Source organism: Panthera uncia, chromosome X (assembly GCF_023721935.1).
Source record: "Panthera uncia isolate 11264 chromosome X, Puncia_PCG_1.0, whole genome shotgun sequence".
NCBI lineage: Eukaryota > Metazoa > Chordata > Mammalia > Carnivora > Felidae > Panthera > Panthera uncia.
Genome location: NC_064817.1, coordinates 24,943,803 through 25,084,655, shown reverse-complemented (window position 1 = coordinate 25,084,655; position 140,853 = coordinate 24,943,803). Strand labels below are relative to the sequence as shown.

At 42.8% G+C, this 140,853-nt stretch overlaps 1 protein-coding gene and 1 long non-coding RNA gene across 4 annotated transcripts; one reads left to right on the top strand and one right to left on the bottom strand.

The window, feature by feature from the left end:
• Positions 1-19,720: 19,720 nt before the first annotated feature.
• GK (glycerol kinase) lies at positions 19,721-95,381 on the bottom strand. 3 transcript variants are annotated; one of them, XM_049643656.1, is made up of 21 exons: positions 95,213-95,381; positions 83,654-83,727; positions 81,380-81,486; positions 73,086-73,163; positions 63,584-63,667; positions 59,825-59,901; positions 57,741-57,878; positions 55,167-55,276; positions 54,655-54,721; positions 51,845-51,880; positions 51,165-51,232; positions 45,546-45,588; positions 44,158-44,238; positions 31,625-31,703; positions 30,749-30,845; positions 30,111-30,195; positions 28,797-28,917; positions 28,530-28,673; positions 25,853-25,933; positions 21,686-21,772; positions 19,721-19,909 (listed from the first exon to the last, which is right to left on the bottom strand). In XM_049643656.1, exons 1-21 carry the CDS (start codon positions 95,288-95,290, stop codon positions 19,899-19,901), a joined length of 1,746 nt encoding a protein of 581 aa, XP_049499613.1. In that variant the 5' UTR covers positions 95,291-95,381; the 3' UTR covers positions 19,721-19,898. The 3 variants fall into 3 exon arrangements, with proteins under 3 accessions (XP_049499613.1, XP_049499611.1, XP_049499612.1); XM_049643654.1 differs by lacking the exon at positions 63,584-63,667; XM_049643655.1 differs by lacking the exons at positions 21,686-21,772; positions 63,584-63,667.
• Positions 95,382-95,606: 225 nt separating this feature from the next.
• Positions 95,607-109,087, top strand: LOC125931590 (uncharacterized). The gene is made up of 3 exons (XR_007460464.1): positions 95,607-96,343; positions 107,744-107,810; positions 108,636-109,087. It is a non-coding gene; the product is annotated as an uncharacterized LOC125931590 (long non-coding RNA).
• The last annotated feature ends 31,766 nt before the right edge of the window (positions 109,088-140,853 follow it).

The window sequence follows — 140,853 nt, the reverse complement described above, 5'->3', positions numbered from 1 at the left end:
GACAGAGCATGAATGGGGGAGGGTCAGAGAGAGAGGGAGACACAGAATCTGAAACAGGCTCCAGGCTCTGAGCTGTCAGCACAGAGCCCGACGCGGGGCTCAAACTCACGGACCGCGAGATCGTGACCTGAGCTGAAGTCGGACGCTTAACCGACCGAGCCACCCAGGCGCCCCTAGAGTAAACAATTTTAAAAGGAGAAAAAAGCTTATGTAATCTGTGGGATTCCATCAAAAGAACATGTGAGACTCATCCGAGTTCTAGAAGAGAGAGAGAAGGGGAAAAGAGAGCATAAAGCTTACAGAAATAGTAGCTGAGAACGTCCCAAACCTAGGGCATGAACTGGTTTATGAAGGTAATAGACAGTTTATGAAGGTAATAGACAACCCTATTGTCTCAATGCAGAAGACCTCTCCCAATATTGTAACGAAACCGACATCAAAAAGAGACAATCCTCAAAGCATCCAGGGAAAACCAGACTGTCATCCACAGAGCAAGTCCCATTAGGCTATCAGTGGATTTCTCAGCAGAAACCAGAAGAGAGCAGAATGATACTTTTAAAATGTTGAAAGAAAAAAAAAATTGGCCAGGAACACTCTAACCTGAAAAGTTATTCTTTTTTTTTTTTCAATGTTCACTTATTCTTGACAGAGGGAGAGAGAGACAGAGCGTGAGGGGTAGAGGGACAGAGAGAGAGGGAGACACAGAATCGGAAGCAGGCTCCAGACTCTGAGCTGTCAGCACAGAGCCCGTGGGGCTCGAACTCACAGACAGCAAGATCATGACCTGAGCCGAAGTCCGACCCTCAACCGACTTAGCCACCCAGGCGCCCCTGCCAAGTTATTCTTTAGGTATGAAAGAGAAATCACCAGTTTCCTGGACAAGCAAAAGCTTAAGGAGTTCATTACCCCTAACCTTGCAAGAAATTCTGAACAGAGATCTGCAACCTGAAATCAAGATACTGATCAGTGACATGACAACATATGAAAGTATTTAACACACTCGTAAAGATAAATAAATATGCAGTGAGACTTCGAAAACTATGCAAAAGGATGGTGTATTAACCACTCAACTGTATTAAAAAGGTCAAAGTATTAACATTTACAGATACTATAATGTGTTAATGAATAAACAATATAGAAGTAAATAATGACCTCAAAAACATAAGGTGGAGGGGCGCCTGGGTGGCTCAGTCGGTTAAGCATCCGACTTCGGCTCAGGTCTGATCTCATGGTCCGTGAGTTCAAGCCCCGCGTCGGGCTCTGTGCTGACAGCTCAGAGCCTGGAGCCTGTTTCAGATTCTGTGTCTCCCTCTCTCTCTGACCCTCCCCCATTCATGCTCTGTCTCTGTCTCAAAAATAAATAAACGTTAAAAAAAAATTTAAAAAAAAAAAAAACATAAGGTGGAAGGGAATACAAGAGTGAAACTTTTGTACATAAAGGGAAGTTGCTGTTAGCTGAAAATGAAGATTTTATTCATGGGTTCCCGAAGCCTCAAGGTAGCTACAGAGCAATACTTAAGAGCAGATGCATAGATGGGGTGCCTGGGTGGCTCAGTGGGTTAAGCATCCGACTTCAGCTCAGGTTCTGATCTCGCGGTTCATGAGTTTGAGCCCTGCACCGGGCTCTGTGCTGACAGCTTGGAGCCTGCTTCAGATTCTGTGTCTCCCTCCCTGTCTGCCCTTCTAAGCTCACTCTAGTATGCTCTCTCGCTCTCAAAAAAAAAAAAAAAAAAGAAAGAAAGAAAGATGCATAGAAGATCAAGAAAGAGCTAACAGACCTTATCACCAAAGGGGGGAAAACATCACTCATTTACAAATGTAGACAGAAATGATAAATACAATAGAAATACACAACAACCGAAGAACACTGAGAACATTCAAGTTTGTACAACTAATGATTGAATTCTGCAATCAAAAGGCAGAGTGGCTAGATACATGATAAAGAAAAGAAAGGTCCAACTATATGCTGCCTACCAGAAACTCACTTCAGCTTTAAGGACATACAAAGGTCCAAAGCAAAGGTAGGGAAAAGGATATTCTATGCAAGTAGAAACTAACACTGTGAGCACAAGTAACTGCTTGTATCCGCCAAAAAGGCTAATGAGAAACAAAGGATCAGTCATCACAAATATATATATACAATCATAAATACATAGGCATCTAACATCATACCACACAAATATATTAAGCAAATACTATCAGATCTGAAGGGAGAAACAGACAACAATAAAGTAATAATAAGGGAGTTCGCTACCCTATTTTCAGCGATGGATAGGTCAAGACAGAAAGAAAGTAAACATTGGACTTGAACAATACGTTAGACCAAGTTAACGTGACATTTATTGAACATTACATCCAAGAGCAAAATACATTCTTCTCAAGTACATGCATAACATTCTCCATGATAAACCATAGGGTGACAAAAACAAGGGTAACAAGTATCAGTAGAGTGAAGTCATACCGGGTGTCTTTTCCATCCACAATGGTAGGAAACTAGAAATCACCAAAGGAAAGCCAGAAAAAAAAAAAAAAAAACTACCAGTATGTGCAAATTAACCACACTCTACAACAAACTGTCGGTCAAGTAATACATGTTTATAAAGCATCTAAAAAGAAACCCAAAGATAAACAAAACACACCAAAACTTACGGGATGCTGCAAAAAGTTTTCAGAGGGAAGTTTACAGGGATAAATGCATTTATCAAGCAAATATGAAGATCTCGAACAATCTGTCTACCTCAAAGAGCTAGATGAAGAACAAAGCCCAAAGTTAGGAGGAAGGAAATTACAAAGATCAGAGTGGAAAGAGAAGAGATCAGAAAAATAGGAAAAAAAAATCAATCTGGTTTTTCAAAAAGAAAACTGACCTTTAGCTAGACTAAAAGAAGATTCAAATAAAATCACTATTGATAAAACAGAAATATAAAGGATCAACCTATTATGAACCATTATCCACCTAGAAACAGGACAAACTAGAAGAAATGGATGAATTCTTACTAACATACTACCTATGAAGCCTAAATCAGTAAGAAACCAACTCTAAAGAGACCAATTGCTAATAAGAAGGTTGAAACAAGAGCCAGAGATCTCCCAGCACAGAAAAACCTCAGGCCCAGATGCACCTTCACGGCCAAGTTCTACCCAGCATTTAAAGAAGTCCTACGAATTCTCAACCTCTACCAGACAATTCAAGAGGGAAGACTTCCTAACTCACATTACCAGGCCACCATTACTGCGGTACCAAAGCCAAGTAAGGACACCACAAATAGAGACCAACATCCTTCATCAACAGAGATGCAAAAATGCTCAAGGTATCAGGAAACAAACAACTTCAGAAGGGTTATATACCATGACCAAGGGGGATTTATCGCTGGGATCCAAGGCTGGTTCTACATACACAAATCGATCAAAGCGGCCCAGCACAATAAAACGAAAGGTAAAAATCCTTTCGTTTCAGTGGGAACACAATGACTATTTCACAAAATGCTAGGTCTCCTCCTGATAAAAGCCTTCAATGGGTTGGTTACAGAAGGAACACATAAAAGGACATTAAGCACAAAACCCATGGTTCATATTCTGCGCCCCGGTAAGGAGCTAAAAGCTTTTCCTCCAAGGCCAGGAACAAAACAAGGACACCCACTCTCCCTCATCTTCCTGCGCGTAGCCCTGGAAGTCTTAGCTTGAGGAGCGAGTCCAGAAAATACAGTAAAAGGGAGGCAGGGGAAGACCGTGAGCTCCCGTCCTTCCCCAGCCAACGGGGACAACGACCCCATGTAATTCGACTCACTCTGCCAATGACTTCAAGACCGTCAGCTTCTTCCACAACTAAAGACAGAGCAGGCCACAGGGACAAGGGCAGGAGGGGCATAGATGCGGTGGGGAACCACACCCCTGACTCAGCAACCCACAAGCAGGGCAGGAACGTGGTGGTGGGGCAGGGATCTCCCAAATGCAGGGGCGCAAGGGGATCAGGCCTGCAAGCCAGGCACCCTCGGGCCCTGGGGGACTTGCACCAGGAAGACGTGCCCCTAGAAGGTCTGGCCTTGAACATCAGTACAGCCTGACTCTGGCCAAGCTGGAGAGCCACGGGGAAGTGCCTGCGTACCCTTAAAGGACCAGGACGCTTTAGGACTCGGTCCCCGACCCAGCAGAGGAGGAGCAGTTTGAAGAGCACCTGGGTTGTATGAGAGGGACATTTAGGGACTCATTTTAGGATCTTTGCGGGAGGAACAGGGATCTGCAGGAGCTTTATCTAGGAACGGAAGTGCTGATGGCTGGCTGACATTTTTCGTTTGTATTTTTCTATTTTATTTTTTTAAACTTTTTAACGTTTATTCATTTTTGAGAGACAGAGACACAGAGCATGAGCAGGGGAGGGGCACAGAGAGAAAGGGAGACACACAGCATCCGAAGCAGGCTCCAGGCTGTGAGCCGTCAGCACAGAGCCCGACGCGGGGCTCGAACTCACGAACCTCGAGATCAGGACCTGAGCCAAAGTCAGACGCTCGACCGACTGAGCGACCCAGGTGCCCCAGCACGGCATTTTTCTTGCCCTACTTTAGCCTACCAATTGACACCTGTCCACCTTGCTCACACTGCTTGCCCAACTCCCGCATGCCCGTGTGGACCCGCCCCACCCAATCCACCCACCCTCCCAAGCAGCTTCTGCCCCACCACACCCAGTCTCTGTCAGGACCAGTGTCTCCCCGCCGTCCCTCCGGTGACTACCTCCCTACCACACCCAGCAGGTGTTGGATCATCAGGTTGTACACCCAAAACTACTAGAATCCTGTATGTTGATTATATTTCACTCAAGAAAAAAAAAAAAAAAGTAATTGAGCCGAAGAACTTTATATACTTTTTTTTCCCACCCCAAAGAACTACAGAGGGCCAGAACAGGCACATGAAACAATGCTCAACATTACTCACGGGAAAAACGTAAATCAAAATGACCATGACCTATCACCGTATGGTAGTCAGAATGGCTACTATTAAAAAAACCCAAAGCTTTACTCGGCGCACAGAGGCCCAGTGCTGAAATTGAGACATAAAGAAATGACCAAGGCGGGCAGTGTTTCTCCTTTTTTAGAGAAGGACACGATAAATTTGTCAAGGATTGACAGGACAGAGAAAACTTAGCTTTGGGAACTTTCAATTACCAAGGAATTCCAAACAGAATTTGGACTGTGGTAGTAAATTAGTAAAAAGGGATCAGGATTGTATACAATACAATTGTATACAATCCTGTATACAATATCTATTTTTTTTAGAATTTTTAATTTTTTTTTTTTAATTTTTAACGTTTATTTATTTTTGAGACAGAGAGAGACAGAGCATGAACGGGGGAGGGTCAGAGAGAGAGGGAGACACAGAATCCGAAACAGGCTCCGGGCTCTGAGCCGTCAGCACAGAGCCCGACGCGGGGCTCGAACTCGCAGACCGCGAGATCATGACCTGAGCCGAAGTCGGACGCTTAACCGACGAGCCACCCAGGCACCCTTAGAATTTTTAAATGTTTAGTTATTTTTGAGAGAGACAGAGAGAGAGCGAGTGGGGGAGGAGCACAGAACGAAGGAGACACAGAATCCTAACCAGCTCCTGCTTCAGGCTCTAAGCTGCCAGCATAGAGCCTGAGGCGGGGCTTGAACTCATGAACTGTGAAATCATGACCTGAACCAAAGTCAGATGCTCCACTGCCTGAGTCACTCAGGCACTGAGAGAGAGAGAGAGAGAGAGAGAGAGAGAGAGAATTTACGCAGGCTCCACACTCAGCACAGAGCCTGGCGTGGAACTCGATCCCACAACCCTGAGGATCATGGCCTCAGACGAAATCGTGAGTCAGGCGCTCAACCCCCTGAGCCACCCCGGGGACCCCACCTTAAGTAACTAATTTCAGATAATCAATATGCCGAAGTGGCCCACTTTGGGATGGCATGCCCTTGGCTCTACAATTTTACTGTTTTAACTCGGAGTGACTTCAGAACTTGTGAGAGGATTTACTATGATCTCAGGGATTTATTGACATTTGTATAGAGTCAATACATCATTATCGAGAGCTCTTCTCCTGGATCACCATGGCTTTGATGCATCGATTCCTTAGCAAGCTCTCCAGCCTCCGCACGATCGCTTCTTGCAGGCATTACGCTTCTAATGTGGACGCTTGGAATGGTTTTTTGGGTCTCCGTTATCTTGTATTTGACTGAAGCTGTTTCACGGATCACTATCCGTTTGCTTGTGTAAGCTTTGCGTTTAAAAATGTCCTTTCTTAGGAGCAAAAGGGCCTAATATTTCCAATTCACTTCCAAATGGTTCAGAAAAGTAACATTTTATATCCGTACCGTATTTGGAGGGAAACGATAAGGCAAATGAGGCAAATATAAACAATTAATGGGCTTTTCCGAAGGTTTGAAATTCTAGAAAAATCAGGAGTGCTAGAAACAGAAAAATATAATGAAATAAAAATGTCCTTTCTAACAGACACCATGATCACAACAGTCAGCTATTGGTATGTAATAACCAGTGGGTAAGAAATCTGTTCACTAAACTAAGTTATCAAGTGTATCACTCACTGTGCCCTTTTTATCCCAAGTATATCAAGACATTCTCTCCTTTTCGGGCATTATTATTCACAGAGGAATGATCACCTTCTGTCCTTAACTTTAAATGAAAGTTCTAGACATTTATCAAATATCCAGCACTTTCAAAGGCTGCTCAGGCTATTTTGCCAGTGATCTGCGAAGCAATGGCCATGAAAAGAAGCTCTGAAATCCCCCCAGAGAATCAGTGATAAAAAAGTGAATTAACTCCTGGAACCCATAAGTCTTCTTCAGTTGATGGAATAGGAATTTGCTAATTTAGGATCACCTACTTAGGTACAATTATGTACGCTTTATGGGTTAATAATAAATATTAATGGCAGAGGTTACTGAAGTAGAAAATAAAGGCTTGCAAGTAAATATACTTGCAAATATTCATCATGGCAACTTTATGGAGTGAAAGCGGGCTGCATTTCCAGGAAGCAAGCCTGTGTCATAGACAGGAATATGGCATCAAAGTGAACCCAGTAGGATTTCAGAGCAGACAGCTGAATTGCACATACCCATCACCTGTCCCACCCGCTACCGTTTCTTGGTAACATTTCTCAATATATACATTTGGGGCCCAGAAGTGCATATGGCAGGGCAATAGTTAATCATGATCAGAAGAGTCAATGATGCTAAAAAGTTCAGTAGAGTGAAGAGGTTTACCTTTAGACTCTGCCACACTTGAGCTTGAATCTTAGTTCTGTTACTCGTTTGCTCTTTGACCTTGAGCAAATCATTCACCTTCTCTGGCTGCCTCTAAGGATTCTAGGTGCTTGTCTCTTCCTATGGAAGATTCGACCATCAGCCTCCCTGAGCACCACCCCGCTACCCGCTCCTCACCTACCCCAGGTCTTGGTAGGGAGAAAAACCTGAGTCTTCCCTCTTGTGGAGACTCGGGGCTCGGCCCCTTTGGTTTCCTTTCTTGCCTCCCTGGCCTTAGAAGCATTTATATTTTTTTCCTTCTCTCAAGCACAAAGTCCTCCAATCGTTAAAAGGAAAAAAGCATAGAGGGGCGCCCGGGTGGCTAAGTCGGTTGAGCGTCCGACTCTTGATTTTGGCTCAGGTCATGTTCTCACGGTTCACGAGATCGAGTCCCGTGTCAGGCTCTGCACTGACAGTGCGGAGCCTGCTGGGGATTCTCTCTCTCCCTCTCTCTCTGCCCCTCCCCTGCTTGCACTCTCTCCCTCTCTCTCTCTCTCTCTCTCAAAATAAACTTAAAAAAATTTTTTTTAAAGGAAAGAAGCATATAGCAAGGAGCAAGCACACTCTAATAGCTGAATAAGCTATCTCATAGAACGGAACTAGTGTTAACTAATTTAAAGGGTATTTATGAGAATTACATGTGACAAAGTACGTGAAGCACTTAGCTATATGGGAACAATTCCGTAATAATTATTATGATTATTATTGCTTACCTATCATCATCATCTCACGTGAACAACATTTTATTAACCAGAACGTCAACGCTTTATGTGAAACCTCTTAGGCATTCAATATTTTTCAGGCTTTAGTCACCTACGTCCCAAGAGCTTCTGAATTTAATGTAGTCTATTCTTAGGTCCCAAGTGTCTACTTTATATGAGTAGGGTGGTGCTAATTAAGATATTGCAACAGGGGCCAACAACCCCCCACCCCCATGGCAACAACCCCCACACAGGCAGCATATGTGGTCTCTGTTTCTACAGAGCCCGGTCTCTCCCTGCTTGCTTTCCTTCTTCCTTCTCTACGGTTTTTGTCTGGCGTCTCCGGGCATTTGCCATTTTGCCATGGGCACCTTTACTATTTTCCCTACCTCTTAAATGATAATAAGAGTCACCATTTAGTGAGCATTTCTTCCGTGACCCCCTTGTTCTAAGCAATGTGTATTATTTAATTGAAGCCTCATAACTCCAAGAAGCGAGGACTGCTACCTTTCTTTTCTACATGAGGGAATGATGCAAACAAGTTGAACAATTAGTCGAAGGCCACCCGATTACTGACTGTGGGTCAAACCCAGGCAGAGAGCCCAAGATCTTAACCAGCATGCCCCTTCCCCCATTGCTTTCCTCTCATGTTTTCAGAATGCATTCTTTTCCTTAAAGCTTCCTGCAAGTTGTGATTTGCTTTCAATGTCTCCTTTGTGGTTGTAATTCTTTACTAAACCTTTTAAAAACTCAAAATACTACACAGGTATATACAGTAGAAGTGAAAAGTCCCCTTCCCCACGGTCCCCTAGGAAAGCCCTGTTAAGAGTTTACTGTAGGCCTTTCTTATGAAGTCCAGTGGTATTCCCTGACATCACGTGGCCAAAGCAGGAGAAAATCAGTCTCACAGAGTTTATAATAGGATGCGTGTAATAAGCAGGAACTATGTTCGGACCTGCTCTGAGTTCTGATCATTTCTGTTAACCTTTCTCACTTTACCTCAACCCCTAAGGAAAATGCATAAGCAGAAAAATGACAACAGACGCTACTCCTAGGAGACAGAATGGCCCAGGGGCCTTCCTTCACCACCAAACTCTGTGGGAAGCCCAACACTCCAGTGACTGATCACCAGGTACGTGATGAAAAATCATTACCTAAGCCACCGGGAGGCCCATCATTCATAAAGTGGCATTTGAAAATGGCCGTTCCCAACCCAGCAGAACAATAGTCTCTCCTGTAGCTAAAGGTTAATTCTTAGAATGCCGCTCGTTTATTCACTGATTCAACACATATATATTCGGCACCTAGCATGGAGGGCTTAAAAAATAAATCCAAAAAAAAAATCCCCGTGTTCAGGAAAAATGCATTCCAGATGACGGTAAGGGAAATGGGTGATGACGTCATCTACCAAAATACATCACGTGTCGGATGGTGATAAGTGCTATGAAGGAAAAATACCAGGGGAGACAGGAAAGAGTGTGATTTCCCCTTGTGCTTTGTTTTTCACTGAAGATGTTTTCTTCCGCGGTCCGTTAGATATTTTATTTTTTTAGCCTTTTTTATTGTGAGAAATAATGTACATACAGAACAGTACATAAAACATAATACGTAGCTGAACTGATTAAGTATCACCATGAAGTGAACACCCATGTACCGAACACTCCAGTCACGAGCTGGCGTGGCCATCATCGTGGAAGCCACTGACTGCTGCACACTGAAGGTTTGTGTCCCTCCTACATTCGTATGTGAGAGCCTACGCATCCCCAGTGCGATGGTGTTTGGAGATGGGGCTTTGGGTCATGAGGGTGAAGGCTTCGTGAGTAGGATCAGCGCCCTAATAAGAGATCCCTGGGCTTCCTTGCCCCCACTCTGCCTTGTGAGGACACAGTGAGAAGTGTCTACGAACCAAGAAGCAGGCCCTCTCCAGAACCTCATTCTACTGGTGGGTGCCTTGATCTCGAACTTTCCAGCCTCCAGAACTGTGAGAAGTGAATGTTCTTGAAGTCACCAGACTAGGGTATTTTTTGTTACAGTAGCCTGAATCAACTAAGACACTGTCCAACCACAAGCCCCTCCACACACGTCCCAAAGTAACCACTGTTCCGACTTCTATGTTAATCACTCCCTTGCGTTTTGAACAGTTTTACCACCTACATACGCTCCTCTAAAAAAAGAGTACAGCCTTTTGGATTTCCTCTTTGACAGTCTCTCATGCAGCAATCGATAACTGATACACCCAGCTCACTCTCAAAAACCATAACTACCGTAACTGAAACGTCCATGTTGTGGACATTAGTGAAACCATCGCTAACTTAATTTTTTTTGTCATTCATTATTTTGAGAAGATATTCATGTACAGTTTGGTAATAATCGAAGTATATTTCACTTCAGTAATCAAACATTTAATGGCAGAATTGGATTTAAATTTTTTTTCCCTTCGATTTCAGAAAAATCTTTAAGCATACGTGGTTAGAATGGCCAAGTTCATTTGGTTATTCTAAAGTCAATAGATCACTAAAGCATGGCAGGAAGAGCCAAACCTGCCTTCCTCCAAACCTTCTCCCCGAGCGGACTAAGACGAGCTCCGCCAAAAGCAATTTTAGAAACAAAACTCATTATTCCCTAACCTAGAAACCTGAGGGCAGAGAAAGGAATAGTGTAGCTCTAAGGCCATTCACTTTATTTCAAGTTAACATGCTACTCACCTGTTTTGGATAAAAACCTTTTTAACGTCTTTCTACGGCACAGCTCCAAAGAGAGCGCTGGGAGCAAGATGGTCTTTCACTAGGTTTTCCTGCTTATATATTTTTAGCGTCTATATACCCACAACTGGATTGTTAATAGTACAACGCAAAGCAAAATACATTACTTCCCTCGGCTAAAAAATAATTTGAAACACGCAATTGCAAAGTTGTGTATGATCCTTCCGAGAGTAGTATATTCGAAGAAATTTCTTTCAAAAATATCTTATTTTATATAAAAAGAATTCAATTTAAAATATATACTTTCTTCGGTGCGCCTGGCAGGCTCAGTTGGTGGAACACGTGACTCTTGATCTCAGGGTTGTGAGTTTGAGCCTCACATTGAGCGCAGACAGGACTTAAGTAAATAAATAAAATTTAAAACAAAAACAAATACACTTCACTCAAAAGATGCCAAAGAATTAGGATGTTAAAACTGTTGGCTCAATAACTGTTTTGTGATTAAAGGACTTTAATCCTATTTGCAGCTGATTAACATTGATATGAATCTAGAGCGTGATTGGTTTTCCAAAGTAAACCCTTCAGTCTCATGCAACTGTGGAAAGGTTTTTTGTTTTTTGGGTTTTTTTTTTTTTTGCTACAAAATATGCTATAAATTCGATTTTTCACCATTTTCTAAATTAGTCAAGTTTTATTTTAGTTGGATGCTAAAGTGCTTATGGTGCTTAGAACAAATGATCTAAGTGCGGATGGGTTGCAGTGATAAAGAATATTTTCTTAATAACGTTGTAAAGCTTACTATGTTAAAAGCTAACGACAACCACAAGAGTTAAAAAAGATTTGTTTGGCATCGAGGCAATAATCATATCAACATACGGTACAATTAGCAACTTTTGGTCTTGATTTGATCATGTTTGTGGACTGTCATGAGATTATTTCTTTATAATTTTCTGGAACCAAATAGGTATAAAACAAACAGAGTAGAATAAAAATGAAAAGCAGTTGGCTTGGTGCTGGGAAAATGGGGGCACGATGATTCTACCGTGTCACTCCCAAAGCCAATTATGGATGGACACGTTTGAAAAAAATAGCTTTTAAGATAACGGGTTGTAAGATCTTTTGGAATAAATTTAGCAAAGGCATGTAACATGTAATTACCAGAGATACTCCAGTTTTTAAATAATTGATACATGTTAAACCATAGATCGCGAAGGGAATTATAAATCTAACTTTACGATGACCTGAAAAGACTAAGGAAAATCAAAGCTGCAGGAAGTATACATGGATTGACTTCGTTTAAGCCTTTGGTTTCTGTGATCCCCGCACGAAAGCATCACGGACATCTCCCGTGGTCCCAGTGCTGTCATTTAACTAGGACTCCGAGCCGTCAGGAGTACCCCAGCCAGCTTGTGCAACACACATTACAGCTGATGGGAAAGAGGCCGGAGAAGACAGAAAAGCCTGACTGTGGAGAGCAGCGCCACCTAGGGGTTAAATTTGTTCCTAACAAGAAACAGCCCCAGCTTTCCCATAACCAGGCCACCGGATCCGGTTCCGCATGGCTTTTAGCAACCTGATTAGAGGGTGAGACTACAAGTCATGCGCTTGGAAAAGACGGGAAGCTTGTATGCTACACGTGGCTTCATAAACTGTGGATGTATGAGACGTTTCAGGAGAGATGTCCATGTTATAATCCCTTCATGTTGGCATTACGGTGTCTAAAATAGAACTCAATAAAAAAACCATTATGTTTGACATCCTGTCTTCTGTGGTCAGGTGAAAGAAATCTATGTGGACACGTGTAGCTTCACCGGTTCTTCTTCCAGTTGTGGGAAACATCTTTCGTTTGGCTCAACCAAAGAACCTGCATGTGAAGGGAGCAATGTCTTTCCTTGGTTTTGAAAGGCAACCTTCTTCCTGGGATGCCTGTGCAGTTGCCAGGGAGGGCAGTTCAATTAGCCAACTTGCACTAATGGACACGGAGGGATGGGCTTAGACACATACAATTAGGAGGGCAATACGCCTTAAAATATTTCAAGCACACAGAAGAGTCGAGCGTAAACACGTGTGTCCGAAGTGGCAGAGCTTAAGATTTTGCTAGATCAGCTTTAGCTCTCTTAGTTTTTCAAGGAAACACAACTTTGCAGGTTCCCCGATTCCACGGTCTCCCTTCCAGAGGTATTTACCATCCCTACGCAAGTTTTAGATTTCTCTGGTTCACCTGTATGTGTCCATACACACGACACCTCCTGTTGTTCCGTGTGTCAGCATTTTTACGTAAAGTTTATGAACATTCAAGATCTATGAACACATTCCCTGAAAGTCTGGGAAAAAAATAAAAACAACCAGAGGCATCATTTCAGGATTACGGATTATTTTCTACTCTTCTTTCTAATCTATTTTCCAATTTTTCTAAGAGCAGTATTATTTCCAAAAACCTAGTTGATCCAAAAAAAAAAAAAAAAAAAACCACAGGAATGCTCAGAGTTTTTTTTGTTTGGTTTTGGTTTTAAGTGTGTGTGTTTTTTTTTTTTTTTTTTTTTTTTTTCTAGAGAGAGAGAGACAAAGAGAGAGAGTGAGCAAGCACAGGGAGAGGACCAGCGGGAGAGAATCCTAAGCAGACTCCACACTCAGCACTGAGCACGACCTGGGGCTCGATCCCACAGCCCTAGGATCTCGGCCTAAGCCGAAGTCAGAGTCACATGCTTGACCAACTGAGCCACCCAGGCATCTGTTTCTTCTCTCTTTTTTTTTTTTAAAGCAAGCACTAGGCTCACCTTGGAGCTTGAACTTGGGACCCCGGAATCAAGTCACGCGCTCTACTGACTGAATCAGCTGGGTGCCCCAAGGAATGGTTTTACAAGGAGCTCCCTGGGGGGTGCCTGGCTGGCTTAGTGCAGCATACGACTTTTGATCTCGGGGTCGTAGAGTTTATTTAAAAAAAAAAAAAAAGAGCTCTCTAGGCAGAGAACCCAGTTAGACTGTAACCTGGCAAATATTCACTGTCCTTTGAATTAGATTTATATTTAATTGAATAGGTAGATTACAAACAGACCTACTGTTTCTTCCTCTAATGTCTCGAGTAAAGAAAAATGTGGTGGTAAAACCACGGGACCCCTGGGAAGGTGAATGGAAGGCCAGATCTTTTGTTTCATCATAATCTTTTATGTATTAGTAACTAAAGAATTTTCCTTATTTCCAGTATTAGATGCCTGAGAAAGTAAATGAAAGTGGAACGAAAAGGAATTAAATTGATCAACCTCCATTTTTTCAAGGAGCCTTCCTTCCGAGGGCTCCTTTTAGAGATTATAAACTCACGTGCCGTCAGGGACTGGTCCTACGCCGATTTAACGTAAGTGCAAATGAAAAACAATTCTGCTGTTTTCAACAAGCCTGCGGGCTGAATTTGGCCTGTGGGTCACTAACTTATGCCATAAATACACCCCTTTAAAGTGTAAATTCAGTGATTTTTAGTGTATTCACAAAATTGTGCAATCATCACCACGGTCTAATTCCAGAACATTTTCATCACCCCCCGAAAAAAACCCGTTCCCATTAGCAGTTTATTCACATTTTCCCTCCTTCCAGACTCTGGCAACTACTAACCCACTTTCTCTCTACGGAATGGTCTATTCTGGACATTTCATATAAATGGAATCATACAATATGTGGCTTTTTTTAATGTTTACTTTTTTTTTTAACATTTATTTATTTTTGAGACCGAGAGAGACAGAGCATGAACAGGGGAGGGGCAGAGAGAGAGGGAGACACAGAATCTGAAACAGGCTCCAGGCTCCGAGCTGTCGGCACAGAGCCCGACGTGGGGCTCGAACCCACAGACCGTGAGATCATGACCTGAGCCGAAGTCGGACGCTTAGCCGACCGAGCCACCCAGGCGCCCCATTTAATGTTTACTTTTGACACAGAGAGCGCACGCAAGCTGGGGAGGGACAGAGAATCTAAAGCAGGCCCTGTGCTGACAGCATTGAGCCCGGACGTGGGGCTCAACATCGCGAACCACACGATCGTGACCTGAGCCGGTCAGACGCTCAACCAACTGAGCCACCGAGCTGCCCCAACACGTGGCTTTTAAAGTTTCTTTCCCTTTGCATAGTTTTCAAGGTTCTTCCGTGTTACAACATGAATGTATCAGTGCTTTATTCATGTTTATAGCTGACTAATATTCCACTTGCTGGATATACCGCCTTTTGTTCATCCACTCATCAACAGATAGACGTTTGAATGGTTTCCTCTTTTTGGCTACTATGAATAGTACTGCCACAAACATTCATGTACAAGGACCTCTGAATTTAAGTTAAAAATTTTAGATTTATAAACAGTTAATACATGAGCTCGGTTCAAAACTACACATATGAACAATCATATATATTTAAACTAGGTTAATTGTTCTCACACACACCCCGAAAAGTTGTTTTCTCACCCTTGTCGCTCACCTGACCAGTTATCACTGCTTTCTTTCCCAGTAAGTGAACACTATCAACGGCTTCTTAGTTGTTCTTGCAGCATGGGCAAACCTAGTTTTGTTTTGTTTTTTTAATAGAAAGAGAACACGTCTAGGTACTTGTCTTTTCACTCTTCCTGGATAGCTTGCCACGATTCTACAGTGTCATTCTTTTGTCATTGTTTTGGTGACAAATGAAGGAATTTCATTTGAAATCTACCTGTCAACTAGTTAGACAATAAGGAAGCAATGAGAAAAATACCAGGTTTCGTAATGAGGAATTTAAAAAGCTACTTAATTGTAATACTGAACAAGAAAGGAAAAAGGCCTGAGGCTACTTTTTCAAAACGAAGTATTTGGGGGGTGCCTGGCTGGCTCAGTCGGTACAGTGTGAGACTCTTGATGTTGGGGTTGTGAGTTTGAAACCCATGTGGCACGTAGAGGTTAAACAATTTAGAGAGAAAAAGAATAAAAATATCTTCATGCTGTCGGCTATTATGCCGTTAGAACTAGTTACCTGAACTAGGATGAAAACTGGCAAATAAAGATATCCGTCTAGTTGAACAGCTCGTTCTTTTTTTTAAAGATTTTATCTTTTAAGTAATCTCTATACCTAACATGGGGCTCGAACTCACAACCCTAAGATCAAGAGTCACGTGGTCCACTGACAGACGCAGGCAGGTGCCCCAAAAGTCACTCAGGTTTCTATTATATGACCTTATGAAAGTTGTTCGGTTGCAAAAAACAATGGATCAAGTAGACTTCGTTATTTAAATATTTTTATATAAAATAAGCTATAAAACTTCAGTTAAAAATAATTTTTGGAACCCTTGCACATGGGTGGTAGCCATGTAAAATGGTGCCTCCGCTAAAAAAAAAACAGTAGGGAGGGGCGCCCGGGTGGCTCAGTCGGTTGAGCTTCCGACTTCGGCTCAGGTCACGACCTCGCGGTCCGTGAGTTCGAGCCCCGCGTCGGGCTCTGTGCTGACAGCTCGGAGCCTGGAGCCTGCTTCGGATTCTGGGTCTCCCTCTCTCTCTGCCCCTCCCCCGTTCACGCTCTGTCTCTCTCTCTCAATAATAAGTAAACACTTAAAAAAAAACAGTAGGGAGAGTCTTAAAAAAAAATTAAAAATAGAATTACCACATGATCCAGCAATCCCACTTCTGGATATTCATACGAAAGAATGGAAATCAGGATCTCGAAGGAATATCTACACCCCCACATTCACTGCAGCAGGAGTCACAACAACCAAGATATGGAAACAACCCAAAAGTCCATGGACACATGAATGGACAGAGAAAAATGTGGTACATACATACAGTGAAATATTATGTAGCCTCAAAAAAGAAGGAAATCCTACCATCTGCAACATCACTGGACCTGGAAGACACCGTGCGAAGTGAAATAATGCCAGAAACAGAGAGACACATACTACGTGATCTCACTTACATGTGGAATCTAAAAAGGAAAGAAAAACATCGAACTCATAGTAACAGAGAAGGAGCTGGTGGTTACCAGGGGATGAGGAAAGGGGGAGCTGCTGTTCAGTAGGTAAGAAGTTACAGTTACACAAGAAGAGTAAGCTCGGGGGCGCCTGGGTGGCTCTGTTGGTTAAGCGTCCGATTCTTGGTTTCAGCTCAGGTCACGATCTTATGGTTCGTGAGTTCAAGCCCCGCATCGGGCTCCACACTGATAGTGTGGAGCCTGCGTGGGATTCCCTCTCTCTCCCTCCCCCGCTCGTGCTCTCTCTCAAAATAAATAAATAGATAAACTTAAAAAAATTGTTTTTGTTTTTTGGCAGGAAGAGTAAGTTCAAGGGATCTGCTGTATAACGTCTATACAGTTAACAACACAGTACCGTGCACTTAATACGTTGTTAAGAGGGTAGATCTCCTGTTAAACATTCTTCCCACACACACACAAAGCAGAGGGAAACAAGGAAACTTCTGAAAGAGGTGGATATGTTTATTCCCACAATTGTGGTGATGGTATCGGGGGTGTTTGCACGCATCCAAACCCGTCCAACTGTATACATTAGAGATGTGCGGTTTTCTGTGTGTCAGTTACACCTCATTAGAGCCGGCAACAGATTTTTTTGTACTTCCATTTACTATTGGGTAGACACCGTGAGTTAAATACTACCTACCCCACTGTCAATGCTGCTGGTTTCTGTGCTGTGACACCTTTGGCTTGTCGGTTTGTCACAAGTAGCTACCACTCCTCATTCCCACGCGAGAGAAAACACTCAGAAACCCAAGAACCGAGCTTGGGCACCGCAAAAGAGACACTAAGACTTCTAAGATGTCGTTATAGAAGCACAGGTGTATTACTTGTCCTCCTGATTAACCAGAGAACGGAAGACTGGGGCACTGGCTGTCAGGCTGAGACGCTACCGGCCAACCCAGGTAGAGAGAACAGAATGAATGAAGCTGGCAGAAAGGCATGGTGAGCCGCATGAGACCCTACTGATGACTGCTGACCTCACCGGGTATTTTCTGGATGCCGACGTGGAACAGGGAGGTCTTTTCCCATACGATGATTAAGGTGCCCTTCATTCCAGAAACTACTTTGTAGGCTCTTGGTTCATTCTGCAGAGTGTGCCTTTTCAAGGGCTAAGAGTGGAGTTGCGGGTTTCCTGAAACATCTTTCTCGATTTAACTCTGATCTAAGTTCTAGTCTATAAACGAGAGATGCAAGTAAGAATGAGGGGTCAATTTATTTTAAGTCAATTTATCATTCAATATCAATGTGCACACCTTCAAACATTTATAAATATTGCCATTTCTAGAAAATTAACGTCATCTTAAAATTATTTGAACAGCGATTTAACAATTATTTACAATTAACTCAACCTACTTTTCTAGAAACAGAATTATGTGTAAAAGTGCCCTCGCCACCCAGTAATGATTTCACGGTACCTTTCCATAACACTTTGTCACGAAAGCGGCGGCTGCATTAATGGAATCCAAGTAGACTCCCTAATTTAGCAACGGCGCAATCAGGGCTGCAAATGCAAGCGACCATTCCTTCCAAACAACACCTGCTACGCTAATATATATACATATTTGCCCATTTTCAGCACTGGGTGAGGAAAATAATTAGGTGGCCGTCATTTTCTTATTGGTGGTAAGCAGAAATTACTTTTACGATTTAAAAAACTGACATCAAGAGGCTAGATTATGTTGGTGTTTATAACACGTAATACTACATATTTTAAGAAGTTCTTGGTTTCATTGGCAGCCGTTTCTAATTGCAAACCTTACTTCAGTTGTAATAGGACAGGAAGTGGAGATATCTCCCCGGGATCGCAAATAGAAATTATGGTTGCTTACCAGCAATGAATAACATATTTGGATAGAAAGAGATCCTTGGCGTTATTCCTGAAGTTTTTTTCTACTTACGTGTTCAGCCTTTTTTCATATCCCCTCAAAAGAATCCCAAATATGTCTAAAACTATGTCAAAGGAAAGTAACTTTATATGGACTAGAGCTTGTGTTGGAAAACAAGGTTTACCATAGCATTCCATAGCTTTTCTCTTTTTTCCTTTTTAAGGAACATATCCAGCCAGAACAATGAAATAAAAAGGTAAGGTAGAAGAAATATGGGTGAAGTCATAATAAAGTACATTTTCTTTTATTGACATAGAACATATACTTAAACTTTAAATGCTGGCTCTTTAAGAAAAAGTTTCTCCTGGCAAATATGCATAACTGTTGCCCGAAAATGTACACAGTGTTTTCCCCAAAATATTTATACATATAGTGGTCCACTTAAGACCAGTCCCATTATACCGTACTGGATACAATGTGCTCTTAATTTATAAATGGGCTACCCTCTGTATATAAAATATAAAGGCATGTATGTTATACATACAAAGTAAGAAATATAAAAAGGAGATGGAAAGAAAAAAAAGTGTTCTTCCCTATAAGATCCAGACAGAAATTCAGTGTAATTAGTGAGACCGTGTAAAATGTACTCTTAATTTATAAATGGGCTACTCTCAGTATATAAAATAGACAGGCATGTATGTTATACATATAAAGTAAGAAATATAAAAAGGAGAGATGAAAAAAGAAAGAAAAAAGGGTCCTTCCCTGTAAGATCCAGACAGCAATTCAGTGAATTAGCAAGACCACGTAAAATGTCTGAAGAGTTTCAGTGTTGGCCAATACCTTTCCGAAAAATATCTAAGCTATGAGAGCACTAAGTTTCCATTTCAAGAATTTAGCAGAGGTTTCCAGTTAAACATTCAGTGAAGATGCTGTGGTCTCCTTAATGTGCAGAAAAGAGGCCTTTGAGGGTCTGTCAAACAGAAACAAACAAAAAGCCACTCATTTGTAGCTGGTTAGTTATCGCCTCTTAATCAAGTGTGTGTAGTGCAGAGAATCAAATCCCAGACCATCAGCGTTTGAATATGTTTGATGAAAGATTCCAATGAAGGGTCTGAATTCTTCCTAGATCCCAGAGGGAATGGGGCAGGACGTGATGGCAATCCCCAATCCACCCCAAAGGTGGCTGGTCCAATCTTAACTCTTGAAGTTAAAAAACACACCAAATGTTTCTATAGCATTCTTTCTGCTGCATTTTCTTTATTTCAAGCCACAGGTCTACTTGGAGGGTCATGCAGCAAGTGGCTTATAAATAAAATCAGAGTCTATGAATAGTGTCATCACATTAAGAGACAATTGTTGGATTCTCTCATTAGGCAAAGAGCTCGCGTCTTTGGACTCCATGAGTTGGTATTATTTATGGGATACCTAAAATGGGGGACAAAAACCACATATATCAATAACAACATACATGCAGTTCAAGAATTAAGGCAATGAAGACTATTTAATCGTTTCTGGAGCTACCAATTCCACATGATTTCTAACTACTGCTTCAGAGTTAAAAGGTAACAAATATAACTAGGCCAATTCCAAAATCAGCAAACATTAACACTATTGCTAACTGTTTACCAAGGCAAACAATCCCCAGTGTTCTCAAATCTCAGCATATGTTACCAAGAAAGAACCTAAAGGTGGTAACCTTATCTCTTTGGAAGCCTAAGAATTCCGCAAGTAACGTACCCCCTAACTTAGAGATAGGCTATATGTCTCAATTTTCAGGGAGAGCAGGCATTTTTGTCCCGTCACGGTACCAAGAGGCAAACAGGAGAAACAAACAAACAAAAAAAAAAATCAGTGAAAACATTCCGGTGCAATATTTTTCTCCCTTTTCCAAACCATCCAGAAAAACTGAGGATAATGAAAAAATAATAGAGCCTTTCCTAAAATAGCATCTCAGTTTCTTTATAAATCTAAATTATAGTTCCAGGGAATATGTAGACTTTTCCACCAAACATTCACAAGAAGCAGAAAGAAAAATGGACACCTGCTAATTCTGTAAAGGCTTAAGTATACAGAAGCCCTTTGTAAGGTATAAAGCACTAATACCAGTATGAGGCATTGTTTTTATGAAAGCAAAAGATTTGAACAAATTTATCCTGAGTGGGAAAAATATGGAAAAAAGGTAATCTAGTTTTAAGTTCTCGTGCAAGTAACCCGTATTTTTATCATTAACAGGTAACCTCATGTTCTGCTGATGTCGGTAATTTTCATCCCATATTTATATACAGCTCTAAACTGAGGATGCCCAGTGGAGTTAAGGCTTGTCTGATTTCTACAATCTGGATATTCCCTCCATATCAGTTAACTTTACATTTTGTACGTGAAACCCAGGCCACCATCTAATTCGGAGAAATCATTCAAGTCTTTCCCTAATTATGAAACTTTAAGAAACATTTCACTTTCTTGGTAACATATGGAAGAAGTCATTGCCATCTAAGCCCTTACAAAAAGGATTATTAAATTCAACTTAACACAGGTTATGCAATGTATTTTACAACATGCTGAGCAATTGTACATTTCTAAGAATATTCAGAAGTTAATGTGCAAAAAATAATTCGGTTTTAATTTCAACTCCAATTTCTTTTAGCAATAATTTTCAAAACTGCAGTTCACAAAATACAGTCTTACAACTAAAATAAAAGTCACTATCAGGTTTCCCCAGTTCTAGAGTTTTCCGGAGACTCTGCTCAGACATACTCTGGTCGAAACTCTTACCAGAACTGAAATATTAAGACTCGCAGAGCAAACTTTTTGAAGCGTGACCAACTTCTGGACTGTTTGAAAGCCAATGTAATGAAACGTCAGAAGTATACTTAAACGGTCATCTGTCACTCTGGAAAGTCCTTCCATTTAAGCATTCATAAGACTACTTTCACGTTGGCTTTACTGCTGCAGCTGCCAGCAGAAAGCACCCCCCCCCCAAAGAAATTGCCGTTTACTGCAAATAAAAGAATGAAGCAAAGTCGCAGGCCTCAATTCTGACTCTGCCTCAGGGATTAAGTGGTCTAACTAATTAGACCTTTCGTGGATTTTCCAGGTTCCTAAGCATAGGGAGAATGAAAAACACTGAACATTTTCTGCTGAGTTATACACAAATACATTAGCGCTAACTAATAAAATTGTCTAATTTAAAGAGTAACTGACCTGAGATGTACCTTGCTCCGATTAACATTACCATGCTACTCACTATAAAAAAGCCCAAGGGTAGACTACAGAAGATACTAGGGTCACCTGTGGTCATCCAAGTAGAAGGGGGTTCCAGTCAAGCAAACCAAAAGAGAGACACATAATTACAATATTTGTGTTAAGAATCACATGACAGCAAAACAAAATAAGTTATAAAAATAGTATGTTCGTAAAAGCTAGCAAAGAGTTATTACTTTAAATCAAAAATATAATCAATATCGAAGGCTCACGATAGTTAACAAACAATACAGAGAGCATGCCGCAAGTAGCCGAGAACATAATACATATAGACCCGCATAAGCCTTCTACTGGCAAAGCAAAAGAGAGGTGATGGAGAGAGAGCTTTTTGGGAGGCTGGTGATTTTAGCTTTCTCGACTCTTCCCCCGAAGATACTAAATGTGCAATCCAATTCCCCCAAGGTTCAAATTACAGATCCTTTAGCTATCAGAAAAGAGTTCTACTGCTCTGCTGAAAATGAACTTCAAACCCAACTTTATGCTAAAATATTCGTTTTGTTTTCTTCTTTCTCTTAATTTAATTTGTTTTTCATTTAAATCCAAGTTAGGTAACATACGGTGTAGTAATGATTTCAGGAGTAGGACTTAGTGGTTTTGTTTTCTTTTATACATGGAACTTTCTGTGTGTAAGGAAATATACCTGACAATATTACTGTAATTATACACTAAATTGTATGAGCTAATCAATCAATGTATTGATCTAGCTTTTTATAATAAACTCGACACCCAACACGGGGCTCGATCTATCTGTTTATTCATAGTAAAAACTCTACACCCAACGTGGGGCACAAACTCATGATCCCAAGATCAAGAGTCACAAGCTCAACCGGCTGAGCCAGCTGGGTGCCCTGTGATTTTACATTTAAAAAAAAAACTGCCGGGGCGCCTGGGGGGCTCAGTCGGTTAAGCGTCCAGCTCTGGGTTTTGGTTCGAGTCATGATCTTGCAGTTTCGTGAGTTGGAGCCCCACACCGGGCTGTGTGCTGATGGTGCGGAGCCTGCTTGGGATTCTCTCTCTCCCTCCCACTCTTTTTTTTTTTTTTTTTTTTAATTAAAAAAATTTTTTTTGACGTTTATTTATTTTTGAGAGACAGAGACAGAGGACGAGTGGGGAAGGGGCAGAGAGACAATGAGACACAGAATCCGAAGCAGGCTCCAGGCTCTGAGTTGTCAGCAGAGAGCCCGACGCGGGGCTCAAACGCAGGAACCGTGAGGTCGTGACCTGAGCCGAAGTCGGACGCTTAACCCGACTGAGCCACCCAGGCGCCCCTCCCTCCCTCTTTCTGCCCCTCCCCTACTCACGCTGTTTCTGTGTCTCTCAAAATAAATAAATGAATAAAATTGAAAAATTAAAAAGTATATATAAAAAATAAATTAATTAAAAAAACTCCCTGTGGATGCCTGGGTGGCTCAGTAGGTTAAGCATCTGACTCTTGATTTTGGATCAGGTCACGGTCTCCTGGTTCATGGGATCCAGCTGTGTCTAGCTTTGCACTGACAGCACAGAGACTGCTTGGGATTCTCCCTCCCTCCCTCTGTCTCTGTCTCTGTCTCTCCCTCCCTCTGCCCTTCCCCTACATTCATGCATGCTCTCTCAAATAAATAAACTTAAAAAAATAATTAAAAATTTGCCTGAGAATATGGTTGTTTTGATATTTCCTAACCTGAATTCTGTCAAAATCCCTTCCGTTAAAGAATATTCTTTATACACATATGCTTCTCTTGAATTTAAAAATTATGTTTCTGTAATATTTAATGCTCTTTATAAAAGAAGCCTGTTCAAAATTAACCTCCAAATGTTAAGGATATACAACCACTGGATTGTCATTTCTTTGCCTTTTTGGGAGAGGATTTTTTCCCCTTGCCTTGTATTTCTCTCTCCTTAGAAGGTAGATTAAAGAGGGATATAAACCATTTGTCTTCATTTTACCATTGCTTATGTTATTTTCCAGATAAAAACAAGGTTTCTTTTTGTTTCCACATTTGTGGAGGCCACATTTTAACCTGATTTTAGGAAAGGGAACATATATTCTAGCTCTTTTAGAGCAAGCCATCAGTTATGCTAGGTGGTTTTTCTTGTTCGTTTGTTTGTTGTTGTTTTAGTTACGCTAAGTTCTGAGAACTGCTTTCCTGACATGGCTACAGTGAGTTCTAGTTTGCGAAGAAGATCGTGAGCAGGGCCTGCATTCACAAGTCCGTACTAATTTAGGTGGCATGGATTTAATGGAAATATATCCTTTTTGGTGACTGACCGGTATCTCCACACACACGCTGGTTATTTAATAGCTGTGTGCATTTAAACACATTTAAACCAATGCGAACTGTTTCCAAAATGTTGTTTTGGCGTGTCTGGGGTGCAAATGCGGAGTGCAAAGCCAAGCTCATCATTTCTGATAAGCTCTCTCCAAAAAGTATCAAATCTCCAATCACTTCTACATTTTAAAGACACACAAATGTCTATTAAAAATTGTTTACGGTATATTCAAATATAGTTAGAAATAAGAAATATGACTTCTTCGAAAGTGGCAAACTGCATCAGAAATTAAGAGAACATACTATTTTTTCCAGAATAACAGCTTATTGATATATGGTTATATGGCTTACACTGCTTAAAGAAATACAATTAGCATGTCATTGGCTGAATATGATTATTCTGATTTAATGTACAGCTTAGAGACTCAACATATTATATACATTAGAGTGATTTTCATCAATCGACTTCACAACATTTACAAACTGGCTTCAATGCACTGCGGTCTAATTGTAACAAAAAAACGACGTAAAAAATCTACAACTCTCAAAAAAATCAAATTACTTTTATCATCAATGCTGACAGCAGAACTAAAGAAATCATGTAATTTTCTCTCATCAACTTTTTCTTTCATTTGAAGTTTATTGACAGTAAGGTATGCAAACAAAGTGAAAGGATCAACTGGTCTTGTGGGAATTTTGCAATTAAAATTTTATCTTCAACTGCTACTAAGAAGTGAGTGTGTGTGTGTGTGTGTGTGTGTGTGTGTGTGTCGCACTGTGGTGCAGGGAGGGACACGGGGATGATTGTGCTATTTAAAAAAAAATCCAGGGGCACCTGGGCGGCTCAGTCAATTAAGTGTCTGACTTCAGCTCAGGTCATGATCTCGTGGTTTATGGGTGTGAGCCCCGTGTCGAACTCTGTGCTGACAGCTCGGAGCCTGGAGCCTGCTTCGGATTCTGTGTCTTCCTCTCTCTCTGCCCCTCCTCTGCTCACACTCTGTCTCTGTCTCTGTCTCTCTCAAAAATAAATAAACATTAAAAAATGAAATAAAATAAAATATGAGTCAGAGAAATCATATGACTCAACTTCTCATTAGCCATTGATTAAGGACAACTAGAAAATAAAAGAAATCAGGGTGCACGTATGTTTATATCTTGCACAGCAACTAGCACTGTGCTAGGAAAATACTTATTTTTGAGAGGTTTAATTACAAAGGGTCTCAAAATTGCAAAAGGTATAGTAAGAAAAGCTTTGCCACCACCTTATAAAAAATGGTTTACTTAAGCCCAATACCTGCCTGCTTAAGGGACTGAAAAAAATGGTCCTGTATTTTCTGCCAAGAGCATTTCCCAATCTGTTATGACACTTCTAATTTACAGTTTGGTACATTTCCTCCTCTCTAACCCAATGTACATTCGCTAAGAACTTGGAATCAGCCTAGGAAGCAGTGACATAGATTGAGCAATTAACATAAGTTTTGGTTGGTTCAGGTCATGAAGACAGCCCCCCAAAAAGATAAAAGAAGACACTAAGTGAAAAAAAGAAATAAAAAGAAGAATCTAGTTGATTTTCTTTTTCATTGAGGAGAAAGAAATCATTTTACTTTTAGAAAACTAAGTTATCCACTGAAGTCCCAGGAATAAACTTAAGGAAAAAACAGGCAGGACACAATTAAGTATGTATATATCAACCTGATAACCTATATCTCTAAAGTGTTCTGAAAATGTTAGAAACTCTGGACAGAAGCCACTGATTTTCTTCATAGCAGCCTTGCAAAGTGTAAATGGTTAGACACTTAAATAAGTTATTTAACGCACTAAGACAAAGCGGCAAGAATAATAAAAACATTTTTACCACTTTCTGAGGACTGAGTTGTAACCCAACCCACTGACTTCATCACAGCTTTCTTCCATGTAGAGTACCGAATTTCACTTTCTAGAAATAGAAGGTGGGAAACACGTAAGTCTGAAAGTAGTTTACTGAGATATTCTACACACCACACTCATGTTCACTCAGCATTTTGAACAAATTGTGACGCGTGTTAAAGTCAAGTCCCTCGCATGGGGGCCTTTACCAGAACTCAGACTCAGGAGAGTACGGGTCCTGGCGACGGCCAGGGACTGGGAGAGACACACGCTTGGAAGGTGAAGGGGCAATTCAAATTCAACATGGTGTACGGGTGGAGGGAGGCTGGGACACAGGCTACCTGGGAGGACCAGGCCACTCACAAACAAGTAGTGACGAATTAGAAAGGGAAATCCCATTTGACGTCCTTTATCTTTTTTTCAGGGGGTACGGTGGGGGGGGGGGGGATGTGGGATACAGGGTATACCGTAATATGTTAAGACTAGAAGGAGAATTACTTTTGGTGTAGCCGAAGGACTGAACAAGTATGGATTTCTCACAAGATTCAAATTACATTCCTGTGAGGCAGGATTTCTGTAAGAAGGAAATCCACGATAAGAGAACTAAACAAAAATGGCCACCCTTTCTGTAGCACCTGAAGCCTGTGACACCTGGGCGACACTGCTCAAATATCACTTGCTTTAGAAAGCTTTCCAGGGCCCCACTATGCCCTTCTTCTGTCTTCCCTCTGTCTTCTATCTCAAATGCTGTTCACACTTCACACTTCAGGCTGTCGGCTGACCACAGTCAACTGTCATGGCTTTGTCTGCCTCTCCCAAGATCCAGGAGTCTCCTGAAGGGTGAAGACTTGCTCTTGTTCAGCTCTATATCCCCATGTCGCAATTTCTGGCCTGTACTCAGCTCTAAAAAAAAAAGTTTCCTGGAGAATGAACCGTTTATCCGTAGATGCCCAGCACGCACGTGTGTGTGTGTGTGCGCGCGCACGTGCGCACGTGCGTTGTTTGCTGTGGGGAGAGGAGTAGGGCTGGCGAAGGGAAGGACAGCTGACCTAACTGACCCACTCTGGGCCAAGGCCATAAAAAATAGCAAAGAAGGCTCTCCTCAGAAAACAAGAGACTCTCTGGTCAAAACTTCCTTGTTAAGGAGTGGGATCAGCATCTCGAGGCCATATACTCACTCTGACGATTGTTTACTAAAAAAATGATTTTTTTCAGAAGTAGAAAAATGTTTTGAAGTCCACATTCCATGCAATGTGAAAAGTTAAAAATTCCCTACATATAGAACATCAGATTTCGAAACACGTTTCTACACTGAGTTATGTGGTATACCGTCTGACTATAAAATTACTAGTGTTACAATCCATTTTCTCATCTGTGGAAAGGAATAAAATTAAGCAGCGCTGAGTTAGGCTTCCAGAAAATTAAACACACGTACATTTGGAAGCTTATTTCCCAGTAGTGTAAAAGTCACTTGGATGCTATATTACACTAAGTTTTTAAAAAAAGTTATAAAACCAAATTCAATAGTGCAGCAGGATTCTCGCGCAGAGAGTCGTGACATCGAGGCTTTTCTTCCCAGGAAGCAACTTGACTCGTGCCGGCACCGCTCAGTTGGGTTCGTACACAAAGAACTGAGCCCCGAACGCCATGTGGCATAGTTTTTTATGTATTCACTTCTTTGTCTCCCATATATGGTAACACACAAACATGCAGTCTGATGAAATGGTTTCGTGTTACAAGGTCGCGAGGGATGTTGTCATGTACGCATATAACCAGGTTGCTTTGAGGCTTTTTTGTTTTCTTTCTTTCCTTAGGGAGGGGATCCTGCCACAATATATATAAAACCTTATCTTTATACTCACGTTTATTTCAACCTGAGAGATGCACCACTATATTTTAATAAAGGTGTCGGTCAGAGCTCAGTTTGTTATAAGAGTGAGTCAGGTATTTAGGTATTTAAGGCTCACTTATTGACATTGTTGCTACTTTTGTGGGGCTAGGCCTGCTGTGCTTAAAAGTTACCAGAATGTCCCTTAGCCTAGCTAATCATGTCCTAAAACTAGGCCCCTGGCACCAAAAGATGGTCAGTTATCTCCCTTCTTACTTTTAAAAAAGGCTGTTAACAAGTTAGAACTGACAGTTTGGCTGTGTTATCCTTCTGCATGAAAATATTGTAAATAGAAGCGAATGGCAAAAGAAGGGATTCTGGAAGGTTTTTTTAATATAAGGAACTTCTGGGGTGCTGGGGTGGCTCAGTCGGTTGAACGTCCGACTCTTGATTTGGGCTCAGGTCATGATCTCGGTTTGTGGGATCGAGCCCTGTGACGGGCCCCGCACTGAGCGTGGAACCTGCTTGGGATTCTCTTTCCCCCCCGTCTCTATTTCAAAATAGATAAATCAAGATTTTAAAACCATAAGGAGCTTTTTCTCTCAGCCATACCCAGCATAGCCAATCTAACACAGTGGTGTTTGCTATTTTACTTAGTGTCTTAACCCACAACAAACACAAAGGCAAACTCTCTCTCACTAAGGTCCCCTCCACAGGATACCATTACATTTTCATTTTTAAAAACAATTGATTTTTAAGTAATCTCTACGCCCAACGTGGGAGCTCGAACTCACGACTGCAAGATCAAGACCCCTAAATTTCCATTTTTGACACATACCCTCAGCATTGATCTGGGGTTCAAACCGCTCCATCGTAACCGCTGACAAATCCTCGGGCTCGAGGCTCCAAACACCAACTCCCTCCGCAGCCCCCGCTGCCATGGCGGCTCCCAGGGCGGTTGTTTCGGGCATCGAGGGCTTCACTGAGGGAAGAGGGCAACAGCAACAGCTTTCATCAGCATCTTCGCAGCTCCCTACGCCTAAAAAACCCGTTCTTGCAAAAGAAATACTACTTTTGGCATGTAAAGGACCCAACGCTTACTGACCTACTGGGATGTACAGAATGTCTGCTTGTAGCTGCATAAGGATTTTGTTGTTGGTCATCCCTCCGTCTACCTGCAGATGGCTGAGTGGTATTCCACAGTCGCGGTTCATGGCGTCCAAAATCTTAAATAAACCAATGCAAGGAACATAATGAGCATAATTAAACTGCTACTTCGTAGTAACATCTCTGAAAATGGCAGTCTTCTGATCAAGAGCTTCCCAAAGTCTACAGAATAAAATTTAGATTTCCTGTCAGAGAAAGACAGATATCGTATGTTTCCACTCGTATGCGGAACTTGAGAAACAAAACAGAAGACCATGGGGGAAGGGAAGGGGAAAAAAATAGTTTCAGAGACGGAGGGAGACAAACCGTAAGAGACTCTTAAAAACAGAGAACAAACTGAGGGACGATGGAGGGGTGGGGGAGAGGGGGAAACGGGTGATGGGCATTGAGGAGGGTATTTGCTGGGATGAGCACTGGGTGTTGTATGTAAGCGATGAACCAGGGGAATCTACCCCCAAACCAAGAGCACACTGTATATACGCTGTATGTTAGCCAACTTGACAATAAATCATATATATAAAGAAAATGTAGATTTCTTATTTTGGTCTTCCAAGCCTTCCTTGATCTAGACACACCGATCTTTTCCCTCACTACACTTCTGCCCTCACCCTTAGAGCCAGCCATGCCAAACACCTCAATTTTGCACCCTGGTTTCCTGCCTCGATGCCTATGTTTGAGCTATTCATTTCCTTTGCCTAACATGTACCACTCAGCATCCGCCCCCCACCCCCCGCAAGGGTAAAACACCCAGCACCTGGCGGATAATAGGAATTCCAAAGGTTATGACAGCAGGGTGCCTGGGTGGCTCAGTCGTTCAAGCACTGCATCAGGCTGTCTGCTGTCATTGGAGAGCCTGCTTTGGATCGTCTGTCTCTCTCTCTCTGCCTCTCCCCTGCTTGCACGCACTCTCTCTCTCTCTCTCTCAAAAAGAATAAACATTTTAAAAAAGGTAATGACAGCTAAGAAAAAGAGGAAAAAATTTGCGAGCAGGGGAGGAGCGGAGAGAGAGAGAGAATCTCAAGCAGGCTCTTCAGGGTCAGTACAGAGACTGACGTGGGACTCAAACTCACCGAACAGTGAGATCATGACCTGGGCAGAAACCAAGAGTCAGATGCTTAACCGAATGAGCCACCCAGGCACCTCTGATAATTTAATATATTTACGTTATTTAATAAACGTTCAGCACTAATATATAATTTGTTTAAGAGTGACAAAAGCACATTAAGCACAAGAAAAAAGCCCATATTATTACCTCCCGGGTTTGGAAACAAACAGCTTCTAATGCAGCAAAAGCAATATGGCATTTATTGGTGAACTGAGTGAGTCCACAGATGATCCTAAAAACACACACAAAGAGTTGTCAGATTAAAAAAAAAGACTTGTAAGATTAGAGTGGAGTAAACGAGTCACCAATCTGAAAGGTCCTGAATATGGAAAGGTTAACCTCGGTAGATACAGACGTTCAGGGGAAAAAAAAAAACACATAAAAAAAAACGGACACAAACACGAAGCAGCTTGGAAAAGTCATATAGTCCGCAATCCTGCATCCACATAGGAAAAAGTCCAGGATCCAGATGAACAGATGACAATAACATAACACCAAATCAGAATTCATTTGGACGATGTCCCTTGTGCGTAGCTTGCAGATGCCTTGAAGATAAATGATCACAACACTGACACGAACATGGACGTGGCAGGCAGGGCCTTATTGTCAGATGATTTGTAACCTCTTGGAATTTAAAGGTTCTGAAGTTATGTGCTCCAAACAGAAGAGGTTTCCTCGACACTTTAAAATCATTTGAAAAGATAGGAAACTAGGAACTAAGTCATTAGTGACTTTAGTAAAATAAATCAAGACCCACAAAAGCATACCTCGCATGCAGTTCTTACCCTCTGGCACTGGGCTCCCAGTAAGGCGCATACAGCCCTGAAAACGCAGGGACGAAATAGCAGCCGTAAGAAGTACCTACTTCTTTAGCAAGTTTTTCTAACATTAAAAAAAAAAAAAAAAAAAAGGGAGAAAAACAAAAATTACTCCAATATATTCTATTGTTTTCGTCAATAAACACAGCTGTATAAAAAATGAGGATACGGCTTTTGATTTCTTATTCACTAGTGCGGCACAATGTTCCTACTTCTGGCACTAAGCGAGGAGGGGCGAGAACCAATTTGCCCGCACCGAGAAGTAAAGGAGCTGGATTGCTTTCATTAAGGTGTAGTAACTCATTTCCACGATTTTTAAGGTTGTTGACTAGGAGATAAAAAAGCGGCCTCCAGGGCGTCCCCAGTCCACAATGTGTTTCTGATTGTCCCCCCCCCCCCCTTCGGGCCGAAGTAAACAAGTAGATGAAAGAGAGGGTAATGAGATCACATAATTATCCGTAGATGGGAAATTGCCATATTACTACTTAAATGATAGGCACTGGGGTTTTAACGCTCACTCTAATCTCAGAGGTAAAGCTCCTTCTCATCAGATAAATTTAAATGGACCACTTTACCTGCAGATTCTGGCAATCTTTGCTGTTGGATTTTACACTTGGGTAGTTTTTATGCCCTACCTTGCCAGTTTATGAATAACCATCACTATTTATGTCAATTTGTTGTTTTATAAATCTTCACAAAATAGTCTTTTGTGTATAAATCAAACTCATAATAGGAATTCATTTCATTTAATGTCACATGTGGCTCAAATCACAAGTATTCACACAAAGCAAAGGTAAAAATTTCCATTATTTAGATCCCAATCCTTTGTTGGAACATACTCACCGATTTCCTCTGAGCTCTTTATAATTCCAAGATTATCCCTTAGCCAGCGAATAACAGCACCAGCTATAGCTACAGAACCCTATGAAAGAAACGGAATCCGAGAGAGAATTTATATTTTCACTATAAAAAGATTTTATTAAGCATTTCTCTATGTATGACAAGATGGATACAATTTAAAAGTTTCGACGTTGGGGCTTTCACAAATATCAGAAACTAGGTCTATTGATGCAAACATGGTTTCATACAGGTCATTACCGACATTTTTCATGAGCTAGGGAAAAGAAGTGAGCTCCCCAGTACACCCTTGGGCCTCTACGATCTGTTGTTCTATGTACTGTTGCTAAACTATGAGGTATATTATCATCCGGAAAACATTCCCGCCTTATCCACTGAGTTATCAGGAGAGGCCACATTAAAAGGGTTTTTCAAGCCCATTTGCTGTTATCTAACAGTATATTAAATCAAGCAACAACAGCAAAGTTAGCCAAGAAACTACAAAGTAATAACTCAACAAAACCACTAAGGGACGGAGCCAGCCGGGGGAGGGAGAGGGGGCTGTGGCAACAAGGAAGAAAACATGTGCTTTGGAGCTGGACGAACAGGCTTTGGGTCCAAGTTCGAGCTCTTAACTGCTGTGCGATCTTAGGCAAATTAGGCTTAGTGAGCCTCCTTTCCGTCACCTAGAAAATCATGGTGACTATACTAACACCTGCTCAAACTACGATGAGGCTCGATAGGAGAATGCAGGGGAAGGTTAGTACCGAATGTAAATATTACCTTCATCATTTGTTTCTGTGTTGAAAAAGTATAATCCAAATTCCACTGATTGATGAATGGACAAATATAGTATATCCATACAATGGAATATTATTTGCTCACACAAGAAGGAATGAGGTTCTACTACAACATTAAGCTTGAAACTATTACGCTAAGTGAAAGGAGACGGTCACAAGAGACCATAAAGCGTATGATTCCATTGATGTGAAATGTCCAGAATAAGCAAATCCACAGAGACGAAGAGTAGATTAGGGGTTGCTGAGGGTTGGGGTGGTGGGGTTATTCTTTGGGGTGATGAGAATGTTTTAATGTTGGATTGTGGTGACGGGTGCGTGACTGAATATACTGAAAACCAACAAACTGTCTACTTTAAAAGGATGACTCGTGTGATAGGCGAATTATATCTCAATAAGCTATTGTAAAAAGATCTTGAGGGGCGAAAAAATGACCAGCACAAACCGTTAGGAATTCCAAAAAAAGTTCTTTGGTTCTGACTTTTCATTTCATACAGGCTATTAATGTAAATTTTTTCCACAGTTACCCCAAACCCAAATATCAGGTGATATTAAGTGCAGGAAGCAGAATGTTTTTCTCTGTTGCCTACGTCCCTGCCTCCAGTTTAGTTAAGTGAATTACAAATGGTTACCCCCTCTTGCTGTCAATTTCCAGGCTGTAAACAAACTAGATGTAGAATACGTTGATTCATTCTGTCATTCAGAGCTTCTATGAGAGTAAGTCACTATATGTTACTGCAAAACTGCAGAACACTGCTACTGTCCTCTTTATACACTGGCTTTTTAGCTATAAAAAATTGCTGAGGAAGAGAGTTGACGTTGATGTGCAAATTTAATCAGGTTTTTTTTTTTTAATTTTTTTTTAATGTTTATTTATCTTTGAGACAGAGAGAGACAGAGCATGAACGGGGGAGGGTCAGAGAGAGAGGGAGACACAGAATCTGAAACAGGCTCCAGGCTCCGAGCCGTCAGCACAGAGCCCGACTCGGGGCTCGAACTCACGGACCGTGAGATCGTGACCTGAGCCGAAGTCGGACGCTTAACTGACTGAGCCACCCAGGCGCCCCTAATCAGGTTTTGAAGATGGGGAAAAAATTCAACACATACCAAGGTAGGTGAGGTATGTAAGACTCTAACCCACTGTCTCCCTCTGGCAAAGTTTTCGATACACTTCCTAACTTTGATATGTTATATATTTAGGTCCTTAGTGGAACCATCAAGGAAAACTAAGTGATTTTTTTTGCTCACAGAGACTTCAGAATTGACTCTCGAATTTCCTTCAGAAGCAAAAAATTCAGAGATAGTAGTTGCTGAAGACAAGTAAATGCGTAAGATTTTCCAGACCAACGAGGTTCGGAAGAAATACAATGTGAGCCACGTATGTAATTTAAGTTTGCAGTTACCATATTGAAAAAGTAAAATGAAACAGGTTAAATTAATTCTAATACATTTAAGCGAATATATTAAAATATCATGACTGCCACGTGGACTCAATATAAACATTACTGAGGTATTTGATATTTGTTCACGAAGTCTTGGAAATCAGGTATGTATTTTACACTTACACCACATCTCAATGTGGCCGAGCCACGTTTCAAGGGCTCAATAGCCACCCGTTCCCAGTGGACCACACTATTGTACATCTGATTGGAAAAACAGGTGTCCTCCTTATACTCTCAAAAGATACTGGCCGCACATCATATCTGACCAGGAAATGCATACATTTTCAATAGTTTCAGGGAGTAAACTATGAACTTTAAACAACTACTGTGCTTAGAAGTCTAGCGGAGTAGTTTTGGGGCCGTTAGCTAGCGGAGGTTCATACGTTGGGAATCCAAATGCCGATGCACCTCATTTCCATGGAAAAGGCAGGATGTTACAGGCTTGAATATTTTTTGGGTTTTTTTTGAGAGGAAGCAATGCGGTTTTAGGAAAAGGACTGTCAAGGTTTTAACAAAAAGAACTGGTTGTGGACCAGAGGGCATTGCTTAGATTGAAACCAAAGGAAAAAAAAAAAAAATACAAAGTTACTATCAAAGCTCCAGAAGAGCATTATTTTAAATCTGGTCATCAGGAATGTACAGGGCTGTTTAGTTGTAAGTGAAAAATAAATGTAATATACGAAAATAAGAGGTAGGTTGAAAACACTTATCTGAAAGAAGAATATCGTTTTGGTGCCAGGATAGAATACATGGTATTCGCTAGCCTTCTAAAAAATTAATTAAAAATGGGAGAAACCTCCACGGTGAGCAAAGACGTGGTCTTTCGCATTCAGAGGCAGGGGATAAAGCGGAAGGTGCCGTAATGCTTTCGAGATGGGCGGGAAGAGGAGCACAGGAACAGAAAGCTAACACGACAGACAGAAGGTCGCTGTCTGCTTGCTATCAATTCAGTTACGCTCAGTCATGTCCTAAATATAAAGATTCAGTACTTCAGAGCATCATCTACAGATAGGAATGCACTCTAAGATAAGACCTATGGGAAAGGTGCACGCAAGCCAGTCGTACCCTAGGAAGGACATTAATAGAGATGAAAGGTAGAAAGAAAAATAAATGAAATGATGAACAGGACAAGAGGAATAAATCGCTTAAAAACTAGATACATAGCCTGGAAAGTGGAAGCTTAAGAAACAGGCTAGGGGAAGAGTGAATTAAGAACGATGAAGTAGGAGCGCCTGGGTGGCTCAGTCAGTTGAGCGTCTGACTCCTGATTTTTGGCTCAGGTCATGATCCCAGGGTCATGGGATCAAGACCCACATCAGGCTCTGTACGGAGGGTGGGGCCTGCTTTAGATTCATTCTCTCTCTCTCTCTCTCTCTCCCCCTCCCTTTGCCCCTCTCCCCAGCTCACATGTGCTCTCACTCTCTCTAAAATAAAGAATTAAACTTTAAAAAAAGTAATGAGGCAGATCTAATATAGTGTCATAGCAGACAAATATACTTCTCAAGAGCTCCTCGCCATGCATGCCATAGCCACGAGTAGTATCTGTGTAAAGGACACATTTCAGGATGTGAGGCAGTTATGGCTAAAATCAGAGGGTATGAAGAAAAAATTATGTGAAATTAAGATTATCCATAAATCGCTTAAAATCATCCATTAGGCACAGGAAACAAAGCTTTCTGTATGTGACAGTAACACGTATCGCTACGTACGTAATTTATAATGTACTAATTTGTGTAAGATCACAAATGCAAAATCTAAGTCCACAGCATTTTTAATTGCGTAGAAGAGAGAACGGGAACCTAGAGGTAAAGGGGGGGAACAACATTATTTTTAAAATGTAATCGATACTATTAATACTTCAGTAACAAGTTAGGGAGTTAAGATAAACAGCGTTTACGGTTCAGAAAGTATACTTCCCAAGAAAGTACGTTACTCAAGTCCGGAAACAACGTTCCCAGGCCGTGGCAGGCAGATTCTTAATGAAGGCGGCCTCCTCCACCGTCCCCCCCTCCTGGTGCTCGTGCTGGCGTGCGATCCTCTCTCCCTGAGCACGGTGGGACTTAGGACATGCTTCCAACCAGTAATGCGCGTCAGAGGCAATTGGATGCATGTGAGGGAAGTGTACGGGACGAAGCCAAATAAGATTATCAGGGGTCCTCTGGTGGGTCTTCACATGAGAAGAAACTGCAGGCGGCCTCTAAGAGCCGAGGGCAGCCTTTGGCTCCCAACTACCAAGAAACGGAAGCCCTCAGCCCTACAACCACGAGGACCCGAAATCGGCTGGTAATCCGAGTGAGCGGGCCTGGAAGGAGAGGGAGGGTTGGACGAGACCATAGCCTCAGCCGACACCTTGACTGTAGCCTTGTGAGACAAACGGGTATGGTTGCAAGCCGCTTCTATTTGTGATTAAATTGTTATACAGCAATAGAGAAGAACACAGGCTTATAACACAAATGATTATCTGGCGTTAAGAAGGCTGAAAGAGTCTAAAACAGAAGTCTCCACACTATCATCATAAATCATACGAAAGAGATGGGACAGGGGACATTTAAAGAAACCAAGGGGGCGTACAGAAGCCCTTTTCAAAGCTCATACTTATTTTAAGATTGATTTATTTATTTTGGAGATTCTCCACGTCTAAAGTTTCCATGCTCAGCACGGTGCCCGATATGGGGCTCGATCCCACGACCGTGACGTCATGACCTGAGCCCAAATCGAGAGCCGAACACACAACTGACTAAGCCACCCCGGTGCCCCTGAAGCTCATATTTAAATGGAGAAACAATGGCCTAAGATTTGGTATGTCGACAATATTGATTAAGTATCTCCTACGTGGCAGTCCACTCCAAGAGATGGGGAACCAGACAGGCATCGCGGCCTCGGGGAACTGGCATCCCGGTGACAGAGTACAGAACAGGGAGGTCTCAGATCCTAAGCGAGATCAACCTCAGAAATACTAAAGGCCCCCAAAAGGATTTTTTTGTGTGTGTGAAATAATACTTGGAAGAAGATAAACAAGGAAAGGGAGAAGCATGGCTTAAGGCAGGTGGTGTCCTATTAGCAGGTGGCAGAGAAAGGGCGGAACCACGTAACTGCTCCGGTTTGCTTCAACCTCTCCCGCCACCAAGAAAAATGTTCTAGTGGGGGCGCCTGGCTGGCTCAGTGGGTGCAGCGCGGGACTCTTGACCTCGGGGCTGTAGAGTTTGAGCCCCACATCGGGTGTAGAGATTGCTTAAAAATAAAAAATCTTTAAAGCAAAGGGAAATTTTCTAGTGAAAGAATGGGACAAATTAAAGCGGTTTAGTAGGAGTTGAAAGTTTTAGAACAACCCAAGGATCACGTGCCCCAATTCCTTTGCACCAATAATGAAAATCGGAGCTTAGAGATGGTAACACGTCGGGCCTGGAGGCATCACATGCCAGGGAGCAGGGAGAAAGAAAAAGAATTCTCTTGGTGATGTCCACATCAGAAATGGTGAGTTTGCACTTTAAAAATCCCCTCTCTCTGTTCTAGACACAGAGGATAACAGGGCAAAATGTAAAAAGGGAACACCAAAACAGCATGTGCTGACTCAAATGCAGAGCGGCGGTGGATGTGGACAGAAAGAGAAATGCACCAACTGCACAGGGCTTGAGACCGCAAGGTTCTGCTTAGGTTTTCTGTATGTGTCAGGAGGCAGGAGTGGTGGCCGGGACCCGGCTCCTCCAGAGGAAAAGGGTCCCAAATGTCTTGTGTGACACAAGGAATAGCATCGGCTTCAGTGCCTGACGCCAAGGGCTAGGTGGCGCTGTCCCGCTTGTGTGGGGAGAACTACGGGCTGACAAAGGCTGTGGTTTTAATACATGAGACTAGAAGTGAAAGTTTCAAGACACACGAAGAAATCTATTATCAGGAAACCAGCAAACTAAACTTAACAGCTGGAAAAGAATTCACCCCATTCTGGGGCGCCTGGGTGGCTCAGTCGGTTGAGTGTCCGACTTCGGCTCAGGCCATGATCTCACAGCTCGGGAGTTCGAGACCCGCGTCAGGCTCTGTGCTGACAGCTCGGAGCACGGAGGCTGCTTCGGATTCTGTGTCTCCCTCTCTCTCTGCGCCTAACCCCCTTGCATTCTGTCTCTGTCTCTCTCAAAAATAAATAAACATTAAAAAAATGAAAAAAAATTAAAAATAATTCACTCCACTCTGACAAAGACTTTAGAGTAAGTGCTGAAAGTATTCAAAGAGATAAATTAAGGCATGATTTCTATGTTAAAAAACAGCCATTAAATTATGAATCAAAAGAAAAGAGAAGCAAAATAAAATCAGGTGAATATGAACAAATAACCAGTTAAAAATCCTGGAGGGGATTGGGGTGCCTGGGTGGCTCAGTTGTTTAAGCGTCCGACTTCGGCTCAGGTTATGATCTCACGGTTTGTGGGTTCGAGCCCCATGACAGGCTCTGTGCTGACAGCTCAGAGCCTGAAGCTTGCTTTGGATTCTGTGTCTCCATCTCTCTCTCTCTCTCTATGCCCCTCGCCCACTCACGCTCTGTCTCTCTCTCTCAAGAATAAACATTAAAAAAAAAAAAAAAAAAACAACCTGGCAGAGCGCCTGGGTGGCTCGGGTGGTTAAGCATCTGGCTCTTGGTTTTGGCTCAGGTTGTGATCTCACAGTTTGTGGGTTCGAGCCCGGAGTAGGGCTCTGTGCTGACAGCTTGGAGGCTGGAGTCTGCTCCGGATTCCGTGTCTCCTGCTCTCTCTACCCCTCCCCCAGTCTCTCTCTCTCTCTCTCTCTCTCAGTCTCTGTCTCTCTCAAAAATAAGTATTAAAACAAAAAGAATGTAATAGGTGGGATCAACTCTAGAATAGACGGAAGAGAGGAGGCAGTGTTCCCATACACTGCCCATGACAGTGTAACTTGATGCCTTTGGTGTGAAAACTGGTTTGCGTTTATCTACTCAGAGGGAAGATACTCGTAATCTACTGCCTACAAATTCTACTCCTACAGAAATACGTACACAGGAGATGTATACAACGTTGTTCACGGTAGCATTTTTCATCATAGACGAAAGCAGAAAACAACTGAAAGGTCGTCGACAGTTGGGTAAATACTAAACCGTGGCATTTTCGTTTGGTAACAAAAAGGAGTGCTATCACAGCTCTGTGTAACAACGCGGACGAACCTCACAGATGTGATACTGAGCGCAAGAAGCCACATCAAAGGATACATACTGTATGACTTGATCTCTCTCACTTTCTCTTTTATATCTTTTAATATATAAAGTACCGAAAACACGCAAAACTCAACTTCGGTGTTCAACGTTGCGCATAGTAAGTGTCGGAACTCTAAAGAAAAGTAAGGAAGTGATTGTAATAAAAGCCAGGACACTGGTTCCCCTAGGGGACAGGGAGAGGCTGGGGGTGGGAGGGGCACACAGGGGTTCCTGGCTGGGGGCGCTGTTCTGTTTCCTGACCTGGGCCTTCTCCTTATAATCATTTGTCAAGCCGTACTTTGGTCTGTTATGCATCCTTCTGTACGTGTTTCATATTTCACAATAAAAAGAGTTTTTGTTTTGTTCTAAAGAGAGGATTTGGAATGTAAGGTAGGTAGTGAGTAGCTCCCTGGAGAGGCAGCGCAGAGAAGCCAAGGGATGAAACATACGTAAAAGAGCAGTCCAGAGACATCGAGGCTGGGTTGAAGGGTTCCAACACCCATACGCTAGCAGTCACAGAAGAGGGCAGTGGCAATGGCAGAGTAGCAGTGTTTAAAAGAGACAGCTGCTGAAGATTTCTCAGACCTCGAGACAGACTTGCATCCAGTTTATCTAACAGGATGAGTAAAATCAAATCCAAACCCAGGCACATCATAGGAAAACTGGAGCACTTCAATGATGTTAAATGTTCAACGGTGTTCAATGATGTTAGAAAGATGTTGGAGAAACAAGTGTTTCATCTAAGATTCGGTACCCACCCCAGAGAGAGGGCAAAATGGGGCGCTTGGGGGGCTCAGTCGGTTAAGCATCCAACTCTTTTTTTTTTTTTTAATTTTTTAACGTTTATTTATTTTCGAGGGAGCGAGAGTGACAGTGGGAATGGGGAAGGGGGAGAGAAAGAGGGAGACGCAGAATCCGAAGCAGGCTCCAGGCTCCGAGCTGTCAGCACAGAACCCGATGAGGGGCTCGAACCCACGAAACGTGAGATCATGACCTGAGCTGCAGTGGGACACTTAACTGACTGAGCCACCCAGGCGCCCCAAGCGTCCAACTCTTGATTTCAGCTCAGGTCCATCTCACAGTCCGAAGATTGAGCCCCAGGTCGGGCTCTGGTGCGGAGCATGAAGCCTGCTTCAGATTCTCTCTCTCTCCGCCCATCCCCCACTCACACTTTTTCTCTCTCGCTCAAAATAAATAAATGTTAAAAAAAAATACAGACAAACCTAAAAGGACTAGACTTGCTACCTCAGATTCTGAGTAAGAGAACTACAAAAGGATGGCCCTCTGCAAGGAAAAAATGGGGGTAGGGCCATGAAAAGCTTCACCCCAAAGAAATGACAGTGGACACAGAAAATGATAAAATAAGCCAATAAGTATGATATACAATGGCCTAGAAAGAAAACAGAACTTATTCCTGCATGTTTAAGAAAAAGGGGAAATGAAAACTTTACTAAGCTCAATGACATGACTGCTGTTGGAGGTGACAGAGGAAAAGCATTCGAGGTCATCATCATGGGTGGGACGTTAAAAATAAATACTAAACAACTATAAACACGGTTAGGAAAATATATAGTTAAGTAACATCTTAAAAATGAAAAGGTGCTGGGGCGCCTGGATGGCTCAGTCAGTTGAGTGTCTGACTTCGGCTCAGGTCAAGTTCGAACTTCAGATCCTCTCTCTCTCTCTCTCTCTCTCTCTCTCTCTCTCTGTCCCTCCCCTGCTCGTGCTCTGCCTCTCTCTAAAAAAATAAACACTAAAAATTTTTTTTAAAAAGTTTAAAGGTGCCCACAAAAGAAATGAAACCCAAAACAACAAAAGCACAGAGAAATGCATTATGTTCCTTCCAAATCAGCAGAGGGACAGTGGAAGACTAAAAGATGTGAGGTACACAGCTATCGTTTCAGTTTTTAAAAAATGCAGTGAAATTTTTTTTATAGATTTTTCAAATAATTTTTTTAATGTTTATTTATTTTGAAGGAGAGAGAGACAGAGTCGAGCAGGGGAGGGGCAGAGAGAGAGGGAGACCCAGAATCCGAAGCAGGCTCCAGGCTCCGAGCCGTCAGCCCGGAGCCCGGCGCGGGGCTCCAACTCACGGACCGCGAGATCGTGACCCGAGCCGAAGTCGGACACTTAACTGACTGAGCCATCCAGGTGCCCCGCAAAGTGAAATTTTAAGACCTCAGGTCACCAAGCCTAACAACAATCTGTCAAATTAAAGCAATGATCATCAACTATATACTCTGTAAGCACTTACAAAACATGGAAACTGCTTCAGTGTTTTTACATGTCTGTTAACTGAAAAGAAAGAAGACACAGAAAACAAAATCCTATCTACTACTGTGAATGTGTGTGTGTGTGTGTGTGTGTGTGTGTGTGTGTGTGTGTCAGTGTACATGTTGTGGCTCAGGCTGCTAGGTTAGGAGACGAAAGAAGTGACCTGAGATGCAGTGAAAAGAACACCGGACTCAGGAGAACGCCGATGGCACAGTGGGTGGCCCAGGGGGTCTAGATTTTGATGTCTAATAACCTGAATTTGCATCCTGGATCCGCTACTTACTAGCTTTCAAAAGTTACTTTGGCCAAGTGACTCCAATTTCACTTCCGACTCTCAAATTCCTTGGGAGGGGGTAGAGAGGCCTGTTGTCATCTGATCTACTACTGGCCGTGTCAGCTTTCAAATTCTCTGAATCTTTTAAAAAATTACACGGATTGAAACAAAATCATAAAGCATGTGCCTGTTAAGTCTCCAGATGAGGCAAAACTGGAAAAAGAACAAAGGGTGAAAAGGAACCCACAATGTCACAATAGGCTGCAATCACTATCATGAAATTTAACAGGAATAAGCAAAGACCTGAACTCAGATTAACAAAAGATCTGCAGGGATGCCCGGCTGGCTCAGTCATGAGAGCATGTGACTCTTGATCTCGGGGTCTGAGTTCAAGCCTCGTGTTGGGTGTAGAGATGACTTAAGGAAAAAAGCAAGATCTGCCCAAATATGGAAGGGAGAGGACTTGGCTTGATAAGGAGTCATTTGAGAAAGCGCCAGATATTTTAACATCTGCTCCCGGAGGCGATAATATGGTGGGGTTATTAGACTAAATTAATGAACTCTCAGGTTAGAGTGGCAGAAGCAGTGTCTATGGTCAGAGAGGAACAAATCACACTAGTGAGTACAGGTCAGACTACATGCGGAATATTCTATTCCATTCTGGAAGATGCTGACAAATTGGAATGCGTCTAATGAAGGGAGTCCAGAACTAGAAAGGATCCAGAAACTGTATGACATCAGGGCACTGGAGGAGTTTATCCTAGAGCAAGAAGACCCAGAAAAACCGACAGGTGCCTGTTAGTATTTGAATGCTTTTGACAGCTGATCTACGTCTCAGGAGCCTTTTTGGGTGCCATCTTCAAACAGAAGTTGGAAGGCTATCGGTGAGGGAAAGAAGATAAGATTCTTCATATCGGGAGGGAAGTTGAAACCAGGTAAGCCCTATCGCAGAGTCCCTTTCCAGGTCTAAGGCATCTATAATTCTAAACGACTGTCTCCAGTATAAGGGGAAAAGGCTCTTTAAGCTGTTCGGCTTACTTAATTGCTATAGGGTGACGTTTATCAGACAGTACATATCTGATGTGCCCAGCGCTGTACTAATAAAGCACTTTGCACAGCAGGAAACAGAGCAGAACAGGGCTTGTAGAAATTTAACTTCTGAGAAATGATAGGATACCGTTATTATTCCTAAATGTTTCTATTATCCATAGAAAAGGGGTTGGGGGAGAGAGCACAGTGCTTGTGCAGGGAGGGGGCAAGACAAAACCCAAAAATTCTTTGTGCTCTAGGCATAGCAACTAATACAATGTTTGAACTCTAAACAGAAGTCTAACACTTGTGACCAAATTATTATCAGATCCTTTAGGAAAGAAGCCTCAGTAAATCTTCAGATCAATTGTATATTTATACATTACAAGGGAGCCATTTAAAATGAACTGTAGGGGCGCCTGGGTGGCTCAGTCGGTTAAGCGTCCGGATTCGGCTCAGGTCACGATCTCACAGTTCGTGAGTCCGAGCCCCGTGTCGGGTTGACTGCGGTCAGCCTGTCACCGCAGAGCCCGCTTCAGATCCTCTGTCCCCCTCTCTCTACCTCTCCCCTGCTCACACTCTCCCCTAAATAAATAAATAAATAAATAAATAAATAAATAAAATCTTTAGAAAAAAAGGAACGTACCTGATTTTTTTTTAAATTTTTTTTTCAACGTTTTTTATTTATTTTTGGGACAGAGAGAGACAGAGCATGAACGGGGGAGGGGCAGAGAGAGAGGGAGACACAGAATCGGAAACAGGCTCCAGGCTCCGAGCCATCAGCCCAGAGCCCGACGCGGGGCTCGAACTCACGGACCGCGAGATCGTGACCTGACTGAAGTCGGACGCTTAACTGACTGCGCCACCCAGGCGCCCCGGAACGTACCTGATTTTATAAAAACAGTACTGCTTCTTCGACCTTATCTAGCAAAGTTACTAATGTTCCTAATACAAATTCACCATGCCCTACAGGCTTAGGCTGATATATTCCTACTAGAATTGACAAATGTATTCGAAAGAAACGCTTCCACTGAAAACTGGCATCAGTCTCCTCACTTTCTTTCCCACGTCAAAATGTGAGACAAAATTTATTTTTATGGGGAGCCACATGGAGGGGATTCATCTGCGTTTGCCCCCGGTGGTGCTCTTTGGGACACCGGGGCGCTGCAGTTACAAAAAACACAGCATTTTCCAGCTGACGGGAATACTGGCGAGCAAGTCAACACCTGCACTAAACCTCTCGGACAGAAAATCTTACACCGTGCCAAGCGGCTGCAAGGTGCCTCAAGTGACCGACCAAAGATCCAGGAGCCGACGTCCTCCAGATCTCCTGGGAGTGCTGACCCCAGCTCACTGCCAGGTTCCTTCCACTTAATCAAATGCCAAGAAAAAAAAAAAATGAGGTTTTTTGTTTTTTTTTTTCCAGTCTTATCATCTATGAAAATTTACCAGAAAAGGTGTCAGGAAGCACTGTGACTCTCCCTGGCTGTGACTGTTCGTCATATTATCCACATTGATTGAGAGGTACTTACTTCCAACGCATAATACACCGGCTTGTCTCTGCCGAGCTTGTAAGCCACTGTGGTCAGAAGGCCGTGTTCAGAAAACACACACTGCGGGACACAGAAAAATACTTCAGCCGCCAAGAAATTAACAGGTTGGCAGAAGACTATTTGGAAAAGCTAAGAGGAACCAGGTAGAAAACAATTCAATAAATATGTAACAATTAAAAATAAATAAATCTAAACAGTTAAAATTGCTAGTATTAAGGACAGCACACTTAAAACAGTATAAAAAGCTTATCCCTTGCTCTAGATTAGATTTGCATTAAGAGTCTGACAAGGTCCGAGCGTAGCTATCCCACCACAATTAAAGACACACATATAAAATTCAAAGAACCTAAAATGATTCTTACTAGAGCCACTGAAATTTAGTGATTGTCATCAATTTTATTGAGCTCTAAATTAAACCCTAATGAAGAGTTAATAACCCAGCAATTGCACTACTAGGTATTTATCTAAGGGATATAGGCGTGCTGTTTCGAAGGGGCACACGCACCCCAATGTTTATAGCAGCACTATTGGCAATAGCCAAAGTATGGAAAGAGCCCAAACGTCCATCGATGGATGAATGGATAAATGTATATGTATACACACACACACACACACACACACACACACACACACACAATGGAGTATTACTCGGCAATCAAAAAGAATGCCATCTTGGGGCGCCTGGGTGGCGCAGTCGGTTAAGCGTCCGACTTCAGCCAGGTCACGATCTCGCGGTCCGTGAGTTCGAGCCCCGCGTCGGGCTCTGGGCCGATGGCTCGGAGCCTGGAGCCTGTTTCCGATTCTGTGTCTCCCTCTCTCTCTGCCCCTCCCCCGTTCATGCTCTGTCTCTCTCTGTCCCAAAAATAAATAAAAAATGTAAAAAAAAAAAAAAAAAAGAATGCCATCTTGCCATTTGCAACTACGTGGATGAACTAGAGGGTATGACGCTAAGCGAAGTCAGTCATTCAGAGAAAGACAAGTATCATGACTTCACTCATATGGGGAGTTAAGAGACAAACCAGATGAACACAAGGGCAGGGAAGCAAAAATAATATAAAAACAGGGAGGGGGACAAAACATAAGAGACTCCTCAATATGGAGAACAAAGAGAGGGTTCCTGGAGGGGGTGTGGGGTGGGGGGGAATGGGCTAAATGGAGAAGGGGCACGAAGGAATCTACTCCTGAAGTCACTGTGGCACCGTGTGCTAACTTGGATGTAAATTAAATGGTACATAAATTTTTTTAAAAAGCAAAGATTAAAGAAAGTCTGCAGAAGCCTAAGTAACTTAATAGCAAATTATGCTCAAGCACTATTGATATGAAGTTAAAGAAGACTTTCAGCAATCTTTTAATCGGAAAAAACCAACCTTACGGCCTGTGTTACACAGTAAGAAGCAGCCTGTTCCATACCTGCAGTTAGGAGAAGAATGAACAGCGTGACAATTTTATTAAAAATACATCATGAAAGAATGATACAAATCATTCAAAACGACGTTTAACTCAGCACGATAAAAGTCATCATCTCCAAGTTTTAGAAAAGTTCCCAAAGTTAAGAAGCATTACATACTCCTTTTGGAATAACGTTTTAAAGATAAGTCTGGAAGAAAACGTACTTAGTGAGATCCTAATGGAAAAATGCAAGCACAGTATTTAGTACTTAGTCATAGCCCAGGACTGTGTTTCTAAAATATCAGCCAATCCCAACAAATTCTATGTCCAGTCACAGTTACATTGCTACTAACCCACATGGAATGAAGCATTCCCCTAAGCGGGCTGCTTAGCTCCATCATTAGCACAGTCGGGAAATGAGACACAGTGCTATCTTCGGGCATGGAGGGGAGGCTGGGTCCAGAGTGCAGGGAAGTGCAGCTGGGCCTCGGTGACGAGTGGCATGGAGGCACATATATCCTCTCTGCAGGATAGGGCATTCTAAACAGGTGGCAGAGACGGAGCCAGAATGGGACACCGCTGACGTGAAAAAGTGCATTTATTTTATGGCAGCCTTATTAGCATAAGCCTTGGACTCGGCGACAAGTGTGGCATTGGACGTGAGTGAGTGGTTATGACTTGGGCCAGAGAGAGAAATTATCCAAACTGATACCAGCAGGGGTCACGGGGAAGCAGTTGGCTGTGACTATCAACCCTGGCTCTCTACGAACAGGCCTGCCCAAGCTTGGGATTCCCTCCCCACGGGCAGCAGGGCCCTGCTGCTGTGTTCTCTGACATTCCAGCAGGTGGGAGAAGGGGGAGCATGCGGTCCCGGGGCGGCCAGAGGGATCCCAGCGGAAGCTACTACCAGTTAGCACTAAGTCAGCAGACCTTATCGGCTGCGTTTGTCGTGCGGAGAAAATAGAAACCGAGGGCAATTGTTTCCAAAAAACATTTTTCCACGCACCGCTGTCATGAAGAAGAATGAACCCAAGACCTTCTATCCCTTCTCACTCGAATATATTCTCTGACTGTACGTGAACAGTTAACACATTCAAAGAGCATGTGATAAATGAATTATCTACATTTTTCCAACAGATTTCATTGGAGCACCTGGGGTGGCTCAGGCATTTGAGCATCTGACTCTTGATTTCAGCTCAGGTCAGGATCCCAGGGTTGTGGAATCGAGCCCAGGATTGGGATCCACGCTGAATGTGGAGCCTGCTTACGATTCTCTCTCTCTCTCCCTCTGTCCCTCTGCCCCACCCGTGCATTCTCTCTTTCTAAAATAAAAAAAAATTTTAGGGGCTCCTGGGTGGCTCAGTCATTTAAGCATCTGACTTTGGCTCAGGTCATGATCTCACGGTTCCTACGTTCGAGCCCCGCGTCGGGCTCTGTGCCGACAGCTCAGAGCCTGGAGCCTGATTTGGATTCTGTGTCTCCCGCTCTCTGCTCCTCCCCCACCCACACTCTGTCTCTCTCTCAAAAATGAATAAACATTAAAACAATTTTTTAAAGTAAAATTTTCAAAAAGATTTTACTGTTAAGTAATCTCTACATTCAACATGGAGCTCGAACTCACAACCCCAAGATCAAGAGTCACATGCTCTACCAACTGAGGCAGCCAGGCGCCCCAGCAAATATCTACATTTTTTTTTAATTTTGTTTTTAACGTTTTATTTATTTTTGAGACAGGGAGAGACAGAGCATGAACGGGGGGGGAGGGGTCAGAGAGAGGGAGACACAGAATCTGAAACAGGCTCCAGGCTCTGAGCTGTCAGCACAGAGCCCGACGCGGGGCTCGAACTCAGGGACCGAGAGATCATGACCTGAGCTGAAGTCGGCCGCTTAACCGACTGAGCCACCCGCGAATATCTACATTTTTAAAGACACCAGTCAAATAACTAGGTACAGGCCATAATAAACTTACGAATTAAAACACATAAATCACCACACCCTTTTACTACCACAATGCTGAAAAGGCTATATATTTTAAATGAATCTCCTTTAATAATTACTCTTAAAAATGGAAGTCAATGACTGGTTTCATGCTTTTTAAAGGAGAAATCTGTACCAATTTGGCCCCCATATACACACTCTGTATACCAAACAGTAGTGTACAAATCTTAAAGTACCAAAATGATGCAAAGGCTTGAGGCATTTAATAAAAGTGAATTCTTCAGTTAGTATGCTTAGTAAATAATTAACGAACCTTATCAGTGTATGGAGAGATTCTTGCTACATAGAGGCCACAGCTTTCAAAACAGGACACAGGCAATTATTTTTCTCTTAAATGTTATTATTTCTTCTTCCCAGTCATTAAACATATATGGAGCTTTCAGCATTTATATGGTATACCTATCCTTTCTCAAGATTGTGCTGCGTTTGAGCATCCCAGAAAGATGTCTGGCTTTTCTAACCTCTGTGATGGTAAAGGCTGCCTGCCGTCCCTCACAGAGGACTCTCAAAGATGGCGCCCAGGAGGAGGCAAGGGGCCCTGGCGGAAGCTGTAAAGGAGGTGAAAGGCCTCCTTTACACTACTTAATGCCTCTGGGGAGAGAGGGCATCTATCTTAGGTTCTCGTCCTGAAGAGCAAAATTTAAAGTTCAAATAATCCCTGTTCATTCAAGAAAAAGTAGAAAATTTGGAAAAGCTGAAAGAAAAATGACTATCGCCCATAATCAGTTCCTCCACATCAAAACAGAGATGGGCTTTCCACTGAATTCGGAGATGGCGGTCCTTTGCTCCCTGCTGAGGTTTGAAGAGACGGGCTCACTTGATCCCAGTATCTCCAACCTCTCAGGACTTCACTCTGCCCATCACTTATCTCTCATTCATTTTCAAGTCCCAACTGCCCTCTACTGAGACTCCAAAGAAGCATTCTCTGGTCTTGCTCGAACTTAAAAACACAAACGCCCCAAACTTGCCATGATCTTGTTAAGTAACAGACCGCCTACTTCGCCCACCACTTCTGGATGGTCATTTTTGCAAAGTACATTCAGTCTGGCTGTCTCTGTTTTCCACCTGCCCACGTCTCTTTTGGCCCTGTGCCACCTGGCTTTCGTCCTGAGCATTCTACTGAAGCTTTGTGCCTAGAAGTCACCACTGAGGACCCACCTTCTACGTAGGATGCTTGCTTCTCATCCTCGGCCTCCGTGACCTTTTTGTAGTATTTTGTACTGCTGACCGAGCCTCCCTCTTAAATATCTCTACCCTGGGTTTCCACGTGAATGAGTGAATGGCCCATCCCTGGGTCTGTTACTTGCCCTAAGTATCTCCTGTACCTGTATACTTTTTCTTGGTATATCTATTTCCACTGCTTTAAAAACCACCTCTAAATAAGGGAAGTTTAAAAGCTCTATTTTGATACTGAACTCATTCCATATTCACGGGTGTGTGCAATGCACAGCCTACCAGGACCACAGACAGGTCCCAAACAGAATGCATACTATTCAGACCTGTTTCTTACTTTGGCTCAGCCTACCCACTGGGCCCAGGTGATTAGACTCAATACCTATTTCCTGTCTCTCGTCCTTCTCCAGTGCCACGGATATCCACCTACAGCCTCCTGCTCCGTCCCCACTCTTTTTCGTCCTTATCTTCGTTATCGGGATGCCTACGTGGCCTCTTTGCGTTCAGTTTCTCCTCGCTTTGGGCAAGGACTTCAGTGTTATCAATGAATGACTCTAGTCACTCTGAAAACCAGTTCATAAACCTTCAGAGGTGTCCCACTGCCTGATCAGGAAAAAACGCCTCAGTCTGAAATTAAGGGCGTCACGACATGATCCTAGCCTTATTTTCTACCACTGCCCTGCCCGAATGTTCACTACATCCTCTAAACACAGTCTTCCATTTCCCTCTTTGCTACTAGTTCAGTGTTCTGTGCACTTGCCAGTGTAGCTCATTCTTCAGAACGTCTCATTATTAACATGATCTTCCGTGATTTTCCTCCCCTGCCTTTGGAACCCAACAACAGGCTTTCAAGGTTTCTTAATGGCGCAGAAGTTCTGATCTGTAACATGATGTACTTCTGTTCTTTCCCCCTCAGGGAGAGAAATACGAGCCCAGAGATCTTACCGTTTGCTATTTCCCGTCTCCAACCGGCAGTGGCCAGAGAGGTACTCGCTAAGCCCTCCCGCGCTTAAATTCGTCATTTTAGGACTTGGCTTGTTAAGGCTCACGCGGGAAGGGAGTAGAGAGGAGGAAAAGCAGACGATTTTCTCGGGCACCTCCCACGTGCTCTACACTCGGTTGGGTACTCGACAAATAGAGTCAAGTATTTACCAGCGTTAGTGTGCCTGGCAGAGCGGGGAAGGTGGGGGAGAAACAGCCTAGTTGTCTATCGTTTCTCTTGGTTCCCGATGCGGCTGCCTGGAACCCCGAATGCAGAGCGTGTTTCCAGACCCATGCTCAGTCAGGCTCTCTTGATCACACCCACAGGACACCATGACCTGCAAAGATTTTTCATATCTCTTCTCTCTCCTCCAAGAAAAACTCACACAAATAATGTCACACTCTCACATGGGGACTGCTGACCCTGCTAGGCTACAAAATATTTAATTACAAATGTGAGACGTTCCATTATTCACAAAAGAAGAACATAAGCACTGCGGTTAACGTTGATGAGAGAATTAGGAAATTCCCTACAAAAGGAGAATTCACTGTAGACAGCCTCCTGCTGGGTCTACGGGAATCTTCTCTGCATGGGGTACAGTAACACAGAGAGGTTAAGAGCCCCGGCTAAGTCGCGAATCCGAATCCGATCCACCTGGGGTCAGAGGTGATGTCTTTCACTTAGTAGCTTAACCACTCCTGAGCATCTGGTTTTTCATCTGAAAATGTGAGAAACCTTATCGCTCTGAGATATGGCGCTGGTTACAGACTCCCCACGTATGAGTAGTAAGGAAAAACACGCACCCAATCTCTACCTCCATCATTGCTTCTGTTTCTTGTCGAAGGAGAAACTCCCGGGGGGGGGGGGGGGACACAATGCCAGGAAAACAGCACTGAAGATCCCACAGAAATATAACTTCACAGTTATAGCGAGAAAGTCTAAGATAGGGACAGTAGGTTGAAAAATAGAGTCTATTTAATTAAATTTATTTAATTGTTGTAATTAAAAAGAATTTAAAGTAACCTCTACACCCAACGTGGGGCCTGAATTCATGACCCCGAGATCAAGAGTCACATGCTCCACCAACGGAGACGGCCAGGTGCCCCCGGAGAAATGTAGCTTAAATCACGGCTCTGCCTCCCCTCTGCCCTGCCCTCCTCCACTCCCCACCATGAATACTTTAAGCCAAAACTTAGTTTCTGGATGGAATATGTATCGAGTTTTATAAATTAAGGTCTTTACAAGCCTTAGCAGTGTGTATACATACAGCATAATGTATTTTATTTGAAGGAGATAAAGAAAACCAAATGGCAAAATCTCAATGGGACTCTTAAGCTATTGATTTTCAGCCTGGATGAACTTCAACAGATTTTCCTCAAAGCACCAAAGGGAGAAACAAACAAACAAAACACCATTGGTTTTTTAATTTATTTCTTAAACTCACGTATTTTTGGCTTGTCCGTCCTGGAAGCACATTTGTCCCACCAATGCAGCAGACTGGTCCCCCAAACACTGAAAGTACAAATGACAATAAAGAACACTAAGATAATATTATTAATTTTCCTTTTAGAACAGCCATAGGATTTATTTTTCCTTTTTTTTAATTATCAAGGAATTAACTGTCTTCATTTTTACATTGCTTCTGTTTGGTCTTTTTTCCATTTCTTTTTCTTTTTTAATTTTTTAAATGTTTATTTATTTATTTTTTTGAGATAGAGGGAGAGCGGGGGAGGGGCAGAGAGAGAGGGAGACACAGGATCCGAAGCAGGCTCCAGGCTCCATGCTGTCAGCACAGAGCCCGACGCGGGGCTCGAACCCACAAACCGCGAGATCGTGACGTGAGCCGAAGTCGGACGCTTAACCGACTGAGCCACCCAGGAGCCCCCATCTTCCCATTTCTTAAAGCCCCTGTAAGATAGTAGGTATGGGAAGGAAGAGCTAGAATTTAATCAAAAGATTCTCAGTGGCCCATACTGTGTCACATAAGAACAAGAATCAGCCAATTTTGCGGCTTTTATTTGTTTTCCATAGCTTAGGATGGGGGAGACTGATTCAGATATAGGAAGAAACCCATGACATGGAAGGGGACTAAGGTTGGGGAGGTAGCAGGAAGACGAAACTTACCCCCGATATTGGCACACCTTCCAAGGCCCCAGCTTTCTAATAAAATTTGAAAAAAAGGATTATGAATAATCACAAACTATTGTCTCTGACAAAACTGCAGCAGGAATGAACACGAATAGCAACATGCCAGAGCATGTGGGCAGACAAGACAAAGCAAGTGATTCAACTACATATGTGGTTCAGAGACAGACACTAGACATTTCTAGAATGACAAGAAGAGACACGGCATTGGAGAATGGATGTCAAACACTGGACTCGGACTCAGGAGACGTGGGGTCTACTCTTGGTTAGTCAGCGTTAAGCCACTGAGCAGGCCGCTGAAACTTCTCTTTGCCTCAATTTCTTGATCTACAAAACGGAATCTAGGTAACAAGAAAGCCTGGGTCCGATAGTTCTTTCTATTATTGCCGTTAATAAGGAAAACGGATGCATCCTTTAAAATGAACATACACATAGCTATCAAACCAGCACGGAACATTCTCATTTTGGAAGGCTGGATTTTACCGACCAACCTTCCTACCCAAACTACTCGAGATAAGAAACACAAGCGCGTCTGGGTATTGGGTATTATTTGTTTATAGAGCCAACATCATTCTTCAAGTTTAGCTAAGCAGGAGTTCAATTTAGGTCACGAAGAGCGGTTTTTATTTTGATCAAATATGGCCAGCATTCTAGAACAAAAATGAGATATAAGTGGCTGTGTATGTTACAGAACTTATTTAAAAAAAAAAAACAACATACTCAACTAGGAAGAGCGCCAAACAAAAGCTTTGGACTGACTGACCCCTTAGTCTGCCCTTTGGGAGCCAGTCCCCCAGCCTCCGGGAGCGTAAGGTTCCCTATCTGCTCGACTGAGGGTAAGAACGGAAGCCACCTCACAGGGCTAGAGTGATAAGGAAACAACAGCGTATATTTTTATGCTTCACAAAATAGAAAACATCTTCTAGATGGTGGATATTATTTTCTTTCTTTCATGCTTTCTGCTTAATTCAAGACCTGCCATTTTTATGTACTGTATACATTCTTAGAAAATCTGGACCTGGATAATAAGTGAAGGCTAAATTTCGCGAAGAACACAAAGTGAATCTGTAGGAAACCTAGAGGCTATATATCTTAATGTACTAAGAAACTAAAAGAAGCCATTGCTTATACTATTGGAAGTTATTCTCAGACTGCCAGCAGGATCTGCTAATGTGCATTCAGGCACATAAAGCGCTCTTTTTTTCTTCTTAGGGAGGGATCTCCGGAGGATTCCTGGGAATGTCCTCTGGTGAAGCATGCAGAAAAAGGGACAGTGCATTTCCAACTAACTAGTCTGAAAGGCTGGTCAAGTTTCCTTTAAGACAGGCATTTAGGACATTTAAAAACTACGTCTCATTTCCCTGTTCTGCTAAAGTCCAAAGCACATCACAACTGTACTTTGTCACGGGGAACGTCAGAATTTCTCACTGTGGAAAATTACCTTAGTCTTTTATTTTGAAACACCACTTTCAGTCTTAGGGCAAACTTAAAAACAAACAGAAACGAATGACTTTAAAGAAAACCTAAAGCTTGCCTAGAGCTTACAGTAATTTGGAGGGTCACGAGATTCTAGAAGAATCTGTTTCGTAAATGGACTTCTGTTTGTCTAAAACTAAATGGAAATGCACTGTATCTTTTCCAAATGAATGGGTAGCATAATTGGTGGGCAACCTACTCACCAGACTATGAGAGATTTTCTATAGTCAGCAAGGGGGAAAAAGGGGGACAGAAGCATAATATTTTAAATGCAAGAGAAAAAACTAGGCCAGTAAATGCTTTTTCAACCGTTCTCTAAAACTGTTTCTCAAGAATAAGTTCTTTTTTCTGACCCAAGTCAGTGTATAGACAGCTATGAAGTCATCGAAGCACTTTTAGTACAGATGAGCAGTGCTTCCCCTTAAAAAAATTTCACGGTACCTGAGAAAGCTTTATTATAAGTGAAATATTTAAGAAGTCTGCTCAAGCTTTAGCCAGAGCGATCAGTATTTAACTCAGTTTTTATTAACTCTGTAAGGAGAGTTTCTAATATTTGTCATGAAATGTCTAAACAGTATTTTTTTTTTAACAATTTATCTTAGACATATTTTTAACTTTTATCGTAAATTCTAGATTTTTGTGTCCAAATACCAGTTCAAATCCTCCTGGAGGTTTTTCATCCCTGATGCGTACTCAGAGATACTCAGTGATAATAAGCACGCTTTTTGCTAAAGTGACTTTTTCTCTCGGTTTCAGTGAAATCGACAGAAAAACGTGCATTATGGAAACCTGTTTAATTAGCAATCACAAATCAGAAACAGACTGTTTGCTTTCAGTTTCTTTGCTAAAGTTTTTTTTGGGCTGACAAAGAATCTAATATAAAAAACATGGTTTGGCTATTAAAAGAAATTCAACAGGAAAAAGAACACTAAAATGTGAAGACACTCTCCCATAAAATAGAAGCCGACACCACAACTACTAAAGTTTTTTCAATTAAAATAATAAACCAGCTCAAACATTCGCATGCCACCCTCTGTAGTTAGATTATTGCAGTAATACTTTAAAAGCAGAATATTCAAAGAAAAGCCAATTAAAGTTTATAAAATGTAAAATCAACCGGTAAGGAGGATTCTAAAATTGTTAAGTTATCAAACTATATAAACAGCACGAAATTCTCGTCTTACATACTACCAACACTTACAGAAAAGTCACAACTATCAAACTAGGAAAGCTAACACAACTGCCTTTGGAGTTTTGAATAGTAAAGCTTTTTTAAAAATGAAATTTAAGCACTTTTTTTTTTTTTTTTTTACCATTAAGCCATAGATCTCAGAAGAACTCCGAACATTTGGAAGAACTTTCATTGGAATTTCAAAAAATCTGAAAAACAATTAAAAACTGCGTATTTAACACCATTTTAAATAAATATTTGGACGCATTTATATGTATTTAGAAGCGAAAATGTAAATAACTATTAGAAAATGAATGTATTGGAGTGCAGAGTTAAATAATAAGCCAGCAGACCATGGTTGTGGGTATGGATACTTAACATTCTAATTTGACACAAATCGATAAAAAACAAAAAGCACACAACACACAAAGTACTTTCCTAAATAAACCTAACCTTCCTAATCAAGACACTTAATTTGGCCTGTCTGTTATATACGCAACAATAGTCTCTTGTTTGAATACACAGTATATACACTGTAGTTAAAATACCAACAATTAAAGTTTGGTGCTCTGCCGACATCGGAGAAGAGTAAGATTTAGGTTATAAATAGGTAACGTATCTGGCAATTGCTTTTTAGGGCAAAACCCAACTCACTCGCAGAGCTCTTTATCCCACTCCAGAGAATGAATGTTGAAAAGCATCGTCCTACTTGCATTGGTTACATCCGTGCAATGGACACCTCCGTTGGCCCCTCCCGTCAAACTCTAGACAGAATAAACAGGACAGGACATGTTAAATTTGCACCAATTTGCAACTTAAATTACATGCCGTCAAGGGCTGTAATCAGGAGCAGAGTGCAGAAAGCAGGAGAATGGAACGTGCCAGTCGTTGAATGTTCAGGTTTCTGGCAGTGTCTCACAGAAATATAACGCGAGCTACGTACGTAATTCTACATGGTCTACTAGCTACATTTAAAAAGTAGAGCGAAGTAATGAGCACTGGGTGCTGTACGGAAGCCAATTTGACAAAAAACTGTATTTAAAAAAAATTCAAAAAAAGTATAGAGAAGCAAGTGAAATTAATTTTAATGATAGCATATATTTTATTTAACCCAATATCTCCAAAATACCCTTTTAATATAAAAAAAATTCTTTCGGAGACATTTTACCTATTGATTAATAAATTATTTTATTTTTAAGTAGTCTCTATGCCCAGTGTGGGGCTTACACTTGCAAGCCCCAGATCAAGAGTCACACACTCTAGTGACTGAGCCAGCCAGGTGCCCCAACATTTTACCTACTTAAACACAGTATATATGTTACACTCACAGCACATGTCGATTCAGACCTGCCACATCTGAAGTTGTCAGTGGCCGAGTGGCCACCATGTTAGTACAGCTTCTAGTCCATTGGTGGTTACACAGAAAAATCAGTTTTGTTTTCATCTGTTATCTTTGCAAAATGCAGTCTTCTCAGATTTGGCAAAGCGAACTATCTTGACACGTCTGCCTCTTCAGGATCTTCCAGAACTCTGTGTTGCTCTTTCTTTGTTTTTGTTTTTTGAGAATAACAATTCTCATTGGGCTGCGCCGACCCAAGCATATATCCCAAAAGCAGAGGTTTAAATTCTCTAGTGTTAATATCCTCAGAGCTGAGCTGAAAGGATTGCCGCTTTCTTTCGTGTGCGAGCGGTTAAGAGGGGAGGCGGGAACTGAAGCGGAGAAAAGGCATCTCGGCCTCCCGTGAGCAGGTCCCCCTCGACCCACAGCAAGTCGCGCTCCCTTGTCTCCTGCAGCTCAAAGTTGCCACAGCCTGCCTCACTCTGGTTCCAGGCAACTGATCGGCAGAACTATGTCAACTGTGACAGGCGTGAAAACGGTGGGCCATGAGAGCGCCACCCACGGCCGGCCCTGGCCAAGCAGAGAAGGCGCCGCTTCCTGGTACTGGTTCTGGAACATCTGCTCAGTGGGTGCGGTAAATGAGAACAGGGACAATATTCTCGCGACGCTCTCTTGAAGGTTGAAAAAGATAACCATACACTTACTGAAGTAATTACAGATGAAAGTATGTGTGGGGCATTTGCTTTAAAATGATCCGTGGGTGGGGCGCCTGGGTGGCTCAGTCGGTTGGGCGGCCGACTTCGGCTCAGGTCATGATCTCTCGGTCTGTGAGTTCGAGCCCCGCGTCGGGCTCCGTGCTGACAGCTCAGAGCCTGGAGCCTGTTTCAGATTCTGTGTCTCCCTCTCTCTGACCCTCCCCCGTTCATGCTTTGTCTCTCTCTGTCTCAAAAATAAACGTTAAAAAAAAATTTTAAATGATCCGTGGGGAGCTAGAGTATGTGAGTGAGTATAGTTGAAACAAGATTGGCCAGAGTTGACTGCTGTAGCTGGCCCACTGATGTAGAGGTTCATCACGCTATTTCCCTCAACCTGGGGTATATTTGAAAACACCCACGATAAAAATGACAGAGAACGAAAGAGAGAAAGGGAGAGAGAACATGTACTTTTAAGATAAATCTGGGAAATGTCTAAAATGTTAGTTTCTACTCATCCGTGTTCGGCTTAGGCCAAAAGATTAGACAGTGAAATTTCCACCATGATTTTTTATATTCTGGCTTAAATAAGAGACAGCTGTGTAATACTGAAAGCAAATGATAAAAGCCACATAGATGTTTATCATGTTAAATAGTTGTTGCATTTAAGAATGACCGGTGGAGGGGCACCCGGGTGGCTCAGCGGGTTGAGCATCTGACTCTTGATGTCTGCTCTGGTGGTGATCTCACGGTTGGGGCATCGAGCCCTGTGTCGGGCTCCGTGCCGAGCATGAGGCCTGCTTGAGATTCTCCCTCTCTCTCCCTCTGTCCCTCCCTCACTCATGTGAGTGCAAACGTGTACACCCTCTCTCTCTCTCTAAAATAAAAAAAAGAAATGACCAGTGGAAAAGAATATATGATAGGCAAGAGAAAAAGACTACCTTAATTACTAATTACTAATTACCTAAATTACTTATTCGTAAGAGAATAGACATGACACATGGTTTTGGCGATCATCCTCCATTTTTACGGAAATAAAGCAAGAAAAACTAAGGAGGAAGTAAGGAAAAATGCCTCTTAAATGGAGGCTGGAATGTTAATTTTGCCAACTAACATGTTTGAACTCTTAATAGAAAACAGATGGTCTAAAAAATTTCTGAAAAGCTTTCTCCATGCATACGTTATATTTAAACATACCCAAATAAGCCATGAATCAATGGTCCCAAAAAGAGCTCTATCCTCTTCAACAGCCTTTTGAACTTTTCTCACATTGTCAAGGAGCCAACGAAGTTTCACGGCACTGAAGTAAGTGCTAAGTGGAAGGCCTGTCTTGGACTAAAAACAGTTATGAAGTTCAGCCAGCAAAGTGAATTCCTAACAGTTTAAAATAAAGCACCAAACCCCCCAAACGCAACAAATCCCAAAACATTCAATGGCGCTAAAGCCAAGCCCCCTGGTATTATGGATAAAAATACTTTTCCTATCTTGTGGCACAGGAAGGCGTGTTCACGAACAAAGATCAGTGTGATGTGTTTGCAGTTCAAAGAGCATCCACGTTGCAAGGTAAAGAGAAAATTAAATGACACAGTACCCTGGGATCTAGAGCGTGAACACGTAGATGTTAGCTTTTGTGATGACTAGTACATGCAGAACCTAGTCCAAAACTCTGCTTTTCATTTTGTATTTCCTAAAAGTGATAGTTTAAACTATTAAAAATCAGGGAGTACATCAAATCATAGACTAACGACCACACCAGAGAATTTTGTTTCAAAACATGGACGACTTAACAGCAATAGACTTATGTGTGTAAAGACTATGTCATAAACAAGTATATATATTTACACACACACATATTCAAATACCATAACATAAAGTAAGTGGAGAATAAAGTCGAGCTCAAGGACATGCCAGAGGAAAGCAACATTGAGTTGTTCTATAGAAGAAAAGAGTTGCCTCAACTCAGCAAGGACATGGAGCAAAGAGACGGTGGACTGACTAAAGGGTCAAGGGTCAGTATTCCTTTAGAATGGATCAGTCCAACTCCTATTTTTGTTAGTATATTAAATACTAGATTTATTTATAAGGGCTAATGAAAGTGGTGAAGAAGATACATACATCAAAATAATGCAACTGTCTTTCCCCTCCCCTGATCTTTGGTCTCCTCACTGATCACCTAACTACAGAAAATTCAAACCAAACCATTTAATACTTTAATGCACCCTGTAAGTTAAGACTCTCAACTCATGGTTGTCTAGCTTTCCTAGAAAAAATAAATCGATGCTCAAAAATAATGAAAGGAAATAATTTATGGGATCATTTCTCTTCGAAGGACCAAGGATCATCCCACAGAGCCAACAGTGAGGTAGTCCGTAATATTTCACTGTTATGACTTGGGTAGAGAGTGTAAAAGCGGCCTACAATGGCACCGAAGAGAAAAACATGCATCCCTTGAAGCAAAGGAACTGGAGGTGGGGATGACGGTTGGGCAGGGTGACAAAGAGGAACAGAATAGGAAGTGGGTGAGGGTATATTCAGGACTAGCCTGAAGTTATTCGGGCGGGTGAGGGTAGGGAATGGTCTGTTCAATTGCTACAGTTAATGGGATCTGAACGCTAGTTTCACAACCAAGAACTACTGCCCTAAGGGTCCTGCTGACAAATAAATACCAAGGGGATAAACAAACAAACACCCCAGAACTTCCTTTGGATGCTAGGAGAAGTTGGCCTTGACCTTGCTAAGAAAAATACCTTGCCAGTTTCAAAAAAAATTCTCTCTCCCTTCATTTATCTGAAGAGAGCTCTACATATGGACTGAAATATAGGCAATTTTTATAAGCTTCCTTCATATGAATAAAGTGGAAGAGGAGTTCGGGAGGAGTTGGAGTGACTTTTACTTTGTCCCTCTGAATCCAGATGCCTAAAAACTCGAAAGCATCCGGAACTTTCTTTGACAGATAGTAGAAACCAAGAAGGACAGATTTCGGAAGCATGGTTGAATTATAGGAAGCACGCCCTGGGAAGCATGGCTTAAGCCACTGGGACACTTTATAATCCCCTTCAGCCTATCGACCTTGGAATATGAATCCTCAAATCCACCACAGGGCAAGAAGACAGAAAGGTAAATACTTGAGTTACCCTCAATTATCTGCGGATAGTCTATAAAATGTATCCAATAATTACTGTGCGATAGGATATAGGGCCCGAATAGTCTTTCAGGTGAAATCTCTAAACCCTTTTTTTAAACAAGCATTCTTATAGTATACTTTTGAAGACATCTCTTACCTTGACAAAGTTATTATTTCCTGGAATTCTTTTACTAAGATTCTCAACGGTAGACTGGGTTCTTAGATCAAGCCACACTATAGACCAAAATATAATAATATATATGAAAAACTTCATTTAAAAAATCAGATCTTAATGAAATCACTGTCAAGGATAGGAGATCGATTAGTTTCCATAAGCAATTAAAATGCTAGAGCTTTCAAAAGAAATTAGAAAATTAGAAATGAATGGGCATATTGTTAGAAAAAAGAATAAATTTATGAGGAAGAACTGAAAGGTTTTATGCAAAATTACAGACCAAGTTAGAAAAATACAAACCTTAGGGCCCTTATTTTGTATCCTTTTTATAGGAAAAAAAAAAAAAAACCACAATGAAAAAATGTTTTGGATAGGCATTTTCTAAGAATGCAGGAGTACGGAGAAAATCTAAATGCTCGTCAGGCTAGTTGCCAGGGCAGAATTCACAGCTCAGGATCACCATGCTGTGTACAAAACGGGTATCTTAGAAAACCTGGGAGCAATCTGTGACAGAGCAGAGCACCCGGTACCACTTATTGGAGGAAGAAGTAAGATTCAGTCTCTCACGTATGAATTGCTTATTTACATCAAACTCTTCCATTTCAAAAGTAGGCTACAGGCCAGAATCATTACAAGAACCGTTTAAAGGTCACCATTCTTGCTCCGTGCTAGACTGTAAAAAAAATCTATTTTAAGAGCGCAACATCATTTATAGTAAGCAACTATCGTCCCCTTTCTGACCGTCTAGGAGAAGATATTTCTGTTCTGCTTCACGACAGAAGGCCTGAGAAAGAGAAGGTATCGGGTAGTGCATAAAGCCACGATGAAGGGGAACCAACAGGACCGCAGAGTTTTGTTTGTCAGATTTAAGTTTTGTACTTAACCTTCTCGCACTTTTAATCTGTTAGTGGTCACTTGGTATTTTTAGGCACTGACTATGCTCAGGTGCCTCCTGAAAAGGCTCAGGCCTGTGGTTTATTTAAAGGGCACACAGGCTTGCCCACCACACACGTGAATGTTGGCCACTCAACGCACAGTCTGGTGCACCCTGAACTAGCCGATTCCTCTCTCTCTGTTTAAAAACCAGCTGTTGTCGTTTTTTCATAAAAAAGCAAACTAAAAAAATGAAAAAAACCGTTCTTTTCTGTAGTGAATTTTAATCCGTTCTTTCTGATCCCTTAAATTGTCACTTCCCTCATGGAGGGCCATCTGCGCTTGATTTTGACCGGTGGCTACCTCGGGACAGCAGACTGGTTTCTACGGGTGTGAAAAGCAGCAGGCACAGGCTGGTCACCACCGAGGAAACAGGAGGCAGAGAGGAAGACCGGGGGTTCCGAGGCCTAGAGGGCACATGTGGCACCTCTGCCCACCACGCATCCCTCTCGCTCCCGAGCGCGGGATCTCAAACTCTGCGAAGCAACTCGTCCCTCCCTCATCCTGAGCCGAGCGGTCGGCCTGCGATGCGACCCTACTCCCAGCTCCAGCATCGCGTCCGCATCCCAGGGACTGGGCTCAGCGGAGCGCGTGTGGACTCATCCGCCCAACGGAGATTCGTGCTCAGTCTGCCGGACTCGCTTCACCGCAGCTCTCCTCGGCAGTGTGGCCGGGCCTGCGGCCCCCAAGAAGAGAGAGCTGCGTCGGCCGCATCTGGAGCCATCCCAAGAAAAGACAGACTCGTGGGGCATCCAGGTCATAACGTCCGAGTCTAGAATCAAACAGCACCTGAACTAAGCGACTCTTGCGCTGCTGGTTCCATGAACAAGAACATTCTTGGGTTGTTTTTTTTTTTTTAAACTTGATTTAGTTCAGATTGAGTCTTCCGTTACTTGCACTGTGATTGATGTAAGCCATTAGCAGCAGCCGCGTGGACTTGGCGAGAACTGCCATGCCCGGGGAATGAAGGCAGTCCACTTTTCAGAGGGGCAGTATTGCAGGGCTCTGACAAAAGCGGACCTTCCTCATAGGCAACCAACCCCAGGAGGTATTAACAGGAGTAACGGGGAAAAGGAGAGGAATGCAAGAGAGAGGTTTTGAGCCTTTGAATTAACAAACACATCTCAATTTTCAGTGTTTCAAGCTCCAGTGGGCCGGGGGTTTTCAATCAATTGAGTGTGTTTCAACTACCTACTTTTAAAAAATGAAACAGGATGGATTAGAATGGAAACTAACAGAGTTCACGCAACTCAGTAAGGTAAGTATTGTGAAACTTCTGTTTTAGTTATGGGAGTTTGATGAGTCACGGTGTAAAATGTATTTCTTATCAAGGGACATGAACAAAGGACATGAAAGTCATTGTTCTAGGCTGTTATGGAATGACTCAGAGCCTCCTAGATGAGTGCTTTTCTGTGTTTTAATGCAAATAATCGTTAGGGAAGTTAAAGATGGACCCCATTCCCAGAAATTCTAGGATAGTAGATCCAGGGAGGGATCCCAGAAATGTGCCTTTTACATAGGTGTCCCCTTCCAACCCCCGCTCCTTTAAGAAACACTGCTAGACTCCACAGCAGTGGTTCTTACCCAGAAAGCACATGAGAACTACCTGGAAAAATCTGAAATTACACACTCCAAGCCCTACCTTGCAGGATTCTGGTTGCAGGTGTATGCAAGGAAGGCCTGACTCTTTGTACTTTTGTTATAAACATCCCAAGTTATTCAGTATTATACTAGAACTTGAGAGCCTCTTTTCTAGGGCCTGGTCTTTAGGATATGGAACTTGTTCCAATTATTTCTTTAAAAACAAAATGACAGAGGGGCGCCTGGGTGGCTCAGTCGGTTAAGCGTCCGACTTCGGCTCAGGTCATGGTTTCGTGGTTTGTGAGTTCGAGCCCCGCACTGGGCTCTGTGCTGACAGCTCAGAGCCTGGATCCTGCTTCAGATTCTGTGTCTCATTCTCTCTCTGCTCCTCCCCTACTTGTGCTGTCTCTGTCTCTTAAAAATAAATAAATGTAAAAAAAAAAATTAAAGAAACAAAAACAAAAACAAAAACACAACGACAGGTAAACTCATGCCCAGTTGTCTTCTCTGAGTCCCAGTGGCTCTGTGACTCTATTGCTCCTTGACAACAACCACTTAAGTAACTGGGGCACTTTACTCCTCACTTGAGACCTTGAGAGTATCCAGAATGGAATGCACAGAATCAAACTCTCACCAAAAAGAGTCAAAACACTGGATGTCAAATCAGGAGACCAAAGTTGTTTGTCTTCTGACTTTGCCACCAATAAGCTACGTGACTCAAGCAAGTCATTTTACCCTTTGTGGCCTTGATTTCCTGAGTATAAAACGAGGCAGTCAGACTAGATGGGCTCTGCAGTCTCTCTGCTGCCATTATTCCATGATCACAGAAGGCTGGCAGGTTCACTTTGTTTTTATAGCCCAAGAGTTTAAGGTAATTAGAATACATGGAATGAATTAGTACAACTGCCAAGGAGAAAAATGTCAGTGGTTGATACACTACCAAACAATTCACAAATGCTGAAAATTAATGGAATTAAGAACAAAAAAAAAATTAGAAAACTCATTAAAGAAGCTAAGATGGCAGAATTAGATTGGCAGAATAAGAGACCAAAAGCCAAAGAGAAGGCCCCAAGCTGGAGGACTAAGCCCCTTGTGGAGGTAATTTCTGAGAACAATCAAAGGTGCCAGATCCATATCCAGCAGCGGTGGTCAATTTCAGTGGTCAATTTCCCCCGTGGCGTCTGAGTCGGAAGGCCGGGAAGGGAGCAGGAGCCAGAACAGCAATACCTGAGGAAGCGCCAGCAGCTGGAACTGAAGAGCCAGAGGGGACAACGGCAACCGGATCGGAAGGGCCAGGAGAAACTGGAGCGGCTGGAGCATTAGGAGAAATAATGGCAGTTCACGCTAGAGGTGGCCAGATTCAAGGTCTGTGTTCTCTTGCTGACCGCTTAGGAAACGGTAGATCACTTGGGCAAGTTCATGAGAACGAACACTTTCTACACATTTGAGCGTAGAAAAGGAAAAGGAAGAGACATGGAGTAGAAGGGAAACAAAGGCAGTCTGGTCAGAGTCTCTGGTTCGGTGGACCCCGTCCGTGTGGACAAAGACCAGGTAAATAGGTGCTTCTTGTTCAGGATGACTCTTCCCCACCTGGCCACCTATCTGCGTCCTCGTTAGAAAAGTGGCCCAGGCTGGTTACTGACTGTTCGCCCAACCAGTAAATCGAAAGGCTGTGCTATGTAGTGAGTGAGCATCCCTTACAAAGGAAGGCTAAGAAGTGAGCCACAGTCACTGTTGGGGCGATCCACGGGAAGACATGAAAAGGCTGCTTTGGGAAGTCATGGCCCCAAGAAAGCACTTCCCCGGGAGGCTGGCAGGAGGGGAAGCCCACCACCACAAACGGGAGAAGCGTGTCTGGAGGGCACAGGGAATGGCTAAGTTCCAAAGTGATTTGGAAAAAAATAAGAAGGAAAACAGACGCTCGGGAGTCCCAAACACTAGATAGCCTGCTTCTATAAGGTATGTCCCTTATTTAGACCAAGAAAATCTGATTCAGATGGTTCAAATCATCAAATAAACAAGTAAAAAAAATCCAATTTGGATGACGTGATAAACTTTCATTTGTACTAAATAGAGTCGCATCCACTAGCTGTCTGTTAGACTTAGTCAGGTCTGAACGACATAGTTTGCACAGTGAAGAGAGATGCGGTTGCCTCACTGCCCACGGACCGGGGTTAGTTAGGCGATGCAGTAACAGTCCAGAGGAAGAGACGACATTTAGAATATTTAGAAAGGTGCATCAGTTTGGGTTTGTCATAATGATAGAAGGGAAAAGGACCTAAGAAAAAATTTCAAAATTAACTAGAAACAATCTTAATTATTTTCAGTTGACCAGAAGCCGAGGCACACAACACGTCTCTGAGCGGGTTTGCTACGAGCACGCGAGGAGCTGCAGGCAGGCCGAGGAGGGAGATGAAGCCGGGGCTCCGGGTTACGGAGCGCACCCCGAGCGAGGGCTTCTGGCAGTTCCGCAAAGTGTTACGGGGCTGTCTCCCCAACAAGAAATATAATAACAGTAAACCAGATGGAACTGCTATGCGTTACCGCTGGCCAAAAGTTATTCATTAAGCGGGGCAAGAGGTCACTTGCAAAGGAGAAGAGACCGTAATCGATGACTGTCCTTCCCCTGATCACATTTTCAGAAGTCACTGGGGGCCAAAAGAAAAATGCAGAGTTGGGGGGGGAGAGGCGGTGATTTAAAACGTGTATATGCCACAATGTGGGGGGCTGAACCTATTTCGGGTCTTAGGTGTATAAATGCCGGGACGCCAAGGACTGACACAAGCGTGTGTGATCCACGTAGGCTCTGCATGTCCCCTAAGAACACCTGGCATGTATAAATCAATCATTCCATCTGGCATTCCTGGGTGAAAAAGACTATCAGTCAATTCCAAACAGTGGCCGTGGCTAACACTGAAGCCTTCTACTCTGCCAGGCACTATTGTAAGCACTCTACGTGTATTAGCTCATTGATCTTCGCCTCGTGCCTAGAAGTCCACACTGTGAATTTCTCCAGTCTAACTGTCAAGGGAAGACACAGAATGGAGAGAAGTGGAAAAGCCAGGACCAGAACCCAGAGTCTGAATGCAGCATGAAACCCCTATGACACAGGTAAGCCAGGATGAATTTAAAGTCATCAGTGGAATATAAACAGTAAAGATCAGAAACCTCAAAGTTGAAATCAAATTCAGTTTCTTTTTAAACTGGCCTGGAGTTGAAGACTTGAATAATTACAAAAACAGCAGTATTTTTTTTTTTTTTTTACCCCAAATGGAGGAAATGGAAGGCATTCAAAAAACCCTGTAATAAAGGACTGGACATAAGGAGAAATGTAAGTAGATCTTGATAAAGCCGAATATTCTAGATTTGACAAAAGTAAAAAAAATCTCCCTTCCAAAGCAAAACAATAAAAATGAAACGAAACAAAAAAAGTATGCTTCCACGTTTTAGATAGTTGGCCATTTATGGTTTTCTTTCATGCTGATACTCTGAAACCTAATCCAGGTCCAGACGAGGTTAAAAAACAAACAAACAAACAAACAAAAAAAACAAGCTCAAGGTTCCTTCAGATCTCAACAGATAATTACACAAGTTTAATCATTGGCCCAGGGTTAACCAGTACATAAACATTAAAAAAGGCAAAGAAGATGACCAGTGTTTAAAAGTGCAACTCTCTGCAGAAAAGAGTTTATACGTCACAGGGAACTTTTTTTAAAAGATCTTACTTGAAGTAATCTCTATAGTCAACATGGGGCTCAAGCACCCCTCGAACTCACAACCCCGAGATCCAGAGTCACACGCTCCACCGACTGAGCCAGCCAGGTGCCCCATAGGGAATTTTAAATGCAACAACTTAGAAAAAGATGTTTGCAATGACATTTAAATAAGGAAAAAATGGACCGGAGACCAATAATGTTTGTCGGTGGTTTTCTCTAACATATAAAGATCTTAAATCAATGACTCTTGCCTCCCTGGATATTCGTCTTTAATATGAATCATATTTTGATATTAAACCATGAACCGTGCTCCACAGAAAGCTACTGGAGCCCGGGTGGTATCGCAGCAGGTAGCGATCGTGAAATGTGCACACGAAGATATGAAACACCCCGGATTCAAGCCTTTCCCCACGTGACACGCACACCGCTTCGGTGCTGTGGGGTTTGGGTGCGTAGTTGCAGTTGTGCTTGGCTTCATCTATGGTGTGTTTGTAACCCCCAACCTTTCTCGTCAGTAATACTCGGGAGACACCAAGGTGTGTGGACCCCTAGTAAAAGCTGGTTTGGGAAGGGAAAGGTTTAGAAAAAGGGCGAGGCTTGGGGTGAAGGGAAGTCTTCGGAGAAGAATACTGATGAAGAGGATGCTAATGGCGGGGAGAGAAAAGCACCGCCCGGGGTCAGGGACACATCAACTGCAACGTTTACCTCACTCATCACACAATTAACGCATCAACTCTCACACTATTTGCAACTTCTGAAACAGGCCACCTGTGCCTCAATGGACTGATTTAAACTTTCTTTCCGTGCTTGTATCTGTTACAAAATATGTCAGTAAACAAAGACACGTTTAAAAAAAGCCTTGCTCAGTGTTAAGTTTCTTCATCGAATGTGCTTCGGGTCCACTGATTGACCCTGAAATCCTCCTACCGGTCGCCGTTCCGGGGGCGACTGAGCAGTGGTCGCCGTTCCGGGGGCGACTGAGCTGACTGCATATCAGGAGACCTCGAACCGTAAAACAGGAGGCCACATAAAAAGCAATTTTTAAAAAAGAGAAGTGCAGACTGCTTCTCCCATTTGCTAGTCTATAACAAATATTGCTCATCAGTTACATAACCGAGTTATGTAAGTAAAGCGAGAGATGAAGAGAAAGACAGGCCTAGAGCGACAGATTTACAAGAAAGGGACAAAGAGAGGGTGAGAGAGACTAAAACCCACAGACTGTGATATCCACAAAGACGAAGCTCAAGGACAAAGATCTGTGAAAATCTGATTCTGTTTCCATCAATCCCACCTGGTGTTGTTTTCGGAGAAAGCTGCCGAAGGCTTAACACCATGTAAATATTCTCAGCTCAGATTTGCATGGAGACAGGACACCTTGGCGTTTTCCTGGGTGACATAAAACTGGAGGCAGAACCTATATCCTTGTCATGACCTAGTGGCTTCTCTTCCCAGCTCATGACTCCTTTCTCTCTCCTCTGTCTCTATTCCCCTTCCTTCTTCTCACTTCCGGGTATCGATCCCTAGGCTCCTGACTCACAAAGGCAAGCATGGTGTCTGCCTCCTGCCTGGCTTGTCACTGTCTGTGTAGGGGTCACCACGGAACCTATACACAGAAAGGCACTTAAACTCTTGTTGAAGGATGTACATTCATTCCTCTAGTGAAGTCATCCATAATAAACTGAGACTAGCACCTTTCTGGTACCAACTTTTAATCTCCATCTAACATCTGGACAGTCTCTTTATAAAAGAGCCACAGACCTACTTGCCGAGGGATGAGCTTTGATTCCAAGTCCGGGACTCACGTTGCTCAAAGAAGCGAGCCATTTTTCTCCCAGGCTCGCACCCCTTAAATACTAGTTTCCTTCTGTTCTCTCAGGCTAAAAATCTTGTAGCCCTGTCCCGCACCCCCACCACCCCGCCTCATCTTTATGCTCTGATTTACAAACCTACAGGTTGTGTCTTTCCTCGAAAAGGTCTCTCGGGTTTGCCTTCTCTCCACTATTCCCATTAACTGATGAGCAGTCTCAACCCCTTTGCTAGATTTTACTGTGGAGAAACGAAATCTTGTCCTTTCTAATATATTTTTTTTAAGTTTATTTATTTATTATGAGATAGAGACCACACGAGCGGAGGAGGGGCAGAGAGAGAGGGAGAAAGAGAGAAAGAGAATCTCAAACGGGCTCCGCACTGTCAACACAGACCCCGATGGGGGGCTTGAACTCACGAACCGTGAGATCATGACCCGGGCCGAACTCAAAAAGACACTCAACTGACTTGAGCCATCCAGGTGCCCTGAATCTTGTTCTTTGGAATATACTTACTTACATATTTGGATTTAAATGGTTTCTATTTGTCCTTCCTTCCCATTTCACATTCCTTTTTCTTTCCTTTCTTGCCTTTTTTTAAAAAAAAGCATTTAATTTTCCCCCTTTATAAGCTGGTTAATTATACATCATTTTACTCTCATTGCTTACCCTAGAGATTATTAAAACATATATCCTTGACAATACAAGGACCTCAAAACAGTTGAAACTCATCTACCCCCAATTCCTTTCATGTACAACTGTTGCCATGTATTTTAATTCTTAATACATTTTGAACATCATAATGTTATTGTTTTATGCAGTCAAAATTCATTCAGACTGACCTACATATTTACTCTTTCTAGGACTTTGCATTGCCAACTTTCCGCATGAGAACATTTTCCTTCTATGTGAAAAACAGCGCTCACTTTTTCTTTCAGTGGGGGTTTGCTTGTAATGATTTCTATCAGTGTTTGCTTGTCTTTGCTGTTATGTTTCACTTTAATTACTTAAGACTATTTTCACTGGGTATAGAATCGTAGGCGGAAGTTCCGGTTTTATTTGAGCACTTTAGAGATTTCATTCTATTGTGTTCTGACTTACTTTTTTTCCATCGAGAAATTAACTGAAAGTCAATGTGACGCTCTCTCTTTGTTAAAGATTTATTTTAAGTAATCTCTATGCCCTACGTGGGGCTCAAACTCACGACCCCAAGATCAAGGGTCGCATGCTCCACTGACCGAGCCAGCCAGAAGCCCCTGCAAGTCAGGGTGGCCCTCTTGAAGGTCAAAGCTTTCGGCTACTTAAAAATTTTTACTTTTTGGAGTGCCAGGGTGGCTCAGTCGGTTGAACGTCCAACTTCAGCTCGGGTCATGATCTCACAGTCTGTGGGTTCGAGCCCCGCATCGGGCTCTGTGCTGACAGCTCAGAGCCCGGGGCCTGTTTCAGATTCTGTGTCTCCCTCTCTCTCTGACCCTCCCCCGTTCATGCTCTGTCTCTCTCTGTCTCAAAAATAAATAAAACATTAAAAAAATTAAAAAAAATTTTTTTTTACTTTTTATCTTCAGGTCTCCGCATATGTTTACATATGGCTTTCTGTGTATTTATCGTGCCTGGGAATCACAGTGCTTCCTGAATCTGAAAAACCTTATCATTTCTTTTTTCTCCTGGGACTCCAGTTACAAATATGTTAGACCTCCTCACCTTACTCCATCTTTCTCCTAGAGTCTTTTCTATATTTTCCAAACCTTTGTCTCTCTGTGCTTCACTCTCTTCCAGTTCACTAATTCATCTTCAGCTGTGTCTAATCTGATATAAAACTCATCAGCTGAGTTTTTAGTACAGTTCTAGAATTTCTATTTTGAAACTTCCAACTCTTTACTAAGGTGATCATTCTTGTCAAGGAATTCCTTGAACATGTTAATCATGATCACTTGAAAGCCTGATAACTCTTGGGCTGCCTGGGTGGCTCAGTTGGTTAAGCATCTGACTCTGGATTATGGCTCAGGTCATGATCTCAGGGTCGTGGGATCGAGCCCTGCCTAGGGCTCTGCACTGACATTGTGGAGCTTGTTTCGGATTCTCTCCCCCCACCCCTTCTCAAAGTAAATAAACTTGGAAAAAAAATGAAGTTTGAAAATTCTAATATCAGGATTTCCTATGGGTTTATTTCTAAGGTCATTTGTCTCTGCTGGTCTTTAGTCATATCTTGTTCTGTATGCTTGATTCTTTTTATAGAAAACTAGAAATCGTACATGAAAGCCTCTAGAGAGAATTTTTCCCCAGAAAGGGTTCATTTTTGTTTCTGAAAGGAAGTTAGGCTAGAAGCGTTAGCAATGTTTGATCACCAGAATTCACCCAGTGCTTTAAATGACTTCAATCCAGGCTGTAGTTCCTGTGAGGGTTTGTGTATTTCCAGTTTTCCTCACTTCCAGGGTCGGCCCTTTGCACTTGCAATCACAAGTCTAGGATTTGACCAACATTCATCTCCAGCCCTGGCAGCCTGACTACCTTTGACCTCCCTATGTCCATCGACCTGTGAAAATGCTGCTTAACTTCAGCTCCTTCTTTTATTTATTTATTTATTTTTTTAATTTTTTTTTTAACATTTATTTATTTTTGAGACAGAGAGAGACAGAGCATGAACGGGGGAGGGTCAGAGAGAGGGAGACACAGAATCCGAAACAGGCTCCAGTCTCTGAGCTGTCAGCACAGAGCCCGACGCGGGGCTCGAACTCACGGACCATGAGATCATGACCTGAGCCGAAGTCGGCCGCTTCACCGACTGAGCCACCCAGGCGCCCCTCAGCTACTTCTTTTAGAAGCTACAGGTATCTCTACAGAATAAGCAACACCAAACGCCAGGCTTAACTCTCTGGGCTTTCCTTCTCTCCTGTAACGTGGCCCCACAATTCCTCGCTGCCTTGATAGGCTTCCAGTCCCTCAGACAGAGTTTTGCTTTGTTTTGTACAACTTCTTGAGCTGTGCTCGGTAGACATGTGAAACAACCCATTCCACCATATGGGAAGCTAAACTCTCCTTTATTATTCATTTTGTCATCCCATGTCACCCAGTGAATGGCTTTTAGAGCCCTCTATATCCTTACCAAGCCCTCTTTATCCAAACGAGAACACAGGCTTTGGGGTTGGAGGGGTTTATAAACGTCCAAACTGTGGCTTTACCTCTACTTTTAGCTAGGTAGCGTTGGACAAAATATCGAGCTTTTCCAGAATTCACTTGTAAAATAAGGCAAGTAAAACCTGCTTCAGGGTCACTGAGATTAAATAATACAGGTAAATAGCTCGGCACAATCCCTAGTACATAGTAAGGTTAGCACTTACTGAGTGAGCATTATCATCACTATTAGTTTTATTCATAATAACTCATAAATAAATCCTCCTATCCTCGAAACTCATCAGTGTCTTTACTCTGGGTGAAATACGTGTACACATTTTCACATTCAGAGCTCGTTCACACTAGCCTTCAATGTTCCCTTTTCCTAAAGTAATCCAGTACCTTCTTCAAGACCTAAAATGGAGTTCAACGTCCTCAAAAGGTATGCCCTGAATTCAACATCCATACTAACGTACACTTGCTCTAATTCCCATTCAATTTAGCAGCATAGTTCATCAACTATTCCCTAATTCTGTGTTAGTGTCTTCCTAAAACTAGATTACAAAGTGCTTACAAAACCGGCCAGTAATTCCTATCTATCCTCTATAATACATCCGGGGTAGCACCAAACCAGGAGGTTCTCAAACATGTGCGTGCTTCAGGGATTGACAAAAGTTCTTCATACCTCATAGGTGCTGTATAAATTAGTATTGAAAAGCCCAAAGAATGGGGCACAGAAGGACACAGGTAGAAGAAAAGAAAATGAGTAGATCAGCACATCAGAAAAAGAAACTATTTCCGGTAAGATATTTACTTAAGTCTTTAACTATAACTTCAAGTAACCTAGTTGCATTATTTTAAAATGACAACTCAAAGTCCAAAGTTGCATTTTTACAATTCAAAGTTTAGAGTTTAACGGGAACTTTCTGGTTCCTTTTAGATGGTCCCTCCACTTCCCTAGGGGAAAAATAAAATAAAACCCTAACTAGTTCAAGAAGTTGGCTAACAGTGATGCAGGAAAGAATACTCCCTAGGTATCAGTCACGAACACCGTAATATCCTGCTTTACGGATACTCAAAATTACTTGCTCAGGAGAATGAGAACAAAATAAAGATTTAAAACATGCACTTTTGTGAAAAAGGACCTGTGGTTGCAATTCGTTGACATTTTTTGAAGTCTTTAATTTTTTATCACAAGTACACACGACATCCTAAATGCTTCCTGATAACACGATAACATTAAATACCTTAACGTTTTATAAAGATTATTTGCAAAGGATTCATGCTACTCTTACAAGGCACGTTTTTAGTATATTTTCTGCTTGAATATCACTTTCTTCCAATCAATACTAAAGGAACTATACCACTAAAGTAACTCTAAAGGAAAAATAGCTCACTCTATCGATCATCCCATCTCTGACAATTTCTGCCTCCAACGCCACCCCACAAACGTGGTATTTTATGGACAAAAACTTGTGTTTTGCTATTTGTAAATACAACGATGCCTTTTAGTGACCATATTTACAACAAAATTTTACTTTCGGCAAGTGACAGTGTCATTTAGCGCAAATGTCATGTGCTAAGAGTATGCTAAAATATACTCACGGTCATTTACATTTGAATAAGAGGGGATACCTAACGTTGGTGTATTTGAGATTTTGAGGGTTTGAACCCCTGCTGAACGAGCCAAATGCGTAGCAGAAGGAGCTCACGTTTGGAGATTTTATTGTCCTGACCTCAGATGAGTCCATTAAAATTACAAACGGGAAGAACGAGATGACTGCGAACACGTATAATGTATGATTTGGAGTCTTGAAGGGGAGGAGGTGAGATTTCAGGGACTATGAAACAGTTCTGGCTACAATGAACCACTTGTATAATACAAATAATCGGGAAAAGGGGAAAGCAAGGTAAACAGATAATTCAAGGTGTGAATAAATATCTGTAAATACATAACAACTAATCTCTTGGAGGACTCTTCTGCCCATCCCATCAGAGTAGAAGAAACATGACTGCATGCTCTTTGAGCCAGACACTTCAGTGTGACAATGTCTGCCAGTGGAGAAAGGCATATGACATCAATGAACAGCAGCTTACCCACAGCGTTGTAGAGAGGCTCTCCAGTTAGCTTGTCCCAGACTACAGTGGTTTCCCTCTGGTTACTGACACCAATAGCTTTAAAGAGAAAGTTACACAGAAGGGAGTAGAAAATTAAACAAGTAAAAAACGACTTCAGGAGAACAGTTCTTTAAAAAAAAAAAAAAAAAGGTTTTTTTACATGCGTAACTAAACTTAACAGTTTGAAAAAACATTTGGCACTTTTGTAGTGGTGTTGAATGCACTGTCTTTGAGCGGCTCCAGGAAAAGTGAACAGCCAAGGTCAACAAGTGCTTCTTTTTATTTCCACAGGCTGCTTCCCACTTCGCTACCGGCACATGACAACATGGACCCAGACTCAGATCAATATCCAAATGAAAGGCTCCCAGGTTACCTTATAAAAAGGGAATACAATAATTCGAACTTTATAATAGCCAATTCATTATTCTATAGCGACCCGCAATCACCTCACTCATTTGTTTACTAACTGCCATGAGCAATTTCTCTGTGTGTGTGCACGTGCACATGCCTGTGTTTTGAGAAAATAGCTACAGATAAAATTCTTCCTGCCAGGCAACCTCATATTGTGGTTCTTTACAAATTGTTTCGGTCCTGTATTTTAATAATGTAAGACATACAAATTTAAATTGGGCATAAATACAATCCGTGATGGTATTTACAGTATACTGACCTCTACGGAACTCAAATGCTAAAGTTACAGTTATTATAAGTAAAATACTAATGCATACCATTTTATTCAATTCAGCTTATTCAGCCAAATCAGAGGTTCTCAGACTTGGCTGCACATTAGCATCAACTGGAGAGCTTCTGAAAAAAATATCAATGTCCACTTCATGGTCCAAACATTCCAATTTCACAGACTGGGACAGGACCTGAACGTTAGTGTTTTTCCTTAAACTCCCCCCGCCAAGCGATTTCTACTATGCAGCCTAGGGTGAACGCACTGACCTAAAGGATCGAGCTCTTTCAGAATGTACGGTGAGGACCGACTTTAAAGGCTGTATAATCAACAACACATCTTTTGCTTAAATCTTCCCGAGAACCACTTGTCACGTGACCATTCGGCTAGCACTTCCGTTGACAAGATACTCTCTACCTCTCTCAAAACAGATCAATCTCTATTCACAACTTCGGTGTTTAAAAAAAAAGAAAAATCCTTTTCCTTGTAGCTTTAAGTACTCCCTTTGCCCAGCACAGGGCTTGAACTCACACCCCCCAACATCAAGAGCCAGCTGCTCTACCAAGTGAGCCATCCAGGCACCTTTCCACATGGCACGATTTAAAGTGCCTTCACCAACTCTCCAAGCAACACGCAACTTTCTGTTCAAGCTGCACGCCCAGAATAAAACGCTACAGGAATGTTCTGACCGGCACAGAGTGGAGGGGGCCCAGCAGTTCCTTTGTTCTAAGTAATCTTTTTTTTAAAGCTCAAAACAACAGTTTCTTTTTAAAACAATACACTAAAATCTAAATTTAAAAAAGCAATTACTTAGATTTTACTGTAAGGAGATTTTATGTGTAATAGAGAGCAATGAAAACTGGCCTAGGGAAAATGAATACATGTATTTTTTACTGAGGTGTAACTGACAATATTATACTGGTTTCAGGTATATGCCTAATGATTGGATACATTGTATAAGCTACAAAGTGATCACCGTAGTAAATCTAGTATCATCCTGGCACCATACAAAGTTACACAATATGCAACGCAACATTGTTGACCGTAGTCACGAGGCTGGACATTATAGCCCTATGCCTTATCTGTTTTATGACTGGAGTTTGTACCTCAACTCCAATTTTGTCCCCCCTCCAACCAGGAACCACCAGTCTATTCTCTGCATTTACGAGTTTTGTTTCATTTGGGTTGCTTTTTGAGTTCCACATACAAATAAAATCATACAGCGTCTGTCTTCCTCTGTCTGACTTTGGCAGACCCTCAAGGTCCATCCACGTTGTCACAAGTGGCAAGGTTTCCTTTTTTGTGGCTGAATAACATCCCATTGTCTGTATATACACTTTTTCCATTCATTCGTCAACGAACACTTGGGTTGTTTCCATGTCTTGGCTATTGTTAAGAACTGCTATGTACATAGGGGTGCATGTATCTTTTTGAATTTGTGTTTTCACTTTCTTTGGATAAAGACCAGAGCGGACTTGCTGGGTCACACGTTAGTTCTATTTTTGGTTTTTTGAGCCACCTCTCTACGGTTTTCCACAGTGGTCCCACCCAGTTACATTCCCACCAACAGTGCACAAGGGGTCCCTTTCCTCGACCTCCTCACCAACAGCTGTTTTGAAAGCAGCCATTCTGACAGGTGTGATGCGATATGTCATTGTGGTTTTGACTGGCATTTCCCTGATGATGAACGATGTTGAGCATCTTTTCATGTGCCTGTTGGCCATCTGGAGGTCTTCTTTGGAAAACAACATTCAGGCCCTCTGTTCATTTTTTTTTTTACTTAGACTGTCTGCTATTGAATTGTAGGAGTTCTTTGTAATTTTGGACATTAACTTCGTATCAGATACATGATTTGCAAATACATTTTCCCATTTAGTAGGTTGCCTATTTTGTTGATGGTTTCCTTTGCTGGGCAGAGGCTTTTTAGTTTGATGCAGTCCCGCTTGTTTATTTTTACTTTTATTACTACTGATTCAAATTCCTTGCTAATGGTTGGTCTATTCAGATTTTCTATTTCTTGATGGTTCTGTCTAGACTCTATGTTTCCAGGAATGTATCAATTTTTTCTACTGTTGTCCAATTTGTTGAGCTATCATTGTTAGTGGCACTCTCTTAGGATCCTTTGTATTTCTTTGCTATCTGTTTTAACATCCACTTTCGTTTATTTATTTGAGCCCTTTCTTTTTTCCTTGGAGAGCCTATTAAATGTTTATCGAGATAATCTTTATCCAATGCAAATTTACTTACTAAAACACCTTTTCTAAGGGTACAAAGATGACTAACAGTCTACTTCTAAGAAACTTGGAGGCATAGGGTAAAAGGAAGAGATTTGGTTTGTTGTTTTTTTTTTAATAGAAGACACTAATGTTTGCAGGAATCAAGATGGAAGGCAAAGGACTGTGGCAAACAGGGGTGCTGGGAAACAATGACACATGGTCCTGATTCTTTTTTTCTTTAACTTTTTTTTAATGTCTATTTATTTTTGAGAGAGAGAGAGAGAGAGAGAGGGAGAGAGAGAGAGAAACAGACCATACACAGGGAAGGAGCAGTGAGAGAGGGAGACACAGAATCTGAAGCAGGCTCCAGGCTCTGAGCTGTCAGCACAGAGCCCGACGCAGGGCTCAAACTCATGAACTGCGAGATCATGACCTGAGCCCAAGTGGTCTGCTTAACCGACTAAGTCTCTGAGTCACTGTCCTATGCCCTTCAGGCTATCTCTCTTTATTGGCTCATTCTAACTTGTGCTCAGGATGAAATCTAGAGCTATCTCTATCTGATTCATGGGTTACAGGTTCCTCCCTCACCACTCCTTCTTTCCTTTCTATCTTAGTTTGATTCCTTTGTGCCAAGTAAAATTGCTTTTCTTGCAGAAAACCCAAGTCTGGTGAAATAGGTTCTCAGGATTCTCTTGTAGCCATAAAAACATCTCCATTACTGCCCCAGGGCACATAGGTCTTGGGCAGCACCTCTGAACTTTCTCAGCATTCCAGCTTCTTGTCCTGTTTACCCTAAATTCCTGGGGTTTTTTAAGTTTTTTTTTTTTTTCAATGTAATCTCTACCCCCAATGCCAGGTTTAAACTGATGACCCTGAGATCAAGAGTCACATGATCCGGGGCACATGGATGGCTAAGTCAGTTAAGTGTCCGACTTCGGCTCAGGTCATCCTGTCATGGTTCGTGAGTTTGAGCCCTGCATGGGGCTCTCGGCTGTCAGCAAGGAGCCTGCTTCAGACCCTCTGTGCCCACCCTCCTCTGCTCCTTGTTCTCTCTCTCCCTCAAAAATAGTAAACATTTTTTTTTAAAGAGTCATATGATCTATTGACTGAGGCAGCCAGGTGCCCCTGTGTTGTTTTTAAAGCAAACTTTTCTGACTGCTAATCCCAGCACCTGTGCCTCTCTTAATCTTAATTCCCTCTTCCTCAGAATAACACATTCAGGTTCTGTAATCGTCCACCCTGGTTTATCACCCATTTAGGAGCATATGAAAGTTACAGGCATGAAGTATATATAATTTCCTGGCCCCTCAGTCATTTAGTTACAGATATTATCAGCAGCAGCATATATGCAGCCCAATGTAGTACATTGTATCTAGCAGGTTCCTGCTTCACCTGTATGTTCCTTCTCAGGAGGAATTTTTCTCAATAGTGAGTACTGCTAGGAAAATGAACGAATTAACTGCTAACTTCAAAATCTCTGGTTCAATTTGGCTTAACACTGCCTGTGGAAAGTTATAATCGCTGTTAGGAAAATATACTGAGAAAAAGCCTTTGGAAATACTACCGGATGTTGTAATTGTTGTTGGTGGAATTATGGATGGCAGGCATCCTTATTTAAAAATAAAGTCAGGGGTGCATGACTGGCTCGGTCGGTAGAGTCTGTGACTCTTGGTCTTGGGGTCGTGAGTTCAAGCCCCGCTGGCCTAGAGCCCGGTTATAAAAATTAATAAAAATAAAATCATAATTTATAATTGGAACATATTCAGGAAAAAAAAAAAAAAAACAACAAACCCTGACACTACACGTGGCAAAAAATAAGAGTCCCGGAGGAAGGCTACTAAATTTGCCAGGTGGGAGGAGGGACAAAGCTTCAAAGAAAAACAGTCTCTGGAAGATGTGTGCTTCAGGGATGTTGTAACAACTGGAAATGAGAGGCAGCCGCAGCTGGGTATCTATTTGGGACAACGAGGTGCCTTGCTGAGCCCACCCCCCCCCCAGAGACCCCTGAGACTAGGAGTCTGACAGAAGACAGAAATGTGTGTAGATATGTTTGGCAGGGTGAGGCAGTGGGTATGGGGGGGGAGGTCCCTTTCCCTAACAGTGTGGCAATTACTTTTGACACAAGAGAATTTAAATGCTGAAAATTTTATGCTCTCAGATTTTTTTTTAAAAAGATTAAGTAATCTCTATACTCAGTAGGAGGCTCAAACTCATGATCCTAGCCAGGCCCCCCTATCCTCTCGGCTTTGAAAGTGGCGTATGTCATGCTTTGCTTCGATCACAGGAGGATGAGCGTAACCAGTAATTCCAGTTTTTATGCTTCCTCGCTCCTTCAGTCCAGTAACAGGCAAACAGGGCTAAGACTCCCTAAGAAGGAAAGAAGCAGCCTATGTACCTGTGTGGGGCCACGAGTGCTGTCCAGCTACAGAGTGAAGGTTCATCTTGGAGACATTGCTCATACGGACCTGAAATCAATGAACTTTCTGGCAGATGACAGACAACACCGATCAAACTGGAGTTTGCAAAAGAAATACAACCAGCCTTAACGACTACTCGCCCTGCAGCTGCAGAAACTGATTTATTGGCCACACCGGAACCAAACGGTGAAGCGGTGTGTGAGGTTATCAGCGTGGCTCACGAGAAAGAGCACTGGCCCAGAAGACAGGGGAGCTGTGCTTTATTTTAATGTGATCTGCTGCTATGTAGCTAACGGGACTTCCAGTAAGTCCTTTCCCCTCACTTGCAGCTAGCTTTAGGTGACGGAAAATCCTTTGGAGCACAAGCGTTCTGAGATCTAGAGTTGTACATAGTTCAACAAACTACCTGGGGGAAAACATTAGCACAAGTGGCCTGGTATGGAGGCGGTTGTGGAACATAATCTACCTAGCTCACCCGCCGGTGTTTGTTGAGAAGGAAGTGCTGGGTCACTTTGGCTCAGGTATGGGTTTGCCAGTGGTGAGCCACGGAGGAGTGTAGAACAGAGAGCTGCATTAGCGCCAGGGGAAGACAAGTCACTTCGACTGGAGTTGTGCGGCACTTTCACAGATATCACAAAAGCCAGAGGGAAAGGAACGCTCTCCGAGTCTCACGGTCCAGAAGGCCAACACACTGCAGCCTACCTGACCGATAAGGGAGATAGCATGAGGTCAAAACCAAGGCTGACCACCCTGGAATCCACATCCTGAACATGGCTTTATAAGCCACCTAGATCTTTCGCATCTTCGGTAATGGATATCTTAGTAACGGGTGCACTACCGAATGCCTCTTACACGTGTAGGTTGTTCACACTGCAAAAGCTGCGAGGACAGTTCAAGGAGACAACCAGCTGTCACTTTGATACACAACTCATCTAAAACCTGGTGAATGCAGCTCTAAAAGAAGTTTGAGGGGCGCCCGGGTGGCTCAGTCGGTTAAGCATCCGACTTGGGCTCGGGTCATGATCTCACGGTTCATGGGTTCGAGCCCCGCGTCGGGCTCTGCGCTGACAGCGATACTGTCTCCCTCTCTGCTCGCGCTGTCACTCATTCTCTCTCTCGAAAATAAAAATAACCACTAAAAAAGAAAAAAAGAAGTCCGAGGCACGTCCACAGAGACGCAGGGACGAAATGAGGGTACGATACTCCACTAAGGTGCGATGGCATTGACACCTGTTTCCCCCACTTGGCTGTTAGCCGCACGACCCTATTTGTACTCCACTGTTGCCCTGGCATTCCTCGCACGTGAGTCTGCTCAACGAATGGTTTTGATTATGTTGAGTCTCTCGTCCCCCCCCCTTTTTTTTTTTTTAAGATAGAGACAGAACCCAGATGCTTGAGTGGGTGAGGGGCAGAGGGACAGACAGAGAATCTGAAGCAGGCTCTACACCCAGCGCAGAGCCCGACTAGGGGCTCGATCTCATGACCAACCGTGAGATCATGACCTGAGCAGAAATCAAGAGTCAGACGTTCAACTGACTGAGCCACGCAGGCACCCCTAGGTTTAGTCTTGTTAGGGTAAGTTTTATGGATACACATGGAGGAAAGGTTGGAAAAAAAAATGCAACTTTCTCCCCAGTATCTCTACCTAAAGCAATAAGTAAATTGATTGATTGGGTGTTGGTAAATCTCAGAGTCGACATGATGTGAATCAAGAAACCACCACTACCAATTGATGGTTACCCTTATCTAGAGTCAAATTACCTACAAAAGAAAAACATGGCCCTTGAAGGATGAACCTGAAATTTTTAAACTATAAAGAGAGGACCATCACCACGTGATGTTTCCACCCTTCAGGCTAGCATCATCAAATCGTTGATAAGCGGGTGATTGTTTTCTCCTGGAATGAATGACGCAAAGGCAAACGGAGATAGATGGTCTATGAACACTGCCTGGAATTAATAGAGATCTGTTAATAATCTACCTCTGTCACTGATCTCAGGGAGATTCTGGAAGTGAAATGTTTTGACTTCCGATACCGCTCCCCCAAGCTGTTCCCCGACAGATCTAGGAGCTCCAGCAAAAAACCCAAGCATCGTCTCTGGCCCATCACTTCCCCGGACAGCGCCACTGTCCCTACTACCCTGACATCCAATCTATCAGCAAGTTCTGCCCCTTCACTTCGCCTCCACTGCTGCCACTGTCCGGTCACCATCCTCTGTCTCAAGACTTCCACAGCAGCATTGGTCTCCCTGTGTCTACACTCATACCTTTACCGTCCACCCCACACACAGCTCCACACCGCAGTCAGGAAGTTGTCTTTAAACTTCAAGTCAGATCCTGTCAATCCCGTCGCCTTGCTTAAAACCTTCCTGCAGCTGGCTCCCTGTGAAACTAACACCCAAACTCCCTGGCCACTTCCCTGATTGCGGCTCCCACTGAAACCCCTTATCCACCCCCGCCCTCATCCTTCTTTTCCTCCCCTTTTGACATGCTGGTGTTTTCCTGATCCAGGAATATGCCAAACTCATTCCCACCCCAGGACCTTTGCACACGCGGTTTCCTTTTCCTGAAACTCTCTTCTCCCGGATATTTGCATGATTGCCCCCTTTTGGCTTTTGAGACCTCAGCAAAACTGTCACCTCCTCAGAGAGCCCTTCTCTAGCCATCCAACCTAAGGTAAGCTTGTCTAGGCACACCCCACCATACCACGCAGTTTTAGTTTCTGCATCCGACTGATCAGTATCTGAAATCAGCTTGTATCGGTGTGTTCTTACTGTTGGTCTCACACCCGCCGAAATAAAAGCTTCCTGCGAACGGGGACCTAATCTTCCCATTTACGGTCCCATCCTCAGTTCTCACAGAAATACTTGCTACGGCACAGGCCCTCGATCATGCAGTGAATGAATGAATGAACTTGATGGAGATAATCATGCATGGAGAAAAATAGTCTATTAAAAATACCTTTTATGTTGGAAATGTCAATATTGAGCTGTCCAAGTTTCTCACATGTTTTCTCTATACACTCATAGACAGACTGCAGAATTTCTTTTGGGTCTTGTTCCACCCATCTTTGAACAAAAGAATGTATTTGGTTAGTCCACAACAAAGCAACACGAGTATAATTTATTTGTCTAGAAATGTGCACTTATGAGGGTGTGGCTGGTGCATGAATCAAAAAAAATTAGATGAGCAAAGCAAAGCACAGCCAATATTCTAAAGAAATGATTTCAACAAAAGCCTAGTTCCCTTACATTTTTATTATTCTTCGTCTAGTAATTAACCATTTGGAAGAAGGCAAGTGATCATAGTCCACAAATGGCACATATTCTACCTGTGTTTACATATTTTTTTCAAATCCAGTAAGAAATTAGTTTCCTAATTTGTTATATCCTGTGGCTTTGATGAGTTTTGACAAACTATCTGCATGTTTCACTCGTCACTAGCTATTTCTAAGTAGACTGAGAAATACGTACATATACATACATATATATACATATATATATATATATATATATATTACTCTTGGGATGGATGGATGGATTTATCTACTTACTTATTTATTTGTCTATGTACTTATTTATTTATGAAGCAAAAGGAATTCTGAAAAGCCAAATAAGTAAACTAACGTCTTTTGCCATTTTCTAAAATATTTTGTTAAAATTTAGGGGAAAAAATTTCAATTTCTTCCAGTAATTATTTCATGTAGACAAGTGACTGATTCCAGTTTTCAGACCCAATCCCTGTGCCATTATGGTAAAGTACGAGGACCTCAGAAAGATGAAAGGGACATAATAAATGACAAGGAAGAGAAATGTGGAAAACACAAATGGCAGTTGAGGAAAACCACGAGTAGAAAGGGCCCAAGCTTACAAAATCCTAGCCCACAATCGGGAAGCCTTCTTTGCCTTCCTGCAGCCTGCCTGGCTTTCCTGAGCTTTGAGTTCTGTTTCTAAACTTTTTCTAAAACCTAAGCTCCTTCCACATATTTCTAACTTCTGTCCCTCCATGACCCAGGCGCTCTCTCTCCAAATTACACTGGGATTAGGCCTGTGGACAGTCATTCTAATGCTGGTCCTATATCAATATCTTTTATTGGTAAAGAAATTCTCTAAAATGGAGGAGAACATTTTTTCATGGAAAGAAACCACTAACATTTTGTAAGACATCAGTTTTTGTCTTTCTTAAATTGAAAGTAAACTTTAAAGTAAAATAAACAGATCGAAAGCACACAATCTGTTGAGTTTTAACAAATATATGTACCCATCTAACCAACACCCCAGTCAAGATATAAAATATTTCTATCACTCCTGAGAGGTCTTTCATGCCTGTTTCAAGTCAATCACAAACTCCACAGGCAACCAGTTTTTGATTTCTATCATCTTAGATTACTTTAGCCTCTTCTTAAATTTCAGACACAGCCCTGTACATGTGCTCCTTGGTATCCGGCTTCTTGCGCTTTCCATGAGATTAGTAAGACTCAACCATGTTGTTGCATGCATCAGTTCACTTTTTCAAAATTGCTGAATGGTATTTCACTGTTACTCATTCTACTGATGACAGACATTTGGGTTGTTTCCAGTTTAGGCTATTATGAATAAAGCTGCTATAAACACTCATGTATGTCTTTCTATGGCCATATGCTTTCAATTCTCTTGGACAGATTCCTAAGAGTGCAATGCTACAGACACAGGGCTGATTTTACAAGAAACTGCCATGCAGTTTTTCCCCCTGGTTGTATCATAAACATCATTAAATTTTCAATAATATACTTAACATTCTATTTAATCACCACTACCACATATGCAAGTTCTTCCCAAGAAGGATGACTCTCATGATAAGATATGTGGATGCTTTTTTAAGCAACAGTTATCTTTACTTAAGGAAAAAGCCCTTCCACTCAAATCAGCCAAGCAGTGGTTTGGCAGTGGTTTGGCAGTGATGGAGACAGAGAACTAAAGGACTTCAAGGTCAATGTGGACTTTCTGATATTTAATACTCCTTTGCCTTACTACCTGATCATCCCTTCCTTTTCCGTCACGGGATTCGTAAGCCATCAATCTCCCACACGTTTTTGCCGAGCCACCAAGGTATTGTCTCCTTCCTTGACTGAAATCTATCCCTCCAGTCTTCTCAGGAGGGACTTGGTCAAGTTAACTTTACAAAGCCACAGGGCAGGTAAGATGAGATAGAGTAATAAACAGGAGGTATCTTTACATATTAAATCAGGAAACATACCCTTCTCTTGGAAACTCTTGTTTTATTTCCACTTGATGATGACTAAGTAGTTCAGCTGTTTTTGAATTGAAGACCTGAAAAACATATCGCAATGTTAGGGTGAAAAGGCAGGTAGAGAGCAAAGATGTTTAAAGCTATTCAGCCGCCAAAGTTCCTAGTCGCTGACAGGAAAAGTCTAATCGGATGAAAGGCCGCAGAAGATGTTCTACCTTCTCTACAGATAGAATCAAGATAAAGAGAAATCTAGTGAAGGTGAAGCTAAAGAGGCAACTCCTTCGTCTTTAAAAAAATTTCACACATCAACCAGTTAATAGTATGGATCTCAAAAGAGGATGGGATGGGAATGCAAGCTGGTGCAACCACTCTGGAAAACAGTATGGAGGTTCCTCAAAAAACTAAAATTAGAACTACCCTACGACCCAGCAATCGCACTACTAGGTATTTATCCAAGGGATACAGGTGTGCTGTTTCAAAGGGACACATGCACCCCAGTGTTTATAGCAGCACTATCAACAGCAGCCAAAGTATGGAAAGAGCCCAAACGTCCATCGATGGATGAATGGATAAAGAAGATGGTGGTACATATATGTATATGTGGGGGGATGAGCTAAATGGGTAAGGGGCACGAAGGAATCTACTCCTGAAATCATTGTTGCACTGTATGCTAACTAACTTGGACATAAATTTTAAAAAATAAACAATAAAATTAAAAAGAAAGAGAGAGAATGGGAAAACCAAAAAGAAAAGAGAGCTGGCAAAATGCTGATGGTGATGGTACAAGCTTCCATTCTGCTTCCATCTTGGATGTGGAGACACAAAGAGTCATAGAGAGCCAGGCAGGGAAGGGCACTGTGTCAGTTCCTTTGAAGGGAGGTGCCCCCCATGAATCTAGCTCTTATAAAGGTCAACAGAGCTGTGTATCGATCAACAGGGGAGAAGTGCATCCCCACACCCATCCGGCTGAGTGCTCTCTGTGACATACCTGCCGTGAACTGATGACGCTTGGTACAAACCGTGAAGACCAATGGACCAAAGCTACCAAAGAAGTGCCATACGATCCTCCACAATTTTAATACTACTAAAACAATACTTTAAAAAAAACCTGGTAATCCTTTCTCCTCTATATTTTCACCTGCGTGCACCTCCACTTGAGTACCAAAGTACTTAGTCTTTCAGAGTAAGGATTCCTATTTTAATTAAACTCAACTTCCGGAATCACTGTAATTACAGCAGTAGAGTTACATCCAATTAGGTAAGCGTTTCCATGCCTGGGTTTCCCGTGGGAGAAAATTACCTGCTCACTGCAGTCTAAGAAAGGGAAAGGAAGAGAAAACACACCAGGAGTCGCTGCTGCCCTCTCTCCCCAGCACACTACCTCCCCTTTTGGGAGGAAATGATAAATAGAGTGAAAGCAAAAAGGTATATATTCTCAAGTCCTGTGAAGAGAGAAAATATCTTTTAAGTCAAAGGTTAACTCGGCGCATCCTAAACAAAAGGCATGTCACAGAATCCTAAATGATACCCCCTCTGATTTACAACTTAGCCTTAGGGTATACTTTGAGGATGTTCCATCCGTTTTGGTCCGTCAGGTCCTTATTAGGAGCAAATTATTAAAACCAAATGACAAATGGTTGAAACTCTAATAGGAAACCACAGTTTTACTATTTTTATGCATCTTACTACTGCTCCCAGGGTCTACTTCCAAATCCCCAAGGGATTTGGGGTTAAGAGACACGGTGCCTATGGGGCTCTGAATGGAGTGAGATCCTTGTTCCAACACCTACTGGTTTTAACTAGGCTGACTTCGGGGCCCCCACACTAATAACGGATTTGTAGACCTTTGGAAAAGGCACAGAAAAGGGGAGAATTTTGGTAAATTCCATCTGACTTACTAGACCGTGATGCCGGTGATCACACAGCATTTGGACCTAACAGGATGGAGCCTGGCCTTCCCTACATCTTCAGAGCCCTGAACCTGTGCAGAATATGGATACTACCTTTAGATGTTTACGATCTGACCCTGGGCAACACTTCCACATCTGTGGGACACTTTCTAGGTTTAATATTTGTAGACTCTTCAACTTTCTTAGGGTTGCACTGTCCAACCGAAATATGATACAAACCACTTGTGGAAATTTAAATTAAAAAAAAAGTTTTTTAAATGTTTATTTATTTTTGAGGGAGAGAGAATGTCAAGAGCACGAGCAGGGGAGGGGCAGAGAGAGAGAGGGAGACCCGGAGTCCGAAGCAGGCTCCAGGCACTGAACTGTCAGCATGGAGCCCGACACGGGGCTCGAACCCACGGGCTGTGAGATCATGGCCTGAGCCGAAGTCGGACGCTTAACCGACTGAGCCACCCAGGCGCCCCATGAAATTTAATTTCTTTGAAAAAAAAAAAAAACAGTAAAAAGAGGCAAGTGAGATTAGTTGGAATAACATTGTATTTAAGCCACTGTGTCTAAAAAATTAGCATTCTGACATGTGATCAATACAGAAACAGGAGATCTGCTTATTTTTAGAAGTCTCTGAAATCTGGTATATATCTTATGCTTATGGTCCATCTCAATTTGGACTGAAAGTGACCACACTGAAAGTGGTCAATTTCCACGTGTTGTTAGTAGCTATCGGACAGGGGAGTGAAGTTCTGGACTACTGTTTTTCTCATACATCTAGGTTCATGTGAAGAGTTTTTAAAAAAATTTTTTAACGTTTATTCATTTTTGAGAGGGAGAGAGAGAGAGAGAAAGAGACAGAGCATGAGCGAGGGAGGGGCAGAGAGGGGGGAGACACAGAATCTGAAGATGGCTCCAGGCTCTTAGCTGTCAGCATAGAGCCCGATGCCGGGTTCCAACTCACCAACTGTGAGATTGTGACCTGAGCTGAAATCTGACACTTAACCGACTGAGCCACCCGGTGCCCCCCAGTTTTAATTAAGACTGTCCGTTTGGGGCGCCTGGGTGGCGCAGTCGGTTAAGCGTCCGACTTCAGCCAGGTCACGATCTCGCGGTCCGTGAGTTCGAGCCCCGCGTCAGGCTCTGGGCTGATGGCTCGGAGCCTGGAGCCTGTTTCCGATTCTGTGTCTCCCTCTCTCTCTGCCCCTCCCCCGTTCATGCTCTGTCTCTCTCTGTCCCAAAAATAAATAAAAAACGTTGAAAAAAAAAAAAAAAAAGACTGTCCGTTTGTCTGCAGATGGACAAATGTACAAAGAAGGCTAATGATGTTTCCACAATACTTTCTGCCCGGAGGGTTACTAACACTATAAGAGATCACAAGGCCCAGTAGCCAGAATGCTCGTCTGATCTTTTCCAGTAGATTTCAAAAGCCACGGTCAACTGAAGATGGCAGTGGCTATATAGTTTGTTTTACAAAAGGTCAAGCATGGTCATTTGTTTAAAACTCATTAGATGGCAAAGAAGAAAGACCCCAGCATTACAGATGCTCCTCACCTCTTTTTCTCCCCTTTCAAATTTGAAATTCACCAAATTTAAAAGTCAGTTAAAACTTCAGATGCACAGGGGTGCCTGGGTGGCTCAGTCAGTTAAGCGTCTTCAGCTCAAGTCATGATCTCACGGTTCATAGGTTTGAGCCCCACGTTGGGCTCTTCGCTGACAGCTCGGAGCCTGCTTGGGATTCTCTGTCTCCTCCTCCTCCTCCTCCTCCTCCTCCTTCTCCTCCTTCTTCTTCTTCCTCTTCTTCTCTCTCTCTCTCTCTCTCTCTGCCCTTTCCCTGCTGATGTTCTCTCTCTCAAAAATAAACATTAAAAAAAAAAAAACTCCAGGTGCACAACAGCACAGAATCGAAGGCTCTCCTTAAGAAAATTAATTAAAAGTAGTATTTGAAGGCACAAAGAGTCCCTGGTTCCTGGAAGAGATCCTCGAGATCCCATGGGCTAGCCTTTCCAAAATGTGCTCCTTGCATCTCCGGGGCCCTTCAGAAGCTGGGAAGGAGGCACAGGGAGCTCCAGGCTGAGCCCCTGGGCCACGCTGACCTTAGATTTCACATTTTATCACCTCCAGCTTCCAGATTTGGACCTATCCAGAAAAGAGCTTACCAATGGAGCTCCAAGGCAAAAAATGCAGGACAACACAACACAAACTGAAATATATAATATAATGCTCTAGTATTCACAAAGGGAGCTCCAAGAAGTTGGATAATACTGACAAACAGGGCTAAGCTCTAGGTTTTCTAAATGCCGATTCAGTGTTTTTCCAATACAAAATCATGCTAATACCATTTACGATTTTTTTTTTCATCCTTCATTAAGTGGCAGGAAATACAAAGTTTTAGGACATAAAAGGAGAAAGGCCATCAAACTCAGACTAGTGGGGGTCTGAGAGGGGTTATCAGAAGAGGGAACTTCTCGACTGGGACTTCAGGTTGCCTAGAAGGGAGTGTGTGAGCGGCAGGGAGCGCAGGGGAGGCCAGGCTGAAGGAGAGCAGCCGCCAGGTGTCTGTGGGGACCCGGGGAATCCAAGGGGATCCAGGGGTCTCCAGGGGAGACAACTGAGGGCTCCAGTCAGAGGGCCAGCAGCAGTGGGGACTGAAAGAAATGAAATGCGCTGCTGAGAGAGATCTAATAAGGATATAAGCAATTAGATGCGACAAGGGCTTGGATGGAGGGGAGTAAAGAAAAAGGAGGGACGCTCACAGATGACAGGTGACAGGCCAGCCAAGACCGTGTTTACCAGACAAAGGATAGGGTGGGAACAGCAGTGGTGGCACAGAAGGGGGTTAAGGAGATGGCAGAGTTCATCTTCAATCATGTGTTGTTGGGGTGTTACTGGGGCACATGCGTAAAGATGCCCAGCGGGCCGTTGCTTATATTTGAGGTCGGAAGCTTAAAGAAAGAGATCTGTTCAGGTTAGAAACTTGGGACTAGTAGATAGAGAAGTTCTGGGGATCTAATGCACAGCAGTGATTCTAGCCAAGAATACTGTACTATAAACAGCCAAGAGGCTAGATCTTAATTGTTCCCACCACATAAAAGAAATGATAATTATGTGACATAAAAGAGGTATTAATGCTACAAAGGGTAAGCAACACCCTGTACATCTTAAGCTTACACTCTGTTACATGTCAGTTATATTTTAGTGAAAAAAAAAAAGAGGGGTGCCTGGGGGGCTCAGTCAGTTGACCGTCCAACTTCAGCTCAGGTCATGATCTCACCGTTCGTGGGCTCGAGCCCCACGTCGGGCTCCGTGCTGACAGCTCGTAGCCTGGAGCCTGCTTCCGATTCTGTGTCTGTCCCTCCCCTGCTCATGTCTCTCTGTCTAACAAATAAATAAACTTTAAAAATAAAAAAAACTCTTTAAAAAAAAAAAAAAGAGAGGAAGAGATCTGTTCTCAGAATCCTGTGTTGGCCAGAAAGGCAGATGAGGAGGTCACACTTCATATATCATGGAGTCAAACAGCACAGGCCTGGGGAGCACAGAGCTGGGGGTGGGGGATCAAGCTCCAGTCCTGCCCAAGTCAGCTGCGGGACTTGAACTTTTCTGAACCTCAACTTTTCCATCTGTAAAAGGATTAAATAAAAGAATTTATAGGAAGTATTTCACACAGGGCAGGCGCACCGTAGGCGTCCCAGACATGTGACCACTGCTGTCCCTGCCACGACTGCTATTTTTATTACCGTTACTACCACCGGCAGCCACCAGCACAACTGGCCAGTGATAGTTAGGATTCAGAGCTCCCAGCGCTATATTCATCTGTAAGGCCAAATCATGCATCTGTTCCAGATTCTGTTTTGCGGGGAGGCCAGTTACAAACTGAAAAAGGGAGGGAACGTAGGAGATTAGTGGGGTGCCCGGGTGGCTCTGTCGGTTGAGCGTCCGACTCTTGATTTCAGCTCAGGTCATGATCCCAGGGTTGTGGGATCGAGCCCCGCAGTGGGGCTCTGTGCTGACTGTGAAGCCTGCTTAAGATTCTTTCTCTCTTTCCCTCTGCCCCTCTTCCCTGCTGGCTTTCTCTCTCTCAAAAAAAAAAAAAAAAAAAAAGACAGGGGTGCCTGGGTGGCTCAGTCGGTTAAGCGTCCAATTTCAGCTCAGGTCGTGACCTCGCGAAGCCTAATTCATAACTCAATTCCCGCTCTGGAGGAGAGGGATAGTTTAAACACTGAAGAAACGTGGGAAATGACCTTTTTGTTTTTTAATATGTAAGGCCTTTCTAAAACAGTGCATGCCTTCCCTGTCTTAGAAGAAGGAGAACGGGAGATGGACCACACGCCGTCTTCACTAACAAACTGTCCCTTAGCGTCCTAAGCTGAATTCACTTACCTCTGCTCACTCACCCTGTAATTCGGCCAGCCCACGAGAAACATGCGCATTCACTTCCCTCCCACGTGACTTCCCCCGCTAGTCTGCGCTTTTACGCCGCACTCAGCTTGAATAAAACAGTTTTCAGGAATGAGAACTCCCTCTCTAGGACTCTGTGATACTATATAGATTTGAGTGACCTAAAACAAAAGCTCCGGCTACAAATATATGGCAAACCTGACCACAAAAGGCATAGTGGCATGTTCCAACAAGCCAGAGAAGGAAAACATGGCAAAGGGCATTATATTTTCCTTAAAAAATGAGGTCACATGAAATAGCACATACATATATCTGATACGGCGATAGGTGCCCCCTGAGGACTTTTTCCAAGACTCCGCGAATTAACCTCCCTAGTCTTCCGATCGCAAAGTTCTAGTCAACGCCTCTGAAGGGCTCGGGTAAGTCATGTAATGAGCGCCTAACACATGCCAGATGCTGTGTTAGGCTTGGGGGAGGGAGAGCTCTTCACACATGATGTTTGTGAGAGACAAGACAGGGCGGCAGCTTCGTGAGGGGACCGTCTTCTTGCCATCTGTGTAAGGTGATGGGCAAGAAAATGAGCCAACTTGGTGGAAAAGAAGAAAGCACAAAAGTAACACAACCGTAGTTATCACAATGGTGGCCTCATTCTGCCTAAGAGCCACATCAGTTTTTACCACGTTTACGGTGCATTAGTCCCTGGCCCCTGATGGGCGCTTAATAAATAGGCGTCGAATAAATACATGAAAGGAAGAAAGCGGAAATCCGTCCCTAAGCCTTATGAGATCTCTAAGGATGAGGCCGCTGGGGCCAAGGCAGTGCTTCCTGCCCAAACAAACACCGAACTACAATTCTAGTCATTCTTTGGAGATGCTGGCTATTGGAACACGGCGGTTGCGAAACCGTCATCCACGGTGACTACACCTGGGTCCAGCCCAGGACCCGCTGGATCTGAGTCACAGGGCGATCAAAACCAGGACTTATTCAAAGGCAACGTTTTCTGTTTGTTTTTTTACATATTGCGAAACCAGTGTGTGCATATGTTTTCCTTGGTGAAGATTCATCTGTGATTATAATCAGAACTGACACCTGAGAAGTTGGTAAGCGGCCTCTCCCCAGCCTCTCCTCTTCCCTTCACAGGGCTTCAGGCAGCCGGGGAGCCTAGGGCACGATTTAGGGCAGGCTTCTGGGCGCACGCGACAGACCCGGCCTTGAATCCTAGTTCCACCAGTTACTGTGACCTTGGGCACGGTCCTCAGCATGGTCCGATGACCTGTGGAAAGGAGCTTACCAGTGCCACCTACATTGAGGTTGCTGTGTGGGTTAAATGAGATAAAGCTGGAAAAATCCTCCCCTGCAGCATCGGACACATTTCAAGTCATAACACGTTCCAAGTCTTTGCTTTTCGTAACTTTCAACTTAATGGGGAAAAACAAAGTTACCAAATAAAGAGGGAAGTTGACTGTTTAAGCTGAAACTTTGGTCTTATAAAGAAATGGCCCCTCCTTAAAACCTGTTACACTGATTCTCTTTCCAAGAAGTTCCTATTCTGTAATCTGAGTAATCATGTGCCAACCCCAGTTCACTTTCCTATCAGACAAGTATGAACGTTTCCCTTTAGTACAAAGCATATGCATAGGGTCCCAGGGTGAACTCTTTGGCAACTAGATGAAGAAATGAACATGTTCTCAAACTGTCTACTAAAATATAAGAAACTGGGGCGCCTGGGTGGCTCAGTCGGTTAAGCATCTGACTTCAGCTCAGGTCATGATCTTGCGGTCCGTGAGTTCGAGCCCCGCGTCGGGCTCTGTGCTGACAGCTCAGAGCCTGGAGCCTGTTTCAGATTCTGTGTCTCCCTCTCTCTCTGCCCCTCCCCCGTTCATGCTCTGTCTCTCTCTGTCTCAAAAATAAATAAACGTTAAAATAAATAAATAAATAAATAAATAAATAAAATAAAATATAAGAAATTAAGTAATGAAACACACCCAAGTCAGGAAGTTTTAAGATATTTTTGGGACAAGGCAAAAGAGCTAACCATAATCAAAATTCAGTTGACCTACTAAAGGGAAATAAAAATCTATGGAATCAATATGTATAAAGTGCTCCCTGTAGACAAAACACGTGTTCAACAAACAAACAAACACATGTTCGTTTGTTGCATGGACCAAGATTTTTTTTAAAGTTTATTTTTATTTATTTTGAGAGAGAGAGAGAGAGAGAGAGAGAGAGATAAAGAGCAAGCAGGGGAGGGGCAGAGAGAGAGGGAGTCAGAATCCCAAGCAGGCTCCACGCTGATCTCACCGTGAGACCTGAGCCAAAGTCAAGAGTCGGACGCTTAACCGACTGAGCCACCCGGGTACCCCCGGACCAAGATGTTTTAAGGAACACAGAGACCAACAGGACCTAAAAGGAGGTCCCGGCTCTGAAGTACAGCAGGTATACAATTATAATACAAATCAGGTGATCAGAGCTATTAATAGATGTATAAGAAAAGCACTATAGGAAGAGGTAGAAATTCTAAGGGTTTGAGGAAGACCTGCTAAGAGATGGCATCTGAGGCACTATTTGGAGGCAGAGTTGAATTTCAAGAAGCAGATCTAGGGACGGGGGAGGAGACGATTCCCTCAGAGGAAAGAACATGCGGCTCGAAATGTTGTGTCCATTAGGGGAGAAAGTTAACGATGGTTAGTACAGAAAAAGGAAGAAGAAAGCTTGGAGAGTTTATTGGTCTCGTGAAAGTTGAATGAGATATGCAAATCTAATGAACACTGATCAGGAAATTACTCAAATACCTTTAACTTGATAAGGTTCCTTATGACAGCTCTTATTGTATTCTTCCCTGAGAAGGTAAGCAATTATTTGTGAGTCATAATTACAACGTGGAACAAAATGACTAGAACCCTTGGGAATTACCTCGTGATCTGTGATCGAAGCACTTATTCAGCAAATCTATTATCTGCATTTTGCAGGGAGTGGTTTAGCAACCTCTTTCCTTGTAACTGAAGGAGAAGTTGACTGTTAAACCATTCCTAAGTTCTGTTCGACTTCACGCATGATCTGGAAGTCTTTTGTCGACCCGCGAAGCATCTTTCATAGTTGTTTCTCAAGAAGCGGCAAACTTGGCCGATCAACTTTTACACATCACTCTATAAGCAGGATGGGAATCTTCTGAATTTGCACCTCAGCTTACTCAATCAGACCATACTACACCAGAGCTCAGAAAACACAACCCAGGGTCAGCAGGCTTGTGACGTTCATGTCACACACTGAATGATTCATGTCACGCACACAAATGATTGCGATAATATGAAGTCGATTAATTCTTCCCCCACCAATGCAGAAAGATGCCCCTTGGGCAACAGACTCCGAGGGACCAGGAACAGCCCTCAGTAGGTAAAGAAGCCTGCCGGGCTACAGGGACGGCAACGGTGAAGAGTCAAAAGAAAGAGAAGCACAGTAAGGCTGGTTCCTAAAAGGGAAGGCATACCGAACTGAATAATGTAAGGACATGAGTAATAATAGTGAAATGAAACATCAAATACTTTACCCATGTTCACAGTGGGGAGAAGCCGTATCAACTTGAGAACAGTCGCCCCGTTCAGTGTGGCCCCCACAATGCTTAAAGAAGTAGTTGGCCAACGTTCAAGAATAATGAGATTTCACTGCAAACTCAAGACGATCAACATTTCTTAAAGAATTTGAAGATCTGGCAACACTGGGCTTGTGGTACCGCTTGGCTCTAGGCTGTCCCCTTGGCCTGAGTCGGCTCTCCACCTTCTACCTGGCTGGCTCCTGCAGGCACTTTTGTGTGGGCAATTTTTGAACAGGATTTCCAAAATCAACCCACACTTTGTCAGGACACAGGTCTTCAATGGCCTTTCTTAATTTGGGAAGATGGCAATGATGATTGTGTGTTTTATAGATTAATCAAATCCAGTTAGGCAGACTATCTTACTTATGATTCAGGATTCCTTTACAGACATTTATATGAGAATAGGACAAAGTGAAACCTGCCCGGGGTGATCTAAAGATAAGCAATGTAAGAGACGGTGGTTTGAGCTTGGCAGCTCAAACCTGGCTAAGTCATTAAATAGGATTCAAACTACAAGTGGACAGAAAGCTTTTCAGTTCAGACAAGAGAGACAAGTATCAAAATGCAGGCACAAATGCAGGTTTTAGTCAAGTGGCCAGTTAAGCAGAACTTGGAAGACATGTACTTACTGTATATACAATGAATACATGTAGTATACGCACACATACATATACATACAGAATAATGCACGAAAAAAAGATTTGAAGTCAGTGAAGAGCTAAATAATCATTCAGTATTTACATCAACCTGCTAAGTGAGCCAAATGTCCACCGAAAGCATAAGTTCTTAACCAACAAGCGTTTATTTAAATTACTTTTAAATCATCTTACCAAAACTCGGTGCTAGATCACTTTAAGAGCAAGTTTCTTAATTGCACACGACATTAATAAGCAGAGTCCCTTAAATAGCACTCCGTTGTGATAAAACTGCTCTCAGACACGGTAAATAAAAAGAGGAACAGCATTTTCCTGTCACTTTAAGTTGTGAAGCACGGAGAAAACAATCATCTGTTTGTGACGGGCAAAGCATCCGAACTGAAATTTGCGAGTCTTCGGAATCGAATAAAGATGCCGGTAAAAACACAGTAGCGTGACTTTTTCCTAACGTGTTCAGCACCGCCCCCCACCCCACCATGCCGGCCTTCCACCTTCTGCAATTTGTGTGGGAGAGGATGACAGCGCATCATCACGCTAATACTATATTCGTTCTACTGCTCCAAAGGACGCCGTGTTAGGCTACCAAAGCCGTGACACAGCTTTTGCCCCATCCAAGGACGTCCTGCGCCCCGCAGGCCAAATGCTCCTGGGGAAGACCGCAGTAGCGGTCAATGTGGCCACCTGTCCCTGGCTACAGGCGGGCCGCTCTGACGGATGCTCGGCGAGTCCCAGCTCCCTTTGGGGGTGGAGTCCCCCTATGAGTAGGTGATTCGGCTCCACCACCGAGGCCGGGGCTGCTCAACTCGGCCACGGGGGTCGCGAGAGGCCGAGGTCCCCCAGGCCCACGGAGGGCAGCTCCAGCGTGGCGGGTCCCGCTCCGGGGGCCTCGGCCTCCACCCCCTGCCTAGCGACTGGGGCCCGGGGTCGGGGGAGGCGCGGGATGGGGACGCGACAGCCAGCCCCGGGGTCCACGGGCGCCCGCCCCGGCTCAGCGCCTCCTCAAATGTCACCCTGGGCTCACCAAAAAGCGCGTTGAGCTGGTGCCCTGGTCCACTGCCCCCACCAATGGCCCCAAAACTGCTTTCTTCGCGGCTGCCATGAAACCAGCTTCGGGTCAGCGGGCTATCGCGGCCCGTTTCCCGGGAGACGGCGGCGGGCGGGGGAGGGGCAGGTCGCTGGCCGGGCAGGCGAGGCGGCGTGCAACAGCAGAACGCTGGGATCGCGCTCCAGGCAGCCCCTTTACCCGCGCGGAACCTTCTCACCCCGCCCCTTGGGCCCAGGCCCCGCCTCCAACCGCGTTCCCCATGACTCCGGGGGCGTGGCGGGGGGGGGGGCGCGGCCCGCCGGGCCAGCCAATTAGCGAACGCGGAAAGAGGCGGAACGTTCCGACAGTCAGAGGGCGGTGAGACGTCAGGGAGGCGGGGCCTGGGCGCGGCGGAGGCGGTGGCCCGCGCCGCGGGTCACGTGGGCTCCTGCGGCCCGGCGGCCGAGCCGGCCTGCCGCAGGGCCGGGGGCGGAGGCCGGTGCTGCCCTTTGGCGGGGAGCGCCACCGGCCCGTGGAAAGGGCACAACCCCCACGCCGCGCTTAGGGGCTTCCCCCCGCGAAAGGTCCCAGAGGACAGGACTGCTTGTTCCCCTGGTGGGCTGTGCAGAGCGCGGCGTGAGTCGCTGTTCAGGCCGACCCGGCCGGGCCTTCCCGCGCTTCCCACGCCCCGCCCACCTCCCCTCTCCTTGCCCTGGATAAGAATTCCCCGCAGGGAACTGGCCCCACGTAGTGTGGCCCCCGGGAGCACGGCTAATCCCTCATCTTCGGCCGCTTTTCAGGGACAAGGAACGCGGAAGTTCTTTCGGTTTAGCATGTAAGGCAAGAGCGCAGAATCAACCTCGGGTCCCTCAATTGACAATCTGGCATCCGGCAACTCCCTGTCCCGAACCGCCCTTGCTCCTCGCTTGACCTCAGTCTGGTGTCCCCTCCCTCTCACGCCATTTCCTCTCCCTCCATTAACTGCTCTACATTGCAAAGGGAGAGCAAAGGGGCTCTTTGATTTGACCTTGAATTTACCTTGCCAGGATCCTTTTGAGTCCCGCGCGTTTCAGGAGCTTTTCAAACTTTGAATGAAGACCCACCGTGAGAAATAGTTTACGACTCCAGGTGTGTGCGTGCGCATGTGCATAAATTTATTTTCTATGTAATACATATAGATACACATAAATATATTTTCTGTATATTTACATTATTGAAAAATGTTTCCGAAACAATTTATCCTTCCGTGCTACGCATTCTGTATTGCTTTATTCTATTGCTGATCATTTTATCAATTGAGTAAAGGAGGCAAAACTGAAAGAACAAAGGCCTTTTTTTTGGGGGGGGGGGTCTCAGAATTGCAGTTTCGGTGCAGGTTCTGGAGGACTCAGAAAAGGGTCTTGCTCATGTGGGGAAAGCAAGGGGTTTTTACGGGAAAGAAAGAAGGGGTGATTACATGACTTAAGTAAAAGAAAAAAAACCTACTTTGGTGCTGACTGGTGGAGCCACTTCTCATTACTATCTTATTGATTATTTTATTGCTGCTATCAAATAAAACTGTCCCTGGTATGTATTAATTCACTTTGCTGTCCTCATATGATCTGTCAGTTGCTCTCTTTAAACTTTACAATCAACTGCCTGTAAAACAGTTGCTGCTTCTGGCCTAGTTCAAGAGTTCATTTGGGAAGAAAAATGCAGCTGCAAAATGGAGAACCTTATGGCCAGAAATTTTACACAATTCCACAGTTCCCTTTTAATCCAAGATTTTTTTTTTTTTTTTGGAAAATTGTCACAGATCAATACTATTCCCTGGTAGCCAGTTTAAATGTTCTGTTCTGGACCTTAAGTAAGAGGTCTGTTCCAAATCTCATGAACCAGCCCTACTCTTGAAAATGTCAGGGGCGCCTGGGTGGCTCAGTCGGTTGGGCGTCCGACTTCGGCTCAGGTCTCGATCTCGCGGTCCGTGAGTTCGAGCCCCGCGTGGGGCTCTGGGCTGATGGCTCAGAGCCTGGAGCCTGCTTCCGATTCTGTGTCTCCCTCTCTCTCTGCCCCTCCCCCGTTCATGCTCTGTCTCTCTCTATCTCAAAAATAAACGTTAAAAAAAATAAAAATTAAAAAAATTAAAAAAAAAAAAAGAAAATGTCAGTTCAGGGGCGCCTGGGTGGCTCAGTGAGTTAAGCGTCCACTCTCAATCTCAGCTCAGGTCATGATATCACAGTTTGTGAGTCTGAGCCCCACCTATGGCTCAGCGTTAACAGTGAGGAGCCTTCTTGGGATTCTCTCCCTCTCCCCCTCTGTCTCTGCCCCTCCCCCACTCATGCTCCCTCTCAATAAATAAATAAATAAATAACTATTAAAAAAAGAAAATAAGTCACTTCAGTTAAACACTTGTGTCTCGTTTCAGGAAGTGGTCTTCGAGGGGGTTCCCCAAATTAGGCCCATATTGTGCAAGCAGTCAGGTAATTAATAAGAGGCATCTCTACGGAAACAAAAGAAACACAAAGGTTAATGGTTGGAGCATATTATAAACCCAGTGTCTGCGTCCCGAGTGTGGCCAGTGAGAAGATTTCTAGATGTCAGGCTCAAAGCATCTTCAGAGGGAGTGAGAGCAGGCGGTGGCGATCTGACAGATTTTCCTGGTTTGCAGTCTGAGTATCTCTGGTGATCTTTCTGAGAGGCCCATATAAAGCAACAGGCACGAAGACCGTCTGAACGTGGGCTGTCGTGGCAGTTCCTCTGAAGTTTATCTCAAGTTGTCTAGCTTCAGTTTGCACGGCTTCGGGAAAAATGGCGGTTTTAGTTCTCAGCCATTCCAAGTCAAAAGAATGAAAGAAAATTGGAAACCTTGGTTTGGAGAGTCACAGCCAGATATTTGAGGAAACCAGAATTCAGGATACGGCCCAGTTTTGCAGGGAAACAACAAACTGTCAGACGATCAGAACTAGAATCTAACATCCACACGTGTGTGTTATGGGAATACAATTTTTTTCTCTTTTTCAAAAGAAAACCACAGGCCCCAAATGGTGTTGCTTAGGCCGAGTTCCCAAACTGGGGCTTAATACCTAATTTAACTGCAGTTTCAACCGCTCCCAGAAATGTAATCTTAACTGGTCAGTCAGGAATTTTCCAGATCAGCCCACTGAGTCTGTCCTATGGAGCCTCTCTATCCCCCAAAGGAAGATGAATAATCTACATGATAAGACCCCTCTTCTTCTCCCCCCACTAAGGGAAAGTGACCTTTCGGGAACAATCCTTTTCATTTACTAATAACTTTCTGGCCCCACCCTCCTTCCTATAAACACTTGCCATTTTGTACAGTTTCTCAAAGCTTCCCTCTACTTGCTAGATGGGATACTGCCTGACTCGGGAAGCATTTAATAAAGTCCATTAAATCTTCAGATTATTTCAGTTGGATTTTATTTTTTAACACTCTCTAAAATCACCATCATTTCCACCAAAGATGGCCAAAGGAATACTAATTTGCAAAATAAGTCCAATTTCAGCACGTTGGCCTGATTATTTTCAAAAGTGTAGCAAGAATAGTGATTGATTATATAGGTTCATTTAAATCTGCTTTGCTGGAACTTTTCGTAAGACATTTTAGATTGAACTTTCAACAGCCTCTCCAAGCTAAGGAACCAAGCCAAATACTTGCCATCAGACTTCTGTGTAATTAATAGCTAAGGATTTGGGTGAATTCCTCCCTTTTTGAAGTCCCCCCAAATAGCCTGAGGTTCCTGTGCCTGCCAGGAAGCGACCTTCCATCCTTATCTGGTAAGGCTGCTGGGAACCCTGTAAGCAAAGTGTCAGGATGATTTTTCCAAGGGGCTTCATTGGCTCCAGAAAGTCAGCCTTAGATCCTTCAGGCTGTCTGGTCATATCTGAGTCTATGCATGTCTCTGAAATACGACATTCCAGTCAAAGCGTTGGTAATACAACCAGTGTTTCCAATGCTGTCCTGTTACAAGGAGAACGGATTCTTATTAAATTTATACAAATAGCTATAATTGCCATGAAAACAGGAATACTCACTGAGAGTTTCTAAATTCTGGAAGGATCAGGTAGGGAGAAAAAGATAAATGTTTCGGATCTGTTTACAAAGGAATAGTTTACCAAATTTCTGTAAGTCATAGATAGCCTAAGAGAGAACATTTCTTTAAATCTGGAAGAGAAAACATTAGAAAACCAGCTTCCTCAGTTTATTCAGGCCCGTGTTATTAATTCTTGTTTTTTTTTGAATCCAGATTTCCCAATAGCTGCAGAAATTCTTATCCAGTTCAGTTTTGTGATCTTAAGGTTATCAGAAACCTGTATTTGTCAAAAGTCCTTTCCATGAATCTCCTTGAAGCTGAAACACATGTGCAAGACCATCAAGAATAAAACAATAACTGTAAATGACAAGAAGACTCAAAATGGCCACAGTTAAAGATCTGTTGGGAGCTCATTATGGTCTACGGCCATAGCACCCTGAGCGCACCCGATCTCGTCTGATCTCGGGAGCTCATTATGATACAATTGAAAAGGAAGTTTGGTTATTTCTGTGACACACAACACGTTAATAATTAGAATTACAAGCAATAACACTGTACCAGGACATATTAAAACTTTAGGAATTTCATATTATTTCCAGAACAGTTACATGAATAGCAATTCACCCATACAATGTAACGTAAGATGGTTTATCCTCACTTAGTACCTGACAATGCTTTGGTAATTTGACAATTCCTTTGGTAATATAATATACCAGATAAATAAGCCTAATTAGTCAAAGAGACTTCATTTAGAATTTGAGTTTGGGGAAGTTTGTGAAAAATATCAGAAGGTTTTAAATTTAAAGCACATAACTAAAGAGGATCCCAGATCATTATAAAATTTAATACTTACCTGTCATCCCAGGCGACGATGAGATCCTAAAGACAAATATAGAGGATTACGAAGTCAGTCGTTAGCGAAAGTTAGCTCTTTTAATACTGGGAAAATTCAGTGTCCTTAAGTAATTAAAGACCTGATAAAGACAAAACAGAAACTTTGATTTTCTTACCTGGATTACATTAAAGACAAAGAAAAACCTTTGTTTATAATTTTATATTAAGAGTAGACCAATAATTTAAGAAAACTTTGGTGTTTTAACAGTGAGACAAAACCAGTTCTAATCTTGTACCATTATACCTTTGACATTAAAACTCACCCATTCCAATCATAGTTCTGACCCTGCATAGACTTTTTTTCAAAGATTCCTTTTTTCACAAACTTTCTATGACGTTCATTCCTACATTCAGATTTTGCCTGATTTCCCTCTTTAAATAACCGGCCTTGCCTTAGGTCAAAAGTTCTTCCTTTTCCCTCAAAAAAACCACATCTCCATTTCTAATATCCTTTCCTACCAAAACACATGACATCCTATTTTACTGGCATGTGGAGATGTTTTCTTATTATTTCTAGTAGCTTAAATCATATTTAGCAAAATTCTTAACTTTTAGAGACCTTTTTTTTTTTTTTTTTTTTTTTTTTAAGTAATCTCTACACCCGACATGGGGCTCAAACTCACGACCCTGAGATCACAAGTCATATACTCCACCAAATGATCCAGCCAGGCACCCCAGTTTACCTATTTCTAATGAAAACTAAGAAGTAAGCAGTTGTGAACTGTTATACTAGCATTCTTTTTTTTAAATTTTTTTTTATTTTTAAGCAATCTCTAACCCCAACACGGGGCTCAGATGCACAACCCCAAGACCCAGAGTTGCATACTCCACTGACTGAGCCAGCCAGGCGCCCCTATATCAGCATTCTTTAGGCTGGCAACTTTATGAACACATTTCATAATTTTTAGAAACAAATGCCTTCTTATAGTAAACTTCTCAGTATGGCACAAAACATATTTAGCAATAGACCCAAATATCTTTAGTTTCTCTGTAATAGGAAGTCAAAAGTAAATAAGCTTATGTTCAGTAGTTAATGTTTCAGGATTTCATCTTATTTGGAAATGATCTGGATATTTCAAGACTACCCATTATGTAACTTAATTTAACAAATCCAAAAAGGATTTGGGGAAACTATTTAAGTAGACATAAATATTGCTGAAAAGTTCATTTACAAACTTGTATTTTACTTACATCAATTTAATTCACTTGTTCTTAATAAATATGTTTAGATTAGTCAGGAAAATTTCACAACACACTAAACAGCTAACCATCACCTTTAAGTTACATTTCTTGCTGACCAAGTCTGTAACAGAGATAACATGAGCTAATTTGACTTTTAGCAAACCTAGGGAGAATAATAGTTTTATATTTACTGCTGACAACTCTAAAAACATGCCTGTTTTAATTAAGCCAACCAACTTCAATGAGCTTTTATATATTAAAGATTAATCTTAGATCACATGAACTTGAAATATATTTGGGTTCATTTCTATTGTCTGAGAATTTAATTTATACGAGCACTCATTTTCTTTAAGCCAATTAAACAGAGCTCTTTTATAAATTAATTTCGGCAATACCATTCAGAGGTAGAAAATACTACACATCTATAACACATTGGAACATAAAGACGGACACAAATGGAAACCTTATAGTTATTGTTGTAAAGTTTTTAGCCATGAGGGGCACCTGGCTGGCCCAGTAGGAAGACCGTACGACTCTTATCTTGGGGTCAAGAGTTTGAGCCCACACTGAGCGGAGAGATTGCTTGAAAATAAAATCTTTTTAAAAAAAGTAAGAATTTTTTTAGCCGTGAGGCTGAAAGTAGGATAATTCAGAATTCACTAGTTTAGAAAAGAGCAATTGAATGCAAACTGTTTTTCTGGGAGATGGAATTAGTTAAGGTTATGTGCTCAGATAGCTAAAACTTTCGCCACTAATATTTGTGGGGAAGACAATTACCATTGGTATTTATCCTTGCCCAGTAACCTTATGGAAGCTGTGGGCTAGATTTGGGGCAAGGGTGCTTCTACAGCCATTTGTAACTTTAAAAAACTTCTCCCCAACCCCAAGTTTTAGGAATAGAGGATGATCTACACATGAGTTCCCAGAGACGGTTATGAGACTTTTGAGATAAATAGTGGATGTTTGGGATTGGTGAAAAGGGGAGGTTGAAGGATTTTCAGTTGTTTCTGGGCCTTTATTTCTGGTTTTGCAAAGATTTGTAAGATAAGGGCAGTTGCTTTTAATCCTTCAAGGAACTGGGTTGCAATTTAAATGACATTCTAGGTTGATCCACCCATCTGACTACATCATCCTCAGTTTGCTTCTTTCCCTCTGGGTACATAGTTCTAATTTTAACTTAGGGGAGAGGCCTTAAAAAAAATTCTTATCAGGTGCTGAATATCAGCTTCCAATCTGGCCAACTTTGGACTACAGAGCCACTGTAAAATAAATTCTTGCCAGTTTTGAGTTTTATGCTTTGGATGTAAGACGAGTCCCCAAAGAGGGTGCAAAGATACTACCTTCCCAAGATCTAGAGTCACTCCCAAAGATAGCCGAAAGAAAGAAATGACAACCTGCATGCCACAGCAAGGCAGACAAAACGAGTCAAGCAGGAAGATAGTGGCTATTTCTCCTGAGCAACAGGGTCTCACTGGCCTTCAGCTCAAAATGCCAAAGTGGCACACTCCGGGGAGACTTGCTCTGAACCCTTTCAGTCTCCTTCAGTCTTAAAGAAGTTTGACTACCCAGATGCTAAGTTAAATTCTCTATGTGCTGTGTCACTATTTCCAAAAATATTTCCCTCTTTTGAGGGAAAGAGATGTGTGCTGATACCTCCCCAAAAAATTGAGGTCTAACAGGTGGATGGGGTCTGTAGGGACCAGAAGGAATTGATGAGTGCTGTAAGGGCCCCAGATGAAAAGAAACGGGTAAAAATTTTAAAACTGTCCTGGGATATTAGACACTCCCACAGCTTGTAGTGTTCGGTACTCTGGGGAAGGCGGGGAGGCAGGTGGGTGGGGTTTAAAACTGACAGTGTTGTTCCCACGTCTAGAGGGGGAAAGGGAGTGGGAGATACAGGCTTCCAGTTATGGAATGAATAAGTCATGGGAATAAAAGGCACAGCACAGGGAATACAGTCCGTGGTGTTATAAGAGTGTTGTCTCGTGACACAGCGTAGCTACACTTGTGATGAGCATAGCATAACGTATAAACCTGTTGAATCACTGGTTTACTCATGTAAACTCATGTAACATTGTGTGTCAGCTGTACTAAAAAAAAAAAACAGAGAGAGAGAGAGAGAGAGAGAGAGAGAGAGAGCTCATCTCACCTCATTCCCAGTAACATCTACTTCCCCTGAAGTATTGGGTAGAATTAATGGGAAGATCCCCTTTTGTCCTGGGAGCTGCGCTTTTCGGTCATATGAGTATTAGTTCCCCTGCTGTTTGTGCCCTTCGAGGGGAAAGTGCTCGTAGGCTGTTGGAGCCAATGCTGTCTCACAGGTAACAAAGTTGGAGTTAAATTAAAAAAAAAAAAGTTAAAAAAATGGGTTTTCACGATTAATTTTGTCAATACCAAAGTATTGTTTACAGGTTTTTCTCTAATCTATCATAATAATTAAAAACCAGATTCGTTTGGCCACTAATTACATCGTTGCTTTGTTTCTCCAATCTATAGTCTTTTGGAAACCCTGAGGGACAGTTTTATGTAAATCTTCAGCTAGCTTAAAAGCTTCTGTTTTACCTACAGCTTTTCACTTAGCAAAATCAACAGGCTCTGTCCGGCCTGCTTTTCCCATTCATTCCCTTACGTGACCTTCATTTACAAGCATGCGTAGAAGTTGATAAAGGTCAGAATTACCAGGTTTATGGGTCTGAATAACTAAAGCGAATCCCCTAGCAAATCCTAGAGGGTCTTCAAGGGCATGGGGAAAGTCCTTGGCAGTAAGTAGTTCATGGTCGTGCCTTGGTCCACGGAGTATAAATGACTGATAAAGTCTTAGAGCGTCCTTCATTGGGTTTAAGTTTAGAAGGAGTTCAGATCGCTGGAGGGTCTAGAGGAACCTCCGGGTTGATATTAGAGAATGGAAGTTCTGTGCAACTAGGATCGCCAGGGGGAGAGCAGGAGGGAGAAGGTGGAAGACAAGCAATGGGTGTAGCGTTTCTCAGAAGCTCCTTGAGCTTAGATCCTCGCTGAGAGAGGTCAGAATCAGCTTTAGAAAGTTTAGGTAATTTCGTTCCTGAGGAAGCAGGTTTAGAATCATTTGATTGGTCAGAGGCCTCCAAATACGAAGGGAACTATGCTTCTACTCAAGCTGCTTGGTTTTTTCTTTTTCCAGTTGTGCCCGCAAATAAACTAATTTTGGAATCTCCAAAGATCCCCGAGTGGCCACTGTAATGACAAGTCACAGTGATCCCACAAGACAGAAACTTACAAAAAATGGACCTATAACAGACACCCAGCTGGGGTTCCAGTCAGGGGCTGCTCTCCAGCAGCAATTTTCCAAACCAAAGGCCCCGCTGAGTATGCACCGGACAGATGAGAGTAACTCTGTAGTTCAGACAGACAGACAGACAGACAAAAGCCCACATAGGTAAGACAGACACCCAAAACCTGGGCCTAAGCGTCAACTGAAAAGAGGGAGGTTAGGGCATTCGTGGCTCGCTCAGTCAAGTTAGAGCCCCATGTTGGGTGGAGAGATTACTGAAAAAAAATTATGATAATCGTGAGGTTCAGAACTGAGAGGACTCACCGGCAGAACCCCGAACCGCCTGCTTAGGCAGGTACCATGTTCGAATCCAACAGCAGTCCCAGAATCAGAATGGTACATCGCTTCAGATCCCCTGCTGTTCTGATACCATTTATGTTGACTGAGAAAAGGAGGCAAAACTGAAAAAGAAGAAAGGCCTTCGTTTGTGATCTCAGAATTGCGATTCGGGCACACAGATTCCAGAGGACTGAGAAGAGTGTCATGCTTATGTGGGGAAAGCAAGAGGCTTTCATAGGAAAGAAGCAAGAGGTCATTACATGATTTAGATAAAGAAGAGAAAAAAAACCCTGCTATTCGGGTGCTGACCGGTGGAGTCGCTTCTGATTACTATTGTTTTGATTATTAGTGCGATGAAACAAAACTACAAAAAAGTAGTTAACTTTACTGCCCTCATATATTCCGAATGCCACTTACTCTGTTGAAATTTTATGAGCAATTGCTTGTAAAAGAATTGTCACCTCTTGTCCCGTTGGACAGTTCCTTAGCTGGAAAGCAAAATGGAGCTTCAAAACTGAGTCTCTTCCGTCCAGAAACTTTATACAATTCTACACTTTTTAAAAGACGCTGATTGAAAATCACCAGGGTAATTATGCAAACCACTAGGCTATCAATTTCAAAGGCACTCTATTGTCACCCTCTCATTTCTTTCCATCCTTTTCCCTAATCTCTCGGTGTTCTGGAACATCATTTCTATTTTTTTCCCCCTCTGGCCCTTACTCTACAACACACTCTCTTATCCATCTCTGTGTGTGTAGTTTAACCACGTTTGCTCTGGAAGGAAATTGTCCTGTACTCTGTGTAGACATCACTCTGGTGTTCTATGTGATGCCTGCTTATAGAAATGCTGGACTTGATAACTACTGATAAACTGGCCTGCTTAGGAGAAGAGGGCAGATGAATCAGTATTTCTGAATTTCCTGGAAGAAGACACAGACAGGCATTCAGGCGAATGTAAAGGAAGTAGGCTAACTGGCCTCTGAATACCATGAAAGGCATTAATTAAATGATATAGATAAGGATCTCCTTGATTCTGGAAGGCAGTAAAAAGGAAGCCACCAAACCTACCATATCAATCCATTAAAAAAAAAAAAAAAGTGACCGGGGCACCTGGGTGGCTCAGTTGGTTAAGTGGCCAACTTTGGCTCAGGTCACGGTCCCATGGTTCGTGAGTTCCGAGCCGCACATCGGGCTCTTTGCTGTCAGTACGGAACCCATTTCGGGTCATCTGTCCCCTTTTCTCTCTGCCCCTCTCCCGCTCACACGTTCTCTTTCTCCCTCTCAAAAAGAAATAAACATTAAAAAAAAAAGTGACTGACATCGTTCTAACTTTCACACAGTCTTGACCCTCAGATTCTCACAGGACAGGGTCACACACTTCTAAGCTCCCTCTTGGAGTTCAGGGAAAGTCAAAGGGAAGAGTCTTAAACAGAAGACTCTAGCTCAGTGTATCTAATCTCCACACCCTAAATATTTACTCTGAGCCTCCTAGTCCTGTTTCGTCGTATCCAACTGGAATGACCCCCATTTCTCTGCTCTTTCTCATCCCTTCAAGCCCTGGCTGCAGTCTGAAAACTCACATTTATTCAAAGGTACAAACTAACCAAGAGATAGTCTGCTTTCATTTTCCATACTATCCCTGAGGCAGAGTTGGAAATAACAACGGGGCACGTGTGGTCCGGGGAGCGTGAAGTCTGAGACTCGCCCGCCTTCTGTGGCAGAACCGGAACTAGAATTTCCGTCTCCTGACATCAAGCCCACTGCCCTTTTGTGGCCGTCTGAGGGAAGGGCAGCCAGGAAAATAAATAAAAACGAAGAAGGTAGGATGGATGCTGGTCCACCTCGAGCTCCCCGTGACCCATTCCAGACCTGAAGGTAAAGCAGTGGGAGAAACACTGGATTGGACAGCTAAGGAGCTCCTTGGTCTGATCTTGGCCTTGCCATTCAACACTTGATCTTCCTGACCTGGAATAACTAATTTTCTCCCCTGGCTTCCTCTTGCTCATCAAACAGGGAAAATGTCATTGACCTGGATGGCATGATGTGTGAAACCACTCTACAAGCGAATGATTTAAGTAGCTTGAGTTTTCTCAAGTTCATCGTGATGATTTCGGGCCGGTAGGGCAAGAAATCAACGTCAACTCCCATTTGGAGAGACTCTTGGGGTTTCAATTATTCCCCCTCTGGTGTTTCCTGTTAATTTACACAGAATTTATGTAAGCAGAAAGACTACATTGCCGTAGAGATTCTTTTGGGGGGGGGGAGGAGGATCCAGTCATGTTTCTTGGCCTTCTCATATTTGCCTTATTTTTTCTAGTCTACTTGGAAAGCTAGCTCCTTAATCTCTTCTTGCTATTCGAACGATGACTGGGATAGGGACCGACATGGACATGGAAAAGATAACATGGAAAGTTACTGAAGGAAAGGATTACAGTAAATAGGTCAGGCATTCCTTTATTTTATGGGACTGGGATGACTTAGGCAGATATAAGAAGTGATTTGCCCAAGATAGCAGAGGGAGTTAAAGACAGATTAAGAACTTAAATACAGTTGATTTAAAAAAGCCAAATTAGGACGCTTCCTCACCCCCCATGCAAACTGGAGAATCCACTCACGTGCATGTTAATAATCCAGGTGTAGCGACCTAAAAATTATGCATCACTCTCTGCAGTGTTGCAAGTGTAATAGAATTAGGATATGGCAACGATTCTCAAACTCTACCTATATCAGAACCACCTACAGGACTTGTTAAAACCCAGGATGCTGGGCCCCAATCCCAGAGTTTCTGGTTTAGTAGGTGAGGTCTGATAATTTGCATTTCTAACACCCTCCCAGGTGATGCTGGCCAATGGACCATGAATATGCTGGAATGTCTATTTTTCTAGAACTTGGCGAAACTGTGGTAAGAGAATCTTTTGACTTGTGTTAGTGACTTTTTCTCCCAAATATTAGTTCTTTGTTAACAAATAATCCACTCAGCATACCGGTAGGGGCGTCTGGGTGGCTCAGTCGGTTGAGCATCCGACTCTTGATGTTGGCTCCGGTCATGATTTCAAACCCCATATCAGGCTCTCGCTGGCAACGTGGAACCTGCTTGGGATTCTCTCTATTCCTATCTCTGTGACCCTCCTCCGCTCTCTCTCTCTCTCTCTCTCTCTCTCTAAAAATAAATAAATAAATAAACATTAAAAAAGAATACTGGTGGAGAAAGGCTTTAGGCAGACATTCTCAGTTATCAGTCTGTCGCCTAGGGCACTTGTTCCAGACGCAGGTTCCTGCTACTTTCTCCCTCCCCACCCCCTCGGAATGCAACAAGCGAGGCTCCTTGATGCCTCGGGTTTTGTCCTGATCATTATTTTAGCACTAGGGGCTGGGTGTTCTATAAGCAACTGCTGAGCGAGTGAAGGAATGAATTAATCAATCAACGGAATCATACCTTCTGGTAATAATGTCAACCGGGCTGTACCCTCCCGCATGTCTTTTATTGTTTTCAAGTTTGACTGCAGGCTTTGCCGCCAGATACAAAAAGGCATACAGCTGTCACAAGGAGGGCACTGCACACAAAGTCTCAGCTGTAAACACCACTTCAAAAGATAAACTCGCTCTTTGGAATGCATTGTGTCAAAGGCTTCCCATATGAGTACCGTTGTTATAAAACGGCGACATTTCCTTTGATAAGCAGACAAAACGCACCCGTTATCTTACACACATTTCCATCTCCTTGTAGCAATTCCCGTCTCTACCTGCGCTACTCTCATCCACCCAGGCACAGGCCACTTCTATTCCTTCACAAGGGCGGAGGAGACTGGGCTTGGGCCGTGTGACTTGCATGGCCATCAGCAAACGTGGTGCGGAGACTTGATAGGTGATGTACAAAAGTGAGCCCTTCCTCCTTGGAACCCAGCTGCCATGCTTTAAGAAAGCCAGTCTAACCGGCTAGCAGATGAGAAACTCCGCACTCTCGCTGACCAACGCCAACTTCCGGAAGTGTGAATGAAACCGTCTTGGATGTTTCTATTTCGGCCCCAGGAGAGCTCCCATCTGTTTGCAGCCGCTGAATGAGCGACCCAGGTGAATGAATGACCTTGGTCAATATCGCCCGGAGGAGGGAAACCACCCAGCCGAGCGCAGATAGTACACAGAATCGTGGCACATAATAAATGGTTATTGTTTGGAGACGCTTGGTTTTGGAGTCGTTTGTCGTGCAGCAACAGGGGGATGACACAACAAGTACGTGTTGGTGTGATCTCCATTCCTCACAGAATTTAGCGTTTGGTCATATGTGGTTACAGCCCAGACACTGGGTCTTTTGGAACGATCACCACATGAATATCCACAAATGTTCTCATTTGCCAAACATGTTTGGAAAACCTGCCACGGATGCAAGTCGACAGGTGTTTCAGTTTGTCCCGCTGTTCCTGAGAACGTTCTGAGGCAGGGATTATACCCACAATGCCCTGAGGACCCACAAAAATGAAGCCAAAGTACCCCCAATTATGTTCACAATCATGTTTAATTATGTTCATGATTATAAATTATGTGTCGCACTCATCATCACGGGGCACTGCCTTCTCAAGGGCTGCATTTACAGTCGTATCATTAAAGAAAAAGAAAATTTATTTAGCGCCTTCCCTGAGAAGCCACACAGAAGGCACAAGGCATGTTGAATGAAGGGAATTCACTGATCTCCATGGATTATAATCATACATTTGCTGATTCCTTTTTAGAAAGCACACTTTTGAAAAGAAAAGGTAACTTTACAGTTTGCCTGTTTGGGCTTCATATTGAAACTTGATTAGGAAAAATTTGGGAAGACATTATATCTTTCATCATTCAGTAAATGGCATGTGAGTAAAAGGGAACAATGATCTGAATTCAGGTACATTCATTGTGTTTTTTAAACTTTATTTACTTTGAGAGAGAGAGAGAGAGAGTGAGCAGGGAAGGCCCAGAGAGAGAGGGAGAGAGAGAGTATCCCAAGCAGGCTCTGCGTTGCCAGCACAGAGCCCTACACGGGGCTCAAACTCATGAACCATGAGATCGTGACCTGAGCTGAAATCAAGAGTGGACACTTAACTGACTGAGCCACCCAGGTGCCGCCATTCATTACCTTTTTAAAGGGGAAACTCTCCCTCCTTTGCAAACATTTCATTAATACCACACATCTTTGGGGGCACTTCTTATTTGGGAAGGAACATATGAATGTAATTTCTTAAAGGACTCAGAAGAACTTTTCAGATCACCTAGCTCATCTCCATTTATTAGAGCTGAAGAAAATAAAGGCAAGAATCTGGGTTACTTGTCCAACGTCACTTACATGTATGAAATGTATGAAATTGGTCAGCAAGTGGTGAGGTGCACATGTGTATCTTATGAATGTATTGCTATCGATGAAGAAAAGAACTGAGTATAAGCCAACCGACAATGAATAAACAGTGCTCTTTTCCCAAAGATACTGTAAATATATACACATTACATATATAAATAATTAAGCAAGCCATCACTGGGGGAAAAAAGCTGTGGTCTTGTTAATTTTATTTTTTAAAGTAAGCTCTACACCCAACACGGGTGCCCATGTGGCCTTTTTCCAGAGTTTTCTACGGTACTTTTTGTAGTCTATCTTCCCAAGGCCCCATTTCTCACCACTGTATATAAAATCTAGATCTTGTTTTAATTTCAATTCCCCCCCCCCCAATTTTTAAATTGTAGTTAGTTAACATATAGTGTAATATTGGTTTCAGGAGTAGAATTTAGTGATTCATCACTTACATGTAACACCCAGGGCTCATCATAACAAGTGCCCTCCTTAGTACCCATCACCCATCTAGCCCATTCCCCCCCACCTCCCTCCCTCCATCAACCCTCAGTTTGTTCTCTATCGTTAAGAGAGGGTTTGCTTCCATCTTTCTTTTTTCCCCCCTTCCCATACGTTCATCTGTTTTGTTTCTTAAATTCCACATCTGAGCGAAATCATACGGTAGTTGTCTTTCCCTCACTGACTTATTTCGCTTAGCATAATACACTTTAGCTTCATTCACCGTCATTGCAAATGGCAAGATTTCATTTTTCTTGATGGCTGAGTAATATTCCATTGTGTATCCATGACATCTTCTTTATCCATTCATCAGTTGACAGACATTTGGGCTCTATCCATAGTTTACCTATTGTTGATAATGCGGCTATAAACAACAGTGGGGGACATCTATCCCTTCGAATCTGTATTTTTATATGGTTTGGGTAAACACCTAGCAGTGCAACTGCTGGATCTTTCTACTTTTTTAAAAAAAATTTTAGTGTTGACTTATTTTTGAGAGAGAGACAGAGAGACAGGGTGCAAGTGGGGGGAGGGGCAGAGAGAGGCGGAGACACCGAATCCGAAGCAGGCTGTCAGCACAGAGCCTGACGCGGAGCTCGAACTCACAAGCTGTGAGATCATGACCCAAGCCGAAGTCGGATGCTCAACCGACTGAGCCACCCAGGTGCCCCTGGATCATTCTATTTGTAACTCTTCGAGGAACCTCCATACTCTTTTCCAGAGTGGCTGCACCAGTTTGCATTCGCACCGCACCAACAAGGCAAGGTTCCCCTTTCGCTGCACCCTTGCCAACGTGTGTTGTTTCCCATTGTGACAGATGTGAGGTGGTATGTCAATTGTGGAGACCTAGGTCTCTATCTCTATCATCCATGTCTGTTAGAGAATGAGGAATTAAAAACTAGAGAGAAACGCCAAACGCTGGCAAGGATGCGGAGCCACGGGAGCTCTCATCCACTGCTGCTGGGCACGCAGAATGCAACAGGCACTTCGTGCCACAGTGTGGAAGTTTCCTACAAAACCAAACACACTCTTACCCTATGATCCAGCGGTCGTGCTCCTTGGTATTTATCCAAAGGAGCTGAGAACTTGTGTCCACATAAAACCTGCAGCAGATGCTTATAGCGGCTCTATTCATAACCGCCAAACTTGGAAGCAAACAAGAGGTCTTTCAGTAGGTGAATGGATAAATAAACTGTAGTACATCCAGACAATGGACTATTATTCAGTGCTAAAAGGAAATGAGCTATCAAACCACGGAAAGACCTGGAGGAAACTTAAGTGCATAGTACTAAGTGAAAGAAGCTAATTTGAAAAGGCTACATGTAGCATGATTCCAACTAAAGGACATTTTGGCAAAGGCAAAACTTTGGAGACAGCAAGAAGATCAGCCCTTGCCAGGGGTTGCTGGGGGTGTGTGCAGGGGGTGGGGGGGAGTGTTAGGGATGAACAGGTGAATAGAGGACTTTTCGTGCAATGAAACTACTCTGTATGATACTGTAATGGTGGATACATGTCATTATGCATTCGCCTCAACCCATAGAATGTAAACACTAAGAGTGAACCCTAATGTGAACTATGGCCTCGGGGTGATGATGTGTCAATGTAGGTTCATCTGTTGTGACAAATGTACTACTCCGGTGGGGATGTTAATAATGGGGGAGGCTGGGGATATGGGGGCCGACGGGGGGGGGATACAGGAAATCTCTGTTCTTTCTGCTCAGCTTTCCTGTGAACCTACAACTGCTCTAAAGAATTAAGTCTATTTTTAAAGCCTGGAGAGATAGTTTCAGCGTGTTTGAATGGTTCTGTCCTCTATTCCTCTCCCTTGGCTGACTCCACATTACTGGGCATTCTTTACCTTGGTTGAGAAATCACCTGCTTCCCTCCCATTGCCATTTCGATCTTGCCCTTCTTTACTTTTGACCGCATTGCTTGTGTTGGCCTATTTCCTTGCTTCTGATAACATATACTTCATTACAGTTCTTTGTATTTGTAATTTAAATAAGCTTACAGAGTTTTAAAAGGTTATTTTAAAATTGTGTGAAATATCGGCACACATGAAATGACTAACTTATGGAGACCAGAAGGTTTTTTCCTTCTTAGAAAGGGGCTGCCTGGCTGGCCCAGTCGGTAGAGCACGTGACTTGTGATCCTGGGGCTGTAAGTATGAGCCCCGCGTCCGGTGTGCAGATTACTTAGAAATAAAATCTTTAAAAAGATAAAATAAAAACAGTTGGTCCCCGAATTCCTGCTCTTCAGGAAATTTGCATATACTCTGTACTTAGATTTTCAAAGACAGGATGCCTTAACTTCTCCACCTCCCTTCATAGCTTTTCCCCTGATCGTTGGTTAATAACACTGCAGTCTACAAATGGAAATTTTCTCTTTGTAGTTTGCGTCTTCTGCCTGGAAATGATGGTGATGTCACAATTGTTGGTTTGCAGTTAGGCAACACGGCAAGAGGAACAAGGTTAAAGGAGAATGATCTTATATTTGTAAATTAGCATTTGCATAATGAGGAAAGTGTAAATTTCTCTGGCTCTCCTTTGATGACTCCCTCTTCCTGATGGCGTATATCAACCCCCTTCAGCTCTGCCTATTCAAGAGAACTTGCTGTGATCTAGTCCCTATGGCTAGACACTGGGATGGCTGCATATTCCACAGGCGACAGCACATAGTGCTTTGACCTTTGCAGGTCCCCGGTCTGCCAACCTCACAGATATGGATGCCCAGACTGGCATATGTGTTCAGGAATAGAATGATCACTTTTAACTTATGATTCGCAGCTATGTGGCTATGATACTCAGAGGGACGCGCTCCATTTCAAGTAATGGCTTGGTGCTTTCGGTGGTACCCCCAGGGAAGTGTTTGCAACAGAAGAGTCCCCCCCTCATAAACATGTTCATTATTTGGAAGCCCTCTCTGCCGTCAAGTACAAGGGAGCTTGTTATGTAAATTATATTCAGGACAAACACTTTATTTTCAAGCTTCTGATATTTGCCCCCTGTTAATTCTACCGAAATGCTTCTTTTCTCAAGGAGGGAAGGAAGGTTAGGCATTCCAGCAAGAGTGAAATACTACAGATGCTTATTGTATATTTTAACTATTTAGACGAGTGTTTCCGTGACGGTAGAATAACAAGTCACTGAGTTAAAATCTTGGACTCTCGGGGCTCCTGGGGGGCTCAGTCAGTTGTGCATCTGACTTCAGCTCAGGTCATGCTCTCACGGTCATGAGTTCAAGCCTCTGTGTCAGGCTTGCTGCTGTCAGCTCCGAGCCTGCTTCAGCTCTTCTGTCCCCTTCTCTCACCGCACCTCCCCTGCTCATGCTCGCTTGTTGTCTCTCAAAAATACACGTTAAAAAAATAAATAAAATCTTGTACTCTTCCAAAGGCACACAGGTCAAGCTATAGCAAACTGGAGGTTTTCTTAGACTCATTCCCTTGAAAATACCACCCTCCTGGCCTTTGGCCCTCGCACACAGGCCGTTCTTGGCAGTATTCCTTTCTGCATCCCTGTCCATTGTACTTTTGCTATGTTGTTGCAATAAAGACTTCCGAAGTGTTCACTCCTCCCTGTGTCTAAGCCCTTGCTCAGTCTCCATCACCCTGAGTCTACACTCTACCAAGTGATTTGTTTTGGCTAAGGGCCACTAGTAACGATGACATGAGCAGAGACTTAAAATGAGCTTCCTCATTTGGGTTACTGCTCTTTGGCTTCTTCTAGACGTGTGAGACCATCCTAGAACACCCAGCCTCAGCCCAGCCGGATAAGACCAGAAGTACCATCACAGATGTCCCAGATATCCCAGCCATCACAATCCACAAAATTGAGAGCAAAATATTGCTGTTCTACACTTTTTTTTTCTTTTAGGGAGAGAGAGAGAGCGAGAGAGAGCGCACGCACGCAGGCGTGAGCAGGGAAGAGGGGCAGAGGGAGAGGGAGAGAGAATCTTAAGCAGGCTCCGTGCTCCGCATGGGGTCCAACGTGAGGCTCGATCCCATGACCTGGGATCATGACCTGAGCTGAAATCAAGAGTCAGACACTCAACCGACTGAGCCACCCAGGTGCCCCTTGAAGTTTCAGAGTGTTCTACACTCTGAAACTTCAAGATGCTTTCTTATACGGCAAAAGCTACACGATACACAGTCCCACAGGCAGTCAGTTCGGTTTTCTATCATGGGAGGGCATAACCAGTTCTTTACTTGCAAGGAGCAAAATCCATTTAAGCTAAAAAAATAAAACTCTCGGTGTGCATACGTGTGCGGGCGTGTGCACACGCTGAGTGGGAAGTAAGAGATGGTTTTGATGACGCAATTGACAGTGCCTCAGACACAAGACCTGCAACCCAACCAGGCCTCAAGTCCAGGGGTGCTGAGAGCCTGTGGGAACTGAGCTCACTCTAATCACCCTTCTGTTATTTTCTCTTCCTGGGACTCTTCTCTGAAGCTCTTTGAACATGTGCTCCGTTTTCCTACTTCGCTCTCAAGACCGGCTTTCTCTGTCGCTTTATCAAGTTATATGGGGTTCCAAATGGCACCTCAGTTTCCAAATCTTCCTGACTCCGACCCTTACCGATTACAATTTGTTTCCACGTGCAATCCCTCAAGTGGTCACCCAGATCTGATCAGCGGTGGTGACAAGTGACAGCGTAGGCAAGAAGACTTTGCGCATCTGCTGTTTGGCTGAAGGTCTGATTGAGGCCGGGCTCTGCTGGATGTCACTGCTGCAGACTGGGGCACTTAGGGTGGCCCTTTTTCTCACTTCAGGTTTTGTGTTGGATAGGGTGGTTCGGCTCCGTGAGCGTCCTTCTTTTTCTCGGTCCGTGTGGACCATTCTTAGGCATGTTCATCTTGTGGTGATGTTATACGTGCAAGAGAACAAATGGGAACGTGCAAGGCCTATTAAGGCCCAGGCTCAAAATGGTCCCAGTGGCGCTTCCATCCAGATATCATTTCACCGAAACAAGTTACACGGCCGAGCCCAAAGTAAAGCGGCAGGGAAATCCACTCCACCCACGATGAGACGATGACAAGTGTCTGCTTGCCCGTAGGGGTGGAAACGGGGGCCAGCAATGAAACCTAGTATACTGTTCCCTTCTCGTGCCACCACCAGATGGTGAAGAGCTGGAAGAGAGGAGTCCAAGGGCGAGAGGAGCTAACTTATCTCTAAGAATGGCCTCTAAGATTGTCAGCAGTCAAAATGGCAGTTTAAAGAGAGATGGTGGGTATTGGCTTGCTCTGGATCAAAACTGTTATTCCAGAAGACCCAATCTGGTGCCACAGGGGCAATCTCTAGGCTATGACATGGCCCTATAGTGGCGAGGGCCAGCCAGGTTGTTCAGGGAGGAGCTGTACTCCCTGGAATGAACAAGCTGCTATGCACATCAAAGAAAGCAATAGAGATACACAGCCGTATGTCTGGCCAATGTCGAAGGGCTCAGAGGCAAGGTTTGTTAGCATGACAGTAAGCACTGGCCTGAGGCTAATTGGACAAAACTACTTTAGGCCCCAGAAGGTCTGCTTTGGTCAGGCTTGGCAGGGGTCAGAGAGGCAAGGTTACTTAAGGTCCTCAGGGCAGGGCAAGAAAAACGAAACAAAACAAAACCATGGATCGATCCCGTTGGCTCACACTGCTTTTTTGTCTTGTAAACCCACTGCTTCCTTTTTATTTCTTTTATTTTATTTTATTTTTTAATTTTAGTTAGCCAACATACAGCGCAATGTTGGTCTCAGGAGGAGAATTCAGGGCTTCATCACTTACATACAGCACTCGGTGCTCATCCCCACAGGTGCCCTCTTCAGGCCCCATCAGCCATCTAGCTCATCCCCCCACCCCACCTCCCTCCACCAACCCTCAGTTTGTTCTTTATCCTTAAGAGTCTCTTGTGGTTTGTTTCCTTCTCTCCTCGTTCCCATGTTCGCCTGTTGTGTTTCTTAAACTCCACATATGGGTGAAATCATATGGTATCTGTCTTTCTCTGACTGACTTAATTCACTTATCATAATACATTCTAGTTCCAGCCATGTCATTGCAAATGGCAAGATTTTATTCTTTTTGATGGATGAATGTGTGTGTGTGTGTGTGTGTGTGTGTGTATTCCATTGTATATAGATTCCATTGTAAACATATTCCATAAAAATTCTTCATCCATTCACCAGTCATGGACATTTGGGCTCTTTTCATAGTTTGTTGATGCTGCTGCTATAAACATTGGGATGCATGTACCCCCTTGAATCTGTATTTTTGCATCCTTTGGGTAAATACCTAACAGGGCAACTGCAGAATCGTAGGGTAGTTCTATTTCTAGGTGGTTTTTTTTGTTTTTGTTTTTTTTTTTTTTTGTTTGTTTTTTTTTTTTTTTTTGCGGAAACTCCATACCGTTTTCCAGAGCGGCTGCACCAGTTTGCATTCCCACCAACAGGGCAAGAGGGTCCCCCCTTCTCTGCATCCCGGCCAACACCCGACGTCTTTTATGTTGTTAATGAACCCACCGCTTTCTGCAGCCAACACAACCATCCCGCTTGTCTGAACTCCGTTGGCAATTCATCATGCTTCACTTTACGTGTTTATTTCTCATGTATGGTTCATGTAAAAATCACGTAACCATTTCAAAAAATAAAATTCAGGGCAGACTGATGTCCACAGCGTAGATCCTGACTGTTTAAATCAGGGTGACCGAGTCAAAAGAGCCAGCAGGTGTAAAACTGAAGGTAGGAGGAAGAGGCAATGAGAGGAACTCATTGGCAGGGCTTTACTCTGATAGAGCCCCAGAAGGGGCTCCGGAAGCAAGCTCGCTCCTGATGGCGGAGAGGGGGCTGTGGCCTGACTGTAAGTGGTAGGAGAAATGGAGGAGGAGCTTGCTCTGAGCACTTAGGGGAAGAAATGGACGAGGGCCAAGCAGCAGTGGGAACTCGTTAAACTTCCTCATCTCTGACTTCAGAGTAAGCTCCTATTTACCTTTCCAGCTGCACCCCCGCAACTTCCGCATCTGCACCCTACCCCTTGCCAATGAGTGTGCTTCTTTTTTTTTCCCCAGTGAGCGTGCCTTTTGTTCCCCAAACGCATCCTGCTCTTTCCCCTATTCCGTGCCTTTGTGCTGTTCCCACCCTCTAGGAGGCTGGCTCTTCTATATTTGCCTATCAAATTATTCTCATCCTTCAAAGTCCATCTCCAGTTTGTCTTCTTCCATGAAGTGGATTCCTTAAGCAAATACGACCTGGTCCCACTTCACCTCGCACAGTACATCTCATAGTCTGCCTGGTATTATCATTTCCCCTATACTTGTTTAATCCATTCTTTCCCTCCTCTTCCCTGTGTATTAGTTAACTATCGGATGTCTTATATTTTATCTGCACCTATAAAAATGCATGGCCTCAAAGTCTCTGCTCCCAAAAGACTCTAGTTGGTCTAGGGAAATGCAGACAGGTAAATGGGAATTGCAACGTGTGGTAAAGACTGAAGGGAAGTAAGCATAAGCGCTATTGGAGCCTCTAAGAGGGTTATTTTAACCAGCCTTCTAGAATCAGAATCCTCAAGGTAAAAGGCAGAAGTCATTCTGGCACAGGCAGCAGTATGTGCAAAGGTCCTGGGGTGATTCACAAACTGCTGTAAGGAGCAATACATAAAATACTCATGTGGAGATCTTGGTCTATTAACAACCTAAATGTATAATTACAGAAATACTTCCCTATTTGTTTTATCTTCTGGCAGCCTTCAATAAGTTATCATTCATCCCTGTTTATAAGTGAGGAAACCAGGTAATCTGGGGTCAATCAAACTCAAAGTATCAGAGTAAGGATGATGACAGAGGTTTTTTTTTTTGATGCCAAATCTGTGCTCTTTCCTCTAAATTTTGCCTCTCAGATCTGGCTCCTCCTGGTAGGAGAGATCTGGGCAAAAGGTCAAGGAGAGGATCTAGGAGAAAAGATAGGAGCTGGAGGGTAAATGACATAAACCTTCACAATTTTTGCCCAAGACTAACTCTACTTACAAAAGCATACAAGATTCAGTGTCCACTGGGTAGATCAGCGCCTTAATCCCTTCCCATAGACTCTACTTTTAAAGGTTCACGCTGCCATTCACATGGGTGACAAAAAAGGGATGTCTATGTGCAGAATGGCCTCTAACCTACTTAAAGAACTGACATGGATGAAGTGATGACAGCCAACAAAGATGTCGTAACATTCAAGTGTAAAGAATTGGCTTGGAGTGGCAGAAATCACCTGACAGGAATCCTAACCTCAGGGCACGTGACACCCCCATGACGCACCTTAAAAAAATAAAAAGAAAAAGAGGATATTACTATATTCTAACATATTCGCTGTGTTTCCACTTAAAAATATACACATGCCAAATACAACACGTAGCAGACGTAATAAGGGTTTTGTGAAATCTAACACGATCGTTGTAACTCCAAAAATTCTGGTGTCTACAGAGACAAGCACTGCCACCCTCAGTAAAAGATGGAAAGTGCAATTGGCAAGTAAGAATACTGTAACTTAAATTACATGTAAATTGCTCCCCTAATGAACAGCCTGGGACGATGGAACGTTTGTGTTGGAAGAAATCTTGGAGATCACTCATTGTCTGCATTAAACATTGTGATACAGAGAAAATTCGTGATTTTGCCTGGGATTACCTTTCACTGGGATTTTCATATATATGATGCCATTTTATCTTTGAAACCTTGCAGAGTGGACGTGAAAGGGGGGGGGTTCTGGTTTCACAGATAAGAAAACAAAGCTCAAAGAGCTGAAGCCTTGCTTATCAGCACAAACGGTACAGTTACAGCCGTAACAAATGACAGTACCAGGATTTTTGCGCTTTTTCCTGTACCACGTGAGCCTTCATGAGTTTTTGTTGATCTAAAGGAACTTTCAGGAAGGAGTAATAGTAACAAAGAAAACACTTAGTATTTCACTGTTTTCTTAGGCGATCCAAAACCGAAGTTGAGACGGGTCTAGATTGAAGCTTGAGACTTATTTTCAGCAGTTATTGGCTCAGTGACCTTGGGCTAACTTCTTCCATGTGTTCATCTCTGAAGTCACAAGTCTGGAACTTGACCTGCCCGACAGGGGTTGGTGTGAGGCTCAAATGAGATAATGGATAGGAAAGTGCTGCGTAAACAACAAAATGTTAAGTGACGGTGTGGTGAAAACAAAGTCTGCATGATCCATGCTTCAGAAATGTAGGGGATAATAAAAACGTTAACTGTTTAGGTACGCATCTGACGAGGGTCATCTGTAACCTATAAAATAGGATTGGATACCTTTAAGAGCAGAAATGAGAATCCTGACCACAAGAAATACACACGCTCTTGTTTGGGAAGGCGATATAATAAGGAACGTATTTCACAAGCTGATTTACAGATTTAATAATTTACAATGTACAGATATAATAAGAAAGGCAATGTTTTCCCAAAACAGTGAGTGCTAAAATGAAAACAACTGGATGAGAAAGATACCGGTAACTGACGTGTATGAACAGAAATTTCAGCCCAAAAATATGTATGCAAGAGAGATATGGGTTAATAAAGGCAACAGCTACTTCCTACTGGAAGCGTGGTTAAAGAATACGAATGTATGGTTATGTAAGAAGAAACCTATCAAATGTTATTCAAAAGTTAAGCTTCCAGAAGAATTTCAAATTTTGTGAATTAGAGCAACTGTGAGGTGTCATCTTAGCTATACTTAATTAGTAAAAATAAATCAATTTAAATAGGTCTTTGTTGACAGAGTTGGGGGAAAGAAAGCTATGTTTTATACTTGGCTAATAGAATTCCAGTCAAAATTGGAAAGTATGTGCAAAACCACCCTGCGGCAGTTGCTAGGTAAACTGTGATACGTTTAGGCAATGCATTAATATTCCCACTAGAAATGACAAATGCTGGGACCATATAAATATGTGGAAGTAAATACCTAAAACACTATAAAGTGAAACAAATAAACAATGGATACAATTGGACAATGTTGGTGCCAGCCTTATAAAATTCTTCATAAAACAGTATAAGCCACAGGATTGGAAAGAATCCTGTTGCTAAATAATTTTTTCAGTTTATTTATTTATTTATTTATTTTGAGAGAGAGAGCGAGCGAGCAAGTGGGGAAGGGGCAGACGAACCATGAGATCGTGACCTGAGCCAAGATGAAGAGTCGGACCCTTAACTGACTGAGCCACCCAGTCACCTCAAAATAAGAAAGAATTTTGAAACGAGGGTTTACTCCTTCATGTAAATATTTTGGTTTGACTTTATATAACTAAAAGTGTGAAAATTCTCTTAAAAAGCAGGCTTCAATAAGATTCTCCCCCAGGGCTGTGCAGTGTTATTCTCCTTAGTTTTTTTTTCTTTTTACATCTATACCTAGTGGCTTATTTACCGCTATAGACTGAATGTTTCTGTCCCCCCAGATTCGTATATTGAAACCTAATCCCCAATGTGATGGCGTTGGGAGATAGGGCCTTTGGGAAGTGATTAGCTCATGAGAGCAGAGCCCCCATCAGTGGGACTGGGGCCCTTATAAAAGTTCCCGGAGAGCTCCCTCGTCCCTCTTACCATGTGAGGTTTCAGTGAAAGGACACATAAACCCGGAAGCGGGCTCTTATCAGACACTGAATCCTGGTGCTTTGATCTTGGACTGCTCAGCCTCCAGAACTGTGAGAAATAACTTTCCGTTTTCTATAAACTACCTCATCTATGGTGTTTCATTAAGGCAGCCCAGGCAGCCCAAATGGACTAACACATTTACTGTTTGTAATTGTGAGCGGCTCTGATCCTTTTTAAAATTAAAAAAAAAAATCATTATTACTATTTGTAAAGTAATCTCTATGCCCAAAATGGGGCTGAAACTCACAACCGTGAGGTCAAGAGTCACACACTCTACTGACTGAGCCAGCCAGGGGCCCCTGATCCTTTTATCTTTTATCCACTCGATCGGTAGATCTGGAACTAGATATGTTCTTAGAGCTTCTCTAGCCCAACCTAACTGTGAGAGTGAGGACACTGAGACCCAGGGCGATCTGTTCAAAGTCACAGAGCTCGTCAGCTGCAGATGAGTTTTTAGATAATTTACAAACGTTACTCGTTTTCTCATAAACAGATTTGTCACGCTTCCAAGTATTATTACCTCAACCTTGCTCATAATTAAAGAAACAAAAATCAAAACAGAGGCACCTGGGGGGGCTCCTTTGGTTAAGCCTCCGACTCTTGGTTTCAGTCCAGGTCATGATCTCACAGCTTGTGGGTTCCAGCCCTGCATCAGGCTCTGTGCCAACAGCGTGAAGCCTGCTTGGGATTCTCTCTCTCCCTCTAGCTCTGCCCCTCCCCTGCTCATTCTCTATCCCTCTCTCTCTCTCTCAAAATAAATGCAACTTAAAAAAAGAAAATCAAAATAATAAGATGCTACGTATGACTCACACGATTAATCAGACGTTAAAAACATATTATGGTATCTGGTGATGGTGAGGGTTTGGGGAAATGAGCATTGCCATATTGTGTGCGAGGGAGTATCAGTTGATGCAGTGATTTCTAGAGGGCAGTTATTTAAATGCACTTTTCGTCCAGAAATCCCACTGCTAAGAATGTACCCTAGATGTATACTTGCCAGAGTTCCCCGAAGTGTGTTCAAAAGGATGTTCGTTGCAACATTATTGTATAGGAAAAAAAGAAATCACGAATGCATTCATGAATCGGAAACCGGCCAAAGAAACTGGGAATAGCCTTCAGATGGAATCCTGTACGACCGTTAAAAATGAGGTTGTGTATGTCAAAGTGGGAAAGATTTATAATATTAATTAAGAGGAAAAAAGCAAGGTACATAATCACGAATGGTCTCTGGGATGTGCGCACATACAAATGCGTTCTAAAAGAACACACGAGAAACCCTGAATTGTAGCTGTCTTTGGAGAGAGGACTATGGAGGAAGGAAAAGAAGAAAGCTTTTACTTAATATCTTGTACTAATTTGTACAATATGGATATTCTACCCATTTACATCTACTACTGATATTTTAAAATTACCAGCCGACTTTACGTAGGTCGTAGAGTCATGGGTTAATATTTTTTTCTTTGTTTCTCGTTTCAGCTTTATACTTTTCCGTATATCTTATTAATATTGCTCTGATAAAAAGAATAAATATTTAACTTGTATATTGAGTTACGGCTGAACTTACCTAAAAAAATGTCCAGAGAATTTTAAGTGACAGAGACAAGTTGCAAAGTGAAATTTTTCATTTAAAAAAGCCGGGGAAGAATAAATAGTACATTATAACCTTAGATGGGCAGGACTGGTGAGGAAGGACAGAAAATCTCTTTTCTAAATAAAAAATCCAATAAAGTAAAAACATTAAATGAAAAAATACCATCAACTAGCCATATGGGGCCTGCTTTAGTTTCCTACTGCTGCCGTAACAAATTATCACAAACTGAGGGGCTTCAGGCAACACACATTTGCTACCGTAGAGTTTTGAGGCCAGAAGTACAAAGTGGATCCCACTGAGTTTAAATTTTTTTTTTTCAACGTTTTTTATTTATTTTTGGGACAGAGAGAGACAGAGCATGAACGGGGGAGGGGCAGAGAGAGAGGGAGACACAGAATCGGAAACAGGCTCCAGGCTCCGAGCCATCAGCCCAGAGCCTGACGCGGGGCTCAAACTCACAGACCGCGAGATCGTGACCCGGCTGAAGTCGGACGCTTAACCGACTGCGCCACCCAGGCGCCCCGGATCCCAGTGAGTTTAAATCAAGGCACTGTCCAGGCTGTACTTCTGGGGGCTCCAGGGGAGAATGTTCTCTTGCCCTGTCTAGCGTCCGGAGGCTGCCTGCATTCCTTGACTTGGGCCATTTTCAAAGTGAGTCCAATCATTCTCATATTGCATCAATCTGATACTCTTTTTTCCATTTTTAAACAAAGTTTATTTATTTATTTTGAGACACACACACACACACACACACACACACACAGAGCACACATGAGTGAGCAGGGGAGGGGCAGAGAGAGAGGGAGAGACCGAATCCCAAGCAGGCTCCGCGATCATTGCAGAGCCTCACAAACTGTGAGATCATGACCTGAGCCAAAATCAAGAGTCAGACACGGATCGGACTGAGCCACCCAAGCGCCCCTCTGTTTTCCATTTTTAATGACTCTTGCGATTACACTGGGTCTACTGAATAATCCAGGAAAAGTTCCTTAACAAAATGTCAAGGGATTAGCAATCTTTTTTTTAATGTTTATTTATTTTGAGGGGGAGAGAGAGAGAGGCAGAGCGCAAGCAGGGGAGGGGCAGAGAGAAAAGGAGACACAGAATCCGAAGCGGGCTCCAGGCTCCGAGCTGTCAGCACAGAGCCCGACGCGGGCCTCGAACCCATGAACCACGAGATCATGACCTGAGCCAAAGTCAGACACTCAACTGACTAAGCCACCCAGGCGCCCCTCACAATCTTAATTCAACCCCCAACCTCAATTCCCCTTTGCCAGGTAATAGGATATCGGGACAATGATGACTTCTGGGACGACACAAGGATGGTCCCAACGTGAGCCAGAGGGGCTGGGTTGCTGGTCATTTATCTAGAGAGGATGAATGTGACTTTATAATGTCAGGCTGACAGTATCTCAGTCTAGCGTAGCCTGATGGAAAACCTGTTAGGCTAGTTTAATCCCTGCGTTGAACCTGGAAGCCAAGAGGACTCCCAAGTGCTTCATCCCTTTATTTCCCCTCCCCCGTTTTAAGCTGTAAAATGTATTTGCTGGCCCCATGTCTGCATCGGGGCTTTTGCTCTTTCGTGGAGCCCTTCATCCACCAACACAACCACATCCCTAGGGTGAAAATACCCAGAATACACCATCCTCAGCATACCTCCTGAGAAAGTTCTATCACTCACCAGAACGTCTGCGGAAACGTTTATCATCACTCTTCACTGACAAATGGTGTGAGTTAGCAACACTTTTTTGATGTATATATATGTGTCACACACACACACACACACACACACACACGATCTACTCTGAAGATTTAAGGAAAGACGTGAACAATACAATTTGACTTGAAGTAGAAATCCCATGCAAAATTAAGTAATTACGTTAATAATTAAGTTAATTAATAAAAGTTAATTTGAGGATAATAAGAGAAATTACCTCTATAATTAAACAAAATCATACCATTTAGGAACATCAGTTCTTTTCTAAGGTCTTAAGTGTACATTTTTGTGAACAAATATATAATTTTCCCCCTAAATGTAATCATCCCTTCTAATTTTGTGGCATTAGTAGTATTCAACTCCGAATTTCACGAGGTCAGAAAAAAAAAATCACCATCTGAAATGGAGCTAATGTGAACCAAGATGGGAGAGATTAATCATGAACAAGAGTGATCTACTTAGAGAAGTGGTAAGGGTTTTGAGGGAACTAAGCCAGAACTTAAGTGCATGTCTTTGGACTCCTAGTTCCAGAAGTTTTACCCTTTAAGGTGGAGACGAAATGCTGATCTGTTGGCATTTCAGAGGGATGGGTAAAGCCTCAAGGTCGGGGTGGCTGTCCCAAACAGGAGAGTTCCTCTGGTGGGCAAAGAACAAGGTTAGAGACTCCTGTTGGGAGGGCACTTCCCGGTTTGATGTACTTGATATCAGGTAAAGGTGTGGACCCGTCACAGTCTCTTAGCAAATATTCACTTGCTGATGATGTGGGTTTTTTTCTCCGGTCTAATGTTCTTTTTAATTGGGTTTAAAGGTGAAAAGAATCAGAAACCAGGTGACAGCTCCACAGTGGTTGATTCACAAGGAAATGATGTCGGGAGGGCACAGGCTGGAGACGGACTGGGGTGGGATAAGGAGTGGAAATTTTGTGTGGCTTTGGGCATTTAAATCCAGGGAAAGGCAACAGAGAAAGACACAATTCTATGTCATTTTCAAGGCAACATAGAGAGCTCCTTTCGTCTGCATGGGGGGCTTTGTGTAATTTGGGTGTGTGTGTTGGGTTGGGGACACGAATAGGGAACCCATGCCTGCCTTTCTCCAAACAGGCCTACTGGAACTTTCCTGTCATCCTTGCCTCTCTCTTCCATTTCCTCCCTCTCTATCCACCACGCGGAAAGAAGGCAAGCAGCAAAGCTCACGTCAAACTACACTTAGTGAAAAGCCAAGTATCCCCGTGTGGTTAGCCTGTGTGACTGAAGTACAATACAGAGGGATTAGCTCGGCCCCTGAGCAAGATGACACGCAAATCTGTAAAGCGTTCCAGATTTTTCTTTGTTAACTAAACGGAATGAAAATAAAAACTTAAGAGGTGCCTGGCTGGCTCAGTCGGTAGAGCATCAGGCTCTCGATCTCAGGGTCATGAGTTGGGCGTGGAGCCTACTTAAAATAAAAAATAAAATAAAACAAAATAAAAACGTAAATAAAAAGCAAACGTTGTTGCTGATGACCTATCCCTGAAAGGTTATGTAATCTGCTTGTGAAACGCATAACAAAGAAAGGTTATATCTTAATTAGCAATTGTGTGTAAATTGCACACCTATTGTTTGCCCGGCACCCAGAGTGACTGTATATCAACTCGCCCAGTTCATCAGCTTTGGAGTCCAGAAGGGGCACATCAACTAAACGAGAGAAGAGTTTTATTCTGTTAAAGAATAAAAGAAGGTCAACCCTAGTGACTTCTATAAAGCTTTATTTCCTGAATTAACACAAAAAACGCTTTAGCATTAGAAATTTAATGGTGCCCTGCTTTATTTTCTCTTTTCCAAATAAGATTTATTAATTTTGTTAATGTTTATTTATTTTCAAGAGAAAGACGAGTGCGAGCGGGGGAGGGGCAGAGAGAGAGATAGAGAGACACAGAATCCAAAGCAGGCTCCAGGCTCCGAGCGGTCAGCACAGAGCCCAATGTGGGGCTTTAACCCACAAACTGTGAGATCGTGACCTGAGCTGAAGTCACATGCTTAACCTATTGAGCCACCCGGGCACCACCCAAGTGAGGTTTATGTTGTGGCTTATCTTTTCTGTGTGTCCTTATTGTCGCCCTCTGTTTATCCTGATTACAGGTCAAAACTAGTTAAATGTCCTTCCAGCAAGAAAGAACACTGAGAAATCACAAATCAATGTTCCGTTTACATTCCTATCATAAAAGTTAAATATTTGTTCCAAGTCAAAGATTATTACTTTCAGTCACTTCTTTTAATGAAAGCCATTTAGTAATGATACTCCAAAGCTATGAGGACATGCAAATTCTGTCTTGTTCTTATCCTATTTTATAGAAACCATCAGAATTCAGTCCATGCTCTAACTTGCAGAGACCCCTAACTTAACACAGGACTAGATTTTTTTTTTTTTGTATTTTGTCTTTGTTGGACAATATTTAATGAAGTTATTAAATGTTCTTTGGAAATCAAGAGGTAGTTCTAGAAAACCAACGGGGCAGGGGTGGGGGAAATAATTAGGTGAGGAAGTCTGAAAACTTAGTTTGAAGGCCATAACTTATTTCCTGGGTGACCTTGAGCAATGGATTGATCTGAATCTCTTCTCTGGTCTGAATTATATGAATTGCATATGAATTGAAGGAATAGTAGCTGTAAAACCCTAACAGGGGATAATGAGTATACTAATTGGGTCCTAAAAAGGTCTCTGGAGTCAGGCTGCCTGGGTTCATATCCCAGCTCAATTGCCTACTGCATTGTAATGTGAAGAAACTTACTTAACCTCTCTGTTCATCACTTCACCAGTTATAAAATGTGGCTGAAAATAGTACCTCCCCAGTCAGAGAAAGACAAATATCCTATGACTTCACTCGTATGTGGAATTTAAGATACAAAACAGATGAACATAAGGGAAGGGAAGCAAAAATAATAGAAAAAGAAGGAGGGGGTGGGACAAAATATAAGAGGCTCTTAAATACAGAGAACAAACTGAGGGTTGCTGGAGGGGTGGTGGGTGGGGGGATGGGCTAAACGGGTAAGGGACATTAATTAAGGAAGACACTTGTTGGGATGAGCACTGGGTGTTATACACAGGGGATGAATCATTGGAATCTACTCCCGGAATCATTGTTGTACTATGTGCTAACCCGGACGTAAATTAAAAACAAACAAGTAAATAAATACATAAATAAGAAAAGAGCACCTCCCTCACAGAGTTACCATGATTTAATGAGCTGGTAACACAGAACGGACCACATAGAAGTTAGTTATTATGCTGAGTGATCTTCCTATTGAAATTGGTTAATGATCATTCCATTAACAGAATAACTTGTCGTGCATCGTGCTGGAATTTGACCAGCAGGAAGGAGAAAAGAAAAACCTTTGTGGATGACAACCCAAACCATGCACACTGACAGAGCTTACCGTCTACACTCATTCATGTGACTTTATTACTTCACTGCCATTGCCACCTTAATTACTCTTGCCCAAGAAGATAATAGTTGCAAGTAAATTCAGCGCTCATTCTGGGAACTTCCCACAAGACACTTTACTCCCCCAGACTCTTCGAATTCCTTGCCTTAAAAATCTTCCCCTTGTGGTCACCAATCCTCAATGACATCACCACCCTGACCTAATCCTAACCAAGACTCCTCACTGAAAGGATTTCCTTAAGCCAGACTTGGACATCTCATAAATATCCTGGCTTCCCCTCCCCCCCCACCCAAGATTCTGTGAAGGTTGCTCTCTTTTACTCCAGTTCAGAATAAACTCAGCCCCGTCCTCTCAGTAAGTCGTCTTGGCGATACCTACGGGGAGCCAGCGTTCCACGTAGATTGGTAAACCGAACTCTGGAACTGGAGTCAGAAGGTACGAGTTGAAGTCACAGCTCTGTCACTTAGACAAGTCACTAATTCTCAGATGCCTCGTCTGTAAAATGGATGTGTACCAAATATATGCATATATGCGTAGCGTATACACGAATGCCTACGTGGTCGAGAACACTTAAACGTTGCTTTCCATTTCCCTTCCTGTTCTGGGTTGCCCGCTGGGGAAGGGTACACTGTGGGTCTGCTCACACCATCACTTTCGGGTCAATGCTTGTCGGCCCCTAGTAAACCACCTTATACACAGAGCAAGTACTGAACTGTTTTTATCCGCAGACAGCTAATAGGTGATCCAAAACCTTACGGCCAGAGGGCTGAGGAGGACCAGCACGGGGCTCCTGTGTTCCTCAGAACCTTGTGGGCAGGTGGGAGGCATGCTATAGGGTCATTTCCCAGGCCTTCATCCTGCTTCCTGTCCTCTGTGCCAGTTTTGATTCCTTGACTCTCAGGTCCAAATTTACCCTTCTCACGCGCGATGGGTAAACGGGTCAGGACCCTTGACATTGTCCTCCTTTGCTAGCTGCACACGGTTAAGCTTTGTCAGTAAAAGGTGGTGGAGGAGATATTTATTTATTTTGAGAGAGAGGGCGCGGGACAGGGGCAGAGAAAATGGAAACCGAGAATCCCAAGCAGGCTCTGCACTGTCAGGGCAGAGCCTGATGTGGGGCTTGAACTCACGAACTGCAAGATCATGACCTGAACCAAAGTCGGACGCTTAACTGACTGAGCTACCCAGGTGCCCCTCAGTGGGCTCTTTAGATGCTGGGCTTCACCAGGGCAGCTTCTTCGGTATACAGGTCCCACAGTGCACAGAAGCTGGCAGCATCTATTGTCCAGAAGCTTCTCCTGGCACGCATCTCGAGCAGTTTTATAGCAGAGTGCCTCTTAGAAAACACTTCCTATGAAAGCTTCCCAGGAATCCTAGAGGATAGGTTTTTCCCAGCAAGTTACTGGTGGGTTCCCAGGAACTTCTTCTGGCATGACACCACAATGACCTCTCTGTCATCCAGTGAGTCATGACCCTGACTTCTCAACAAGATCTGGATTTCAGCCCTGAGCCTTCAGTCTTTTTGAGTCTGGGTACTCTATTTTGAGTCTAGGGGTGGTAATGCTTCTGTATTTATTCTTATCTTCTGTAGAGTTCTCTTTGCCTTCTTTAAAAAAAAGTTTTTAAATATGTTTTAATTTTCTTTTTTAATTATTTTTATTTTTAAATAGGCTCCACACCTAACATGGGGCTCGAACTCACGAACCTGGGATCAAGAGTCACATGCTATACCAACTGAGACAGCCAGGCACCCCACCTTCTTAAAAAGTTTTTATTTAAATTCCAGTTAGTAGGGGCGCCTAGCTGGCTCAGTCGGTGAAGCGTCTGACTCTCGATCTCTCAGCTCAGGTCACGATCTCATGGATCTTGAGACTGAGCCCCGCGTTGGGCTCTGGGCTGACAGCGCGGAGCTTGCTTGGGAATCTCTCCCTCCTTCTCTCTCTGACCCTCCCCCATGCTCTTTCTCTCAAAATAAATAAATACATCAACATTAAAAAAAATAAATCCCAGAAAGTGAACATGCAGTGAAATATTAATTTCAGGTGTACAATATAGTGATTCAACACTTCTGTACATCACTTGGTGTTCATCACAAGTGCCCTCCTTAATCATCTCCATCACCTAATTCACCCATCCCCCACCCCCTTCCCTCTGGAACCTATAGTTAAGAGTCTGTTTCTTGGTGTGCCTCTCTCTCTTTTTTTCCCTTTGCTCATTTGTTTCTTAAATTCCACATATGAATGAAATCATATGGCATTTGTCTTTCCCTGGGTGACTTATTTCACATAGCATAATATCCTCCAGATCCATCCATGTCATGGCAAACGGCAAGATTTCATTCTTTTTTTATGGCTGAGTAATATTCCGTTGTGTGTGTATCTATCAATCTATCATCTATCTATGATATAAAGGTTACCTTTTCCTTTTGTTGATTGTTTTCATTGTTGTACAGAAGTTTTTTAGTTTGATGTAGTACCGTTTGCCTATTGTTGTTTTTGTTGCTTGAGCTTTTGGTGTCATATCCAACATATCATTGCCAAGACCAATGTCAAGAAGTTTTTCCCCTATGTTTTCTTCTAGGACTTTTATGATTTCAGGTCCTATGTTTCATTCTTCAATTGATCTTGAGTGAATTTTTGTGTATGGCATAAGAGTCCAATTTCCTTCTTTTATAGGTGGATATCCAGTTTTCCCACTGCTAATTACTGAAGAGGGTATCTTTTCCCCATTGTGTGTTCTTGGGACCCTCGTCAAAGATTAGCTGACCATATGTATGTGGGTTTATTTCTGGGCTCTCTCTGTTCTGTTCCATTGTCTATATATGTCTGTTTTTGTATCACGATGCTATTTGGATTAATGTAGCTTTGTAATGTATTTTGAAACCACAAAGTGCGACGTTTTTAGCTTCGTTCTTCTTGCTCGAAATTGCTTTGGCCCTTTGGGGTCTTTTGTGGTTCTGTATGAGTTTTAGGATTATTTTTTCTATTTCTATTAAAAACGCCTTTGGAAAAAAATGCCACCGGGATTTTGAGAGGGATTTTGCCCGAAACCTGTAGAACCCTTTGGGTAGTATAGCCAGTTTAACAAAATTAATTATTCCAATCCAAGAACATCGGATGTCTCTCCATTTATGTGTATCTACTTTAACTTCTTTGATCAGAGTTTCATAGTTTTCAGCATACACGTCTTCCACCTTCTTGGTTAAGTTTATCCTAAGTATGTTATTCTCTTTGATGGCATTGTGCTGAGACTGCTATCTTAATTTTCTTTTTGCATAGTTTTTTGTTGGTGTACAGAAATGCAAGTGATGTTTGTAGGCTGATTTTGTATCTGACAACTTTATTGAATTTATTTATTGGTTCTAACAAGTTTTCTGGTGGAGTCTTTAGGGTTTTCTACATATAAGATCATGTCATCTGCAAACAAACGATTTTACTTCTTCCTTTCCTATTTGAATGCTGTTTATTCCTATTACTTGCCCAATTGTTCTGCCTAGGACTTTCAGGGCTATGTTGAATAGAAGCGGTAAAAGTTCGCTTCTTTGCCTTGTTCCGGATTTTAGAGGAAAAGCTTTCATTTTTCACCACTGAGTATAACGTTAGCTGTGACCTTTTCATACATGGCCTTTATCACATTAATTGATTTGCATACCTTGAACCATCATTGCATTTCACTTGGTCGTGGTGTATGATATTTTAAAATGAGCTCCTAGGGGCGCCTGGGTGGCTCAGAGGGTTAAGCGTCTGACTTCGGCTCAGGTCATGATCTCGTGATTTGTGAGTTTGAGCCCCGCGATGGGCTCTGTGCTGACAGCTCAGAGCCTGGAGCCTGCTTCAGATCGTGTGTCTGCCTCTCTTTCTGTCCCTCCCTTGCTCGCTCGCTCTCTCTCTCAAAAATATATAAACATTAAAAAAACATAAAGTATGCTCCGGAATTAAGTCTGTTAATATTTTGTTGAGGATTTTTGCATCCATGTTCCTCAGAAAAATTGGTCTGTACTTTCCTTTCTTGTGGTGTCTTTGTCTAGCTTTGGTATCCAGATGATGCTGATCTCATAAAATTAGTTTGGAAGTGTGACCTCTGCTTTTTTCTTTTTTGGAAGAGTTTAAGAAAGATTGGGATTACTTCTTCTTTATGTATTTTGTACAATTCAACCGTGAAGCTATCTGGCCCTAGGGTTTTGTTTGGAGGTTCTTGATTATTGATTCAATCCCTTTACTAGTAATTGGTAAACTCAGATTTTCCATTTCTTTATTATTCAGGCTTGCTAGGTTGTTTCTAGGAAATTAGCCTATTTTTCTAGATTATCAACTGTGTTGGCATATAATTGTTCATAGCGGTTTTTTACGATCCTTAGTATTTCCATGTTGTCACTTGAAACGCCTCTTTCCTTTGTGATTTTATTTGTGCCTTTCCTTTCCTTTAGTCGAGCGAAAGGTTTGTCACTTGAGTTTACCTTTTAAAAAAATCAGCTCTGGGGTGCCTGGGTGGCTCAGTCAGTTAAGCGTCCGACTTCAGCCAGGTCACAATCTCGTGGTCCGTGGGTTCGAGCCCCGCGTCGGGCTCTGGGCTGAAGGCTCAGAGCCTGGAGCCTGCTTCCGATTCTGTGTCTCCCTCTCTCTCTGCCCCTCCCCCGTTCATGCTCTGTCTCTCTCTGTCTCAAAAATAAATAAAACCTTAAAAAAAAATAAAATAAAAAAATAATAAAAATAATAAAAAAATCAGCTCTTAGTTTCACTGATTTTTTTCTTTTGTCTTCCTAGCCTCTTTTTTGTTTATTTCTGCTCTGATGTTTGTTCTTTCCTTCCATATACTAACTTTGGGCTTAGTTTGTTACTTTTTTTCTAGTTCCTTGAGGTGGAAAGTTAGATGGTTTATTTGAGATCTTCTTTTTTAAGGTAGGCTCTAAATTTCCCATCCAGTAGTGCCTGTTGTATCCCATAAGGTTTCATATGTTTTGTTTGTGTTTGTGTATGTGTTGTGCTATTTTCTAATTTCTCTTATGATTTCTTCTTGGCCTCAATAGTTGTCAAGTGTGTGTTGTTTAATTTCCATCTATTTGTGAGTTTTCTCATTTTTCCTTTTGTTAGTGATTTCTAATTTTATTCCACTGTGGTCATAAAAATACTTGGAAATACTTCAATCTTCTCAAATTTGTTAAGACCGATTTTGTGACCCAGCACGTGATCCATCCTGGAGAAGTTCCATGCGTGCTTAAGAAGGATGTGCATTATGCTGCTGTTGGGGTGAATGTTCTATGTATGTCTGCCAGGTCCGTTTGATCTGTAGTGTAGTCTGCTTTGTTACTGATTTTGTGTAGATGATCTACCCATTTTTGAATATGGATTACTGTAGTCTCCTATTAAGTACGTGCTAAATTCCCCAACAGAAATAATGAAATCACAGTACCCATCAGTCTAGGCTGGAGCTTTGCAGATCTGTAGTTTCGGGTACTTCTAATTTCGATATGCTTTTTCTATTCCTTCTAAATTACCACTGCTTGGAGGCAGATAATCTCAGACTCTGGCGGTCACTGCTGAGAAAGCTCGGGTCATGAAGAGTGAGGGGCTCTGGCTGATCTTGTAGAGAATTTAAAATCAAATACATCCTGCTTTCACAAAAATTAATACTCTTCCCAAACTCTGTCTATAAGAGACAACCAAAATGCATATGAGAGAAATCCATTTTTCCCCTCTAATACATACGTGACTATTGGAAAGTAACATCCTTGTTTTATTACCTTAAAAAAAAAATTGCCTTCTCTCAGCCCCAATTTACACTACAAAGCATGCGACAGTATCTGATAATAACTGGTCACAATGATTGCAATCTCCTTCCTCATTGAAATGGGTGCGTGTTTTTCTTTTAAATTTTAAGTTTTTTAAAAAAACCTTCACTTTGAGGAATAAGACAGGTTACGCACAACATATATTTAGAAATAGTTTATGAAATGAAAAACAATTAGCATTTATTTCTAAAATTGCTTCCCCTTTCTGTACTAACCTCTCAGTTGGCTGAAGTTATTTTTACATTCTTTCTACCCACAAGGCAGCTGCCCTTTGACCATGTTTCTCGCTCTGTTCAGTACTTCTCAATCTTTTGTACTGACGCCAAAGCACCAAATGCCACAGTAGACGTCCAACTTTTAGAACACAGCAAGCCAGCGTACTGCAGAAGGAAAAATAATTATTAAACGGTATGACCGAGCTGTAATTAACATACGGTGAACTTCGCATATTTGAAGCGCATACGTTTGATGACTTTTGACAGATGTACACACATCACCCCAATCAAGATAAAGAACGTTTCACTCCCAAAAGCTTCTTCACGCCCCTTGGCAATCCTCTCCTGCACTCTTCATCCGCTTTCCCCAGGCAACCACAGGTGTAGTTTTTTGTTGCTCTTGATTAGTTTGCATATTTCAGAGTTTTATATAAGTGGAATCACACAGTATGTACTCATTTCCATTTGAGTTTTTTTTTTAATACAGAAAAAGTATTTTGCGATTCATCTTTGTTGCCGTAGGTACCACTAGTCTATTCCTTTTTATTGCTTTTTAAGCAGATTTTACTTTTAAGTAATCTCCACGCCCAACGTGGGGCTCAAACTCACAACCCCAAGATCAAGGGTCTCGTGCTCCACTGACGGAGCCGGCTGACCCCCCCTCACCTCCTTTTTATTGTTAACTAATAATCCACTGGATGACACGTCACAATATTTTTAAAATTCATTCATTGATGGACATCTGGGATATTTCCAGTGTTTGATTATTAAAAAGCTGCTATGAACATGTGTATATAAGTCTTTGTAGGGATATATGCTTTTATTTTTCTTTCACTGGGCAAAAAGCCAGAAGAGGAATAAAGGAATCATATGGCTGGCCTATGTGTAACTATTTGATAAACGGTAACACTTTTCTTAGGTGATTGCACTGTTTTACATTTTTACCAGCAATGTGTGAGAATCCCACTTGGTCCACATTCTCACCAAAACTTGGTATGGCAAGCCACGTGAATTTTAGACATTCTAATAGGTGTGTAGTAGGAGTAAATTTTTTTGCCCACTTTTAAATGGGGTTGTTTTCATATTATTGAGATCTGAGAGATCTTCTTTTTTTTTTAATTTTTTTTAACGTTTATTTATTTTTGAGACAGAGAGAGATAGAGCATGAATGGGGGAGGGTCAGAGAGAGGGAGACACAGAATCTGAAACAGGCTCCAGGCTCTGAGCTGTCAGCACAGAGCCCAACGCGGGGCTCGAACTCACGGACTGCGAGATTATGACCTGAGCTGAAGTCGGCCGCTTAACCGACTGAGCCACCCAGGCGCCCTGAGATTTGAGAGATCTTTATACATTTGGATGCTATTTATCGGATATGTAATTTGCAGATATTTTCTCCCAGTCTGTGGCTGTTTAAATTCCCTTCACAGTGTTTTTTATTCATTTATATTTTATTAAAAATTTTTTTTAAGGTTATTTATTTATTTTGAGAGAGAGTGCACCCAAGCGGGGGAGAGGCAGAGAGAGAGAGAGGAGAGAGAATCTCAGGCAGGCTCCGCACCATCGGCACAGACCCCGATGCAGGGCTTGAACTCACAAACCGTGAGATCATGACCCGAGCCGAGGTCAAGAGTCAGACGCTTAACTGACTGCACCACCCTGATGCCCCATATTTCCTTAACAGTGTTTCTTAAAGAGCAGAAGTTCTTAATTTAGTTGAAGTCCAATTTATCATTTCTTTTATGTATCGCGGTTTCAGCGTCCTGTCTATGAAATTGCCTAACGCAATCTTGCAGATACTTTCTTTCATGTGATTCTAGAAGTTTTATAGTATAGGTTTTGCATTTGTGTCTCTGATACATTTTTAGCTAATTTTTCGTATATGATGTGAAGTATAGAATGAAGTTTGCTTTTTTTTTTTGCATAAGGATATCCAACTATTCCAGCACAATTTGTTGAATAAACTCATCTTTCTGTGCTGTATTTGCCCTTGCACCTGCGTCAAAAATCTATTGACCATCTAGGTATGTGTCTACTTCTGGATTCCCTATTCTGATCAATTGATATATTTACGAATCTCTATGCCAATACCAACTGCAACTTTACAAGTCCTGAAATCAAGTAATAAAGGTCCTCCAACTTTCCTCCTGTTTTTGAAAGTTGTTTTGCGTATTGTAAGTTCTTTGCATTTGAATATAAATTTTAGAATCATCTTGTTAAGTTTTACAAATAATAATGCTGGGATTTTAATTGGGTTGCTTTGAATTGACATCTTTACAATACTGAGTCGTTCAAGCCATGACCATGGTATATTTCTCCTTTTAGGTCATTTTTAATTTTTTTAAGCAGTGTTTTTGTAGTTTTCAGTCTACAAGTATCACACATCTTTGTCAGATTCATTCAGGGTTATTTTATATTTGTGTGCCCCTGTAAATGTTATTTTTATAATTTTAATTTCCAATGTTTCTTTGCTACAATACAGAAATGCAATTATTTTTTTGTATATTGATCTTCTACCCTGAAACTTGCTAAACTCACTTATGATAGTACTTTTTTTTGTGATTCCAGAGGATTTTTTACAGAGAAAAATATGTTATTTGTGAATAAAGACAGTTTTATTCTTCCCTTCCAGTTGTTGTCTTGACTCCTTGTACTGGCTATAACCTCGAGCACGATTTTGAATAGAATTGGCAAGTGGGAACAGCCTTGCGTTGCTCCTGATGTTAGAGAGAAAGCATTCAGTCTTTCACCATTAAGTATAAGGTTAGTTGTAGTTTTTTCATAGATGCCTTTTATAAGGTTGTGGATGTTCTCTTCTATTCCTAGTCTGTTGAGAGTTTTTACTGTTTACTTCTTAATGTGAAACCAGCCTTGTATTCCTGGGTGAACCCAACTTGATCATGATGTATAAGTTAAAAAAAATATTTATCTTTTTTATTTTTGAGAGAAAGGGAGAGACAGAGGGCGAGTCAGGGAGGGGCAGTGAAAGAGGGAGACACAGAATCCGGAGCAGGCTTCAGCCTCCGAGCTGTCAGCACAGAGCTTGACCCGGGGCTCGAACCCACAAACCAAGGGATCATGACCTGAGCCGAAGTCAGAGGCTTAACCGACTGAGCCACCCAGGTGCCCTGATGTATAATTTTTAAAATATATTACTGGATTCATTTTTCTGGGGCAATCATAGGGCTTTCCTAGTACATTTCCTATTTTGGGGGGATTATTGTCCTTCATCGCCTAATGTGCAATGTTTTAAAAACTGTTGTTTCATAACTTTGTTCTTGTAAATCCTGTTACTCCATCTTTGCTTGAAGCAGAAATCCAAATGACGTATCATTACTATAAACTCTAAAGGAATTGTGACAAAAACTGTCTCTTTTAGATTACAAGCCAAACAAGGTGTATGTTTCCATACTAAGTCACAGCAGAGACTCAGGAACAAATAAAATGGAAAGAAAGAAAAAATCAAGGCTCAGGAGACATCTTCAGGTTTGAGGAGTTCAGACTCTGAAAGCATTGCTAACACTTCTATTCGGACAATAAATTAAACATACGATGAAAGTAGAAACAGTCCTTCTTTCACTGGGATTATTTCTATTCCCTTCTTTTTGAAAAATCTTTATTCAAGGTTTATTTAGTTTTGAGAGAGACAGAGCACAAGCAGGGAAGGGGCAGAGAGAGAGAGGGAGACACAGAATCCCAAGCAGGCTCCAAGCAGTCAGCACAGAGCCCGGTGTGGGGCTCGAACCCACAAAGCGCAAGATCGTGACCTGAGCCAAAACCAGGAGTTGGATGCTTAACACACTGAGCCACCCAGGTGCCCTTATATTTCTATTTTAAGAGAATATATTTTTGGTGCGTCTACACGCACACTGACGCGCATGTGCGCACACACACACACAGGGTTGGAGAAACCACTGAAAGTAAAATAAGATTAAAAACTGTATATCAGTTGGTGTACCTCATGCTGAAATCCTTTAAATTGAACCTAGGCCCTCCAAGAAAATCAATCAAGAGTGGTATCATATTGGTAAAAAACGCATTGAGTATTCATAGAACTGCTCACCACAAAACTTCAATTTTTAAGGTAAGTATACTTGTTGGTGTGCCTGGGGCTCAGTTGGCTAGGCGTTCAACTGTTAATTTCAGCTCAGGTCATGATCTCCCTGTTTGCTAGTTCGAACCCCACCTCCAGCTCTGTGCCGACAGTGCAGATTCTCTCCCTGCCTCTCTCTCTGCCCCTCCCTCGCTCGTGCGTGTGTTTTCCCGCGCGCGCTCTCTCTCTCAAAACAAATAAACTTAAAAAAAAAGATAAATATGCTTGTTACGAGTTGATCCCTAAGTTCAGGGGTACTTCAGCTTCGAGAATACATTCAAACTCTTCCGATATTATGAAAGTGCGAGGCAAAATTAAACCTCCCCGGCAAAAGTAGTGGTTCCAGAAATATCTGGTGTCTATAAAGAGAAGCTTGTGGGCGAAGACCATGTCTCCCTAATTTGTGATCAAGTCAGTGCCGCATCGATAGGCAAACTGGAGCTAGAGTTTCATTATGTTGCCCTAATTTAGCTACAAAGTCATCGTCCTACAATATTCGTTTCCTTTTCCTAGGAATTTTGGGTTAATTTCACCTTTCAGTGATCTATTTATGAAGTCACAAAATGATGCTTTCACAAAGGCCTTGAAATACTGTCTCAGGATCTGTGTGAGGGCTCAGGCCCAGCAGGAAGAAGAAACTACCACAATAGCTTCCTCTAGACACATTCTTTTCGTCTCTGCAGTAACTCACTTGTCACAGCGTGAATTGAGCTCCCTTTGACGGGGGTGTATAAACCCTTTTTGCTTCTTGACTGTCTTATGAGGCAAAGGTCCAAGTGTGGACTACCATCATAATTCTTTTTTTTTTTTAACGTTTATTTATTTTTGAGACAGAGAGAGACAGAGCATGAATGGGGGAGGGTCAGAGAGAGAGGGAGACACAATCCGAAACAGGCTGCAGGCTCTGAGCAGTCAGCACAGGGGCCTGAACTCACGGACCGCGAGATCACGACCTGAGCCGAAGTCGGACGCTTAACCGACTGAGCCACCCAGGCGCCCCCCCATCATAATTCTTTAAATCCTACATTTAATCTCCTTTGAATAGAACGGAATCTCAGCCACTGGAGCACATTAATACAGCACTTTATCCACATGACAGTCTGGGATCTTCTGGTTCACATTTTCCGTCAACGAGCTTTCCATTTTTCCAAAATTTAGTATTTATGAAGCAGCTAAACGTCTCTGCTCAAAAGGCCATTAGGAGAATGACAACACAGTTGAAAGAATATTAACAAGAAAGCATACTTTGAGCTCGGGTTTCAGATTGACCTGAATTTAAATCTTGGCTTTATGGCTTAACGGCTCTCTGACTGCCTCAGTTTCCTCCTTTTTGAAGTTTAAATGCGGTTTCTTTTTACACAACCTTCGGGACATGTTTCCTTTTTTTTTTTTTTAATTATTTTTATTTTTAATTTTTTTTTCTTTCCATGCTTATTTATTTCTCCTTTTTGAGACAGAGAAAGCATGAGCAGGCGAGGGGCAGAGAGCGAGGCGCGCAAAGGATCTGAAGTGGACCTGAAGTCGGACGCTCAACTGACCGAGCCCCCCAGGGGTCCCTCTCTTCTCCGTGTTCGCCTTTGATTTCATTTCATGTCATCGGGAAGCTGGTTTCCTGCAAGCGATGGTTCACGACAACACCAACACCCAGTGACAGCTGTGCGTTCTGTACCTTCACCCTCAGGGCCTTCAGCCGAGGCATTTCCACCAATGACTGAGCCATCGGTGTTACCCTCTGTCCTCCTGACCGTCCTCCCCTCTAGCTCCAGGCACAGACCCTCTCTAACCTCCCAGACCTTGTAAACGACGGACAACATCTCGTCCTAGCCGATGAGATCCCAAGAGATGATCATGATGGTGGCTGGAGAGCAAGAATGGTGGCACTAGCTTAGCAGGTGCCCAGAGCTGAGATGAAGACAGGTTACAGCCATAGCCATCCCGGGAGGACGGTGGAGAGGGTAAAAAAAGGCTCAGTTTCCTCATTTTTATTTGTTAATTATTTTCTAACGTTTATTGATGTTGGAGAGACAGGAAGAGTCGGGGAGGGGAAGAGAGAGAGGAGAGAGAGAGAATCCCAAGCAGGGTCCAGGCTGTGAGTACAGAGCCCGACGTGGGGCTCGACGCCACAAAGTATGAGAGCATATCCTGAGCTGAGATCAAGAGTCGAATGCTTAACTGGCTGAGCCACTCGGGCGCCCGGGTGTCCTCATTTTTAAAAATGGGAAATGACTAGGGGCGCCTGGGTGGCTCAGTCGGTTGAGCGTCCGACTTCAGCTCAGGTCACGATCTCACGGTCCGTGAGTTCGAGCCCCGCGTCGGGCTCTGGGCTAATGGCCCAGAGCCTGGAGCCTGCTTCCGATTCTGTGTCTCCCTCTCTCTCTGCTCCTCCCCCGTTCATGCTCTGTCTCTCTCTGTCTCAAAAATAAATAAACGTTAAAAAAAAATTTTTAAAAAATGGGAAATGACTAGTGTCTAACTCATCAGCCTATAGAAATGGATAAATGCAATCAACCATGTAAAGGGCTTAGCAGTGTGCCCAAAACATGGCAAGTGGGAATGTTTCTAAGGGAGTGTAGCGCCTTTAAAAAGATAAAAAATTCTGATTTTCCTGAGAAAATAACAAATGGAAGGAGGCTATCGGAGTTTGGTGACTTTCGCCCTCTGAAAACAACTGTCTTGTCTTAAACCATACTCTGCTCATTCCA

Coding starts and splice junctions, on each gene's coding strand:
- GK (XM_049643656.1), bottom strand. CDS start 95,290: ATGGCAGCCGCGAAGAAAGCAGTTTTGGGGCCATTGGTGGGGGCAGTG. Junction 57,879..59,824: donor GAAATAATAACTTTGTCAAG/GTAAGAGATGTC, acceptor AACTGTTTTTAG/TCCAAGACAGGCCTTCCACT. Junction 45,589..51,164: donor GACGGACAAGCCAAAAATAC/GTGAGTTTAAGA, acceptor TCCTAACTGCAG/GTATGGAACAGGCTGCTTCT.